Here is a 144,179-nt window from a genome sequence, read left to right as displayed (position 1 = left end):
GGCTCAACTCGGACTGAAAGTGCATTTAAAGCAATAAAAACTGAAAATGAGTGTCACGCCTAAACCAAAGGACTTATGCACACATTTCAACATGTATTTAGTTCAGGTTGACCTCCTGAAGCCTAAATGAGCATTAATTTGACTACACAACTCATTCCTATGAAGGTACATTCAAAGTCACAAAACGGGCTCAACTCGGACTGAAAGTGCATTTAAAGCAATAAAAACTGAAAATGAGTGTCACGCCTAAACCAAAGGACTTATGCACACATTTCAACATGTATTTAGTTCAGGTTGACCTCCTGAAGCCTAAATGAGCATTAATTTGACTACACAACTCATTCCTATGAAGGTACATTCATGTCACAAAACGGGCTCAACTCGGACTGAAAGTGCATTTAAAGCAATAAAAACTGAAAATGAGTGTCACGCCTAAACCAAAGGACTTATGCACACATTTCAACATGTATTTAGTTCAGGTTGACCTCCTGAAGCCAAAATAAGCATTAATTTGACTACACAACTCATTCCTATGAAGGTACATTCAAAGTCACAAAACGGGCTCAACTCGGACTGAAAGTGCATTTAAAGCAATAAAAACTGAAAATGAGTGTCACGCCTAAACCAAAGGACTTATGCACACATTTCAACATGTATTTAGTTCAGGTTGACCTCCTGAAGCCTAAATGAGCAATAATTTGACTACACAAGTCATTCCTATGAAGGAACATTCAAAGTAAAAAAACGGGCTCAACTCGGACTGAAAGTGCATTTAAAGCAATAAAATCTCAAAATGAGTGTCACGCCTAAACCAAAGGACTTATGCACACATTTCAACATGTATTTAGTTCAGGTTGGCCTCCTGAAGCCTAAATGAGCATTAATTTGACTACACAACTCATTCCTATGAAGGAACATTCAAAGTAAAAAAACGGGCTCAACTCGGACTGAAAGTACATTTAAAGCAATAAAAACTGAAAATGAGTGTCACGCCTAAACCAAAGGACTTATGCACACATTTCAAAATGTATTTAGTTCAGGTTGACCTCCTGAAGCCTAAATGAGCATTAATTTGACTACACAACTCATTCCTATGAAGGTACATTCAAAGTCACAAAACGTGCTCAACTAGGCCTGAAAGTGCATTTAAAGCAATAAAAACTGAAAATGAGTGTCACGCCTAAACCAAAGGACTTATGCACACATTTCAACATGTATTTAGTTCAGGTTGACCTCCTGAAGCCTAAATGAGCATTAATTTGACTACACAAGTCATTCCTATGAAGGTACATTCAAAGTCACAAAACGTGCTCAACTAGGCCTGAAAGTGCATTTAAAGCAATAAAAACTCAAAATGAGTGTCACGCCTAAACCAAAGGACTTATGCACACATTTCAACATGTTTTTAGTTCAGGTTGACCTCCTGAAGCCTAAATCACCATTAATTTGACTACACAACTTATTCCTATGAAGATACATTCAAAGTAAAAAAACGGGCTCAACTCGGACTGAAAGTGCATTTAAAGCAATAAAAACTGAAAATGAGTGTCACGCCTAAACCAAAGGACTTATGCACACATTTCAAAATGTATTTAGTTCAGGTTGACCTCCTGAAGCCTAAATGAGCATTAATTTGACTACACAACTCATTCCTATGAAGGAACATTCAAAGTAAAAAAACGGGCTCAACTCGGACTGAAAGTGCATTTAAAGCAATAAAATCTCAAAATGAGTGTCACGCCTAAACCAAAGGACTTATGCACACATTTCAACATGTATTTAGTTCAGGTTGACCTCCTGAAGCCTAAATGAGCATTAATTTGACTACACAACTCATTCCTATGAAGGTACATTCAAAGTCACAAAACGGGCTCAACTCGGACTGAAAGTGCATTTAAAGCAATAAAAACTGAAAATGAGTGTCACGCCTAAACCAAAGGACTTATGCACACATTTCAACATGTATTTAGTTCAGGTTGACCTCCTGAAGCCTAAATGAGCATTAATTTGACTACACAACTCATTCCTATGAAGGTACATTCATGTCACAAAACGGGCTCAACTCGGACTGAAAGTGCATTTAAAGCAATAAAAACTGAAAATGAGTGTCACGCCTAAACCAAAGGACTTATGCACACATTTCAACATGTATTTAGTTCAGGTTGACCTCCTGAAGCCTAAATGAGCATTAATTTGACTACACAACTCATTCCTATGAAGGTACATTCAAAGTCACAAAACGGGCTCAACTCGGACTGAAAGTGCATTTAAAGCAATAAAAACTGAAAATGAGTGTCGCGCCTAAACCAAAGGACTTATGCACACATTTCAACATGTATTTAGTTCAGGTTGACGTCCTGAAGCCTAAATGAGCATTAATTTGACTACACAACTTATTCCTATGAAGATACATTCAAAGTAAAAAAACGTGCTCTACTCGGCCTGAAAATGCATTTAAAGCAATAAAAACTCAAAATGAGTGTCACGCCTAAACCAAAGGACTTATGCACACATTACAACATGTATTTAGTTCAGGTTGACCTCCTGAAGCCTAAATGAGCATTAATTTGACTACACAACTCATTCCTATGAAGGAACATTCAAAGTAAAAAAACGGGCTCAACTCGGACTGAAAGTACATTTAAAGCAATAAAAACTGAAAATGAGTGTCACGCCTAAACCAAAGGACTTATGCACACATTTCAACATGTATTTAGTTCAGGTTGACCTCCTGAAGCCTAAATGAGCATTAATTTGACTACACAACTCATTCCTATGAAGGAACATTCAAAGTAAAAAAACGGGCTCAACTCGGACTGAAAGTGCATTTAAAGCAATAAAAACTGAAAATGAGTGTCACGCCTAAACCAAAGGACTTATGCACACATTTCAACATGTATTTAGTTCAGGTTGACGTCCTGAAGCCTAAATGAGCATTAATTTGACTACACAACTTATTCCTATGAAGATACATTCAAAGTAAAAAAACGTGCTCTACTCGGCCTGAAAATGCATTTAAAGCAATAAAAACTCAAAATGAGTGTCACGCCTAAACCAAAGGCCTTATGCACACATTTCAACATGTATTTAGTTCAGGTTGACCTCCTGAAGCCTAAATGAGCATTAATTTGACTACACAACTCATTCCTATGAAGGAACATTCAAAGTAAAAAAACGGGCTCAACTCGGACTGAAAGTACATTTAAAGCAATAAAAACTGAAAATGAGTGTCACGCCTAAACCAAAGGACTTATGCACACATTTCAACATGTATTTAGTTCAGGTTGACCTCCTGAAGCCTAAATGAGCATTAATTTGACTACACAACTTATTCCTATGAAGATACATTCAAAGTAAAAAAACGTGCTCTACTCGGCCTGAAAATGCATTTAAAGCAATAAAAACTCAAAATGAGTGTCACGCCTAAACCAAAGGCCTTATGCACACATTTCAACATGTATTTAGTTCAGGTTGACCTCCTGAAGCCTAAATGAGCATTAATTTGACTACACAACTCATTCCTATGAAGGAACATTCAAAGTAAAAAAACGGGCTCAACTCGGACTAAAAGTACATTTAAAGCAATAAAAACTGAAAATGAGTGTCACGCCTAAACCAAAGGACTTATGCACACATTTCAACATGTATTTAGTTCAGGTTGACCTCCTGAAGCCTAAATGAGCATTAATTTGACTACACAACTCATTCCTATGAAGGTACATTCAAAGTCACAAAACGTGCTCAACTAGGCCTGAAAGTGCATTTAAAGCAATAAAAACTCAAAATGAGTGTCACGCCTAAACCAAAAGACTTATGCACACATTTCAACATGTATTTAGTTCAGGTTGACCTCCTGAAGCCTAAATGAGCATTAATTTGACTACACAACTAATTCCTATGAAGGTACATTCAAAGTCACAAAACGTGCTCAACTAGGCCTGAAAGTGCATTTAAAGCAATAAAAACTCAAAATGAGTGTCACGCCTAAACCAAAGGACTTAAGCACACATTTCAACATGTATTTAGTTCAGGTTGACCTCCTGAAGCCTAAATGAGAATTAATTTGACTACACAACTCATTCCTATGAAGGTACATTCATGTCACAAAACGGGCTCAACTCGGACTGAAAGTGCATTTAAAGCAATAAAAACTCAAAATGAGTGTCACGCCTAAACCAAAGGACTTATGCACACATTTCAACATGTATTTAGTTCAGGTTGACCTCCTGAAGCCTAAATGAGCATTAATTTGACTACACAACTCATTCCTATGAAGGTACATTCAAAGTCACAAAACGGGCTCAACTCGGACTGAAAGTGCATTTAAAGCAATAAAAACTGAAAATGAGTGTCACGCCTAAACCAAAGGACTTATGCACACATTTCAACATGTATTTAGTTCAGGTTGACCTCCTGAAGCCTAAATGAGCATTAATTTGACTACACAAGTCATTCCTATGAAGGTACATTCAAAGTCACAAAACGTGCTCAACTAGGCCTGAAAGTGCATTTAAAGCAATAAAAACTGAAAATGAGTGTCACGCCTAAACCAAAGGACTTATGCACACATTTCAACATGTATTTAGTTCAGGTTGACCTCCTGAAGCCTAAATGAGCATTAATTTGACTACACAAGTCATTCCTATGAAGGTACATTCAAAGTCACAAAACGTGCTCAACTAGGCCTGAAAGTGCATTTAAAGCAATAAAAACTCAAAATGAGTGTCACGCCTAAACCAAAGGACTTATGCACACATTTCAACATGTATTTAGTTCAGGTTGACCTCCTGAAGCCTAAATCACCATTAATTTGACTACACAACTTATTCCTATGAAGATACATTCAAAGTAAAAAAACGGGCTCAACTCGGACTGAAAGTGCATTTAAAGCAATAAAAACTGAAAATGAGTGTCACGCCTAAACCAAAGGACTTATGCACACATTTCAACATGTATTTAGTTCAGGTTGACGTCCTGAAGCCTAAATGAGCATTAATTTGACTACACAACTTATTCCTATGAAGATACATTCAAAGTAAAAAAACGTGCTCTACTCGGCCTGAAAATGCATTTAAAGCAATAAAAACTGAAAATGAGTGTCACGCCTAAACCAAAGGACTTATGCACACATTTCAACATGTATTTAGTTCAGGTTGACCTCCTGAAGCCTAAATGAGCATTAATTTGACTACACAACTCATTCCTATGAAGGTACATTCATGTCACAAAACGGGCTCAACTCGGACTGAAAGTGCATTTAAAGCAATAAAAACTGAAAATGAGTGTCACGCCTAAACCAAAGGACTTATGCACACATTTCAACATGTATTTAGTTCAGGTTGACCTCCTGAAGCCTAAATGAGCATTAATTTGACTACACAACTTATTCCTATGAAGATACATTCAAAGTAAAAAAACGTGCTCTACTCGGCCTGAAAATGCATTTAAAGCAATAAAAACTCAAAATGAGTGTCACGCCTAAACCAAAGGCCTTATGCACACATTTCAAGATGTATTTAGTTCAGGTTGACCTCCTGAAGCCTAAATGAGCATTAATTTGACTACACAACTCATTCCTATGAAGGAACATTCAAAGTAAAAAAACGGGCTCAACTCGGACTGAAAGTACATTTAAAGCAATAAAAACTGAAAATGAGTGTCACGCCTAAACCAAAGGACTTATGCACACATTTCAACATGTATTTAGTTCAGGTTGACCTCCTGAAGCCTAAATGAGCATTAATTTGACTACACAACTCATTCCTATGAAGGTACATTCAAAGTCACAAAACGTGCTCAACTCGGCCTGAAAGTGCATTTAAAGCAATAAAAACTCAAAATGAGTGTCACGCCTAAACCAAAGGACTTATGCACACATTTCAACATGTATTTAGTTCAGGTTGACATTCTGAAGCCTAAATGAGCATTAATTTGACTACACAACTTATTCCTATGAAGATACATTCAAAGTAAAAAAACGGGCTCAACTCGGACTGAAAGTGCATTTAAAGCAATAAAAACTGAAAATGAGTGTCACGCCTAAACCAAAGGACTTATGCACACATTTCAACATGTATTTAGTTCAGGTTGACCTCCTGAAGCCTAAATCACCATTAATTTGACTACACAACTTATTCCTATGAAGATACATTCAAAGTAAAAAAACGGGCTCAACTCGGACTGAAAGTGCATTTAAAGCAATAAAATCTCAAAATGAGTGTCACGCCTAAACCAAAGGACTTATGCACACATTTCAACATGTATTTAGTTCAGGTTGACCTCCTGAAGCCTAAATGAGCATTAATTTGACTACACAACTTATTCCTATGAAGATACATTCAAAGTAAAAAAACGTGCTCTACTCGGCCTGAAAATGCATTTAAAGCAATAAAAACTCAAAATGAGTGTCACGCCTAAACCAAAGGCCTTATGCACACATTTCAAGATGTATTTAGTTCAGGTTGACCTCCTGAAGCCTAAATGAGCATTAATTTGACTACACAACTCATTCCTATGAAGGAACATTCAAAGTAAAAAAACGGGCTCAACTCGGACTGAAAGTACATTTAAAGCAATAAAAACTGAAAATGAGTGTCACGCCTAAACCAAAGGACTTATGCACACATTTCAACATGTATTTAGTTCAGGTTGACCTCCTGAAGCCTAAATGAGCATTAATTTGACTACACAACTCATTCCTATGAAGGTACATTCAAAGTCACAAAACGTGCTCAACTAGGCCTGAAAGTGCATTTAAAGCAATAAAAACTCAAAATGAGTGTCACGCCTAAACCAAAGGACTTATGCACACATTTCAACATGTATTTAGTTCAGGTTGACATTCTGAAGCCTAAATGAGCATTAATTTGACTACACAACTTATTCCTATGAAGATACATTCAAAGTAAAAAAACGGGCTCAACTCGGACTGAAAGTGCATTTAAAGCAATAAAAACTGAAAATGAGTGTCACGCCTAAACAAAAGGACTTATGCACACATTTCAACATGTATTTAGTTCAGGTTGACCTCCTGAAGCCTAAATGAGCATTAATTTGACTACACAACTCATTCCTATGAAGGTACATTCAAAGTCACAAAACGTGCTCAACTAGGCCTGAAAGTGCATTTAAAGCAATAAAAACTGAAAATCAGTGTCACGCCTAAACCAAAGGACTTATGCACACATTTCAACATGTATTTAGTTCAGGTTGACCTCCTGAAGCCTAAATGAGCATTAATTTGACTACACAAGTCATTCCTATGAAGGTACATTCAAAGTCATAAAACGTACTCAACTAGGCCTGAAAGTGCATTTAAAGCAATAAAAACTCAAAATGAGTGTCACGCCTAAACCAAAGGACTTATGCACACATTTCAACATGTATTTAGTTCAGGTTGACCTCCTGAAGCCTAAATCACCATTAATTTGACTACACAACTTATTCCTATGAAGATACATTCAAAGTAAAAAAACGGGCTCAACTCGGACTGAAAGTGCATTTAAAGCAATAAAAACTGAAAATGAGTGTCACGCCTAAACCAAAGGACTTATGCACACATTTCAACATGTATTTAGTTCAGGTTGACGTCCTGAAGCCTAAATGAGCATTAATTTGACTACACAACTTATTCCTATGAAGATACATTCAAAGTAAAAAAACGTGCTCTACTCGGCCTGAAAATGCATTTAAACCAATAAAAACTCAAAATGAGTGTCACGCCTAAACCAAAGGCCTTATGCACACATTTCAACATGTATTTAGTTCAGGTTGACCTCCTGAAGCCTAAATGAGCATTAATTTGACTACACAACTCATTCCTATGAAGGAACATTCAAAGTAAAAAAACGGGCTCAACTTGGACTGAAAGTACATTTAAAGCAATAAAAACTGAAAATGAGTGTCACGCCTAAACCAAAGGACTTATGCACACATTTCAACATGTATTTAGTTCAGGTTGACGTCCTGAAGCCTAAATGAGCATTAATTTGACTACACAACTTATTCCTATGAAGATACATTCAAAGTAAAAAAACGTGCTCTACTCGGCCTGAAAATGCATTTAAACCAATAAAAACTCAAAATGAGTGTCACGCCTAAACCAAAGGCCTTATGCACACATTTCAACATGTATTTAGTTCAGGTTGACCTCCTGAAGCCTAAATGAGCATTAATTTGACTACACAACTCATTCCTATGAAGGTACATTCAAAGTCACAAAACGTGCTCAACTAGGCCTGAAAGTGCATTTAAAGCAATAAAAACTGAAAATGAGTGTCACGCCTAAACCAAAGGACTTATGCACACATTTCAACATGTATTTAGTTCAGGTTGACCTCCTGAAGCCTAAATGAGCATTAATTTGACGACACAACTCATTCCTATGAAGGTACATTCATGTCACAAAACGGGCTCAACTCGGACTGAAAGTGCATTTAAAGCAATAAAAACTGAAAATGAGTGTCACGCCTAAACCAAAGGACTTATGCACACATTTCAACATGTATTTAGTTCAGGTTGACCTCCTGAAGCCTAAATGAGCATTAATTTGACTACACAACTCATTCCTATGAAGGTACATTCAAAGTCACAAAACTGGCTCAACTCGGACTGAAAGTGCATTTAAAGCAATAAAAACTGAAAATGAGTGTCACGCCTAAACCAAAGGACTTATGCACACATTTCAACATGTATTTAGTTCAGGTTGACCTCCTGAAGCCTAAATGAGCATTAATTTGACTACACAACTCATTCCTATGAAGGTACATTCATGTCACAAAACGGGCTCAACTCGGACTGAAAGTGCATTTAAAGCAATAAAAACTGAAAATGAGTGTCACGCCTAAACCAAAGGACTTATGCACACATTTCAACATGTATTTAGTTCAGGTTGACCTCCTGAAGCCAAAATAAGCATTAATTTGACTACACAACTCATTCCTATGAAGGTACATTCAAAGTCACAAAACGGGCTCAACTCGGACTGAAAGTGCATTTAAAGCAATAAAAACTGAAAATGAGTGTCACGCCTAAACCAAAGGACTTATGCACACATTTCAACATGTATTTAGTTCAGGTTGACCTCCTGAAGCCTAAATGAGCAATAATTTGACTACACAAGTCATTCCTATGAAGGAACATTCAAAGTAAAAAAACGGGCTCAACTCGGACTGAAAGTGCATTTAAAGCAATAAAATCTCAAAATGAGTGTCACGCCTAAACCAAAGGACTTATGCACACATTTCAACATGTATTTAGTTCAGGTTGGCCTCCTGAAGCCTAAATGAGCATTAATTTGACTACACAACTCATTCCTATGAAGGAACATTCAAAGTAAAAAAACGGGCTCAACTCGGACTGAAAGTACATTTAAAGCAATAAAAACTTAAAATGAGTGTCACGCCTAAACCAAAGGACTTATGCACACATTTCAAAATGTATTTAGTTCAGGTTGACCTCCTGAAGCCTAAATGAGCATTAATTTGACTACACAACTCATTCCTATGAAGGTACATTCAAAGTCACAAAACGTGCTCAACTAGGACTGAAAGTGCATTTAAAGCAATAAAAACTGAAAATGAGTGTCACGCCTAAACCAAAGGACTTATGCACACATTTCAACATGTATTTAGTTCAGGTTGACCTCCTGAAGCCTAAATGAGCATTAATTTGACTACACAAGTCATTCCTATGAAGGTACATTCAAAGTCACAAAACGTGCTCAACTAGGCCTGAAAGTGCATTTAAAGCAATAAAAACTCAAAATGAGTGTCACGCCTAAACCAAAGGACTTATGCACACATTTCAACATGTATTTAGTTCAGGTTGACCTCCTGAAGCCTAAATCACCATTAATTTGACTACACAACTTATTCCTATGAAGATACATTCAAAGTAAAAAAACGGGCTCAACTCGGACTGAAAGTGCATTTAAAGCAATAAAAACTGAAAATGAGTGTCACGCCTAAACCAAAGGACTTATGCACACATTTCAAAATGTATTTAGTTCAGGTTGACCTCCTGAAGCCTAAATGAGCATTAATTTGACTACACAACTCATTCCTATGAATGAACATTCAAAGTAAAAAAACGGGCTCAACTCGGACTGAAAGTGCATTTAAAGCAATAAAATCTCAAAATGAGTGTCACGCCTAAACCAAAGGACTTATGCACACATTTCAACATGTATTTAGTTCAGGTTGACATTCTGAAGCCTAAATGAGCATTAATTTGACTACACAACTTATTCCTATGAAGATACATTCAAAGTAAAAAAACGGGCTCAACTCGGACTGAAAGTGCATTTAAAGCAATAAAAACTGAAAATGAGTGTCACGCCTAAACAAAAGGACTTATGCACACATTTCAACATGTATTTAGTTCAGGTTGACCTCCTGAAGCCTAAATGAGCATTAATTTGACTACACAACTCATTCCTATGAAGGTACATTCAAAGTCACAAAACGTGCTCAACTAGGCCTGAAAGTGCATTTAAAGCAATAAAAACTGAAAATGAGTGTCACGCCTAAACCAAAGGACTTATGCACACATTTCAACATGTATTTAGTTCAGGTTGACCTCCTGAAGCCTAAATGAGCATTAATTTGACTACACAACTTATTCCTATGAAGATACATTCAAAGTAAAAAAACGTGCTCTACTCGGCCTGAAAATGCATTTAAAGCAATAAAAACTCAAAATGAGTGTCACGCCTAAACCAAAGGCCTTATGCACACATTTCAACATGTATTTAGTTCAGGTTGACCTCCTGAAGCCTAAATGAGCATTAATTTGACTACACAACTCATTCCTATGAAGGAACATTCAAAGTAAAAAAACGGGCTCAACTCGGACTGAAAGTACATTTAAAGCAATAAAAACTGAAAATGAGTGTCACGCCTAAACCAAAGGACTTATGCACACATTTCAACATGTATTTAGTTCAGGTTGACCTCCTGAAGCCTAAATGAGCATTAATTTGACTACACAACTTATTCCTATGAAGATACATTCAAAGTAAAAAAACGTGCTCTACTCGGCCTGAAAATGCATTTAAAGCAATAAAAACTCAAAATGAGTGTCACGCCTAAACCAAAGGCCTTATGCACACATTTCAACATGTATTTAGTTCAGGTTGACCTCCTGAAGCCTAAATGAGCATTAATTTGACTACACAACTCATTCCTATGAAGGAACATTCAAAGTAAAAAAACGGGCTCAACTCGGACTAAAAGTACATTTAAAGCAATAAAAACTGAAAATGAGTGTCACGCCTAAACCAAAGGACTTATGCACACATTTCAACATGTATTTAGTTCAGGTTGACCTCCTGAAGCCTAAATGAGCATTAATTTGACTACACAACTCATTCCTATGAAGGTACATTCAAAGTCACAAAACGTGCTCAACTAGGCCTGAAAGTGCATTTAAAGCAATAAAAACTCAAAATGAGTGTCACGCCTAAACCAAAAGACTTATGCACACATTTCAACATGTATTTAGTTCAGGTTGACCTCCTGAAGCCTAAATGAGCATTAATTTGACTACACAACTAATTCCTATGAAGGTACATTCAAAGTCACAAAACGTGCTCAACTAGGCCTGAAAGTGCATTTAAAGCAATAAAAACTCAAAATGAGTGTCACGCCTAAACCAAAGGACTTAAGCACACATTTCAACATGTATTTAGTTCAGGTTGACCTCCTGAAGCCTAAATGAGAATTAATTTGACTACACAACTCATTCCTATGAAGGTACATTCATGTCACAAAACGGGCTCAACTCGGACTGAAAGTGCATTTAAAGCAATAAAAACTGAAAATGAGTGTCACGCCTAAACCAAAGGACTTATGCACACATTTCAACATGTATTTAGTTCAGGTTGACCTCCTGAAGCCTAAATGAGCATTAATTTGACTACACAACTCATTCCTATGAAGGTACATTCAAAGTCACAAAACGGGCTCAACTCGGACTGAAAGTGCATTTAAAGCAATAAAAACTGAAAATGAGTGTCACGCCTAAACCAAAGGACTTATGCACACATTTCAACATGTATTTAGTTCAGGTTGACCTCCTGAAGCCTAAATGAGCATTAATTTGACTACACAACTCATTCCTATGAAGGTACATTCAAAGTCACAAAACGTGCTCAACTAGGCCTGAAAGTGCATTTAAAGCAATAAAAACTGAAAATGAGTGTCACGCCTAAACCAAAGGACTTATGCACACATTTCAACATGTATTTAGTTCAGGTTGACCTCCTGAAGCCTAAATGAGCATTAATTTGACTACACAACTCATTCCTATGAAGGTACATTCATGTCACAAAACGGGCTCAACTCGGACTGAAAGTGCATTTAAAGCAATAAAAACTGAAAATGAGTGTCACGCCTAAACCAAAGGACTTATGCACACATTTCAACATGTATTTAGTTCAGGTTGACCTCCTGAAGCCAAAATAAGCATTAATTTGACTACACAACTCATTCCTATGAAGGTACATTCAAAGTCACAAAACGGGCTCAACTCGGACTGAAAGTGCATTTAAAGCAATAAAAACTGAAAATGAGTGTCACGCCTAAACCAAAGGACTTATGCACACATTTCAACATGTATTTAGTTCAGGTTGACCTCCTGAAGCCTAAATGAGCAATAATTTGACTACACAAGTCATTCCTATGAAGGAACATTCAAAGTAAAAAAACGGGCTCAACTCGGACTGAAAGTGCATTTAAAGCAATAAAATCTCAAAATGAGTGTCACGCCTAAACCAAAGGACTTATGCACACATTTCAACATGTATTTAGTTCAGGTTGGCCTCCTGAAGCCTAAATGAGCATTAATTTGACTACACAACTCATTCCTATGAAGGAACATTCAAAGTAAAAAAACGGGCTCAACTCGGACTAAAAGTACATTTAAAGCAATAAAAACTGAAAATGAGTGTCACGCCTAAACCAAAGGACTTATGCACACATTTCAACATGTATTTAGTTCAGGTTGACCTCCTGAAGCCTAAATGAGCATTAATTTGACTACACAACTCATTCCTATGAAGGTACATTCAAAGTCACAAAACGTGCTCAACTCGGACTGAAAGTGCATTTAAAGCAATAAAAACTGAAAATGAGTGTCACGCCTAAACCAAAGGACTTATGCACACATTTCAACATGTATTTAGTTCAGGTTGACGTCCTGAAGCCTAAATGAGCATTAATTTGACTACACAACTTATTCCTATGAAGATACATTCAAAGTAAAAAAACGTGCTCTACTCGGCCTGAAAATGCATTTAAAGCAATAAAAACTGAAAATGAGTGTCACGCCTAAACCAAAGGACTTATGCACACATTTCAACATGTATTTAGTTCAGGTTGACCTCCTGAAGCCTAAATGAGCATTAATTTGACTACACAACTCATTCCTATGAAGGTACATTCATGTCACAAAACGGGCTCAACTCGGACTGAAAGTGCATTTAAAGCAATAAAAACTGAAAATGAGTGTCACGCCTAAACCAAAGGACTTATGCACACATTTCAACATGTATTTAGTTCAGGTTGACCTCCTGAAGCCTAAATGAGCATTAATTTGACTACACAACTTATTCCTATGAAGATACATTCAAAGTAAAAAAACGTGCTCTACTCGGCCTGAAAATGCATTTAAAGCAATAAAAACTCAAAATGAGTGTCACGCCTAAACCAAAGGCCTTATGCACACATTTCAAGATGTATTTAGTTCAGGTTGACCTCCTGAAGCCTAAATGAGCATTAATTTGACTACACAACTCATTCCTATGAAGGAACATTCAAAGTAAAAAAACGGGCTCAACTCGGACTGAAAGTGCATTTAAAGCAATAAAATCTCAAAATGAGTGTCACGCCTAAACCAAAGGACTTATGCACACATTTCAACATGTATTTAGTTCAGGTTGACATTCTGAAGCCTAAATGAGCATTAATTTGACTACACAACTTATTCCTATGAAGATACATTCAAAGTAAAAAAACGGGCTCAACTCGGACTGAAAGTGCATTTAAAGCAATAAAAACTGAAAATGAGTGTCACGCCTAAACAAAAGGACTTATGCACACATTTCAACATGTATTTAGTTCAGGTTGACCTCCTGAAGCCTAAATGAGCATTAATTTGACTACACAACTCATTCCTATGAAGGTACATTCAAAGTCACAAAACGTGCTCAACTAGGCCTGAAAGTGCATTTAAAGCAATAAAAACTGAAAATGAGTGTCACGCCTAAACCAAAGGACTTATGCACACATTTCAACATGTATTTAGTTCAGGTTGACCTCCTGAAGCCTAAATGAGCATTAATTTGACTACACAACTTATTCCTATGAAGATACATTCAAAGTAAAAAAACGTGCTCTACTCGGCCTGAAAATGCATTTAAAGCAATAAAAACTCAAAATGAGTGTCACGCCTAAACCAAAGGCCTTATGCACACATTTCAACATGTATTTAGTTCAGGTTGACCTCCTGAAGCCTAAATGAGCATTAATTTGACTACACAACTCATTCCTATGAAGGAACATTCAAAGTAAAAAAACGGGCTCAACTCGGACTGAAAGTACATTTAAAGCAATAAAAACTGAAAATGAGTGTCACGCCTAAACCAAAGGACTTATGCACACATTTCAACATGTATTTAGTTCAGGTTGACCTCCTGAAGCCTAAATGAGCATTAATTTGACTACACAACTTATTCCTATGAAGATACATTCAAAGTAAAAAAACGTGCTCTACTCGGCCTGAAAATGCATTTAAAGCAATAAAAACTCAAAATGAGTGTCACGCCTAAACCAAAGGCCTTATGCACACATTTCAACATGTATTTAGTTCAGGTTGACCTCCTGAAGCCTAAATGAGCATTAATTTGACTACACAACTCATTCCTATGAAGGAACATTCAAAGTAAAAAAACGGGCTCAACTCGGACTAAAAGTACATTTAAAGCAATAAAAACTGAAAATGAGTGTCACGCCTAAACCAAAGGACTTATGCACACATTTCAACATGTATTTAGTTCAGGTTGACCTCCTGAAGCCTAAATGAGCATTAATTTGACTACACAACTCATTCCTATGAAGGTACATTCAAAGTCACAAAACGTGCTCAACTAGGCCTGAAAGTGCATTTAAAGCAATAAAAACTCAAAATGAGTGTCACGCCTAAACCAAAAGACTTATGCACACATTTCAACATGTATTTAGTTCAGGTTGACCTCCTGAAGCCTAAATGAGCATTAATTTGACTACACAACTAATTCCTATGAAGGTACATTCAAAGTCACAAAACGTGCTCAACTAGGCCTGAAAGTGCATTTAAAGCAATAAAAACTCAAAATGAGTGTCACGCCTAAACCAAAGGACTTAAGCACACATTTCAACATGTATTTAGTTCAGGTTGACCTCCTGAAGCCTAAATGAGAATTAATTTGACTACACAACTCATTCCTATGAAGGTACATTCATGTCACAAAACGGGCTCAACTCGGACTGAAAGTGCATTTAAAGCAATAAAAACTGAAAATGAGTGTCACGCCTAAACCAAAGGACTTATGCACACATTTCAACATGTATTTAGTTCAGGTTGACCTCCTGAAGCCTAAATGAGCATTAATTTGACTACACAACTCATTCCTATGAAGGTACATTCAAAGTCACAAAACGGGCTCAACTCGGACTGAAAGTGCATTTAAAGCAATAAAAACTGAAAATGAGTGTCACGCCTAAACCAAAGGACTTATGCACACATTTCAACATGTATTTAGTTCAGGTTGACCTCCTGAAGCCTAAATGAGCATTAATTTGACTACACAACTCATTCCTATGAAGGTACATTCAAAGTCACAAAACGTGCTCAACTAGGCCTGAAAGTGCATTTAAAGCAATAAAAACTGAAAATGAGTGTCACGCCTAAACCAAAGGACTTATGCACACATTTCAACATGTATTTAGTTCAGGTTGACCTCCTGAAGCCTAAATGAGCATTAATTTGACTACACAAGTCATTCCTATGAAGGTACATTCAAAGTCACAAAACGTGCTCAACTAGGCCTGAAAGTGCATTTAAAGCAATAAAAACTCAAAATGAGTGTCACGCCTAAACCAAAGGACTTATGCACACATTTCAACATGTATTTAGTTCAGGTTGACCTCCTGAAGCCTAAATCACCATTAATTTGACTACACAACTTATTCCTATGAAGATACATTCAAAGTAAAAAAACGGGCTCAACTCGGACTGAAAGTGCATTTAAAGCAATAAAAACTGAAAATGAGTGTCACGCCTAAACCAAAGGACTTATGCACACATTTCAACATGTATTTAGTTCAGGTTGACCTCCTGAAGCCTAAATGAGCATTAATTTGACTACACAACTCATTCCTATGAAGGTACATTCATGTCACAAAACGGGCTCAACTCGGACTGAAAGTGCATTTAAAGCAATAAAAACTGAAAATGAGTGTCACGCCTAAACCAAAGGACTTATGCACACATTTCAACATGTATTTAGTTCAGGTTGACCTCCTGAAGCCAAAATAAGCATTAATTTGACTACACAACTCATTCCTATGAAGGTACATTCAAAGTCACAAAACGGGCTCAACTCGGACTGAAAGTGCATTTAAAGCAATAAAAACTGAAAATGAGTGTCACGCCTAAACCAAAGGACTTATGCACACATTTCAACATGTATTTAGTTCAGGTTGACCTCCTGAAGCCTAAATGAGCAATAATTTGACTACACAAGTCATTCCTATGAAGGAACATTCAAAGTAAAAAAACGGGCTCAACTCGGACTGAAAGTGCATTTAAAGCAATAAAATCTCAAAATGAGTGTCACGCCTAAACCAAAGGACTTATGCACACATTTCAACATGTATTTAGTTCAGGTTGGCCTCCTGAAGCCTAAATGAGCATTAATTTGACTACACAACTCATTCCTATGAAGGAACATTCAAAGTAAAAAAACGGGCTCAACTCGGACTAAAAGTACATTTAAAGCAATAAAAACTGAAAATGAGTGTCACGCCTAAACCAAAGGACTTATGCACACATTTCAACATGTATTTAGTTCAGGTTGACCTCCTGAAGCCTAAATGAGCATTAATTTGACTACACAACTCATTCCTATGAAGGTACATTCAAAGTCACAAAACGTGCTCAACTCGGACTGAAAGTGCATTTAAAGCAATAAAAACTGAAAATGAGTGTCACGCCTAAACCAAAGGACTTATGCACACATTTCAACATGTATTTAGTTCAGGTTGACGTCCTGAAGCCTAAATGAGCATTAATTTGACTACACAACTTATTCCTATGAAGATACATTCAAAGTAAAAAAACGTGCTCTACTCGGCCTGAAAATGCATTTAAAGCAATAAAAACTGAAAATGAGTGTCACGCCTAAACCAAAGGACTTATGCACACATTTCAACATGTATTTAGTTCAGGTTGACCTCCTGAAGCCTAAATGAGCATTAATTTGACTACACAACTCATTCCTATGAAGGTACATTCATGTCACAAAACGGGCTCAACTCGGACTGAAAGTGCATTTAAAGCAATAAAAACTGAAAATGAGTGTCACGCCTAAACCAAAGGACTTATGCACACATTTCAACATGTATTTAGTTCAGGTTGACCTCCTGAAGCCTAAATGAGCATTAATTTGACTACACAACTTATTCCTATGAAGATACATTCAAAGTAAAAAAACGTGCTCTACTCGGCCTGAAAATGCATTTAAAGCAATAAAAACTCAAAATGAGTGTCACGCCTAAACCAAAGGCCTTATGCACACATTTCAAGATGTATTTAGTTCAGGTTGACCTCCTGAAGCCTAAATGAGCATTAATTTGACTACACAACTCATTCCTATGAAGGAACATTCAAAGTAAAAAAACGGGCTCAACTCGGACTGAAAGTACATTTAAAGCAATAAAAACTGAAAATGAGTGTCACGCCTAAACCAAAGGACTTATGCACACATTTCAACATGTATTTAGTTCAGGTTGACCTCCTGAAGCCTAAATGAGCATTAATTTGACTACACAACTCATTCCTATGAAGGTACATTCAAAGTCACAAAACGTGCTCAACTCGGCCTGAAAGTGCATTTAAAGCAATAAAAACTCAAAATGAGTGTCACGCCTAAACCAAAGGACTTATGCACACATTTCAACATGTATTTAGTTCAGGTTGACATTCTGAAGCCTAAATGAGCATTAATTTGACTACACAACTTATTCCTATGAAGATACATTCAAAGTAAAAAAACGGGCTCAACTCGGACTGAAAGTGCATTTAAAGCAATAAAAACTGAAAATGAGTGTCACGCCTAAACAAAAGGACTTATGCACACATTTCAACATGTATTTAGTTCAGGTTGACCTCCTGAAGCCTAAATGAGCATTAATTTGACTACACAACTCATTCCTATGAAGGTACATTCAAAGTCACAAAACGTGCTCAACTAGGCCTGAAAGTGCATTTAAAGCAATAAAAACTGAAAATGAGTGTCACGCCTAAACCAAAGGACTTATGCACACATTTCAACATGTATTTAGTTCAGGTTGACCTCCTGAAGCCTAAATGAGCATTAATTTGACTACACAAGTCATTCCTATGAAGGTACATTCAAAGTCATAAAACGTACTCAACTAGGCCTGAAAGTGCATTTAAAGCAATAAAAACTCAAAATGAGTGTCACGCCTAAACCAAAGGACTTATGCACACATTTCAACATGTATTTAGTTCAGGTTGACCTCCTGAAGCCTAAATCACCATTAATTTGACTACACAACTTATTCCTATGAAGATACATTCAAAGTAAAAAAACGGGCTCAACTCGGACTGAAAGTGCATTTAAAGCAATAAAATCTCAAAATGAGTGTCACGCCTAAACCAAAGGACTTATGCACACATTTCAACATGTATTTAGTTCAGGTTGACCTCCTGAAGCCTAAATGAGCATTAATTTGACTACACAACTTATTCCTATGAAGATACATTCAAAGTAAAAAAACGTGCTCTACTCGGCCTGAAAATGCATTTAAAGCAATAAAAACTCAAAATGAGTGTCACGCCTAAACCAAAGGCCTTATGCACACATTTCAAGATGTATTTAGTTCAGGTTGACCTCCTGAAGCCTAAATGAGCATTAATTTGACTACACAACTCATTCCTATGAAGGAACATTCAAAGTAAAAAAACGGGCTCAACTCGGACTGAAAGTACATTTAAAGCAATAAAAACTGAAAATGAGTGTCACGCCTAAACCAAAGGACTTATGCACACATTTCAACATGTATTTAGTTCAGGTTGACCTCCTGAAGCCTAAATGAGCATTAATTTGACTACACAACTCATTCCTATGAAGGTACATTCAAAGTCACAAAACGTGCTCAACTAGGCCTGAAAGTGCATTTAAAGCAATAAAAACTCAAAATGAGTGTCACGCCTAAACCAAAGGACTTATGCACACATTTCAACATGTATTTAGTTCAGGTTGACATTCTGAAGCCTAAATGAGCATTAATTTGACTACACAACTTATTCCTATGAAGATACATTCAAAGTAAAAAAACGGGCTCAACTCGGACTGAAAGTGCATTTAAAGCAATAAAAACTGAAAATGAGTGTCACGCCTAAACAAAAGGACTTATGCACACATTTCAACATGTATTTAGTTCAGGTTGACCTCCTGAAGCCTAAATGAGCATTAATTTGACTACACAACTCATTCCTATGAAGGTACATTCAAAGTCACAAAACGTGCTCAACTAGGCCTGAAAGTGCATTTAAAGCAATAAAAACTGAAAATGAGTGTCACGCCTAAACCAAAGGACTTATGCACACATTTCAACATGTATTTAGTTCAGGTTGACCTCCTGAAGCCTAAATGAGCATTAATTTGACTACACAAGTCATTCCTATGAAGGTACATTCAAAGTCATAAAACGTACTCAACTAGGCCTGAAAGTGCATTTAAAGCAATAAAAACTCAAAATGAGTGTCACGCCTAAACCAAAGGACTTATGCACACATTTCAACATGTATTTAGTTCAGGTTGACCTCCTGAAGCCTAAATCACCATTAATTTGACTACACAACTTATTCCTATGAAGATACATTCAAAGTAAAAAAACGGGCTCAACTCGGACTGAAAGTGCATTTAAAGCAATAAAAACTGAAAATGAGTGTCACGCCTAAACCAAAGGACTTATGCACACATTTCAACATGTATTTAGTTCAGGTTGACGTCCTGAAGCCTAAATGAGCATTAATTTGACTACACAACTTATTCCTATGAAGATACATTCAAAGTAAAAAAACGTGCTCTACTCGGCCTGAAAATGCATTTAAACCAATAAAAACTCAAAATGAGTGTCACGCCTAAACCAAAGGCCTTATGCACACATTTCAACATGTATTTAGTTCAGGTTGACCTCCTGAAGCCTAAATGAGCATTAATTTGACTACACAACTCATTCCTATGAAGGAACATTCAAAGTAAAAAAACGGGCTCAACTTGGACTGAAAGTACATTTAAAGCAATAAAAACTGAAAATGAGTGTCACGCCTAAACCAAAGGACTTATGCACACATTTCAACATGTATTTAGTTCAGGTTGACGTCCTGAAGCCTAAATGAGCATTAATTTGACTACACAACTTATTCCTATGAAGATACATTCAAAGTAAAAAAACGTGCTCTACTCGGCCTGAAAATGCATTTAAACCAATAAAAACTCAAAATGAGTGTCACGCCTAAACCAAAGGCCTTATGCACACATTTCAACATGTATTTAGTTCAGGTTGACCTCCTGAAGCCTAAATGAGCATTAATTTGACTACACAACTCATTCCTATGAAGGTACATTCAAAGTCACAAAACGTGCTCAACTAGGCCTGAAAGTGCATTTAAAGCAATAAAAACTGAAAATGAGTGTCACGCCTAAACCAAAGGACTTATGCACACATTTCAACATGTATTTAGTTCAGGTTGACCTCCTGAAGCCTAAATGAGCATTAATTTGACGACACAACTCATTCCTATGAAGGTACATTCATGTCACAAAACGGGCTCAACTCGGACTGAAAGTGCATTTAAAGCAATAAAAACTGAAAATGAGTGTCACGCCTAAACCAAAGGACTTATGCACACATTTCAACATGTATTTAGTTCAGGTTGACCTCCTGAAGCCTAAATGAGCATTAATTTGACTACACAACTCATTCCTATGAAGGTACATTCAAAGTCACAAAACGGGCTCAACTCGGACTGAAAGTGCATTTAAAGCAATAAAAACTGAAAATGAGTGTCACGCCTAAACCAAAGGACTTATGCACACATTTCAACATGTATTTAGTTCAGGTTGACCTCCTGAAGCCTAAATGAGCATTAATTTGACTACACAACTCATTCCTATGAAGGTACATTCATGTCACAAAACGGGCTCAACTCGGACTGAAAGTGCATTTAAAGCAATAAAAACTGAAAATGAGTGTCACGCCTAAACCAAAGGACTTATGCACACATTTCAACATGTATTTAGTTCAGGTTGACCTCCTGAAGCCAAAATAAGCATTAATTTGACTACACAACTCATTCCTATGAAGGTACATTCAAAGTCACAAAACGGGCTCAACTCGGACTGAAAGTGCATTTAAAGCAATAAAAACTGAAAATGAGTGTCACGCCTAAACCAAAGGACTTATGCACACATTTCAACATGTATTTAGTTCAGGTTGACCTCCTGAAGCCTAAATGAGCAATAATTTGACTACACAAGTCATTCCTATGAAGGAACATTCAAAGTAAAAAAACGGGCTCAACTCGGACTGAAAGTGCATTTAAAGCAATAAAATCTCAAAATGAGTGTCACGCCTAAACCAAAGGACTTATGCACACATTTCAACATGTATTTAGTTCAGGTTGGCCTCCTGAAGCCTAAATGAGCATTAATTTGACTACACAACTCATTCCTATGAAGGAACATTCAAAGTAAAAAAACGGGCTCAACTCAGACTGAAAGTACATTTAAAGCAATAAAAACTGAAAATGAGTGTCACGCCTAAACCAAAGGACTTATGCACACATTTCAAAATGTATTTAGTTCAGGTTGACCTCCTGAAGCCTAAATGAGCATTAATTTGACTACACAACTCATTCCTATGAAGGTACATTCAAAGTCACAAAACGTGCTCAACTAGGCCTGAAAGTGCATTTAAAGCAATAAAAACTGAAAATGAGTGTCACGCCTAAACCAAAGGACTTATGCACACATTTCAACATGTGTTTAGTTCAGGTTGACCTCCTGAAGCCTAAATGAGCATTAATTTGACTACACAAGTCATTCCTATGAAGGTACATTCAAAGTCACAAAACGTGCTCAACTAGGCCTGAAAGTGCATTTAAAGCAATAAAAACTCAAAATGAGTGTCACGCCTAAACCAAAGGACTTATGCACACATTTCAACATGTATTTAGTTCAGGTTGACCTCCTGAAGCCTAAATCACCATTAATTTGACTACACAACTTATTCCTATGAAGATACATTCAAAGTAAAAAAACGGGCTCAACTCGGACTGAAAGTGCATTTAAAGCAATAAAAACTGAAAATGAGTGTCACGCCTAAACCAAAGGACTTATGCACACATTTCAAAATGTATTTAGTTCAGGTTGACCTCCTGAAGCCTAAATGAGCATTAATTTGACTACACAACTCATTCCTATGAAGGAACATTCAAAGTAAAAAAACGGGCTCAACTCGGACTGAAAGTGCATTTAAAGCAATAAAATCTCAAAATGAGTGTCACGCCTAAACCAAAGGACTTATGCACACATTTCAACATGTATTTAGTTCAGGTTGACCTCCTGAAGCCTAAATGAGCATTAATTTGACTACACAACTCATTCCTATGAAGGTACATTCAAAGTCACAAAACGGGCTCAACTCGGACTGAAAGTGCATTTAAAGCAATAAAAACTGAAAATGAGTGTCACGCCTAAACCAAAGGACTTATGCACACATTTCAACATGTATTTAGTTCAGGTTGACCTCCTGAAGCCTAAATGAGCATTAATTTGACGACACAACTCATTCCTATGAAGGTACATTCATGTCACAAAACGGGCTCAACTCGGACTGAAAGTGCAATTAAAGCAATAAAAACTGAAAATGAGTGTCACGCCTAAACCAAAGGACTTATGCACACATTTCAACATGTATTTAGTTCAGGTTGACCTCCTGAAGCCTAAATGAGCATTAATTTGACGACACAACTCATTCCTATGAAGGTACATTCAAAGTCACAAAACGGGCTCAACTCGGACTGAAAGTGCATTTAAAGCAATAAAAACTGAAAATGAGTGTCACGCCTAAACCAAAGGACTTATGCACACATTTCAACATGTATTTAGTTCAGGTTGACCTCCTGAAGCCTAAATGAGCATTAATTTGACTACACAACTCATTCCTATGAAGGTACATTCATGTCACAAAACGGGCTCAACTCGGACTGAAAGTGCATTTAAAGCAATAAAAACTGAAAATGAGTGTCACGCCTAAACCAAAGGACTTATGCACACATTTCAACATGTATTTAGTTCAGGTTGACCTCCTGAAGCCAAAATAAGCATTAATTTGACTACACAACTCATTCCTATGAAGGTACATTCAAAGTCACAAAACGGGCTCAACTCGGACTGAAAGTGCATTTAAAGCAATAAAAACTGAAAATGAGTGTCACGCCTAAACCAAAGGACTTATGCACACATTTCAACATGTATTTAGTTCAGGTTGGCCTCCTGAAGCCTAAATGAGCATTAATTTGACTACACAACTCATTCCTATGAAGGAACATTCAAAGTAAAAAAACGGGCTCAACTCGGACTGAAAGTACATTTAAAGCAATAAAAACTGAAAATGAGTGTCACGCCTAAACCAAAGGACTTATGCACACATTTCAAAATGTATTTAGTTCAGGTTGACCTCCTGAAGCCTAAATGAGCATTAATTTGACTACACAACTCATTCCTATGAAGGTACATTCAAAGTCACAAAACGTGCTCAACTAGGCCTGAAAGTGCATTTAAAGCAATAAAAACTGAAAATGAGTGTCACGCCTAAACCAAAGGACTTATGCACACATTTCAACATGTATTTAGTTCAGGTTGACCTCCTGAAGCCTAAATGAGCATTAATTTGACTACACAAGTCATTCCTATGAAGGTACATTCAAAGTCACAAAACGTGCTCAACTAGGCCTGAAAGTGCATTTAAAGCAATAAAAACTCAAAATGAGTGTCACGCCTAAACCAAAGGACTTATGCACACATTTCAACATGTATTTAGTTCAGGTTGACCTCCTGAAGCCTAAATCACCATTAATTTGACTACACAACTTATTCCTATGAAGATACATTCAAAGTAAAAAAACGGGCTCAACTCGGACTGAAAGTGCATTTAAAGCAATAAAAACTGAAAATGAGTGTCACGCCTAAACCAAAGGACTTATGCACACATTTCAAAATGTATTTAGTTCAGGTTGACCTCCTGAAGCCTAAATGAGCATTAATTTGACTACACAACTCATTCCTATGAAGGAACATTCAAAGTAAAAAAACGGGCTCAACTCGGACTGAAAGTGCATTTAAAGCAATAAAATCTCAAAATGAGTGTCACGCCTAAACCAAAGGACTTATGCACACATTTCAAAATGTATTTAGTTCAGGTTGACCTCCTGAAGCCTAAATGAGCATTAATTTGACTACACAACTCATTCCTATGAAGGTACATTCAAAGTCACAAAACGTGCTCAACTAGGCCTGAAAGTGCATTTAAAGCAATAAAAACTGAAAATGAGTGTCACGCCTAAACCAAAGGACTTATGCACACATTTCAACATGTATTTAGTTCAGGTTGACCTCCTGAAGCCTAAATGAGCATTAATTTGACTACACAAGTCATTCCTATGAAGGTACATTCAAAGTCACAAAACGTGCTCAACTAGGCCTGAAAGTGCATTTAAAGCAATAAAAACTCAAAATGAGTGTCACGCCTAAACCAAAGGACTTATGCACACATTTCAACATGTATTTAGTTCAGGTTGACATTCTGAAGCCTAAATGAGCATTAATTTGACTACACAACTTATTCCTATGAAGGTACATTCATGTCACAAAACGGGCTCAACTCGGACTGAAAGTGCATTTAAAGCAATAAAAACTGAAAATGAGTGTCACGCCTAAACCAAAGGACTTATGCACACATTTCAACATGTATTTAGTTCAGGTTGACCTCCTGAAGCCTAAATGAGCATTAATTTGACTACACAAGTCATTCCTATGAAGGTACATTCAAAGTCACAAAACGTGCTCAACTAGGCCTGAAAGTGCATTTAAAGCAATAAAAACTCAAAATGAGTGTCACGCCTAAACCAAAGGACTTATGCACACATTTCAACATGTATTTAGTTCAGGTTGACCTCCTGAAGCCTAAATCACCATTAATTTGACTACACAACTTATTCCTATGAAGATACATTCAAAGTAAAAAAACGGGCTCAACTCGGACTGAAAGTGCATTTAAAGCAATAAAAACTGAAAATGAGTGTCACGCCTAAACCAAAGGACTTATGCACACATTTCAAAATGTATTTAGTTCAGGTTGACCTCCTGAAGCCTAAATGAGCATTAATTTGACTACACAACTCATTCCTATGAAGGAACATTCAAAGTAAAAAAACGGGCTCAACTCGGACTGAAAGTGCATTTAAAGCAATAAAATCTCAAAATGAGTGTCACGCCTAAACCAAAGGACTTATGCACACATTTCAACATGTATTTAGTTCAGGTTGACCTCCTGAAGCCTAAATGAGCATTAATTTGACTACACAACTCATTCCTATGAAGGTACATTCAAAGTCACAAAACGGGCTCAACTCGGACTGAAAGTGCATTTAAAGCAATAAAAACTGAAAATGAGTGTCACGCCTAAACCAAAGGACTTATGCACACATTTCAACATGTATTTAGTTCAGGTTGACCTCCTGAAGCCTAAATGAGCATTAATTTGACGACACAACTCATTCCTATGAAGGTACATTCATGTCACAAAACGGGCTCAACTCGGACTGAAAGTGCAATTAAAGCAATAAAAACTGAAAATGAGTGTCACGCCTAAACCAAAGGACTTATGCACACATTTCAACATGTATTTAGTTCAGGTTGACCTCCTGAAGCCTAAATGAGCATTAATTTGACTACACAACTCATTCCTATGAAGGTACATTCAAAGTCACAAAACGGGCTCAACTCGGACTGAAAGTGCATTTAAAGCAATAAAAACTGAAAATGAGTGTCACGCCTAAACCAAAGGACTTATGCACACATTTCAACATGTATTTAGTTCAGGTTGGCCTCCTGAAGCCTAAATGAGCATTAATTTGACTACACAACTCATTCCTATGAAGGAACATTCAAAGTAAAAAAACGGGCTCAACTCGGACTGAAAGTACATTTAAAGCAATAAAAACTGAAAATGAGTGTCACGCCTAAACCAAAGGACTTATGCACACATTTCAAAATGTATTTAGTTCAGGTTGACCTCCTGAAGCCTAAATGAGCATTAATTTGACTACACAACTCATTCCTATGAAGGTACATTCAAAGTCACAAAACGTGCTCAACTAGGCCTGAAAGTGCATTTAAAGCAATAAAAACTCAAAATGAGTGTCACGCCTAAACCAAAGGACTTATGCACACATTTCAACATGTATTTAGTTCAGGTTGACCTCCTGAAGCCTAAATGAGCATTAATTTGACTACACAAGTCATTCCTATGAAGGTACATTCAAAGACACAAAACGTGCTCAACTAGGCCTGAAAGTGCATTTAAAGCAATAAAAACTCAAAATGAGTGTCACGCCTAAACCAAAGGACTTATGCACACATTTCAACATGTATTTAGTTCAGGTTGACCTCCTGAAGCCTAAATCACCATTAATTTGACTACACAACTTATTCCTATGAAGATACATTCAAAGTAAAAAAACGGGCTCAACTCGGACTGAAAGTGCATTTAAAGCAATAAAAACTGAAAATGAGTGTCACGCCTAAACCAAAGGACTTATGCACACATTTCAAAATGTATTTAGTTCAGGTTGACCTCCTGAAGCCTAAATGAGCATTAATTTGACTACACAACTCATTCCTATGAAGGAACATTCAAAGTAAAAAAACGGGCTCAACTCGGACTGAAAGTGCATTTAAAGCAATAAAATCTCAAAATGAGTGTCACGCCTAAACCAAAGGACTTATGCACACATTTCAACATGTATTTAGTTCAGGTTGACCTCCTGAAGCCTAAATGAGCATTAATTTGACTACACAACTCATTCCTATGAAGGTACATTCAAAGTCACAAAACGGGCTCAACTCGGACTGAAAGTGCATTTAAAGCAATAAAAACTGAAAATGAGTGTCACGCCTAAACCAAAGGACTTATGCACACATTTCAACATGTATTTAGTTCAGGTTGACCTCCTGAAGCCTAAATGAGCATTAATTTGACTACACAACTCATTCCTATGAAGGTACATTCATGTCACAAAACGGGCTCAACTCGGACTGAAAGTGCATTAAAGCAATAAAAACTGAAAATGAGTGTCACGCCTAAACCAAAGGACTTATGCACACATTTCAACATGTATTTAGTTCAGGTTGACCTCCTGAAGCCTAAATGAGCATTAATTTGACTACACAAGTCATTCCTATGAAGGTACATTCAAAGTCACAAAACGTGCTCAACTAGGCCTGAAAGTGCATTTAAAGCAATAAAAACTCAAAATGAGTGTCACGCCTAAACCAAAGGACTTATGCACACATTTCAACATGTATTTAGTTCAGGTTGACCTCCTGAAGCCTAAATCACCATTAATTTGACTACACAACTTATTCCTATGAAGATACATTCAAAGTAAAAAAACGGGCTCAACTCGGACTGAAAGTGCATTTAAAGCAATAAAAACTGAAAATGAGTGTCACGCCTAAACCAAAGGACTTATGCACACATTTCAAAATGTATTTAGTTCAGGTTGACCTCCTGAAGCCTAAATGAGCATTAATTTGACTACACAACTCATTCCTATGAAGGAACATTCAAAGTAAAAAAACGGGCTCAACTCGGACTGAAAGTGCATTTAAAGCAATAAAATCTCAAAATGAGTGTCACGCCTAAACCAAAGGACTTATGCACACATTTCAACATGTATTTAGTTCAGGTTGACATTCTGAAGCCTAAATGAGCATTAATTTGACTACACAACTCATTCCTATGAAGGTACATTCAAAGTCACAAAACGGGCTCAACTCGGACTGAAAGTGCATTTAAAGCAATAAAAACTGAAAATGAGTGTCACGCCTAAACCAAAGGACTTATGCACACATTTCAACATGTATTTAGTTCAGGTTGACCTCCTGAAGCCTAAATGAGCATTAATTTGACTACACAACTCATTCCTATGAAGGTACATTCATGTCACAAAACGGGCTCAACTCGGACTGAAAGTGCATTAAAGCAATAAAAACTGAAAATGAGTGTCACGCCTAAACCAAAGGACTTATGCACACATTTCAACATGTATTTAGTTCAGGTTGACCTCCTGAAGCCTAAATGAGCATTAATTTGACTACACAACTCATTCCTATGAAGGTACATTCAAAGTCACAAAACGGGCTCAACTCGGACTGAAAGTGCATTTAAAGCAATAAAAACTGAAAATGAGTGTCACGCCTAAACCAAAGGACTTATGCACACATTTCAACATGTATTTAGTTCAGGTTGACCTCCTGAAGCCTAAATGAGCATTAATTTGACTACACAACTCATTCCTATGAAGGTACATTCAAAGTCACAAAACGTGCTCAACTAGGCCTGAAAGTGCATTTAAAGCAATAAAAACTCAAAATGAGTGTCACGCCTAAACCAAAGGACTTATGCACACATTTCAACATGTATTTAGTTCAGGTTGACGTCCTGAAGCCTAAATGAGCATTAATTTGACTACACAACTTATTCCTATGAAGATACATTCAAAGTAAAAAAACGTGCTCTACTAGGCCTGAAAATGCATTTAAAGCAATAAAAACTCAAAATGAGTGTCACGCCTAAACCAAAGGACTTATGCACACATTACAACATGTATTTAGTTCAGGTTGACCTCCTGAAGCCTAAATGAGCATTAATTTGACTACACAACTCATTCCTATGAAGGAACATTCAAAGTAAAAAAACGTGCTCAACTAGGCCTGAAAGTGCATTTAAAGCAATAAAAACTGAAAATGAGTGTCACGCCTAAACCAAAGGACTTATGCACACATTTCAACATGTATTTAGTTCAGGTTGACCTCCTGAAGCCTAAATGAGCATTAATTTGACTACACAAGTCATTCCTATGAAGGTACATTCAAAGTCACAAAACGTGCTCAACTAGGCCTGAAAGTGCATTTAAAGCAATAAAAACTCAAAATGAGTGTCACGCCTAAACCAAAGGACTTATGCACACATTTCAACATGTATTTAGTTCAGGTTGACCTCCTGAAGCCTAAATCACCATTAATTTGACTACACAACTTATTCCTATGAAGATACATTCAAAGTAAAAAAACGGGCTCAACTCGGACTGAAAGTGCATTTAAAGCAATAAAAACTGAAAATGAGTGTCACGCCTAAACCAAAGGACTTATGCACACATTTCAAAATGTATTTAGTTCAGGTTGACCTCCTGAAGCCTAAATGAGCATTAATTTGACTACACAACTCATTCCTATGAAGGAACATTCAAAGTAAAAAAACGGGCTCAACTCGGACTGAAAGTGCATTTAAAGCAATAAAATCTCAAAATGAGTGTCACGCCTAAACCAAAGGACTTATGCACACATTTCAAAATGTATTTAGTTCAGGTTGACCTCCTGAAGCCTAAATGAGCATTAATTTGACTACACAACTCATTCCTATGAAGGTACATTCAAAGTCACAAAACGTGCTCAACTAGGCCTGAAAGTGCATTTAAAGCAATAAAAACTGAAAATGAGTGTCACGCCTAAACCAAAGGACTTATGCACACATTTCAACATGTATTTAGTTCAGGTTGACCTCCTGAAGCCTAAATGAGCATTAATTTGACTACACAAGTCATTCCTATGAAGGTACATTCAAAGTCACAAAACGTGCTCAACTAGGCCTGAAAGTGCATTTAAAGCAATAAAAACTCAAAATGAGTGTCACGCCTAAACCAAAGGACTTATGCACACATTTCAAAATGTATTTAGTTCAGGTTGACCTCCTGAAGCCTAAATGAGCATTAATTTGACTACACAACTCATTCCTATGAAGGTACATTCAAAGTCACAAAACGGGCTCAACTCGGACTGAAAGTGCATTTAAAGCAATAAAAACTGAAAATGAGTGTCACGCCTAAACCAAAGGACTTATGCACACATTTCAACATGTATTTAGTTCAGGTTGACCTCCTGAAGCCTAAATGAGCATTAATTTGACTACACAACTCATTCCTATGAAGGAACATTCAAAGTAAAAAAACGGGCTCAACTCGGACTTAAAGTGCATTTAAAGCAATAAAATCTCAAAATGAGTGTCACGCCTAAACCAAAGGACTTATGCACACATTTCAACATGTATTTAGTTCAGGTTGACCTCCTGAAGCCTAAATGAGCATTAATTTGACTACACAACTCATTCCTATGAAGGTACATTCAAAGTCACAAAACGGGCTCAACTCGGACTGAAAGTGCATTTAAAGCAATAAAAACTGAAAATGAGTGTCACGCCTAAACCAAAGGACTTATGCACACATTTCAACATGTATTTAGTTCAGGTTGACCTCCTGAAGCCTAAATAAGCATTAATTTGACTACACAACTCATTCCTATGAAGGTACATTCATGTCACAAAACGGGCTCAACTCGGACTGAAAGTGCATTTAAAGCAATAAAAACTGAAAATGAGTGTCACGCCTAAACCAAAGGACTTATGCACACATTTCAACATGTATTTAGTTCAGGTTGACCTCCTAAAGCCTAAATGAGCATTAATTTGACTACACAACTCATCCCTATGAAGGTACATTCAAAGTCACAAAACGGGCTCAACTCGGACTGAAAGTGCATTTAAAGCAATAAAAACTCAAAATGAGTGTCACGCCTAAACCAAAGGACTTATGCACACATTTCAACATGTATTTAGTTCAGGTTGACCTCCTGAAGCCTAAATGAGCATTAATTTGACTACACAAGTCATTCCTATGAAGGTACATTCAAAGTCACAAAACGTGCTCAACTAGGCATGAAAGTGCATTTAAAGCAATAAAAACTCAAAATGAGTGTCACGCCTAAACCAAAGGACTTATGCACACATTTCAACATGTATTTAGTTCAGGTTGACCTCCTGAAGCCTAAATCACCATTAATTTGACTACACAACTTATTCCTATGAAGATACATTCAAAGTAAAAAAACGGGCTCAACTCGGACTGAAAGTGCATTTAAAGCAATAAAAACTCAAAATGAGTGTCACGCCTAAACCAAAGGACTTATGCACACATTTCAAAATGTATTTAGTTCAGGTTGACCTCCTGAAGCCTAAATGAGCATTAATTTGACTACACAACTCATTCCTATGAAGGTACATTCAAAGTCACAAAACGGGCTCAACTCGGACTGAAAGTGCATTTAAAGCAATAAAAACTGAAAATGAGTGTCACGCCTAAACCAAAGGACTTATGCACACATTTCAACATGTATTTAGTTCAGGTTGACCTCCTGAAGCCTAAATGAGCATTAATTTGACTACACAACTCATTCCTATGAAGGAACATTCAAAGTAAAAAAACGGGCTCAACTCGGACTTAAAGTGCATTTAAAGCAATAAAATCTCAAAATGAGTGTCACGCCTAAACCAAAGGACTTATGCACACATTTCAACATGTATTTAGTTCAGGTTGACCTCCTGAAGCCTAAATGAGCATTAATTTGACTACACAACTCATTCCTATGAAGGTACATTCAAAGTCACAAAACGGGCTCAACTCGGACTGAAAGTGCATTTAAAGCAATAAAAACTGAAAATGAGTGTCACGCCTAAACCAAAGGACTTATGCACACATTTCAACATGTATTTAGTTCAGGTTGACCTCCTGAAGCCTAAATAAGCATTAATTTGACTACACAACTCATTCCTATGAAGGTACATTCATGTCACAAAACGGGCTCAACTCGGACTGAAAGTGCATTTAAAGCAATAAAAACTGAAAATGAGTGTCACGCCTAAACCAAAGGACTTATGCACACATTTCAACATGTATTTAGTTCAGGTTGACCTCCTGAAGCCTAAATGAGCATTAATTTGACTACACAACTCATCCCTATGAAGGTACATTCAAAGTCACAAAACGGGCTCAACTCGGACTGAAAGTGCATTTAAAGCAATAAAAACTGAAAATGAGTGTCACGCCTAAACCAAAGGACTTATGCACACATTTCAACATGTATTTAGTTCAGGTTGACCTCCTGAAGCCTAAATGAGCATTAATTTGACTACACAAGTCATTCCTATGAAGGTACATTCAAAGTCACAAAACGTGCTCAACTAGGCATGAAAGTGCATTTAAAGCAATAAAAACTCAAAATGAGTGTCACGCCTAAACCAAAGGACTTATGCACACATTTCAACATGTATTTAGTTCAGGTTGACCTCCTGAAGCCTAAATCACCATTAATTTGACTACACAACTTATTCCTATGAAGATACATTCAAAGTAAAAAAACGGGCTCAACTCGGACTGAAAGTGCATTTAAAGCAATAAAATCTCAAAATGAGTGTCACGCCTAAACCAAAGGACTTATGCACACATTTCAACATGTATTTAGTTCAGGTTGACGTCCTGAAGCCTAAATGAGCATTAATTTGACTTCACAACTTATTCCTATGAAGATACATTCAAAGTAAAAAAACGGGCTCAACTCGGACTGAAAGTGCATTTAAAGCAATAAAAACTGAAAATGAGTGTCACGCCTAAACCAAAGGATTTATACACACATTTCAACATGTATTTAGTTCAGGTTGACATTCTGAAGCCTAAATGAGCATTATTTTGTCTATACAACTCATTCCTATGAAGGTACATTCAAAGTCACAAAACGTGCTCAACTAGGCCTGAAAGTGCATTTAAAGCAATAAAATCTCAAAATGAGTTTCACGCCTAAATCAAAGGACTTATGCACACATTTCAACATGTATTTAGTTTAGGTTGATCTCCTGAAGCCTAAATGAGCATTAATTTGATCACACAACTCATTCCCATGAAGATACATTCAAAGTCAGTAAGTGCCCTGCTCTGTCTGAAAATGCATTTGAATCAATAAAAACTAAAATTGAGTGTCATGCCTAAACCAAAGGACGTCTGCACACATTTCAACGTCTAAAGTGTTGTTTCCGATGCGTGCTAGTGTATGTGTGCGTGCGTGTGTGAGAGTGTGTAGGTGTGTTCGTGTGTTTGTGTGTGTTTGTGTGGGTGCGTGCGTGTGTGTGTGTGCGTGTGTGTGTTGTGCGCACCCCCCCCCCCCCAAAAAAGTACTGTATTCGGATAAAAATGACGAATTACTCGGAGGTTTTAACTTTTGCTTGCACTTGATTTGTTCTGACACCGACGACGTCCACCAATGACAGCCCGAGTGGATCTAGCCCACGTGGTGTGAGAGCAGGGGGAGGTGAAAAGATGCAAAGCCTAGGTGATTGGCTGTGCATCTTTCAGTCTTCCACGTGGGTTAGTCTTTGATCTTCAATCAGTGTCCAAATGTTGTTTACATGCGTAGCGTGTGCGGATGTGTGTGCCTCTCATGAGTTTGTGTGTGTGTTTGCGCGCGCGTGATCGTGTGCCCATACATGTGTGAGTGTTTCTTTGATCTAAATCATCGTTGGTGTGTTGTTTACGATACGTGCTCGTCTGTGCGTACTTTTGTGTGAGTGTGTGTGCGTGCGTTTGTGTGTGTGCTTGCTGCGTGCTGGCGCGCTCGGAAGCGTGTGTGTCACAGAGAAAGAGAGGGAGCGGGATCGCTGGCCTGTATGTACTCTATGTGAAACACACAGGACATTTGTAATTTCGTCCCTTTCACATTTTTTGGCTTTTTTAAAAATAAAACTTATTTTCATCAATGGTTCATAATGAGTGTCACGCCTAGACCAAATGACTTATGCACACATTTCAACATTTATTTAGTTCAGGTTGACCTCCTGAAGCCTAAATCACCATTAATTTGACTACACAACTTATTCCTATGAAGATACATTCAAAGTAAAAAAACGGGCTCAACTCGGACTGAAAGTGCATTTAAAGCAATAAAAACTGAAAATGAGTGTCACGCCTAAACCAAAGGACTTATGCACACATTTCAACATGTATTTAGTTCAGGTTGACGTCCTGAAGCCTAAATGAGCATTAATTTGACTACACAACTTATTCCTATGAAGATACATTCAAAGTAAAAAAACGTGCTCTACTCGGCCTGAAAATGCATTTAAACCAATAAAAACTCAAAATGAGTGTCACGCCTAAACCAAAGGCCTTATGCACACATTTCAACATGTATTTAGTTCAGGTTGACCTCCTGAAGCCTAAATGAGCATTAATTTGACTACACAACTCATTCCTATGAAGGAACATTCAAAGTAAAAAAACGGGCTCAACTTGGACTGAAAGTACATTTAAAGCAATAAAAACTGAAAATGAGTGTCACGCCTAAACCAAAGGACTTATGCACACATTTCAACATGTATTTAGTTCAGGTTGACCTCCTGAAGCCTAAATGAGCATTAATTTGACTACACAAGTCATTCCTATGAAGGTACATTCAAAGTCACAAAACGTGCTCAACTAGGCATGAAAGTGCATTTAAAGCAATAAAAACTCAAAATGAGTGTCACGCCTAAACCAAAGGACTTATGCACACATTTCAACATGTATTTAGTTCAGGTTGACCTCCTGAAGCCTAAATCACCATTAATTTGACTACACAACTTATTCCTATGAAGATACATTCAAAGTAAAAAAACGGGCTCAACTCGGACTGAAAGTGCATTTAAAGCAATAAAATCTCAAAATGAGTGTCACGCCTAAACCAAAGGACTTATGCACACATTTCAACATGTATTTAGTTCAGGTTGACGTCCTGAAGCCTAAATGAGCATTAATTTGACTTCACAACTTATTCCTATGAAGATACATTCAAAGTAAAAAAACGGGCTCAACTCGGACTGAAAGTGCATTTAAAGCAATAAAAACTGAAAATGAGTGTCACGCCTAAACCAAAGGATTTATACACACATTTCAACATGTATTTAGTTCAGGTTGACATTCTGAAGCCTAAATGAGCATTATTTTGTCTATACAACTCATTCCTATGAAGGTACATTCAAAGTCACAAAACGTGCTCAACTAGGCCTGAAAGTGCATTTAAAGCAATAAAATCTCAAAATGAGTTTCACGCCTAAATCAAAGGACTTATGCACACATTTCAACATGTATTTAGTTTAGGTTGATCTCCTGAAGCCTAAATGAGCATTAATTTGATCACACAACTCATTCCCATGAAGATACATTCAAAGTCAGTAAGTGCCCTGCTCTGTCTGAAAATGCATTTGAATCAATAAAAACTAAAATTGAGTGTCATGCCTAAACCAAAGGACGTCTGCACACATTTCAACGTCTAAAGTGTTGTTTCCGATGCGTGCTAGTGTATGTGTGCGTGCGTGTGTGAGAGTGTGTAGGTGTGTTCGTGTGTTTGTGTGTGTTTGTGTGGGTGCGTGCGTGTGTGTGTGTGCGTGTGTGTGTTGTGCGCACCCCCCCCCCCAAAAAAAGTACTGTATTCGGATAAAAATGACGAATTACTCGGAGGTTTTAACTTTTGCTTGCACTTGATTTGTTCTGACACCGACGACGTCCACCAATGACAGCCCGAGTGGATCTAGCCCACGTGGTGTGAGAGCAGGGGGAGGTGAAAAGATGCAAAGCCTAGGTGATTGGCTGTGCATCTTTCAGTCTTCCACGTGGGTTAGTCTTTGATCTTCAATCAGTGTCCAAATGTTGTTTACATGCGTAGCGTGTGCGGATGTGTGTGCCTCTCATGAGTTTGTGTGTGTGTTTGCGCGCGCGTGATCGTGTGCCCATACATGTGTGAGTGTTTCTTTGATCTAAATCATCGTTGGTGTGTTGTTTACGATACGTGCTCGTCTGTGCGTACTTTTGTGTGAGTGTGTGTGCGTGCGTTTGTGTGTGTGCTTGCTGCGTGCTGGCGCGCTCGGAAGCGTGTGTGTCACAGAGAAAGAGAGGGAGCGGGATCGCTGGCCTGTATGTACTCTATGTGAAACACACAGGACATTTGTAATTTCGTCCCTTTCACATTTTTTGGCTTTTTTAAAAATAAAACTTATTTTCATCAATGGTTCATAATGAGTGTCACGCCTAGACCAAATGACTTATGCACACATTTCAACATTTATTTAGTTCAGGTTGACCTCCTGAAGCCTAAATCACCATTAATTTGACTACACAACTTATTCCTATGAAGATACATTCAAAGTAAAAAAACGGGCTCAACTCGGACTGAAAGTGCATTTAAAGCAATAAAAACTGAAAATGAGTGTCACGCCTAAACCAAAGGACTTATGCACACATTTCAACATGTATTTAGTTCAGGTTGACGTCCTGAAGCCTAAATGAGCATTAATTTGACTACACAACTTATTCCTATGAAGATACATTCAAAGTAAAAAAACGTGCTCTACTCGGCCTGAAAATGCATTTAAACCAATAAAAACTCAAAATGAGTGTCACGCCTAAACCAAAGGCCTTATGCACACATTTCAACATGTATTTAGTTCAGGTTGACCTCCTGAAGCCTAAATGAGCATTAATTTGACTACACAACTCATTCCTATGAAGGAACATTCAAAGTAAAAAAACGGGCTCAACTTGGACTGAAAGTACATTTAAAGCAATAAAAACTGAAAATGAGTGTCACGCCTAAACCAAAGGACTTATGCACACATTTCAACATGTATTTAGTTCAGGTTGACCTCCTGAAGCCTAAATGAGCATTAATTTGACTACACAACTCATTCCTATGAAGGTACATTCAAAGTCACAAAACGTGCTCAACTAGGCCTGAAAGTGCATTTAAAGCAATAAAAACTGAAAATGAGTGTCACGCCTAAACCAAAGGACTTATGCACACATTTCAACATGTATTTAGTTCAGGTTGACCTCCTGAAGCCTAAATGAGCATTAATTTGACTACACAACTCATTCCTATGAAGGAACATTCAAAGTAAAAAAACGGGCTCAACTCGGACTGAAAGTACATTTAAAGCAATAAAAACTGAAAATGAGTGTCACGCCTAAACCAAAGGACTTATGCACACATTTCAAAATGTATTTAGTTCAGGTTGACCTCCTGAAGCCTAAATGAGCATTAATTTGACTACACAACTCATTCCTATGAAGGTACATTCAAAGTCACAAAACGTGCTCAACTAGGCCTGAAAGTGCATTTAAAGCAATAAAAACTGAAAATGAGTGTCACGCCTAAACCAAAGGACTTATGCACACATTTCAACATGTATTTAGTTCAGGTTGACCTCCTGAAGCCTAAATGAGCATTAATTTGACTACACAAGTCATTCCTATGAAGGTACATTCAAAGTCACAAAACGTGCTCAACTAGGCCTGAAAGTGCATTTAAAGCAATAAAAACTCAAAATGAGTGTCACGCCTAAACCAAAGGACTTATGCACACATTTCAAAATGTATTTAGTTCAGGTTGACCTCCTGAAGCCTAAATGAGCATTAATTTGACTACACAACTCATTCCTATGAAGGTACATTCAAAGTCACAAAACGGGCTCAACTCGGACTGAAAGTGCATTTAAAGCAATAAAAACTGAAAATGAGTGTCACGCCTAAACCAAAGGACTTATGCACACATTTCAACATGTATTTAGTTCAGGTTGACCTCCTGAAGCCTAAATGAGCATTAATTTGACTACACAACTCATTCCTATGAAGGAACATTCAAAGTAAAAAAACGGGCTCAACTCGGACTTAAAGTGCATTTAAAGCAATAAAATCTCAAAATGAGTGTCACGCCTAAACCAAAGGACTTATGCACACATTTCAACATGTATTTAGTTCAGGTTGACCTCCTGAAGCCTAAATGAGCATTAATTTGACTACACAACTCATTCCTATGAAGGTACATTCAAAGTCACAAAACGGGCTCAACTCGGACTGAAAGTGCATTTAAAGCAATAAAAACTGAAAATGAGTGTCACGCCTAAACCAAAGGACTTATGCACACATTTCAACATGTATTTAGTTCAGGTTGACCTCCTGAAGCCTAAATAAGCATTAATTTGACTACACAACTCATTCCTATGAAGGTACATTCATGTCACAAAACGGGCTCAACTCGGACTGAAAGTGCATTTAAAGCAATAAAAACTGAAAATGAGTGTCACGCCTAAACCAAAGGACTTATGCACACATTTCAACATGTATTTAGTTCAGGTTGACCTCCTGAAGCCTAAATGAGCATTAATTTGACTACACAACTCATTCCTATGAAGGTACATTCAAAGTCACAAAACGGGCTCAACTCGGACTGAAAGTGCATTTAAAGCAATAAAAACTGAAAATGAGTGTCACGCCTAAACCAAAGGACTTATGCACACATTTCAACATGTATTTAGTTCAGGTTGACCTCCTGAAGCCTAAATGAGCATTAATTTGACTACACAAGTCATTCCTATGAAGGTACATTCAAAGTCACAAAACGTGCTCAACTAGGCATGAAAGTGCATTTAAAGCAATAAAAACTCAAAATGAGTGTCACGCCTAAACCAAAGGACTTATGCACACATTTCAACATGTATTTAGTTCAGGTTGACCTCCTGAAGCCTAAATCACCATTAATTTGACTACACAACTTATTCCTATGAAGATACATTCAAAGTAAAAAAACGGGCTCAACTCGGACTGAAAGTGCATTTAAAGCAATAAAATCTCAAAATGAGTGTCACGCCTAAACCAAAGGACTTATGCACACATTTCAACATGTATTTAGTTCAGGTTGACGTCCTGAAGCCTAAATGAGCATTAATTTGACTTCACAACTTATTCCTATGAAGATACATTCAAAGTAAAAAAACGGGCTCAACTCGGACTGAAAGTGCATTTAAAGCAATAAAAACTGAAAATGAGTGTCACGCCTAAACCAAAGGATTTATACACACATTTCAACATGTATTTAGTTCAGGTTGACATTCTGAAGCCTAAATGAGCATTATTTTGTCTATACAACTCATTCCTATGAAGGTACATTCAAAGTCACAAAACGTGCTCAACTAGGCCTGAAAGTGCATTTAAAGCAATAAAATCTCAAAATGAGTTTCACGCCTAAATCAAAGGACTTATGCACACATTTCAACATGTATTTAGTTTAGGTTGATCTCCTGAAGCCTAAATGAGCATTAATTTGATCACACAACTCATTCCCATGAAGATACATTCAAAGTCAGTAAGTGCCCTGCTCTGTCTGAAAATGCATTTGAATCAATAAAAACTAAAATTGAGTGTCATGCCTAAACCAAAGGACGTCTGCACACATTTCAACGTCTAAAGTGTTGTTTCCGATGCGTGCTAGTGTATGTGTGCGTGCGTGTGTGAGAGTGTGTAGGTGTGTTCGTGTGTTTGTGTGTGTTTGTGTGGGTGCGTGCGTGTGTGTGTGTGCGTGTGTGTGTTGTGCGCACCCCCCCCCCCCCAAAAAAGTACTGTATTCGGATAAAAATGACGAATTACTCGGAGGTTTTAACTTTTGCTTGCACTTGATTTGTTCTGACACCGACGACGTCCACCAATGACAGCCCGAGTGGATCTAGCCCACGTGGTGTGAGAGCAGGGGGAGGTGAAAAGATGCAAAGCCTAGGTGATTGGCTGTGCATCTTTCAGTCTTCCACGTGGGTTAGTCTTTGATCTTCAATCAGTGTCCAAATGTTGTTTACATGCGTAGCGTGTGCGGATGTGTGTGCCTCTCATGAGTTTGTGTGTGTGTTTGCGCGCGCGTGATCGTGTGCCCATACATGTGTGAGTGTTTCTTTGATCTAAATCATCGTTGGTGTGTTGTTTACGATACGTGCTCGTCTGTGCGTACTTTTGTGTGAGTGTGTGTGCGTGCGTTTGTGTGTGTGCTTGCTGCGTGCTGGCGCGCTCGGAAGCGTGTGTGTCACAGAGAAAGAGAGGGAGCGGGATCGCTGGCCTGTATGTACTCTATGTGAAACACACAGGACATTTGTAATTTCGTCCCTTTCACATTTTTTGGCTTTTTTAAAAATAAAACTTATTTTCATCAATGGTTCATAATGAGTGTCACGCCTAGACCAAATGACTTATGCACACATTTCAACATTTATTTAGTTCAGGTTGACCTCCTGAAGCCTAAATCACCATTAATTTGACTACACAACTTATTCCTATGAAGATACATTCAAAGTAAAAAAACGGGCTCAACTCGGACTGAAAGTGCATTTAAAGCAATAAAAACTGAAAATGAGTGTCACGCCTAAACCAAAGGACTTATGCACACATTTCAACATGTATTTAGTTCAGGTTGACGTCCTGAAGCCTAAATGAGCATTAATTTGACTACACAACTTATTCCTATGAAGATACATTCAAAGTAAAAAAACGTGCTCTACTCGGCCTGAAAATGCATTTAAACCAATAAAAACTCAAAATGAGTGTCACGCCTAAACCAAAGGCCTTATGCACACATTTCAACATGTATTTAGTTCAGGTTGACCTCCTGAAGCCTAAATGAGCATTAATTTGACTACACAACTCATTCCTATGAAGGAACATTCAAAGTAAAAAAACGGGCTCAACTTGGACTGAAAGTACATTTAAAGCAATAAAAACTGAAAATGAGTGTCACGCCTAAACCAAAGGACTTATGCACACATTTCAACATGTATTTAGTTCAGGTTGACCTCCTGAAGCCTAAATGAGCATTAATTTGACTACACAACTCATTCCTATGAAGGTACATTCAAAGTCACAAAACGTGCTCAACTAGGCCTGAAAGTGCATTTAAAGCAATAAAAACTGAAAATGAGTGTCACGCCTAAACCAAAGGACTTATGCACACATTTCAACATGTATTTAGTTCAGGTTGACCTCCTGAAGCCTAAATGAGCATTAATTTGACGACACAACTCATTCCTATGAAGGTACATTCATGTCACAAAACGGGCTCAACTCGGACTGAAAGTGCATTTAAAGCAATAAAAACTGAAAATGAGTGTCACGCCTAAACCAAAGGACTTATGCACACATTTCAACATGTATTTAGTTCAGGTTGACCTCCTGAAGCCTAAATGAGCATTAATTTGACTACACAACTCATTCCTATGAAGGTACATTCAAAGTCACAAAACGGGCTCAACTCGGACTGAAAGTGCATTTAAAGCAATAAAAACTGAAAATGAGTGTCACGCCTAAACCAAAGGACTTATGCACACATTTCAACATGTATTTAGTTCAGGTTGACCTCCTGAAGCCTAAATGAGCATTAATTTGACTACACAACTCATTCCTATGAAGGTACATTCATGTCACAAAACGGGCTCAACTCCGACTGAAAGTGCATTTAAAGCAATAAAAACTGAAAATGAGTGTCACGCCTAAACCAAAGGACTTATGCACACATTTCAACATGTATTTAGTTCAGGTTGACCTCCTGAAGCCAAAATAAGCATTAATTTGACTACACAACTCATTCCTATGAAGGTACATTCAAAGTCACAATTCGGGCTCAACTCGGACTGAAAGTGCATTTAAAGCAATAAAAACTGAAAATGAGTGTCACGCCTAAACCAAAGGACTTATGCACACATTTCAACATGTATTTAGTTCAGGTTGACCTCCTGAAGCCTAAATGAGCAATAATTTGACTACACAAGTCATTCCTATGAAGGAACATTCAAAGTAAAAAAACGGGCTCAACTCGGACTGAAAGTGCATTTAAAGCAATAAAATCTCAAAATGAGTGTCACGCCTAAACCAAAGGACTTATGCACACATTTCAACATGTATTTAGTTCAGGTTGGCCTCCTGAAGCCTAAATGAGCATTAATTTGACTACACAACTCATTCCTATGAAGGAACATTCAAAGTAAAAAAACGGGCTCAACTCGGACTGAAAGTACATTTAAAGCAATAAAAACTGAAAATGAGTGTCACGCCTAAACCAAAGGACTCATGCACACATTTCAAAATGTATTTAGTTCAGGTTGACCTCCTGAAGCCTAAATGAGCATTAATTTGACTACACAACTCATTCCTATGAAGGTACATTCAAAGTCACAAAACGTGCTCAACTAGGCCTGAAAGTGCATTTAAAGCAATAAAAACTGAAAATGAGTGTCACGCCTAAACCAAAGGACTTATGCACACATTTCAACATGTATTTAGTTCAGGTTGACCTCCTGAAGCCTAAATGAGCATTAATTTGACTACACAAGTCATTCCTATGAAGGTACATTCAAAGTCACAAAACGTGCTCAACTAGGCCTGAAAGTGCATTTAAAGCAATAAAAACTCAAAATGAGTGTCACGCCTAAACCAAAGGACTTATGCACACATTTCAACATGTATTTAGTTCAGGTTGACCTCCTGAAGCCTAAATCACCATTAATTTGACTACACAACTTATTCCTATGAAGATACATTCAAAGTAAAAAAACGGGCTCAACTCGGACTGAAAGTGCATTTAAAGCAATAAAAACTGAAAATGAGTGTCACGCCTAAACCAAAGGACTTATGCACACATTTCAAAATGTATTTAGTTCAGGTTGACCTCCTGAAGCCTAAATGAGCATTAATTTGACTACACAACTCATTCCTATGAAGGAACATTCAAAGTAAAAAAACGGGCTCAACTCGGACTGAAAGTGCATTTAAAGCAATAAAATCTCAAAATGAGTGTCACGCCTAAACCAAAGGACTTATGCACACATTTCAACATGTATTTAGTTCAGGTTGACCTCCTGAAGCCTAAATGAGCATTAATTTGACTACACAACTCATTCCTATGAAGGTACATTCAAAGTCACAAAACGGGCTCAACTCGGACTGAAAGTGCATTTAAAGCAATAAAAACTGAAAATGAGTGTCACGCCTAAACCAAAGGACTTATGCACACATTTCAACATGTATTTAGTTCAGGTTGACCTCCTGAAGCCTAAATGAGCATTAATTTGACTACACAACTCATTCCTATGAAGGTACATTCATGTCACAAAACGGGCTCAACTCGGACTGAAAGTGCATTTAAAGCAATAAAAACTGAAAATGAGTGTCACGCCTAAACCAAAGGACTTATGCACACATTTCAACATGTATTTAGTTCAGGTTGACCTCCTGAAGCCAAAATAAGCATTAATTTGACTACACAACTCATTCCTATGAAGGTACATTCAAAGTCACAAAACGGGCTCAACTCGGACTGAAAGTGCATTTAAAGCAATAAAAACTGAAAATGAGTGTCACGCCTAAACCAAAGGACTTATGCACACATTTCAACATGTATTTAGTTCAGGTTGACCTCCTGAAGCCTAAATGAGCAATAATTTGACTACACAAGTCATTCCTATGAAGGAACATTCAAAGTAAAAAAACGGGCTCAACTCGGACTGAAAGTGCATTTAAAGCAATAAAATCTCAAAATGAGTGTCACGCCTAAACCAAAGGACTTATGCACACATTTCAACATGTATTTAGTTCAGGTTGGCCTCCTGAAGCCTAAATGAGCATTAATTTGACTACACAACTCATTCCTATGAAGGAACATTCAAAGTAAAAAAACGGGCTCAACTCGGACTGAAAGTACATTTAAAGCAATAAAAACTGAAAATGAGTGTCACGCCTAAACCAAAGGACTTATGCACACATTTCAAAATGTATTTAGTTCAGGTTGACCTCCTGAAGCCTAAATGAGCATTAATTTGACTACACAACTCATTCCTATGAAGGTACATTCAAAGTCACAAAACGTGCTCAACTAGGCCTGAAAGTGCATTTAAAGCAATAAAAACTGAAAATGAGTGTCACGCCTAAACCAAAGGACTTATGCACACATTTCAACATGTATTTAGTTCAGGTTGACCTCCTGAAGCCTAAATGAGCATTAATTTGACTACACAAGTCATTCCTATGAAGGTACATTCAAAGTCACAAAACGTGCTCAACTAGGCCTGAAAGTGCATTTAAAGCAATAAAAACTCAAAATGAGTGTCACGCCTAAACCAAAGGACTTATGCACACATTTCAACATGTATTTAGTTCAGGTTGACCTCCTGAAGCCTAAATCACCATTAATTTGACTACACAACTTATTCCTATGAAGATACATTCAAAGTAAAAAAACGGGCTCAACTCGGACTGAAAGTGCATTTAAAGCAATAAAAACTGAAAATGAGTGTCACGCCTAAACCAAAGGACTTATGCACACATTTCAAAATGTATTTAGTTCAGGTTGACCTCCTGAAGCCTAAATGAGCATTAATTTGACTACACAACTCATTCCTATGAAGGAACATTCAAAGTAAAAAAACGGGCTCAACTCGGACTGAAAGTGCATTTAAAGCAATAAAATCTCAAAATGAGTGTCACGCCTAAACCAAAGGACTTATGCACACATTTCAACATGTATTTAGTTCAGGTTGACCTCCTGAAGCCTAAATGAGCATTAATTTGACTACACAACTCATTCCTATGAAGGTACATTCAAAGTCACAAAACGGGCTCAACTCGGACTGAAAGTGCATTTAAAGCAATAAAAACTGAAAATGAGTGTCACGCCTAAACCAAAGGACTTATGCACACATTTCAACATGTATTTAGTTCAGGTTGACCTCCTGAAGCCCAAATGAGCATTAATTTGACTACACAACTCATTCCTATGAAGGTACATTCATGTCACAAAACGGGCTCAACTCGGACTGAAAGTGCATTTAAAGCAATAAAAACTGAAAATGAGTGTCACGCCTAAACCAAAGGACTTATGCACACATTTCAACATGTATTTAGTTCAGGTTGACCTCCTGAAGCCTAAATGAGCATTAATTTGACTACACAACTCATTCCTATGAAGGTACATTCAAAGTCACAAAACGGGCTCAACTCGGACTGAAAGTGCATTTAAAGCAATAAAAACTGAAAATGAGTGTCGCGCCTAAACCAAAGGACTTATGCACACATTTCAACATGTATTTAGTTCAGGTTGACGTCCTGAAGCCTAAATGAGCATTAATTTGACTACACAACTTATTCCTATGAAGATACATTCAAAGTAAAAAAACGTGCTCTACTCGGCCTGAAAATGCATTTAAAGCAATAAAAACTCAAAATGAGTGTCACGCCTAAACCAAAGGACTTATGCACACATTACAACATGTATTTAGTTCAGGTTGACCTCCTGAAGCCTAAATGAGCATTAATTTGACTACACAACTCATTCCTATGAAGGAACATTCAAAGTAAAAAAACGGGCTCAACTCGGACTGAAAGTACATTTAAAGCAATAAAAACTGAAAATGAGTGTCACGCCTAAACCAAAGGACTTATGCACACATTTCAACATGTATTTAGTTCAGGTTGACCTCCTGAAGCCTAAATGAGCATTAATTTGACTACACAACTCATTCCTATGAAGGAACATTCAAAGTAAAAAAACGGGCTCAACTCGGACTGAAAGTGCATTTAAAGCAATAAAAACTGAAAATGAGTGTCACGCCTAAACCAAAGGACTTATGCACACATTTCAACATGTATTTAGTTCAGGTTGACCTCCTGAAGCCTAAATGAGCATTAATTTGACTACACAACTTATTCCTATGAAGATACATTCAAAGTAAAAAAACGTGCTCTACTCGGCCTGAAAATGCATTTAAAGCAATAAAAACTCAAAATGAGTGTCACGCCTAAACCAAAGGCCTTATGCACACATTTCAACATGTATTTAGTTCAGGTTGACCTCCTGAAGCCTAAATGAGCATTAATTTGACTACACAACTCATTCCTATGAAGGAACATTCAAAGTAAAAAAACGGGCTCAACTCGGACTAAAAGTACATTTAAAGCAATAAAAACTGAAAATGAGTGTCACGCCTAAACCAAAGGACTTATGCACACATTTCAACATGTATTTAGTTCAGGTTGACCTCCTGAAGCCTAAATGAGCATTAATTTGACTACACAACTCATTCCTATGAAGGTACATTCAAAGTCACAAAACGTGCTCAACTAGGCCTGAAAGTGCATTTAAAGCAATAAAAACTCAAAATGAGTGTCACGCCTAAACCAAAGGACTTATGCACACATTTCAACATGTATTTAGTTCAGGTTGACCTCCTGAAGCCTAAATGAGCATTAATTTGACTACACAACTAATTCCTATGAAGGTACATTCAAAGTCACAAAACGTGCTCAACTAGGCCTGAAAGTGCATTTAAAGCAATAAAAACTCAAAATGAGTGTCACGCCTAAACCAAAGGACTTAAGCACACATTTCAACATGTATTTAGTTCAGGTTGACCTCCTGAAGCCTAAATGAGAATTAATTTGACTACACAACTCATTCCTATGAAGGTACATTCATGTCACAAAACGGGCTCAACTCGGACTGAAAGTGCATTTAAAGCAATAAAAACTGAAAATGAGTGTCACGCCTAAACCAAAGGACTTATGCACACATTTCAACATGTATTTAGTTCAGGTTGACCTCCTGAAGCCTAAATGAGCATTAATTTGACTACACAACTCATTCCTATGAAGGTACATTCAAAGTCACAAAACGGGCTCAACTCGGACTGAAAGTGCATTTAAAGCAATAAAAACTGAAAATGAGTGTCACGCCTAAACCAAAGGACTTATGCACACATTTCAACATGTATTTAGTTCAGGTTGACCTCCTGAAGCCTAAATGAGCATTAATTTGACTACACAACTCATTCCTATGAAGGTACATTCAAAGTCACAAAACGTGCTCAACTAGGCCTGAAAGTGCATTTAAAGCAATAAAAACTGAAAATGAGTGTCACGCCTAAACCAAAGGACTTATGCACACATTTCAACATGTATTTAGTTCAGGTTGACCTCCTGAAGCCTAAATGAGCATTAATTTGACTACACAAGTCATTCCTATGAAGGTACATTCAAAGTCACAAAACGTGCTCAACTAGGCCTGAAAGTGCATTTAAAGCAATAAAAACTCAAAATGAGTGTCACGCCTAAACCAAAGGACTTATGCACACATTTCAACATGTATTTAGTTTAGGTTGACCTCCTGAAGCCTAAATCACCATTAATTTGACTACACAACTTATTCCTATGAAGATACATTCAAAGTAAAAAAACGGGCTCAACTCGGACTGAAAGTGCATTTAAAGCAATAAAAACTGAAAATGAGTGTCACGCCTAAACCAAAGGACTTATGCACACATTTCAACATGTATTTAGTTCAGGTTGACGTCCTGAAGCCTAAATGAGCATTAATTTGACTACACAACTTATTCCTATGAAGATACATTCAAAGTAAAAAAACGTGCTCTACTCGGCCTGAAAATGCATTTAAAGCAATAAAAACTGAAAATGAGTGTCACGCCTAAACCAAAGGACTTATGCACACATTTCAACATGTATTTAGTTCAGGTTGACCTCCTGAAGCCTAAATGAGCATTAATTTGACTACACAACTCATTCCTATGAAGGTACATTCATGTCACAAAACGGGCTCAACTCGGACTGAAAGTGCATTTAAAGCAATAAAAACTGAAAATGAGTGTCACGCCTAAACCAAAGGACTTATGCACACATTTCAACATGTATTTAGTTCAGGTTGACCTCCTGAAGCCTAAATGAGCATTAATTTGACTACACAACTTATTCCTATGAAGATACATTCAAAGTAAAAAAACGTGCTCTACTCGGCCTGAAAATGCATTTAAAGCAATAAAAACTCAAAATGAGTGTCACGCCTAAACCAAAGGACTTATGCACACATTTCAACATGTATTTAGTTCAGGTTGACATTCTGAAGCCTAAATGAGCATTAATTTGACTACACAACTTATTCCTATGAAGATACATTCAAAGTAAAAAAACGGGCTCAACTCGGACTGAAAGTGCATTTAAAGCAATAAAAACTGAAAATGAGTGTCACGCCTAAACAAAAGGACTTATGCACACATTTCAACATGTATTTAGTTCAGGTTGACCTCCTGAAGCCTAAATGAGCATTAATTTGACTACACAACTCATTCCTATGAAGGTACATTCAAAGTCACAAAACGTGCTCAACTAGGCCTGAAAGTGCATTTAAAGCAATAAAAACTGAAAATGAGTGTCACGCCTAAACCAAAGGACTTATGCACACATTTCAACATGTATTTAGTTCAGGTTGACCTCCTGAAGCCTAAATGAGCATTAATTTGACTACACAAGTCATTCCTATGAAGGTACATTCAAAGTCATAAAACGTACTCAACTAGGCCTGAAAGTGCATTTAAAGCAATAAAAACTCAAAATGAGTGTCACGCCTAAACCAAAGGACTTATGCACACATTTCAACATGTATTTAGTTCAGGTTGACCTCCTGAAGCCTAAATCACCATTAATTTGACTACACAACTTATTCCTATGAAGATACATTCAAAGTAAAAAAACGGGCTCAACTCGGACTGAAAGTGCATTTAAAGCAATAAAAACTGAAAATGAGTGTCACGCCTAAACCAAAGGACTTATGCACACATTTCAAAATGTATTTAGTTCAGGTTGACCTCCTGAAGCCTAAATGAGCATTAATTTGACTACACAACTCATTCCTATGAAGGAACATTCAAAGTAAAAAAACGGGCTCAACTCGGACTGAAAGTGCATTTAAAGCAATAAAATCTCAAAATGAGTGTCACGCCTAAACCAAAGGACTTATGCACACATTTCAACATGTATTTAGTTCAGGTTGACCTCCTGAAGCCTAAATGAGCATTAATTTGACTACACAACTCATTCCTATGAAGGTACATTCAAAGTCACAAAACGGGCTCAACTCGGACTGAAAGTGCATTTAAAGCAATAAAAACTGAAAATGAGTGTCACGCCTAAACCAAAGGACTTATGCACACATTTCAACATGTATTTAGTTCAGGTTGACCTCCTGAAGCCTAAATGAGCATTAATTTGACTACACAACTCATTCCTATGAAGGTACATTCATGTCACAAAACGGGCTCAACTCGGACTGAAAGTGCATTTAAAGCAATAAAAACTGAAAATGAGTGTCACGCCTAAACCAAAGGACTTATGCACACATTTCAACATGTATTTAGTTCAGGTTGACCTCCTGAAGCCTAAATGAGCATTAATTTGACTACACAACTCATTCCTATGAAGGTACATTCAAAGTCACAAAACGGGCTCAACTCGGACTGAAAGTGCATTTAAAGCAATAAAAACTGAAAATGAGTGTCACGCCTAAACCAAAGGACTTATGCACACATTTCAACATGTATTTAGTTCAGGTTGACCTCCTGAAGCCTAAATGAGCATTAATTTGACTACACAACTCATTCCTATGAAGGTACATTCAAAGTCACAAAACGGGCTCAACTCGGACTGAAAGTGCATTTAAAGCAATAAAAACTGAAAATGAGTGTCACGCCTAAACCAAAGGACTTATGCACACATTTCAACATGTATTTAGTTCAGGTTGACCTCCTGAAGCCTAAATGAGCATTAATTTGACTACACAACTCATTCCTATGAAGGTACATTCAAAGTCACAAAACGTGCTCAACTAGGCCTGAAAGTGCATTTAAAGCAATAAAAACTCAAAATGAGTGTCACGCCTAAACCAAAGGACTTAAGCACACATTTCAACATGTATTTAGTTCAGGTTGACCTCCTGAAGCCTAAATCACCATTAATTTGACTACACAACTCATTCCTATGAAGGTACATTCAAAGTCACAAAACGGGCTCAACTCGGACTGAAAGTGCATTTAAAGCAATAAAAACTGAAAATGAGTGTCACGCCTAAACCAAAGGACTTATGCACACATTTCAAAATGTATTTAGTTCAGGTTGACCTCCTGAAGCCTAAATGAGCATTAATTTGACTACACAAATCATTCCTATGAAGATACATTCAAAGTAAAAAAACGGGCTCAACTCGGACTGAAAGTGCATTTAAAGCAATAAAAACTGAAAATGAGTGTCACGCCTAAACCAAAGGACTTATGCACACATTTCAAAATGTATTTAGTTCAGGTTGACCTCCTGAAGCCTAAATGAGCATTAATTTGACTACACAACTCATTCCTATGAAGGAACATTCAAAGTAAAAAAACGGGCTCAACTCGGACTGAAAGTGCATTTAAAGCAATAAAATCTCAAAATGAGTGTCACGCCTAAACCAAAGGACTTATGCACACATTTCAAAATGTATTTAGTTCAGGTTGACCTCCTGAAGCCTAAATCACCATTAATTTGACTACACAACTCATTCCTATGAAGGTACATTCAAAGTCACAAAACGGGCTCAACTCGGACTGAAAGTGCATTTAAAGCAATAAAAACTGAAAATGAGTGTCACGCCTAAACCAAAGGACTTATGCACACATTTCAAAATGTATTTAGTTCAGGTTGACCTCCTGAAGCCTAAATGAGCATTAATTTGACTACACAACTCATTCCTATGAAGATACATTCAAAGTAAAAAAACGGGCTCAACTCGGACTGAAAGTGCATTTAAAGCAATAAAAACTGAAAATGAGTGTCACGCCTAAACCAAAGGACTTATGCACACATTTCAACATGTATTTAGTTCAGGTTGACCTCCTGAAGCCTAAATGAGCATTAATTTGACTACACAACTCATTCCTATGAAGGAACATTCAAAGTAAAAAAACGGGCTCAACTCGGACTGAAAGTGCATTTAAAGCAATAAAATCTCAAAATGAGTGTCACGCCTAAACCAAAGGACTTATGCACACATTTCAACATGTATTTAGTTCAGGTTGACCTCCTGAAGCCTAAATCACCATTAATTTGACTACACAACTTATTCCTATGAAGATACATTCAAAGTAAAAAAACGGGCTCAACTCGGCCTGAAAGTGCATTTAAAGCAATAAAAACTGAAAATGAGTGTCACGCCTAAACCAAAGGACTTATGCACACATTTCAACATGTATTTAGTTCAGGTTGACGTCCTGAAGCCTAAATGAGCATTAATTTGACTACACAACTTATTCCTATGAAGATACATTCAAAGTAAAAAAACGTGCTCTACTCGGCCTGAAAATGCATTTAAACCAATAAAAACTCAAAATGAGTGTCACGCCTAAACCAAAGGCCTTATGCACACATTTCAACATGTATTTAGTTCAGGTTGATCTCCTGAAGCCTAAATGAGCATTAATTTGACTACACAACTCATTCCTATGAAGGAACATTCAAAGTAAAAAAACGGGCTCAACTTGGACTGAAAGTACATTTAAAGCAATAAAAACTGAAAATGAGTGTCACGCCTAAACCAAAGGACTTATGCACACATTTCAACATGTATTTAGTTCAGGTTGACCTCCTGAAGCCTAAATGAGCATTAATTTGACTACACAACTCATTCCTATGAAGGTACATTCAAAGTCACAAAACGTGCTCAACTAGGCCTGAAAGTGCATTTAAAGCAATAAAAACTGAAAATGAGTGTCACGCCTAAACCAAAGGACTTATGCACACATTTCAACATGTATTTAGTTCAGGTTGACCTCCTGAAGCCTAAATGAGCATTAATTTGACGACACAACTCATTCCTATGAAGGTACATTCATGTCACAAAACGGGCTCAACTCGGACTGAAAGTGCATTTAAGGCAATAAAAACTGAAAATGAGTGTCACGCCTAAACCAAAGGACTTATGCACACATTTCAACATGTATTTAGTTCAGGTTGACCTCCTGAAGCCTAAATGAGCATTAATTTGACTACACAACTCATTCCTATGAAGGTACATTCAAAGTCACAAAACGGGCTCAACTCGGACTGAAAGTGCATTTAAAGCAATAAAAACTGAAAATGAGTGTCACGCCTAAACCAAAGGACTTATGCACACATTTCAACATGTATTTAGTTCAGGTTGACCTCCTGAAGCCTAAATGAGCATTAATTTGACTACACAACTCATTCCTATGAAGGTACATTCATGTCACAAAACGGGCTCAACTCGGACTGAAAGTGCATTTAAAGCAATAAAAACTGAAAATGAGTGTCACGCCTAAACCAAAGGACTTATGCACACATTTCAACATGTATTTAGTTCAGGTTGACCTCCTGAAGCCAAAATAAGCATTAATTTGACTACACAACTCATTCCTATGAAGGTACATTCAAAGTCACAAAACGGGCTCAACTCGGACTGAAAGTGCATTTAAAGCAATAAAAACTGAAAATGAGTGTCACGCCTAAACCAAAGGACTTATGCACACATTTCAACATGTATTTAGTTCAGGTTGACCTCCTGAAGCCTAAATGAGCATTAATTTGACTACACAACTCATTCCTATGAAGGTACATTCATGTCACAAAACGGGCTCAACTCGGACTGAAAGTGCATTTAAAGCAATAAAAACTGAAAATGAGTGTCACGCCTAAACCAAAGGACTTATGCACACATTTCAACATGTATTTAGTTCAGGTTGACCTCCTGAAGCCAAAATAAGCATTAATTTGACTACACAACTCATTCCTATGAAGGTACATTCAAAGTCACAAAACGGGCTCAACTCGGACTGAAAGTGCATTTAAAGCAATAAAAACTGAAAATGAGTGTCACGCCTAAACCAAAGGACTTATGCACACATTTCAACATGTATTTAGTTCAGGTTGACCTCCTGAAGCCTAAATGAGCAATAATTTGACTACACAAGTCATTCCTATGAAGGAACATTCAAAGTAAAAAAACGGGCTCAACTCGGACTGAAAGTGCATTTAAAGCAATAAAATCTCAAAATGAGTGTCACGCCTAAACCAAAGGACTTATGCACACATTTCAACATGTATTTAGTTCAGGTTGGCCTCCTGAAGCCTAAATGAGCATTAATTTGACTACACAACTCATTCCTATGAAGGAACATTCAAAGTAAAAAAACGGGCTCAACTCGGACTGAAAGTACATTTAAAGCAATAAAAACTGAAAATGAGTGTCACGCCTAAACCAAAGGACTTATGCACACATTTCAAAATGTATTTAGTTCAGGTTGACCTCCTGAAGCCTAAATGAGCATTAATTTGACTACACAACTCATTCCTATGAAGGTACATTCAAAGTCACAAAACGTGCTCAACTAGGCCTGAAAGTGCATTTAAAGCAATAAAAACTGAAAATGAGTGTCACGCCTAAACCAAAGGACTTATGCACACATTTCAACATGTATTTAGTTCAGGTTGACCTCCTGAAGCCTAAATGAGCATTAATTTGACGACACAACTCATTCCTATGAAGGTACATTCATGTCACAAAACGGGCTCAACTCGGACTGAAAGTGCATTTAAAGCAATAAAAACTGAAAATGAGTGTCACGCCTAAACCAAAGGACTTATGCACACATTTCAACATGTATTTAGTTCAGGTTGACCTCCTGAAGCCTAAATGAGCATTAATTTGACTACACAACTCATTCCTATGAAGGTACATTCAAAGTCACAAAACGGGCTCAACTCGGACTGAAAGTGCATTTAAAGCAATAAAAACTGAAAATGAGTGTCACGCCTAAACCAAAGGACTTATGCACACATTTCAACATGTATTTAGTTCAGGTTGACCTCCTGAAGCCTAAATGAGCATTAATTTGACTACACAACTCATTCCTATGAAGGTACATTCATGTCACAAAACGGGCTCAACTCGGACTGAAAGTGCATTTAAAGCAATAAAAACTGAAAATGAGTGTCACGCCTAAACCAAAGGACTTATGCACACATTTCAACATGTATTTAGTTCAGGTTGACCTCCTGAAGCCAAAATAAGCATTAATTTGACTACACAACTCATTCCTATGAAGGTACATTCAAAGTCACAAAACGGGCTCAACTCGGACTGAAAGTGCATTTAAAGCAATAAAAACTGAAAATGAGTGTCACGCCTAAACCAAAGGACTTATGCACACATTTCAACATGTATTTAGTTCAGGTTGACCTCCTGAAGCCTAAATGAGCATTAATTTGACTACACAACTCATTCCTATGAAGGTACATTCATGTCACAAAACGGGCTCAACTCGGACTGAAAGTGCATTTAAAGCAATAAAAACTGAAAATGAGTGTCACGCCTAAACCAAAGGACTTATGCACACATTTCAACATGTATTTAGTTCAGGTTGACCTCCTGAAGCCAAAATAAGCATTAATTTGACTACACAACTCATTCCTATGAAGGTACATTCAAAGTCACAAAACGGGCTCAACTCGGACTGAAAGTGCATTTAAAGCAATAAAAACTGAAAATGAGTGTCACGCCTAAACCAAAGGACTTATGCACACATTTCAACATGTATTTAGTTCAGGTTGACCTCCTGAAGCCTAAATGAGCAATAATTTGACTACACAAGTCATTCCTATGAAGGAACATTCAAAGTAAAAAAACGGGCTCAACTCGGACTGAAAGTGCATTTAAAGCAATAAAATCTCAAAATGAGTGTCACGCCTAAACCAAAGGACTTATGCACACATTTCAACATGTATTTAGTTCAGGTTGGCCTCCTGAAGCCTAAATGAGCATTAATTTGACTACACAACTCATTCCTATGAAGGAACATTCAAAGTAAAAAAACGGGCTCAACTCGGACTGAAAGTACATTTAAAGCAATAAAAACTGAAAATGAGTGTCACGCCTAAACCAAAGGACTTATGCACACATTTCAAAATGTATTTAGTTCAGGTTGACCTCCTGAAGCCTAAATGAGCATTAATTTGACTACACAACTCATTCCTATGAAGGTACATTCAAAGTCACAAAACGTGCTCAACTAGGCCTGAAAGTGCATTTAAAGCAATAAAAACTGAAAATGAGTGTCACGCCTAAACCAAAGGACTTATGCACACATTTCAACATGTATTTAGTTCAGGTTGACCTCCTGAAGCCTAAATGAGCATTAATTTGACTACACAAGTCATTCCTATGAAGGTACATTCAAAGTCACAAAACGTGCTCAACTAGGCCTGAAAGTGCATTTAAAGCAATAAAAACTCAAAATGAGTGTCACGCCTAAACCAAAGGACTTATGCACACATTTCAACATGTATTTAGTTCAGGTTGACCTCCTGAAGCCTAAATCACCATTAATTTGACTACACAACTTATTCCTATGAAGATACATTCAAAGTAAAAAAACGGGCTCAACTCGGACTGAAAGTGCATTTAAAGCAATAAAAACTGAAAATGAGTGTCACGCCTAAACCAAAGGACTTATGCACACATTTCAACATGTATTTAGTTCAGGTTGACGTCCTGAAGCCTAAATGAGCATTAATTTGACTACACAACTTATTCCTATGAAGATACATTCAAAGTAAAAAAACGTGCTCTACTCGGCCTGAAAGTGCATTTAAAGCAATAAAAACTGAAAATGAGTGTCACGCCTAAACCAAAGGACTTATGCACACATTTCAACATGTATTTAGTTCAGGTTGACCTCCTGAAGCCTAAATGAGCATTAATTTGACTACACAACTCATTCCTATGAAGGTACATTCAAAGTCACAAAACGGGCTCAACTCGGACTGAAAGTGCATTTAAAGCAATAAAAACTGAAAATGAGTGTCGCGCCTAAACCAAAGGACTTATGCACACATTTCAACATGTATTTAGTTCAGGTTGACGTCCTGAAGCCTAAATGAGCATTAATTTGACTACACAACTTATTCCTATGAAGATACATTCAAAGTAAAAAAACGTGCTCTACTCGGCCTGAAAATGCATTTAAAGCAATAAAAACTCAAAATGAGTGTCACGCCTAAACCAAAGGACTTATGCACACATTACAACATGTATTTAGTTCAGGTTGACCTCCTGAAGCCTAAATGAGCATTAATTTGACTACACAACTCATTCCTATGAAGGAACATTCAAAGTAAAAAAACGGGCTCAACTCGGACTGAAAGTACATTTAAAGCAATAAAAACTGAAAATGAGTGTCACGCCTAAACCAAAGGACTTATGCACACATTTCAACATGTATTTAGTTCAGGTTGACCTCCTGAAGCCTAAATGAGCATTAATTTGACTACACAACTCATTCCTATGAAGGAACATTCAAAGTAAAAAAACGGGCTCAACTCGGACTGAAAGTGCATTTAAAGCAATAAAAACTGAAAATGAGTGTCACGCCTAAACCAAAGGACTTATGCACACATTTCAACATGTATTTAGTTCAGGTTGACGTCCTGAAGCCTAAATGAGCATTAATTTGACTACACAACTTATTCCTATGAAGATACATTCAAAGTAAAAAAACGTGCTCTACTCGGCCTGAAAATGCATTTAAAGCAATAAAAACTCAAAATGAGTGTCACGCCTAAACCAAAGGCCTTATGCACACATTTCAACATGTATTTAGTTCAGGTTGACCTCCTGAAGCCTAAATGAGCATTAATTTGACTACACAACTCATTCCTATGAAGGAACATTCAAAGTAAAAAAACGGGCTCAACTCGGACTGAAAGTACATTTAAAGCAATAAAAACTGAAAATGAGTGTCACGCCTAAACCAAAGGACTTATGCACACATTTCAACATGTATTTAGTTCAGGTTGACCTCCTGAAGCCTAAATGAGCATTAATTTGACTACACAACTTATTCCTATGAAGATACATTCAAAGTAAAAAAACGTGCTCTACTCGGCCTGAAAATGCATTTAAAGCAATAAAAACTCAAAATGAGTGTCACGCCTAAACCAAAGGCCTTATGCACACATTTCAACATGTATTTAGTTCAGGTTGACCTCCTGAAGCCTAAATGAGCATTAATTTGACTACACAACTCATTCCTATGAAGGAACATTCAAAGTAAAAAAACGGGCTCAACTCGGACTAAAAGTACATTTAAAGCAATAAAAACTGAAAATGAGTGTCACGCCTAAACCAAAGGACTTATGCACACATTTCAACATGTATTTAGTTCAGGTTGACCTCCTGAAGCCTAAATGAGCATTAATTTGACTACACAACTCATTCCTATGAAGGTACATTCAAAGTCACAAAACGTGCTCAACTAGGCCTGAAAGTGCATTTAAAGCAATAAAAACTCAAAATGAGTGTCACGCCTAAACCAAAAGACTTATGCACACATTTCAACATGTATTTAGTTCAGGTTGACCTCCTGAAGCCTAAATGAGCATTAATTTGACTACACAACTCATTCCTATGAAGGTACATTCAAAGTCACAAAACGGGCTCAACTCGGACTGAAAGTGCATTTAAAGCAATAAAAACTGAAAATGAGTGTCACGCCTAAACCAAAGGACTTATGCACACATTTCAACATGTATTTAGTTCAGGTTGACCTCCTGAAGCCTAAATGAGCATTAATTTGACTACACAACTCATTCCTATGAAGGTACATTCAAAGTCACAAAACGTGCTCAACTAGGCCTGAAAGTGCATTTAAAGCAATAAAAACTGAAAATGAGTGTCACGCCTAAACCAAAGGACTTATGCACACATTTCAACATGTATTTAGTTCAGGTTGACCTCCTGAAGCCTAAATGAGCATTAATTTGACTACACAAGTCATTCCTATGAAGGTACATTCAAAGTCACAAAACGTGCTCAACTAGGCCTGAAAGTGCATTTAAAGCAATAAAAACTCAAAATGAGTGTCACGCCTAAACCAAAGGACTTATGCACACATTTCAACATGTATTTAGTTCAGGTTGACCTCCTGAAGCCTAAATCACCATTAATTTGACTACACAACTTATTCCTATGAAGATACATTCAAAGTAAAAAAACGGGCTCAACTCGGACTGAAAGTGCATTTAAAGCAATAAAAACTGAAAATGAGTGTCACGCCTAAACCAAAGGACTTATGCACACATTTCAACATGTATTTAGTTCAGGTTGACGTCCTGAAGCCTAAATGAGCATTAATTTGACTACACAACTTATTCCTATGAAGATACATTCAAAGTAAAAAAACGTGCTCTACTCGGCCTGAAAATGCATTTAAAGCAATAAAAACTGAAAATGAGTGTCACGCCTAAACCAAAGGACTTATGCACACATTTCAACATGTATTTAGTTCAGGTTGACCTCCTGAAGCCTAAATGAGCATTAATTTGACTACACAACTCATTCCTATGAAGGTACATTCATGTCACAAAACGGGCTCAACTCGGACTGAAAGTGCATTTAAAGCAATAAAAACTGAAAATGAGTGTCACGCCTAAACCAAAGGACTTATGCACACATTTCAACATGTATTTAGTTCAGGTTGACCTCCTGAAGCCTAAATGAGCATTAATTTGACTACACAACTTATTCCTATGAAGATACATTCAAAGTAAAAAAACGTGCTCTACTCGGCCTGAAAATGCATTTAAAGCAATAAAAACTCAAAATGAGTGTCACGCCTAAACCAAAGGCCTTATGCACACATTTCAAGATGTATTTAGTTCAGGTTGACCTCCTGAAGCCTAAATGAGCATTAATTTGACTACACAACTCATTCCTATGAAGGAACATTCAAAGTAAAAAAACGGGCTCAACTCGGACTGAAAGTACATTTAAAGCAATAAAAACTGAAAATGAGTGTCACGCCTAAACCAAAGGACTTATGCACACATTTCAACATGTATTTAGTTCAGGTTGACCTCCTGAAGCCTAAATGAGCATTAATTTGACTACACAACTCATTCCTATGAAGGTACATTCAAAGTCACAAAACGTGCTCAACTAGGCCTGAAAGTGCATTTAAAGCAATAAAAACTCAAAATGAGTGTCACGCCTAAACCAAAGGACTTATGCACACATTTCAACATGTATTTAGTTCAGGTTGACCTCCTGAAGCCTAAATGAGCATTAATTTGACTACACAACTAATTCCTATGAAGGTACATTCAAAGTCACAAAACGTGCTCAACTAGGCCTGAAAGTGCATTTAAAGCAATAAAAACTCAAAATGAGTGTCACGCCTAAACCAAAGGACTTAAGCACACATTTCAACATGTATTTAGTTCAGGTTGACCTCCTGAAGCCTAAATGAGAATTAATTTGACTACACAACTCATTCCTATGAAGGTACATTCATGTCACAAAACGGGCTCAACTCGGACTGAAAGTGCATTTAAAGCAATAAAAACTGAAAATGAGTGTCACGCCTAAACCAAAGGACTTATGCACACATTTCAACATGTATTTAGTTCAGGTTGACCTCCTGAAGCCTAAATGAGCATTAATTTGACTACACAACTCATTCCTATGAAGGTACATTCAAAGTCACAAAACGGGCTCAACTCGGACTGAAAGTGCATTTAAAGCAATAAAAACTGAAAATGAGTGTCACGCCTAAACCAAAGGACTTATGCACACATTTCAACATGTATTTAGTTCAGGTTGACCTCCTGAAGCCTAAATGAGCATTAATTTGACTACACAACTCATTCCTATGAAGGTACATTCAAAGTCACAAAACGTGCTCAACTAGGCCTGAAAGTGCATTTAAAGCAATAAAAACTGAAAATGAGTGTCACGCCTAAACCAAAGGACTTATGCACACATTTCAACATGTATTTAGTTCAGGTTGACCTCCTGAAGCCTAAATGAGCATTAATTTGACTACACAAGTCATTCCTATGAAGGTACATTCAAAGTCACAAAACGTGCTCAACTAGGCCTGAAAGTGCATTTAAAGCAATAAAAACTCAAAATGAGTGTCACGCCTAAACCAAAGGACTTATGCACACATTTCAACATGTATTTAGTTCAGGTTGACCTCCTGAAGCCTAAATCACCATTAATTTGACTACACAACTTATTCCTATGAAGATACATTCAAAGTAAAAAAACGGGCTCAACTCGGACTGAAAGTGCATTTAAAGCAATAAAAACTGAAAATGAGTGTCACGCCTAAACCAAAGGACTTATGCACACATTTCAACATGTATTTAGTTCAGGTTGACGTCCTGAAGCCTAAATGAGCATTAATTTGACTACACAACTTATTCCTATGAAGATACATTCAAAGTAAAAAAACGTGCTCTACTCGGCCTGAAAATGCATTTAAAGCAATAAAAACTGAAAATGAGTGTCACGCCTAAACCAAAGGACTTATGCACACATTTCAACATGTATTTAGTTCAGGTTGACCTCCTGAAGCCTAAATGAGCATTAATTTGACTACACAACTCATTCCTATGAAGGTACATTCATGTCACAAAACGGGCTCAACTCGGACTGAAAGTGCATTTAAAGCAATAAAAACTGAAAATGAGTGTCACGCCTAAACCAAAGGACTTATGCACACATTTCAACATGTATTTAGTTCAGGTTGACCTCCTGAAGCCTAAATGAGCATTAATTTGACTACACAACTTATTCCTATGAAGATACATTCAAAGTAAAAAAACGTGCTCTACTCGGCCTGAAAATGCATTTAAAGCAATAAAAACTCAAAATGAGTGTCACGCCTAAACCAAAGGCCTTATGCACACATTTCAAGATGTATTTAGTTCAGGTTGACCTCCTGAAGCCTAAATGAGCATTAATTTGACTACACAACTCATTCCTATGAAGGAACATTCAAAGTAAAAAAACGGGCTCAACTCGGACTGAAAGTACATTTAAAGCAATAAAAACTGAAAATGAGTGTCACGCCTAAACCAAAGGACTTATGCACACATTTCAACATGTATTTAGTTCAGGTTGACCTCCTGAAGCCTAAATGAGCATTAATTTGACTACACAACTCATTCCTATGAAGGTACATTCAAAGTCACAAAACGTGCTCAACTAGGCCTGAAAGTGCATTTAAAGCAATAAAAACTCAAAATGAGTGTCACGCCTAAACCAAAGGACTTATGCACACATTTCAACATGTATTTAGTTCAGGTTGACATTCTGAAGCCTAAATGAGCATTAATTTGACTACACAACTTATTCCTATGAAGATACATTCAAAGTAAAAAAACGGGCTCAACTCGGACTGAAAGTGCATTTAAAGCAATAAAAACTGAAAATGAGTGTCACGCCTAAACAAAAGGACTTATGCACACATTTCAACATGTATTTAGTTCAGGTTGACCTCCTGAAGCCTAAATGAGCATTAATTTGACTACACAACTCATTCCTATGAAGGTACATTCAAAGTCACAAAACGTGCTCAACTAGGCCTGAAAGTGCATTTAAAGCAATAAAAACTGAAAATGAGTGTCACGCCTAAACCAAAGGACTTATGCACACATTTCAACATGTATTTAGTTCAGGTTGACCTCCTGAAGCCTAAATGAGCATTAATTTGACTACACAAGTCATTCCTATGAAGGTACATTCAAAGTCATAAAACGTACTCAACTAGGCCTGAAAGTGCATTTAAAGCAATAAAAACTCAAAATGAGTGTCACGCCTAAACCAAAGGACTTATGCACACATTTCAACATGTATTTAGTTCAGGTTGACCTCCTGAAGCCTAAATCACCATTAATTTGACTACACAACTTATTCCTATGAAGATACATTCAAAGTAAAAAAACGGGCTCAACTCGGACTGAAAGTGCATTTAAAGCAATAAAATCTCAAAATGAGTGTCACGCCTAAACCAAAGGACTTATGCACACATTTCAACATGTATTTAGTTCAGGTTGACCTCCTGAAGCCTAAATGAGCATTAATTTGACTACACAACTTATTCCTATGAAGATACATTCAAAGTAAAAAAACGTGCTCTACTCGGCCTGAAAATGCATTTAAAGCAATAAAAACTCAAAATGAGTGTCACGCCTAAACCAAAGGCCTTATGCACACATTTCAAGATGTATTTAGTTCAGGTTGACCTCCTGAAGCCTAAATGAGCATTAATTTGACTACACAACTCATTCCTATGAAGGAACATTCAAAGTAAAAAAACGGGCTCAACTCGGACTGAAAGTACATTTAAAGCAATAAAAACTGAAAATGAGTGTCACGCCTAAACCAAAGGACTTATGCACACATTTCAACATGTATTTAGTTCAGGTTGACCTCCTGAAGCCTAAATGAGCATTAATTTGACTACACAACTCATTCCTATGAAGGTACATTCAAAGTCACAAAACGTGCTCAACTAGGCCTGAAAGTGCATTTAAAGCAATAAAAACTCAAAATGAGTGTCACGCCTAAACCAAAGGACTTATGCACACATTTCAACATGTATTTAGTTCAGGTTGACATTCTGAATTCTAAATGAGCATTAATTTGACTACACAACTTATTCCTATGAAGATACATTCAAAGTAAAAAAACGGGCTCAACTCGGACTGAAAGTGCATTTAAAGCAATAAAAACTGAAAATGAGTGTCACGCCTAAACAAAAGGACTTATGCACACATTTCAACATGTATTTAGTTCAGGTTGACCTCCTGAAGCCTAAATGAGCATTAATTTGACTACACAACTCATTCCTATGAAGGTACATTCAAAGTCACAAAACGTGCTCAACTAGGCCTGAAAGTGCATTTAAAGCAATAAAAACTGAAAATGAGTGTCACGCCTAAACCAAAGGACTTATGCACACATTTCAACATGTATTTAGTTCAGGTTGACCTCCTGAAGCCTAAATGAGCATTAATTTGACTACACAAGTCATTCCTATGAAGGTACATTCAAAGTCATAAAACGTACTCAACTAGGCCTGAAAGTGCATTTAAAGCAATAAAAACTCAAAATGAGTGTCACGCCTAAACCAAAGGACTTATGCACACATTTCAACATGTATTTAGTTCAGGTTGACCTCCTGAAGCCTAAATCACCATTAATTTGACTACACAACTTATTCCTATGAAGATACATTCAAAGTAAAAAAACGGGCTCAACTCGGACTGAAAGTGCATTTAAAGCAATAAAATCTCAAAATGAGTGTCACGCCTAAACCAAAGGACTTATGCACACATTTCAACATGTATTTAGTTCAGGTTGACCTCCTGAAGCCTAAATCACCATTAATTTGACTACACAACTTATTCCTATGAAGATACATTCAAAGTTAAAAAACGGGCTCAACTCGGACTGAAAGTGCATTTAAAGCAATAAAAACTGAAAATGAGTGTCACGCCTAAACCAAAGGACTTATGCACACATTTCAACATGTATTTAGTTCAGGTTGACCTCCTGAAGCCTAAATGAGCATTAATTTGACTACACAACTTATTCCTATGAAGATACATTCAAAGTAAAAAAACGTGCTCTACTCGGCCTGAAAATGCATTTAAAGCAATAAAAACTGAAAATGAGTGTCACGCCTAAACCAAAGGCCTTATGCACACATTTCAACATGTATTTAGTTCAGGTTGACCTCCTGAAGCCTAAATGAGCATTAATTTGACTACACAACTCATTCCTATGAAGGAACATTCAAAGTAAAAAAACGGGCTCAACTCGGACTGAAAGTACATTTAAAGCAATAAAAACTGAAAATGAGTGTCACGCCTAAACCAAAGGACTTATGCACACATTTCAACATGTATTTAGTTCAGGTTGACCTCCTGAAGCCTAAATGAGCATTAATTTGACTACACAACTCATTCCTATGAAGGTACATTCAAAGTCACAAAACGTGCTCAACTAGGCCTGAAAGTGCATTTAAAGCAATAAAAACTCAAAATGAGTGTCACGCCTAAACCAAAGGACTTATGCACACATTTCAACATGTATTTAGTTCAGGTTGACATTCTGAAGCCTAAATGAGCATTAATTTGACTACACAACTTATTCCTGTGAAGATACATTCAAAGTAAAAAAACGGGCTCAACTCGGACTGAAAGTGCATTTAAAGCAATAAAAACTGAAAATGAGTGTCACGCCTAAACAAAAGGACTTATGCACACATTTCAACATGTATTTAGTTCAGGTTGACCTCCTGAAGCCTAAATGAGCATTAATTTGACTACACAACTCATTCCTATGAAGGTACATTCAAAGTCACAAAACGTGCTCAACTAGGCCTGAAAGTGCATTTAAAGCAATAAAAACTGAAAATGAGTGTCACGCCTAAACCAAAGGACTTATGCACACATTTCAACATGTATTTAGTTCAGGTTGACCTCCTGAAGCCTAAATGAGCATTAATTTGACTACACAAGTCATTCCTATGAAGGTACATTCAAAGTCATAAAACGTACTCAACTAGGCCTGAAAGTGCATTTAAAGCAATAAAAACTCAAAATGAGTGTCACGCCTAAACCAAAGGACTTATGCACACATTTCAACATGTATTTAGTTCAGGTTGACCTCCTGAAGCCTAAATCACCATTAATTTGACTACACAACTTATTCCTATGAAGATACATTCAAAGTAAAAAAACGGGCTCAACTCGGACTGAAAGTGCATTTAAAGCAATAAAATCTCAAAATGAGTGTCACGCCTAAACCAAAGGACTCATGCACACATTTCAACATGTATTTAGTTCAGGTTGACCTCCTGAAGCCTAAATCACCATTAATTTGACTACACAACTTATTCCTATGAAGATACATTCAAAGTAAAAAAACGGGCTCAACTCGGACTGAAAGTGCATTTAAAGCAATAAAAACTGAAAATGAGTGTCACGCCTAAACCAAAGGACTTATGCACACATTTCAACATGTATTTAGTTCAGGTTGACCTCCTGAAGCCTAAATGAGCATTAATTTGACTACACAACTCATTCCTATGAAGGTACATTCAAAGTCACAAAACGTGCTCAACTAGGCCTGAAAGTGCATTTAAAGCAATAAAAACTCAAAATGAGTGTCACGCCTAAACCAAAGGACTTATGCACACATTTCAACATGTATTTAGTTCAGGTTGACATTCTGAAGCCTAAATGAGCATTAATTTGACTACACAACTTATTCCTATGAAGATACATTCAAAGTAAAAAAAGGGCTCAACTCGGACTGAAAGTGCATTTAAAGCAATAAAAACTGAAAATGAGTGTCACGCCTAAACAAAAGGACTTATGCACACATGTCAAAATGTATTTAGTTCAGGTTGACCTCCTGAAGCCTAAATGAGCATTAATTTGACTACACAACTCATTCCTATGAAGGTACATTCAAAGTCACAAAACGTGCTCAACTAGGCCTGAAAGTGCATTTAAAGCAATAAAAACTGAAAATGAGTGTCACGCCTAAACCAAAGGACTTATGCACACATTTCAACATGTATTTAGTTCAGGTTGACCTCCTGAAGCCTAAATGAGCATTAATTTGACTACACAAGTCATTCCTATGAAGGTACATTCAAAGTCACAAAACGTGCTCAACTAGGCCTGAAAGTGCATTTAAAGCAATAAAAACTCAAAATGAGTGTCACGCCTAAACCAAAGGACTTATGCACACATTTCCACATGTATTTAGTTCAGGTTGACCTCCTGAAGCCTAAATCACCATTAATGTGACTACACAACTTATTCCTATGAAGATACATTCAAAGTAAAAAAACGGGCTCAACTCGGACTGAAAGTGCATTTAAAGCAATAAAAACTGAAAATGAGTGTCACGCCTAAACCAAAGGACTTATGCACACATTTCAAAATGTATTTAGTTCAGGTTGACCTCCTGAAGCCTAAATGAGCATTAATTTGACTACACAACTCATTCCTATGAAGGAACATTCAAAGTAAAAAAACGGGCTCAACTCGGACTGAAAGTGCATTTAAAGCAATAAAATCTCAAAATGAGTGTCACGCCTAAACCAAAGGACTTATGCACACATTTCAACATGTATTTAGTTCAGGTTGACCTCCTGAAGCCTAAATGAGCATTAATTTGACTACACAACTCATTCCTATGAAGGAACATTCAAAGTAAAAAAACGGGCTCAACTCGGACTGAAAGTGCATTTAAAGCAATAAAATCTCAAAATGAGTGTCACGCCTAAACCAAAGGACTTATGCACACATTTCAACATGTATTTAGTTCAGGTTGACCTCCTGAAGCCTAAATCACCATTAATTTGACTACACAACTTATTCCTATGAAGATACATTCAAAGTAAAAAAACGGGCTCAACTCGGACTGAAAGTGCATTTAAAGCAATAAAAACTGAAAATGAGTGTCACGCCTAAACCAAAGGACTTATGCACACATTTCAAAATGTATTTAGTTCAGGTTGACCTCCTGAAGCCTAAATGAGCATTAATTTGACTACACAACTCATTCCTATGAAGGAACATTCAAAGTAAAAAAACGGGCTCAACTCGGACTGAAAGTGCATTTAAAGCAATTAAATCTCAAAATGAGTGTCACGCCTAAACCAAAGGACTTATGCACACATTTCAACATGTATTTAGTTCAGGTTGACCTCCTGAAGCCTAAATGAGCATTAATTTGACTACACAACTCATTCCTATGAAGGAACATTCAAAGTAAAAAAACGGGCTCAACTCGGACTGAAAGTACATTTAAAGCAATAAAAACTGAAAATGAGTGTCACGCCTAAACCAAAGGACTTATGCACACATTTCAAAATGTATTTAGTTCAGGTTGACCTCCTGAAGCCTAAATGAGCATTAATTTGACTACACAACTCATTCCTATGAAGGTACATTCAAAGTCACAAAACGTGCTCAACTAGGCCTGAAAGTGCATTTAAAGCAATAAAAACTGAAAATGAGTGTCACGCCTAAACCAAAGGACTTATGCACACATTTCAACATGTATTTAGTTCAGGTTGACCTCCTGAAGCCTAAATGAGCATTAATTTGACTACACAAGTCATTCCTATGAAGGTACATTCAAAGTCACAAAACGTGCTCAACTAGGCCTGAAAGTGCATTTAAAGCAATAAAAACTCAAAATGAGTGTCACGCCTAAACCAAAGGACTTATGCACACATTTCCACATGTATTTAGTTCAGGTTGACCTCCTGAAGCCTAAATCACCATTAATTTGACTACACAACTTATTCCTATGAAGATACATTCAAAGTAAAAAAACGGGCTCAACTCGGACTGAAAGTGCATTTAAAGCAATAAAAACTGAAAATGAGTGTCACGCCTAAACCAAAGGACTTATGCACACATTTCAAAATGTATTTAGTTCAGGTTGACCTCCTGAAGCCTAAATGAGCATTAATTTGACTACACAACTCATTCCTATGAAGGAACATTCAAAGTAAAAAAACGGGCTCAACTCGGACTGAAAGTGCATTTAAAGCAATAAAATCTCAAAATGAATGTCACGCCTAAACCAAAGGACTTATGCACACATTTCAACATGTATTTAGTTCAGGTTGACCTCCTGAAGCCTAAATGAGCATTAATTTGACTACACAACTCATTCCTATGAAGGTACATTCAAAGTCACAAAACGGGCTCAACTCGGACTGAAAGTGCATTTAAAGCAATAAAAACTGAAAATGAGTGTCACGCCTAAACCAAAGGACTTATGCACACATTTCAACATGTATTTAGTTCAGGTTGACCTCCTGAAGCCTAAATGAGCATTAATTTGACTACACAACTCATTCCTATGAAGGTACATTCAAAGTCACAAAACGGGCTCAACTCGGACTGAAAGTGCATTTAAAGCAATAAAACCTCAAAATGATTGTCACGCCTAAACCAAAGGACTTATGCACACATTTCAACATGTATTTAGTTCAGGTTGACCTCCTGAAGCCTAAATGAGCATTAATTTGACTACACAACTCATTCCTATGAAGGTACATTCAAAGTCACAAAACGTGCTCAACTAGGCCTGAAAGTGCATTTAAAGCAATAAAAACTCAAAATGAGTGTCACGCCTAAACCAAAGGACTTATGCACACATTTCAACATGTATTTAGTTCAGGTTGACGTCCTGAAGCCTAAATGAGCATTAATTTGACTACACAACTTATTCCTATGAAGATACATTCAAAGTAAAAAAACGTGCTCTACTCGGCCTGAAAATGCATTTAAAGCAATAAAAACTCAAAATGAGTGTCACGCCTAAACCAAAGGACTTATGCACACATTACAACATGTATTTAGTTCAGGTTGACCTCCTGAAGCCTAAATGAGCATTAATTTGACTACACAACTCATTCCTATGAAGGAACATTCAAAGTAAAAAAACGGGCTCAACTCGGACTGAAAGTACATTTAAAGCAATAAAAACTGAAAATGAGTGTCACGCCTAAACCAAAGGACTTATGCACACATTTCAAAATGTATTTAGTTCAGGTTGACCTCCTGAAGCCTAAATGAGCATTAATTTGACTACACAACTCATTCCTATGAAGGTACATTCAAAGTCACAAAACGTGCTCAACTAGGCCTGAAAGTGCATTTAAAGCAATAAAAACTGAAAATGAGTGTCACGCCTAAACCAAAGGACTTATGCACACATTTCAACATGTATTTAGTTCAGGTTGACCTCCTGAAGCCTAAATGAGCATTAATTTGACTACACAAGTCATTCCTATGAAGGTACATTCAAAGTCACAAAACGTGCTCAACTAGGCCTGAAAGTGCATTTAAAGCAATAAAAACTCAAAATGAGTGTCACGCCTAAACCAAAGGACTTATGCACACATTTCAACATGTATTTAGTTCAGGTTGACCTCCTGAAGCCTAAATCACCATTAATTTGACTACACAACTTATTCCTATGAAGATACATTCAAAGTAAAAAAACGGGCTCAACTCGGACTGAAAGTGCATTTAAAGCAATAAAAACTGAAAATGAGTGTCACGCCTAAACCAAAGGACTTATGCACACATTTCAAAATGTATTTAGTTCAGGTTGACCTCCTGAAGCCTAAATGAGCATTAATTTGACTACACAACTCATTCCTATGAAGGAACATTCAAAGTAAAAAAACGGGCTCAACTCGGACTGAAAGTGCATTTAAAGCAATAAAATCTCAAAATGAGTGTCACGCCTAAACCAAAGGACTTATGCACACATTTCAACATGTATTTAGTTCAGGTTGACCTCCTGAAGCCTAAATCACCATTAATTTGACTACACAACTTATTCCTATGAAGATACATTCAAAGTAAAAAAACGGGCTCAACTCGGACTGAAAGTGCATTTAAAGCAATAAAAACTGAAAATGAGTGTCACGCCTAAACCAAAGGACTTATGCACACATTTCAAATTGTATTTAGTTCAGGTTGACCTCCTGAAGCCTAAATGAGCATTAATTTGACTACACAACTCATTCCTATGAAGGAACATTCAAAGTAAAAAAACGGGCTCAACTCGGACTTAAAGTGCATTTAAAGCAATAAAATCTCAAAATGAGTGTCACGCCTAAACCAAAGGACTTATGCACACATTTCAACATGTATTTAGTTCAGGTTGACCTCCTGAAGCCTAAATGAGCATTAATTTGACTACACAACTCATTCCTATGAAGGTACATTCAAAGTCACAAAACGGGCTCAACTCGGACTGAAAGTGCATTTAAAGCAATAAAAACTGAAAATGAGTGTCACGCCTAAACCAAAGGACTTATGCACACATTTCAACATGTATTTAGTTCAGGTTGACCTCCTGAAGCCTAAATGAGCATTAATTTGACTACACAACTCATTCCTATGAAGGTACATTCATGTCACAAAACGGGCTCAACTCGGACTGAAAGTGCATTTAAAGCAATAAAAACTGAAAATGAGTGTCACGCCTAAACCAAAGGACTTATGCACACATTTCAACATGTATTTAGTTCAGGTTGACCTCCTGAAGCCTAAATGAGCATTAATTTGACTACACAACTCATTCCTATGAAGGTACATTCAAAGTCACAAAACGGGCTCAACTCGGACTGAAAGTGCATTTAAAGCAATAAAAACTGAAAATGAGTGTCACGCCTAAACCAAAGGACTTATGCACACATTTCAACATGTATTTAGTTCAGGTTGACCTCCTGAAGCCTAAATGAGCATTAATTTGACTACACAACTCATTCCTATGAAGGTACATTCAAAGTCACAAAACGTGCTCAACTAGGCCTGAAAGTGCATTTAAAGCAATAAAAACTCAAAATGAGTGTCACGCCTAAACCAAAGGACTTATGCACACATTTCAACATGTATTTAGTTCAGGTTGACGTCCTGAAGCCTAAATGAGCATTAATTTGACTACACAACTTATTCCTATGAAGATACATTCAAAGTAAAAAAACGTGCTCTACTCGGCCTGAAAATGCATTTAAAGCAATAAAAACTCAAAATGAGTGTCACGCCTAAACCAAAGGACTTATGCACACATTACAACATGTATTTAGTTCAGGTTGACCTCCTGAAGCCTAAATGAGCATTAATTTGACTACACAACTCATTCCTATGAAGGAACATTCAAAGTAAAAAAACGTGCTCAACTAGGCCTGAAAGTGCATTTAAAGCAATAAAAACTGAAAATGAGTGTCACGCCTAAACCAAAGGACTTATGCACACATTTCAACATGTATTTAGTTCAGGTTGACCTCCTGAAGCCTAAATGAGCATTAATTTGACTACACAAGTCATTCCTATGAAGGTACATTCAAAGTCACAAAACGTGCTCAACTAGGCCTGAAAGTGCATTTAAAGCAATAAAATCTCAAAATGAGTGTCACGCCTAAACCAAAGGACTTATGCACACATTTCAACATGTATTTAGTTCAGGTTGACCTCCTGAAGCCTCAATGAGCATTAATTTGACTACACAACTCATTCCTATGAAGGTACATTCAAAGTCACAAAACGGGCTCAACTCGGACTGAAAGTGCATTTAAAGCAATAAAAACTGAAAATGAGTGTCACGCCTAAACCAAAGGACTTATGCACACATTTCAACATGTATTTAGTTCAGGTTGACCTCCTGAAGCCTAAATGAGCATTAATTTGACTACACAACTCATTCCTATGAAGGAACATTCAAAGTAAAAAAACGGGCTCAACTCGGACTGAAAGTGCATTTAAAGCAATAAAATCTCAAAATGAGTGTCACGCCTAAACCAAAGGACTTATGCACACATTTCAACATGTATTTAGTTCAGGTTGACCTCCTGAAGCCTAAATGAGCATTAATTTGACTACACAACTCATTCCTATGAAGGAACATTCAAAGTAAAAAAACGGGCTCAACTCGGACTGAAAGTACATTTAAAGCAATAAAAACTGAAAATGAGTGTCACGCCTAAACCAAAGGACTTATGCACACATTTCAAAATGTATTTAGTTCAGGTTGACCTCCTGAAGCCTAAATGAGCATTAATTTGACTACACAACTCATTCCTATGAAGGTACATTCAAAGTCACAAAACGTGCTCAACTAGGCCTGAAAGTGCATTTAAAGCAATAAAAACTGAAAATGAGTGTCACGCCTAAACCAAAGGACTTATGCACACATTTCAACATGTATTTAGTTCAGGTTGACCTCCTGAAGCCTAAATGAGCATTAATTTGACTACACAACTCATTCCTATGAAGGTACATTCAAAGTCACAAAACGGGCTCAACTCGGACTGAAAGTGCATTTAAAGCAATAAAAACTGAAAATGAGTGTCACGCCTAAACCAAAGGACTTATGCACACATTTCAACATGTATTTAGTTCAGGTTGACCTCCTGAAGCCTAAATGAGCATTAATTTGACTACACAAGTCATTCCTATGAAGGTACATTCAAAGTCACAAAACGTGCTCAACTAGGCCTGAAAGTGCATTTAAAGCAATAAAAACTCAAAATGAGTGTCACGCCTAAACCAAAGGACTTATGCACACATTTCAACATGTATTTAGTTCAGGTTGACCTCCTGAAGCCTAAATCACCATTAATTTGACTACACAACTTATTCCTATGAAGATACATTCAAAGTAAAAAAACGGGCTCAACTCGGACTGAAAGTGCATTTAAAGCAATAAAATCTCAAAATGAGTGTCACGCCTAAACCAAAGGACTTATGCACACATTTCAACATGTATTTAGTTCAGGTTGACGTCCTGAAGCCTAAATGAGCATTAATTTGACTTCACAACTTATTCCTATGAAGATACATTCAAAGTAAAAAAACGGGCTCAACTCGGACTGAAAGTGCATTTAAAGCAATAAAAACTGAAAATGAGTGTCACGCCTAAACCAAAGGACTTATGCACACATTTCAACATGTATTTAGTTCAGGTTGACCTCCTGAAGCCTAAATGAGCATTAATTTGACTACACAACTCATTCCTATGAAGGTACATTCAAAGTCACAAAACGTGCTCAACTAGGCCTGAAAGTGCATTTAAAGCAATAAAAACTCAAAATGAGTGTCACGCCTAAACCAAAAGACTTATGCACACATTTCAACATGTATTTAGTTCAGGTTGACCTCCTGAAGCCTAAATGAGCATTAATTTGACTACACAACTAATTCCTATGAAGGTACATTCAAAGTCACAAAACGTGCTCAACTAGGCCTGAAAGTGCATTTAAAGCAATAAAAACTCAAAATGAGTGTCACGCCTAAACCAAAGGACTTAAGCACACATTTCAACATGTATTTAGTTCAGGTTGACCTCCTGAAGCCTAAATGAGAATTAATTTGACTACACAACTCATTCCTATGAAGGTACATTCATGTCACAAAACGGGCTCAACTCGGACTGAAAGTGCATTTAAAGCAATAAAAACTGAAAATGAGTGTCACGCCTAAACCAAAGGACTTATGCACACATTTCAACATGTATTTAGTTCAGGTTGACCTCCTGAAGCCTAAATGAGCATTAATTTGACTACACAACTCATTCCTATGAAGGTACATTCAAAGTCACAAAACGGGCTCAACTCGGACTGAAAGTGCATTTAAAGCAATAAAAACTGAAAATGAGTGTCACGCCTAAACCAAAGGACTTATGCACACATTTCAACATGTATTTAGTTCAGGTTGACCTCCTGAAGCCTAAATGAGCATTAATTTGACTACACAACTCATTCCTATGAAGGTACATTCAAAGTCACAAAACGTGCTCAACTAGGCCTGAAAGTGCATTTAAAGCAATAAAAACTGAAAATGAGTGTCACGCCTAAACCAAAGGACTTATGCACACATTTCAACATGTATTTAGTTCAGGTTGACCTCCTGAAGCCTAAATGAGCATTAATTTGACTACACAAGTCATTCCTATGAAGGTACATTCAAAGTCACAAAACGTGCTCAACTAGGCCTGAAAGTGCATTTAAAGCAATAAAAACTCAAAATGAGTGTCACGCCTAAACCAAAGGACTTATGCACACATTTCAACATGTATTTAGTTCAGGTTGACCTCCTGAAGCCTAAATCACCATTAATTTGACTACACAACTTATTCCTATGAAGATACATTCAAAGTAAAAAAACGGGCTCAACTCGGACTGAAAGTGCATTTAAAGCAATAAAAACTGAAAATGAGTGTCACGCCTAAACCAAAGGACTTATGCACACATTTCAACATGTATTTAGTTCAGGTTGACGTCCTGAAGCCTAAATGAGCATTAATTTGACTACACAACTTATTCCTATGAAGATACATTCAAAGTAAAAAAACGTGCTCTACTCGGCCTGAAAATGCATTTAAAGCAATAAAAACTGAAAATGAGTGTCACGCCTAAACCAAAGGACTTATGCACACATTTCAACATGTATTTAGTTCAGGTTGACCTCCTGAAGCCTAAATGAGCATTAATTTGACTACACAACTCATTCCTATGAAGGTACATTCATGTCACAAAACGGGCTCAACTCGGACTGAAAGTGCATTTAAAGCAATAAAAACTGAAAATGAGTGTCACGCCTAAACCAAAGGACTTATGCACACATTTCAACATGTATTTAGTTCAGGTTGACCTCCTGAAGCCTAAATGAGCATTAATTTGACTACACAACTTATTCCTATGAAGATACATTCAAAGTAAAAAAACGTGCTCTACTCGGCCTGAAAATGCATTTAAAGCAATAAAAACTCAAAATGAGTGTCACGCCTAAACCAAAGGCCTTATGCACACATTTCAAGATGTATTTAGTTCAGGTTGACCTCCTGAAGCCTAAATGAGCATTAATTTGACTACACAACTCATTCCTATGAAGGAACATTCAAAGTAAAAAAACGGGCTCAACTCGGACTGAAAGTACATTTAAAGCAATAAAAACTGAAAATGAGTGTCACGCCTAAACCAAAGGACTTATGCACACATTTCAACATGTATTTAGTTCAGGTTGACCTCCTGAAGCCTAAATGAGCATTAATTTGACTACACAACTCATTCCTATGAAGGTACATTCAAAGTCACAAAACGTGCTCAACTAGGCCTGAAAGTGCATTTAAAGCAATAAAAACTCAAAATGAGTGTCACGCCTAAACCAAAGGACTTATGCACACATTTCAACATGTATTTAGTTCAGGTTGACCTCCTGAAGCCTAAATGAGCATTAATTTGACTACACAACTAATTCCTATGAAGGTACATTCAAAGTCACAAAACGTGCTCAACTAGGCCTGAAAGTGCATTTAAAGCAATAAAAACTCAAAATGAGTGTCACGCCTAAACCAAAGGACTTAAGCACACATTTCAACATGTATTTAGTTCAGGTTGACCTCCTGAAGCCTAAATGAGAATTAATTTGACTACACAACTCATTCCTATGAAGGTACATTCATGTCACAAAACGGGCTCAACTCGGACTGAAAGTGCATTTAAAGCAATAAAAACTGAAAATGAGTGTCACGCCTAAACCAAAGGACTTATGCACACATTTCAACATGTATTTAGTTCAGGTTGACCTCCTGAAGCCTAAATGAGCATTAATTTGACTACACAACTCATTCCTATGAAGGTACATTCAAAGTCACAAAACGGGCTCAACTCGGACTGAAAGTGCATTTAAAGCAATAAAAACTGAAAATGAGTGTCACGCCTAAACCAAAGGACTTATGCACACATTTCAACATGTATTTAGTTCAGGTTGACCTCCTGAAGCCTAAATGAGCATTAATTTGACTACACAACTCATTCCTATGAAGGTACATTCAAAGTCACAAAACGTGCTCAACTAGGCCTGAAAGTGCATTTAAAGCAATAAAAACTGAAAATGAGTGTCACGCCTAAACCAAAGGACTGATGCACACATTTCAACATGTATTTAGTTCAGGTTGACCTCCTGAAGCCTAAATGAGCATTAATTTGACTACACAAGTCATTCCTATGAAGGTACATTCAAAGTCACAAAACGTGCTCAACTAGGCCTGAAAGTGCATTTAAAGCAATAAAAACTCAAAATGAGTGTCACGCCTAAACCAAAGGACTTATGCACACATTTCAACATGTATTTAGTTCAGGTTGACCTCCTGAAGCCTAAATCACCATTCATTTGACTACACAACTTATTCCTATGAAGATACATTCAAAGTAAAAAAACGGGCTCAACTCGGACTGAAAGTGCATTTAAAGCAATAAAAACTGAAAATGAGTGTCACGCCTAAACCAAAGGACTTATGCACACATTTCAACATGTATTTAGTTCAGGTTGACGTCCTGAAGCCTAAATGAGCATTAATTTGACTACACAACTTATTCCTATGAAGATACATTCAAAGTAAAAAAACGTGCTCTACTCGGCCTGAAAATGCATTTAAAGCAATAAAAACTGAAAATGAGTGTCACGCCTAAACCAAAGGACTTATGCACACATTTCAACATGTATTTAGTTCAGGTTGACCTCCTGAAGCCTAAATGAGCATTAATTTGACTACACAACTCATTCCTATGAAGGTACATTCATGTCACAAAACGGGCTCAACTCGGACTGAAAGTGCATTTAAAGCAATAAAAACTGAAAATGAGTGTCACGCCTAAACCAAAGGACTTATGCACACATTTCAACATGTATTTAGTTCAGGTTGACCTCCTGAAGCCTAAATGAGCATTAATTTGACTACACAACTTATTCCTATGAAGATACATTCAAAGTAAAAAAACGTGCTCTACTCGGCCTGAAAATGCATTTAAAGCAATAAAAACTCAAAATGAGTGTCACGCCTAAACCAAAGGCCTTATGCACACATTTCAAGATGTATTTAGTTCAGGTTGACCTCCTGAAGCCTAAATGAGCATTAATTTGACTACACAACTCATTCCTATGAAGGAACATTCAAAGTAAAAAAACGGGCTCAACTCGGACTGAAAGTACATTTAAAGCAATAAAAACTGAAAATGAGTGTCACGCCTAAACCAAAGGACTTATGCACACATTTCAACATGTATTTAGTTCAGGTTGACCTCCTGAAGCCTAAATGAGCATTAATTTGACTACACAACTCATTCCTATGAAGGTACATTCAAAGTCACAAAACGTGCTCAACTAGGCCTGAAAGTGCATTTAAAGCAATAAAAACTCAAAATGAGTGTCACGCCTAAACCAAAGGACTTATGCACACATTTCAACATGTATTTAGTTCAGGTTGACATTCTGAAGCCTAAATGAGCATTAATTTGACTACACAACTTATTCCTATGAAGATACATTCAAAGTAAAAAAACGGGCTCAACTCGGACTGAAAGTGCATTTAAAGCAATAAAAACTGAAAATGAGTGTCACGCCTAAACAAAAGGACTTATGCACACATTTCAACATGTATTTAGTTCAGGTTGACCTCCTGAAGCCTAAATGAGCATTAATTTGACTACACAACTCATTCCTATGAAGGTACATTCAAAGTCACAAAACGTGCTCAACTAGGCCTGAAAGTGCATTTAAAGCAATAAAAACTGAAAATGAGTGTCACGCCTAAACCAAAGGACTTATGCACACATTTCAACATGTATTTAGTTCAGGTTGACCTCCTGAAGCCTAAATGAGCATTAATTTGACTACACAAGTCATTCCTATGAAGGTACATTCAAAGTCATAAAACGTACTCAACTAGGCCTGAAAGTGCATTTAAAGCAATAAAAACTCAAAATGAGTGTCACGCCTAAACCAAAGGACTTATGCACACATTTCAACATGTATTTAGTTCAGGTTGACCTCCTGAAGCCTAAATGAGCATTAATTTGACTACACAACTCATTCCTATGAAGGTACATTCAAAGTCACAAAACGTGCTCAACTAGGCCTGAAAGTGCATTTAAAGCAATAAAAACTCAAAATGAGTGTCACGCCTAAACCAAAGGACTTATGCACACATTTCAACATGTATTTAGTTCAGGTTGACATTCTGAAGCCTAAATGAGCATTAATTTGACTACACAACTTATTCCTATGAAGATACATTCAAAGTAAAAAAACGGGCTCAACTCGGACTGAAAGTGCATTTAAAGCAATAAAAACTGAAAATGAGTGTCACGCCTAAACAAAAGGACTTATGCACACATTTCAACATGTATTTAGTTCAGGTTGACCTCCTGAAGCCTAAATGAGCATTAATTTGACTACACAACTCATTCCTATGAAGGTACATTCAAAGTCACAAAACGTGCTCAACTAGGCCTGAAAGTGCATTTAAAGCAATAAAAACTGAAAATGAGTGTCACGCCTAAACCAAAGGACTTATGCACACATTTCAACATGTATTTAGTTCAGGTTGACCTCCTGAAGCCTAAATGAGCATTAATTTGACTACACAAGTCATTCCTATGAAGGTACATTCAAAGTCATAAAACGTACTCAACTAGGCCTGAAAGTGCATTTAAAGCAATAAAAACTCAAAATGAGTGTCACGCCTAAACCAAAGGACTTATGCACACATTTCAACATGTATTTAGTTCAGGTTGACCTCCTGAAGCCTAAATCACCATTAATTTGACTACACAACTTATTCCTATGAAGATACATTCAAAGTAAAAAAACGGGCTCAACTCGGACTGAAAGTGCATTTAAAGCAATAAAATCTCAAAATGAGTGTCACGCCTAAACCAAAGGACTTATGCACACATTTCAACATGTATTTAGTTCAGGTTGACCTCCTGAAGCCTAAATCACCATTAATTTGACTACACAACTTATTCCTATGAAGATACATTCAAAGTTAAAAAACGGGCTCAACTCGGACTGAAAGTGCATTTAAAGCAATAAAAACTGAAAATGAGTGTCACGCCTAAACAAAAGGACTTATGCACACATGTCAACATGTATTTAGTTCAGGTTGACCTCCTGAAGCCTAAATGAGCATTAATTTGACTACACAACTCATTCCTATGAAGGTACATTCAAAGTCACAAAACGTGCTCAACTAGGCCTGAAAGTGCATTTAAAGCAATAAAAACTGAAAATGAGTGTCACGCCTAAACCAAAGGACTTATGCACACATTTCAACATGTATTTAGTTCAGGTTGACCTCCTGAAGCCTAAATGAGCATTAATTTGACTACACAAGTCATTCCTATGAAGGTACATTCAAAGTCATAAAACGTACTCAACTAGGCCTGAAAGTGCATTTAAAGCAATAAAAACTCAAAATGAGTGTCACGCCTAAACCAAAGGACTTATGCACACATTTCAACATGTATTTAGTTCAGGTTGACCTCCTGAAGCCTAAATCACCATTAATTTGACTACACAACTTATTCCTATGAAGATACATTCAAAGTAAAAAAACGGGCTCAACTCGGACTGAAAGTGCATTTAAAGCAATAAAATCTCAAAATGAGTGTCACGCCTAAACCAAAGGACTTATGCACACATTTCAACATGTATTTAGTTCAGGTTGACCTCCTGAAGCCTAAATCACCATTAATTTGACTACACAACTTATTCCTATGAAGATACATTCAAAGTAAAAAAACGGGCTCAACTCGGACTGAAAGTGCATTTAAAGCAATAAAAACTGAAAATGAGTGTCACGCCTAAACCAAAGGACTTATGCACACATTTCAAAATGTATTTAGTTCAGGTTGACCTCCTGAAGCCTAAATGAGCATTAATTTGACTACACAACTCATTCCTATGAAGGAACATTCAAAGTAAAAAAACGGGCTCAACTCGGACTGAAAGTGCATTTAAAGCAATAAAATCTCAAAATGAGTGTCACGCCTAAACCAAAGGACTTATGCACACATTTCAACATGTATTTAGTTCAGGTTGACCTCCTGAAGCCTAAATGAGCATTAATTTGACTACACAACTCATTCCTATGAAGGAACATTCAAAGTAAAAAAACGGGCTCAACTCGGACTGAAAGTACATTTAAAGCAATAAAAACTGAAAATGAGTGTCACGCCTAAACCAAAGGACTTATGCACACATTTCAAAATGTATTTAGTTCAGGTTGACCTCCTGAAGCCTAAATGAGCATTAATTTGACTACACAACTCATTCCTATGAAGGTACATTCAAAGTCACAAAACGTGCTCAACTAGGCCTGAAAGTGCATTTAAAGCAATAAAAACTGAAAATGAGTGTCACGCCTAAACCAAAGGACTTATGCACACATTTCAACATGTATTTAGTTCAGGTTGACCTCCTGAAGCCTAAATGAGCATTAATTTGACTACACAAGTCATTCCTATGAAGGTACATTCAAAGTCACAAAACGTGCTCAACTAGGCCTGAAAGTGCATTTAAAGCAATAAAAACTCAAAATGAGTGTCACGCCTAAACCAAAGGACTTATGCACACATTTCCACATGTATTTAGTTCAGGTTGACCTCCTGAAGCCTAAATCACCATTAATGTGACTACACAACTTATTCCTATGAAGATACATTCAAAGTAAAAAAACGGGCTCAACTCGGACTGAAAGTGCATTTAAAGCAATAAAAACTGAAAATGAGTGTCACGCCTAAACCAAAGGACTTATGCACACATTTCAAAATGTATTTAGTTCAGGTTGACCTCCTGAAGCCTAAATGAGCATTAATTTGACTACACAACTCATTCCTATGAAGGAACATTCAAAGTAAAAAAACGGGCTCAACTCGGACTGAAAGTGCATTTAAAGCAATAAAATCTCAAAATGAGTGTCACGCCTAAACCAAAGGACTTATGCACACATTTCAACATGTATTTAGTTCAGGTTGACCTCCTGAAGCCTAAATGAGCATTAATTTGACTACACAACTCATTCCTATGAAGGAACATTCAAAGTAAAAAAACGGGCTCAACTCGGACTGAAAGTGCATTTAAAGCAATAAAATCTCAAAATGAGTGTCACGCCTAAACCAAAGGACTTATGCACACATTTCAACATGTATTTAGTTCAGGTTGACCTCCTGAAGCCTAAATCACCATTAATTTGACTACACAACTTATTCCTATGAAGATACATTCAAAGTAAAAAAACGGGCTCAACTCGGACTGAAAGTGCATTTAAAGCAATAAAAACTGAAAATGAGTGTCACGCCTAAACCAAAGGACTTATGCACACATTTCAAAATGTATTTAGTTCAGGTTGACCTCCTGAAGCCTAAATGAGCATTAATTTGACTACACAACTCATTCCTATGAAGGAACATTCAAAGTAAAAAAACGGGCTCAACTCGGACTGAAAGTGCATTTAAAGCAATTAAATCTCAAAATGAGTGTCACGCCTAAACCAAAGGACTTATGCACACATTTCAACATGTATTTAGTTCAGGTTGACCTCCTGAAGCCTAAATGAGCATTAATTTGACTACACAACTCATTCCTATGAAGGAACATTCAAAGTAAAAAAACGGGCTCAACTCGGACTGAAAGTACATTTAAAGCAATAAAAACTGAAAATGAGTGTCACGCCTAAACCAAAGGACTTATGCACACATTTCAAAATGTATTTAGTTCAGGTTGACCTCCTGAAGCCTAAATGAGCATTAATTTGACTACACAACTCATTCCTATGAAGGTACATTCAAAGTCACAAAACGTGCTCAACTAGGCCTGAAAGTGCATTTAAAGCAATAAAAACTGAAAATGAGTGTCACGCCTAAACCAAAGGACTTATGCACACATTTCAACATGTATTTAGTTCAGGTTGACCTCCTGAAGCCTAAATGAGCATTAATTTGACTACACAAGTCATTCCTATGAAGGTACATTCAAAGTCACAAAACGTGCTCAACTAGGCCTGAAAGTGCATTTAAAGCAATAAAAACTCAAAATGAGTGTCACGCCTAAACCAAAGGACTTATGCACACATTTCCACATGTATTTAGTTCAGGTTGACCTCCTGAAGCCTAAATCACCATTAATTTGACTACACAACTTATTCCTATGAAGATACATTCAAAGTAAAAAAACGGGCTCAACTCGGACTGAAAGTGCATTTAAAGCAATAAAAACTGAAAATGAGTGTCACGCCTAAACCAAAGGACTTATGCACACATTTCAAAATGTATTTAGTTCAGGTTGACCTCCTGAAGCCTAAATGAGCATTAATTTGACTACACAACTCATTCCTATGAAGGAACATTCAAAGTAAAAAAACGGGCTCAACTCGGACTGAAAGTGCATTTAAAGCAATAAAATCTCAAAATGAGTGTCACGCCTAAACCAAAGGACTTATGCACACATTTCAACATGTATTTAGTTCAGGTTGACCTCCTGAAGCCTAAATGAGCATTAATTTGACTACACAACTCATTCCTATGAAGGTACATTCAAAGTCACAAAACGGGCTCAACTCGGACTGAAAGTGCATTTAAAGCAATAAAAACTGAAAATGAGTGTCACGCCTAAACCAAAGGACTTATGCACACATTTCAACATGTATTTAGTTCAGGTTGACCTCCTGAAGCCTAAATGAGCATTAATTTGACTACACAACTCATTCCTATGAAGGTACATTCAAAGTCACAAAACGGGCTCAACTCGGACTGAAAGTGCATTTAAAGCAATAAAACCTCAAAATGATTGTCACGCCTAAACCAAAGGACTTATGCACACATTTCAACATGTATTTAGTTCAGGTTGACCTCCTGAAGCCTAAATGAGCATTAATTTGACTACACAACTCATTCCTATGAAGGTACATTCAAAGTCACAAAACGTGCTCAACTAGGCCTGAAAGTGCATTTAAAGCAATAAAAACTCAAAATGAGTGTCACGCCTAAACCAAAGGACTTATGCACACATTTCAACATGTATTTAGTTCAGGTTGACGTCCTGAAGCCTAAATGAGCATTAATTTGACTACACAACTTATTCCTATGAAGATACATTCAAAGTAAAAAAACGTGCTCTACTCGGCCTGAAAATGCATTTAAAGCAATAAAAACTCAAAATGAGTGTCACGCCTAAACCAAAGGACTTATGCACACATTACAACATGTATTTAGTTCAGGTTGACCTCCTGAAGCCTAAATGAGCATTAATTTGACTACACAACTCATTCCTATGAAGGAACATTCAAAGTAAAAAAACGGGCTCAACTCGGACTGAAAGTACATTTAAAGCAATAAAAACTGAAAATGAGTGTCACGCCTAAACCAAAGGACTTATGCACACATTTCAAAATGTATTTAGTTCAGGTTGACCTCCTGAAGCCTAAATGAGCATTAATTTGACTACACAACTCATTCCTATGAAGGTACATTCAAAGTCACAAAACGTGCTCAACTAGGCCTGAAAGTGCATTTAAAGCAATAAAAACTGAAAATGAGTGTCACGCCTAAACCAAAGGACTTATGCACACATTTCAACATGTATTTAGTTCAGGTTGACCTCCTGAAGCCTAAATGAGCATTAATTTGACTACACAAGTCATTCCTATGAAGGTACATTCAAAGTCACAAAACGTGCTCAACTAGGCCTGAAAGTGCATTTAAAGCAATAAAAACTCAAAATGAGTGTCACGCCTAAACCAAAGGACTTATGCACACATTTCAACATGTATTTAGTTCAGGTTGACCTCCTGAAGCCTAAATCACCATTAATTTGACTACACAACTTATTCCTATGAAGATACATTCAAAGTAAAAAAACGGGCTCAACTCGGACTGAAAGTGCATTTAAAGCAATAAAAACTGAAAATGAGTGTCACGCCTAAACCAAAGGACTTATGCACACATTTCAAAATGTATTTAGTTCAGGTTGACCTCCTGAAGCCTAAATGAGCATTAATTTGACTACACAACTCATTCCTATGAAGGAACATTCAAAGTAAAAAAACGGGCTCAACTCGGACTGAAAGTGCATTTAAAGCAATAAAATCTCAAAATGAGTGTCACGCCTAAACCAAAGGACTTATGCACACATTTCAACATGTATTTAGTTCAGGTTGACCTCCTGAAGCCTAAATCACCATTAATTTGACTACACAACTTATTCCTATGAAGATACATTCAAAGTAAAAAAACGGGCTCAACTCGGACTGAAAGTGCATTTAAAGCAATAAAAACTGAAAATGAGTGTCACGCCTAAACCAAAGGACTTATGCACACATTTCAAAATGTATTTAGTTCAGGTTGACCTCCTGAAGCCTAAATGAGCATTAATTTGACTACACAACTCATTCCTATGAAGGAACATTCAAAGTAAAAAAACGGGCTCAACTCGGACTTAAAGTGCATTTAAAGCAATAAAATCTCAAAATGAGTGTCACGCCTAAACCAAAGGACTTATGCACACATTTCAACATGTATTTAGTTCAGGTTGACCTCCTGAAGCCTAAATGAGCATTAATTTGACTACACAACTCATTCCTATGAAGGTACATTCAAAGTCACAAAACGGGCTCAACTCGGACTGAAAGTGCATTTAAAGCAATAAAAACTGAAAATGAGTGTCACGCCTAAACCAAAGGACTTATGCACACATTTCAACATGTATTTAGTTCAGGTTGACCTCCTGAAGCCTAAATGAGCATTAATTTGACTACACAACTCATTCCTATGAAGGTACATTCATGTCACAAAACGGGCTCAACTCGGACTGAAAGTGCATTTAAAGCAATAAAAACTGAAAATGAGTGTCACGCCTAAACCAAAGGACTTATGCACACATTTCAACATGTATTTAGTTCAGGTTGACCTCCTGAAGCCTAAATGAGCATTAATTTGACTACACAACTCATTCCTATGAAGGTACATTCAAAGTCACAAAACGGGCTCAACTCGGACTGAAAGTGCATTTAAAGCAATAAAAACTGAAAATGAGTGTCACGCCTAAACCAAAGGACTTATGCACACATTTCAACATGTATTTAGTTCAGGTTGACCTCCTGAAGCCTAAATGAGCATTAATTTGACTACACAACTCATTCCTATGAAGGTACATTCAAAGTCACAAAACGTGCTCAACTAGGCCTGAAAGTGCATTTAAAGCAATAAAAACTCAAAATGAGTGTCACGCCTAAACCAAAGGACTTATGCACACATTTCAACATGTATTTAGTTCAGGTTGACGTCCTGAAGCCTAAATGAGCATTAATTTGACTACACAACTTATTCCTATGAAGATACATTCAAAGTAAAAAAACGTGCTCTACTCGGCCTGAAAATGCATTTAAAGCAATAAAAACTCAAAATGAGTGTCACGCCTAAACCAAAGGACTTATGCACACATTACAACATGTATTTAGTTCAGGTTGACCTCCTGAAGCCTAAATGAGCATTAATTTGACTACACAACTCATTCCTATGAAGGAACATTCAAAGTAAAAAAACGTGCTCAACTAGGCCTGAAAGTGCATTTAAAGCAATAAAAACTGAAAATGAGTGTCACGCCTAAACCAAAGGACTTATGCACACATTTCAACATGTATTTAGTTCAGGTTGACCTCCTGAAGCCTAAATGAGCATTAATTTGACTACACAAGTCATTCCTATGAAGGTACATTCAAAGTCACAAAACGTGCTCAACTAGGCCTGAAAGTGCATTTAAAGCAATAAAATCTCAAAATGAGTGTCACGCCTAAACCAAAGGACTTATGCACACATTTCAACATGTATTTAGTTCAGGTTGACCTCCTGAAGCCTCAATGAGCATTAATTTGACTACACAACTCATTCCTATGAAGGTACATTCAAAGTCACAAAACGGGCTCAACTCGGACTGAAAGTGCATTTAAAGCAATAAAAACTGAAAATGAGTGTCACGCCTAAACCAAAGGACTTATGCACACATTTCAACATGTATTTAGTTCAGGTTGACCTCCTGAAGCCTAAATGAGCATTAATTTGACTACACAACTCATTCCTATGAAGGAACATTCAAAGTAAAAAAACGGGCTCAACTCGGACTGAAAGTGCATTTAAAGCAATAAAATCTCAAAATGAGTGTCACGCCTAAACCAAAGGACTTATGCACACATTTCAACATGTATTTAGTTCAGGTTGACCTCCTGAAGCCTAAATGAGCATTAATTTGACTACACAACTCATTCCTATGAAGGAACATTCAAAGTAAAAAAACGGGCTCAACTCGGACTGAAAGTACATTTAAAGCAATAAAATCTGAAAATGAGTGTCACGCCTAAACCAAAGGACTTATGCACACATTTCAAAATGTATTTAGTTCAGGTTGACCTCCTGAAGCCTAAATGAGCATTAATTTGACTACACAACTCATTCCTATGAAGGTACATTCAAAGTCACAAAACGTGCTCAACTAGGCCTGAAAGTGCATTTAAAGCAATAAAAACTGAAAATGAGTGTCACGCCTAAACCAAAGGACTTATGCACACATTTCAACATGTATTTAGTTCAGGTTGACCTCCTGAAGCCTAAATGAGCATTAATTTGACTACACAACTCATTCCTATGAAGGTACATTCAAAGTCACAAAACGGGCTCAACTCGGACTGAAAGTGCATTTAAAGCAATAAAAACTGAAAATGAGTGTCACGCCTAAACCAAAGGACTTATGCACACATTTCAACATGTATTTAGTTCAGGTTGACCTCCTGAAGCCTAAATGAGCATTAATTTGACTACACAAGTCATTCCTATGAAGGTACATTCAAAGTCACAAAACGTGCTCAACTAGGCCTGAAAGTGCATTTAAAGCAATAAAAACTCAAAATGAGTGTCACGCCTAAACCAAAGGACTTATGCACACATTTCAACATGTATTTAGTTCAGGTTGACCTCCTGAAGCCTAAATCACCATTAATTTGACTACACAACTTATTCCTATGAAGATACATTCAAAGTAAAAAAACGGGCTCAACTCGGACTGAAAGTGCATTTAAAGCAATAAAATCTCAAAATGAGTGTCACGCCTAAACCAAAGGACTTATGCACACATTTCAACATGTATTTAGTTCAGGTTGACGTCCTGAAGCCTAAATGAGCATTAATTTGACTTCACAACTTATTCCTATGAAGATACATTCAAAGTAAAAAAACGGGCTCAACTCGGACTGAAAGTGCATTTAAAGCAATAAAAACTGAAAATGAGTGTCACGCCTAAACCAAAGGATTTATACACACATTTCAACATGTATTTAGTTCAGGTTGACATTCTGAAGCCTAAATGAGCATTATTTTGTCTATACAACTCATTCCTATGAAGGTACATTCAAATTCACAAAACGTGCTCAACTAGGCCTGAAAGTGCATTTAAAGCAATAAAATCTCAAAATGAGTTTCACGCCTAAATCAAAGGACTTATGCACACATTTCAACATGTATTTAGTTTAGGTTGATCTCCTGAAGCCTAAATGAGCATTAATTTGATCACACAACTCATTCCCATGAAGATACATTCAAAGTCAGTAAGTGCCCTGCTCTGTCTGAAAATGCATTTGAATCAATAAAAACTAAAATTGAGTGTCATGCCTAAACCAAAGGACGTCTGCACACATTTCAACGTCTAAAGTGTTGTTTCCGATGCGTGCTAGTGTATGTGTGCGTGCGTGTGTGAGAGTGTGTAGGTGTGTTCGTGTGTTTGTGTGTGTTTGTGTGCGTGCGTGCGTGTGTGTGTGTGCGTGTGTGTGTTGTGCGCACCCCCCCCCCAAAAAAGTACTGTATTCGGATAAAAATGACGAATTACTCGGAGGTTTTAACTTTTGCTTGCACTTGATTTGTTCTGACACCGACGACGTCCACCAATGACAGCCCGAGTGGATCTAGCCCACGTGGTGTGAGAGCAGGGGGAGGTGAAAAGATGCAAAGCCTAGGTGATTGGCTGTGCATCTTTCAGTCTTCCACGTGGGTTAGTCTTTGATCTTCAATCAGTGTCCAAATGTTGTTTACATGCGTAGCGTGTGCGGATGTGTGTGCCTCTCATGAGTTTGTGTGTGTGTTTGCGCGCGCGTGATCGTGTGCCCATACATGTGTGAGTGTTTCTTTGATCTAAATCATCGTTGGTGTGTTGTTTACGATACGTGCTCGTCTGTGCGTACGTTTGTGTGAGTGTGTGTGCGTGCGTTTGTGTGTGTGCTTGCTGCGTGCTGGCGCGCTCGGAAGCGTGTGTGTCACAGAGAAAGAGAGGGAGCGGGATCGCTGGCCTGTATGTACTCTATGTGAAACACACAGGACATTTGTAATTTCGTCCCTTTCACATTTTTTGGCTTTTTTAAAAATAAAACTTATTTCATCAATGGTTCATAATGAGTGTCACGCCTAGACCAAATGACTTATGCACACATTTCAACATTTATTTAGTTCAGGTTGACCTCCTGAAGCCTAAATGAGCATTAATTTGACTACACAACTCATTCCTATGAAGATACATTCAAAGTAAAAAAACGGGCTCAACTCGGACTGAAAGTGCATTTAAAGCAATAAAAACTGAAAATGAGTGTCACGCCTAAACCAAAGGACTTATGCACACATTTCAAAATGTATTTAGTTCAGGTTGACCTCCTGAAGCCTAAATGAGCATTAATTTGACTACACAACTCATTCCTATGAAGGAACATTCAAAGTAAAAAAACGGGCTCAACTCGGACTGAAAGTGCATTTAAAGCAATAAAAACTGAAAATGAGTGTCACGCCTAAACCAAAGGACTTATGCACACATTTCAACATGTATTTAGTTCAGGTTGACCTCCTGAAGCCTAAATGAGCATTAATTTGACTACACAACTCATTCCTATGAAGGTACATTCAAAGTCACAAAACGGGCTCAACTCGGACTGAAAGTGCATTTAAAGCAATAAAAACTGAAAATGAGTGTCACGCCTAAACCAAAGGATTTATACACACATTTCAACATGTATTTAGTTCAGGTTGACATTCTGAAGCCTAAATGAGCATTATTTTGTCTATACAACTCATTCCTATGAAGGTACATTCAAATTCACAAAACGTGCTCAACTAGGCCTGAAAGTGCATTTAAAGCAATAAAATCTCAAAATGAGTTTCACGCCTAAATCAAAGGACTTATGCACACATTTCAACATGTATTTAGTTTAGGTTGATCTCCTGAAGCCTAAATGAGCATTAATTTGATCACACAACTCATTCCCATGAAGATACATTCAAAGTCAGTAAGTGCCCTGCTCTGTCTGAAAATGCATTTGAATCAATAAAAACTAAAATTGAGTGTCATGCCTAAACCAAAGGACGTCTGCACACATTTCAACGTCTAAAGTGTTGTTTCCGATGCGTGCTAGTGTATGTGTGCGTGCGTGTGTGAGAGTGTGTAGGTGTGTTCGTGTGTTTGTGTGTGTTTGTGTGCGTGCGTGCGTGTGTGTGTGTGCGTGTGTGTGTTGTGCGCACCCCCCCCCCCCCAAAAAAGTACTGTATTCGGATAAAAATGACGAATTACTCGGAGGTTTTAACTTTTGCTTGCACTTGATTTGTTCTGACACCGACGACGTCCACCAATGACAGCCCGAGTGGATCTAGCCCACGTGGTGTGAGAGCAGGGGGAGGTGAAAAGATGCAAAGCCTAGGTGATTGGCTGTGCATCTTTCAGTCTTCCACGTGGGTTAGTCTTTGATCTTCAATCAGTGTCCAAATGTTGTTTACATGCGTAGCGTGTGCGGATGTGTGTGCCTCTCATGAGTTTGTGTGTGTGTTTGCGCGCGCGTGATCGTGTGCCCATACATGTGTGAGTGTTTCTTTGATCTAAATCATCGTTGGTGTGTTGTTTACGATACGTGCTCGTCTGTGCGTACGTTTGTGTGAGTGTGTGTGCGTGCGTTTGTGTGTGTGCTTGCTGCGTGCTGGCGCGCTCGGAAGCGTGTGTGTCACAGAGAAAGAGAGGGAGCGGGATCGCTGGCCTGTATGTACTCTATGTGAAACACACAGGACATTTGTAATTTCGTCCCTTTCACATTTTTTGGCTTTTTTAAAAATAAAACTTATTTCATCAATGGTTCATAATGAGTGTCACGCCTAGACCAAATGACTTATGCACACATTTCAACATTTATTTAGTTCAGGTTGACCTCCTGAAGCCTAAATGAGCATTAATTTGACTACACAACTCATTCCTATGAAGATACATTCAAAGTAAAAAAACGGGCTCAACTCGGACTGAAAGTGCATTTAAAGCAATAAAAACTGAAAATGAGTGTCACGCCTAAACCAAAGGACTTATGCACACATTTCAAAATGTATTTAGTTCAGGTTGACCTCCTGAAGCCTAAATGAGCATTAATTTGACTACACAACTCATTCCTATGAAGGAACATTCAAAGTAAAAAAACGGGCTCAACTCGGACTGAAAGTGCATTTAAAGCAATAAAAACTGAAAATGAGTGTCACGCCTAAACCAAAGGACTTATGCACACATTTCAACATGTATTTAGTTCAGGTTGACCTCCAGAAGCCTAAATGAGCATTAATTTGACTACACAACTCATTCCTATGAAGGTACATTCAAAGTCACAAAACGGGCTCAACTCGGACTGAAAGTGCATTTAAAGCAATAAAAACTGAAAATGAGTGTCACGCCTAAACCAAAGGATTTATACACACATTTCAACATGTATTTAGTTCAGGTTGACATTCTGAAGCCTAAATGAGCATTATTTTGTCTATACAACTCATTCCTATGAAGGTACATTCAAATTCACAAAACGTGCTCAACTAGGCCTGAAAGTGCATTTAAAGCAATAAAATCTCAAAATGAGTTTCACGCCTAAATCAAAGGACTTATGCACACATTTCAACATGTATTTAGTTTAGGTTGATCTCCTGAAGCCTAAATGAGCATTAATTTGATCACACAACTCATTCCCATGAAGATACATTCAAAGTCAGTAAGTGCCCTGCTCTGTCTGAAAATGCATTTGAATCAATAAAAACTAAAATTGAGTGTCATGCCTAAACCAAAGGACGTCTGCACACATTTCAACGTCTAAAGTGTTGTTTCCGATGCGTGCTAGTGTATGTGTGCGTGCGTGTGTGAGAGTGTGTAGGTGTGTTCGTGTGTTTGTGTGTGTTTGTGTGGGTGCGTGCGTGTGTGTGTGTGCGTGTGTGTGTTGTGCGCACCCCCCCCCCCCCAAAAAAGTACTGTATTCGGATAAAAATGACGAATTACTCGGAGGTTTTAACTTTTGCTTGCACTTGATTTGTTCTGACACCGACGACGTCCACCAATGACAGCCCGAGTGGATCTAGCTCACGTGGTGTGAGAGCAGGGGGAGGTGAAAAGATGCAAAGCCTAGGTGATTGGCTGTGCATCTTTCAGTCTTCCACGTGGGTTAGTCTTTGATCTTCAATCAGTGTCCAAATGTTGTTTACATGCGTAGCGTGTGCGGATGTGTGTGCCTCTCATGAGTTTGTGTGTGTGTTTGCGCGCGCGTGATCGTGTGCCCATACATGTGTGAGTGTTTCTTTGATCTAAATCATCGTTGGTGTGTTGTTTACGATACGTGCTCGTCTGTGCGTACGTTTGTGTGAGTGTGTGTGCGTGCGTTTGTGTGTGTGCTTGCTGCGTGCTGGCGCGCTCGGAAGCGTGTGTGTCACAGAGAAAGAGAGGGAGCGGGATCGCTGGCCTGTATGTACTCTATGTGAAACACACAGGACATTTGTAATTTCGTCCCTTTCACATTTTTTGGCTTTTTTAAAAATAAAACTTATTTCATCAATGGTTCATAATGAGTGTCACGCCTAGACCAAATGACTTATGCACACATTTCAACATTTATTTAGTTCAGGTTGACCTCCTGAAGCCTAAATGAGCATTAATTTGACTACACAACTCATTCCTATGAAGATACATTCAAAGTAAAAAAACGGGCTCAACTCGGACTGAAAGTGCATTTAAAGCAATAAAAACTCAAAATGAGTGTCACGCCTAAACCAAAGGACTTATGCACACATTTCAACATGTATTTAGTTCAGGTTGACCTCCTGAAGCCTAAATCACCATTAATTTGACTACACAACTTATTCCTATGAAGATACATTCAAAGTAAAAAAACGGGCTCAACTCGGACTGAAAGTGCATTTAAAGCAATAAAAACTGAAAATGAGTGTCACGCCTAAACCAAAGGACTTATGCACACATTTCAAAATGTATTTAGTTCAGGTTGACCTCCTGAAGCCTAAATGAGCATTAATTTGACTACACAACTCATTCCTATGAAGGAACATTCAAAGTAAAAAAACGGGCTCAACTCGGACTGAAAGTGCATTTAAAGCAATAAAATCTCAAAATGAGTGTCACGCCTAAACCAAAGGACTTATGCACACATTTCAACATGTATTTAGTTCAGGTTGACCTCCTGAAGCCTAAATGAGCATTAATTTGACTACACAACTCATTCCTATGAAGGAACATTCAAAGTAAAAAAACGGGCTCAACTCGGACTGAAAGTACATTTAAAGCAATAAAAACTGAAAATGAGTGTCACGCCTAAACCAAAGGACTTATGCACACATTTCAAAATGTATTTAGTTCAGGTTGACCTCCTGAAGCCTAAATGAGCATTAATTTGACTACACAACTCATTCCTATGAAGGTACATTCAAAGTCACAAAACGTGCTCAACTAGGCCTGAAAGTGCATTTAAAGCAATAAAAACTGAAAATGAGTGTCACGCCTAAACCAAAGGACTTATGCACACATTTCAACATGTATTTAGTTCAGGTTGACCTCCTGAAGCCTAAATGAGCATTAATTTGACTACACAAGTCATTCCTATGAAGGTACATTCAAAGTCACAAAACGTGCTCAACTAGGCCTGAAAGTGCATTTAAAGCAATAAAAACTCAAAATGAGTGTCACGCCTAAACCAAAGGACTTATGCACACATTTCAACATGTATTTAGTTCAGGTTGACCTCCTGAAGCCTAAATCACCATTAATTTGACTACACAACTTATTCCTATGAAGATACATTCAAAGTAAAAAAACGGGCTCAACTCGGACTGAAAGTGCATTTAAAGCAATAAAATCTCAAAATGAGTTTCACGCCTAAACCAAAGGACTTATGCACACATTTCAACATGTATTTAGTTCAGGTTGACGTCCTGAAGCCTAAATGAGCATTAATTTGACTTCACAACTTATTCCTATGAAGATACATTCAAAGTAAAAAAACGGGCTCAACTCGGACTGAAAGTGCATTTAAAGCAATAAAAACTGAAAATGAGTGTCACGCCTAAACCAAAGGATTTATACACACATTTCAACATGTATTTAGTTCAGGTTGACATTCTGAAGCCTAAATGAGCATTATTTTGTCTATACAACTCATTCCTATGAAGGTACATTCAAATTCACAAAACGTGCTCAACTAGGCCTGAAAGTGCATTTAAAGCAATAAAATCTCAAAATGAGTTTCACGCCTAAATCAAAGGACTTATGCACACATTTCAACATGTATTTAGTTTAGGTTGATCTCCTGAAGCCTAAATGAGCATTAATTTGATCACACAACTCATTCCCATGAAGATACATTCAAAGTCAGTAAGTGCCCTGCTCTGTCTGAAAATGCATTTGAATCAATAAAAACTAAAATTGAGTGTCATGCCTAAACCAAAGGACGTCTGCACACATTTCAACGTCTAAAGTGTTGTTTCCGATGCGTGCTAGTGTATGTGTGCGTGCGTGTGTGAGAGTGTGTAGGTGTGTTCGTGTGTTTGTGTGTGTTTGTGTGGGTGCGTGCGTGTGTGTGTGTGCGTGTGTGTGTTGTGCGCACCCCCCCCCAAAAAAGTACTGTATTCGGATAAAAATGACGAATTACTCGGAGGTTTTAACTTTTGCTTGCACTTGATTTGTTCTGACACCGACGACGTCCACCAATGACAGCCCGAGTGGATCTAGCCCACGTGGTGTGAGAGCAGGGGGAGGTGAAAAGATGCAAAGCCTAGGTGATTGGCTGTGCATCTTTCAGTCTTCCACGTGGGTTAGTCTTTGATCTTCAATCAGTGTCCAAATGTTGTTTACATGCGTAGCGTGTGCGGATGTGTGTGCCTCTCATGAGTTTGTGTGTGTGTTTGCGCGCGCGTGATCGTGTGCCCATACATGTGTGAGTGTTTCTTTGATCTAAATCATCGTTGGTGTGTTGTTTACGATACGTGCTCGTCTGTGCGTACGTTTGTGTGAGTGTGTGTGCGTGCGTTTGTGTGTGTGCTTGCTGCGTGCTGGCGCGCTCGGAAGCGTGTGTGTCACAGAGAAAGAGAGGGAGCGGGATCGCTGGCCTGTATGTACTCTATGTGAAACACACAGGACATTTGTAATTTCGTCCCTTTCACATTTTTTGGCTTTTTTAAAAATAAAACTTATTTCATCAATGGTTCATAATGAGTGTCACGCCTAGACCAAATGACTTATGCACACATTTCAACATTTATTTAGTTCAGGTTGACCTCCTGAAGCCTAAATGAGCATTAATTTGACTACACAACTCATTCCTATGAAGATACATTCAAAGTAAAAAAACGGGCTCAACTCGGACTGAAAGTGCATTTAAAGCAATAAAAACTGAAAATGAGTGTCACGCCTAAACCAAAGGACTTATGCACACATTTCAAAATGTATTTAGTTCAGGTTGACCTCCTGAAGCCTAAATGAGCATTAATTTGACTACACAACTCATTCCTATGAAGGAACATTCAAAGTAAAAAAACGGGCTCAACTCGGACTGAAAGTGCATTTAAAGCAATAAAAACTGAAAATGAGTGTCACGCCTAAACCAAAGGACTTATGCACACATTTCAACATGTATTTAGTTCAGGTTGACCTCCTGAAGCCTAAATGAGCATTAATTTGACTACACAACTCATTCCTATGAAGGTACATTCAAAGTCACAAAACGGGCTCAACTCGGACTGAAAGTGCATTTAAAGCAATAAAAACTGAAAATGAGTGTCACGCCTAAACCAAAGGACTTATGCACACATTTCAACATGTATTTAGTTCAGGTTGACCTCCTGAAGCCTAAATGAGCATTAATTTGACTACACAACTCATTCCTATGAAGGTACATTCAAAGTCACAAAACGTGCTCAACTAGGCCTGAAAGTGCATTTAAAGCAATAAAAACTCAAAATGAGTGTCACGCCTAAACCAAAGGACTTAAGCACACATTTCAACATGTATTTAGTTCAGGTTGACCTCCTGAAGCCTAAATCACCATTAATTTGACTACACAACTCATTCCTATGAAGGTACATTCAAAGTCACAAAACGGGCTCAACTCGGACTGAAAGTGCATTTAAAGCAATAAAAACTGAAAATGAGTGTCACGCCTAAACCAAAGGACTTATGCACACATTTCAAAATGTATTTAGTTCAGGTTGACCTCCTGAAGCCTAAATGAGCATTAATTTGACTACACAACTCATTCCTATGAAGATACATTCAAAGTAAAAAAACGGGCTCAACTCGGACTGAAAGTGCATTTAAAGCAATAAAAACTGAAAATGAGTGTCACGCCTAAACCAAAGGACTTATGCACACATTTCAAAATGTATTTAGTTCAGGTTGACCTCCTGAAGCCTAAATGAGCATTAATTTGACTACACAACTCATTCCTATGAAGGAACATTCAAAGTAAAAAAACGGGCTCAACTCGGACTGAAAGTGCATTTAAAGCAATAAAATCTCAAAATGAGTGTCACGCCTAAACCAAAGGACTTATGCACACATTTCAACATGTATTTAGTTCAGGTTGACCTCCTGAAGCCTAAATGAGCATTAATTTGACTACACAACTCATTCCTATGAAGATACATTCAAAGTAAAAAAACGGGCTCAACTCGGACTGAAAGTGCATTTAAAGCAATAAAAACTGAAAATGAGTGTCACGCCTAAACCAAAGGACTTATGCACACATTTCAAAATGTATTTAGTTCAGGTTGACCTCCTGAAGCCTAAATGAGCATTAATTTGACTACACAACTCATTCCTATGAAGGAACATTCAAAGTAAAAAAACGGGCTCAACTCGGACTGAAAGTGCATTTAAAGCAATAAAATCTCAAAATGAGTGTCACGCCTAAACCAAAGGACTTATGCACACATTTCAACATGTATTTAGTTCAGGTTGACCTCCTGAAGCCTAAATCACCATTAATTTGACTACACAACTTATTCCTATGAAGATACATTCAAAGTAAAAAAACGGGCTCAACTCGGACTGAAAGTGCATTTAAAGCAATAAAAACTCAAAATGAGTGTCACGCCTAAACCAAAGGACTTATGCACACATTTCCACATGTATTTAGTTCAGGTTGACCTCCTGAAGCCTAAATCACCATTAATTTGACTACACAACTTATTCCTATGAAGATACATTCAAAGTAAAAAAACGGGCTCAACTCGGACTGAAAGTGCATTTAAAGCAATAAAAACTGAAAATGAGTGTCACGCCTAAACCAAAGGACTTATGCACACATTTCAAAATGTATTTAGTTCAGGTTGACCTCCTGAAGCCTAAATGAGCATTAATTTGACTACACAACTCATTCCTATGAAGGAACATTCAAAGTAAAAAAACGGGCTCAACTCGGACTGAAAGTGCATTTAAAGCAATAAAATCTCAAAATGAGTGTCACGCCTAAACCAAAGGACTTATGCACACATTTCAACATGTATTTAGTTCAGGTTGACCTCCTGAAGCCTAAATGAGCATTAATTTGACTACACAACTCATTCCTATGAAGGTACATTCAAAGTCACAAAACGGGCTCAACTCGGACTGAAAGTGCATTTAAAGCAATAAAAACTGAAAATGAGTGTCACGCCTAAACCAAAGGACTTATGCACACATTTCAACATGTATTTAGTTCAGGTTGACCTCCTGAAGCCTAAATGAGCATTAATTTGACTACACAACTCATTCCTATGAAGGAACATTCAAAGTAAAAAAACGGGCTCAACTCGGACTGAAAGTGCATTTAAAGCAATAAAATCTCAAAATGAGTGTCACGCCTAAACCAAAGGACATATGCACACATTTCAACATGTATTTAGTTCAGGTTGACCTCCTGAAGCCTAAATCACCATTAATTTGACTACACAACTTATTCCTATGAAGATACATTCAAAGTAAAAAAACGGGCTCAACTCGGACTGAAAGTGCATTTAAAGCAATAAAAACTGAAAATGAGTGTCACGCCTAAACCAAAGGACTTATGCACACATTTCAAAATGTATTTAGTTCAGGTTGACCTCCTGAAGCCTAAATGAGCATTAATTTGACTACACAACTCATTCCTATGAAGGAACATTCAAAGTAAAAAAACGGGCTCAACTCGGACTGAAAGTGCATTTAAAGCAATTAAATCTCAAAATGAGTGTCACGCCTAAACCAAAGGACTTATGCACACATTTCAACATGTATTTAGTTCAGGTTGACCTCCTGAAGCCTAAATGAGCATTAATTTGACTACACAACTCATTCCTATGAAGGAGCATTCAAAGTAAAAAAACGGGCTCAACTCGGACTGAAAGTACATTTAAAGCAATAAAAACTGAAAATGAGTGTCACGCCTAAACCAAAGGACTTATGCACACATTTCAAAATGTATTTAGTTCAGGTTGACCTCCTGAAGCCTAAATGAGCATTAATTTGACTACACAACTCATTCCTATGAAGGTACATTCAAAGTCACAAAACGTGCTCAACTAGGCCTGAAAGTGCATTTAAAGCAATAAAAACTGAAAATGAGTGTCACGCCTAAACCAAAGGACTTATGCACACATTTCAACATGTATTTAGTTCAGGTTGACCTCCTGAAGCCTAAATGAGCATTAATTTGACTACACAAGTCATTCCTATGAAGGTACATTCAAAGTCACAAAACGTGCTCAACTAGGCCTGAAAGTGCATTTAAAGCAATAAAAACTCAAAATGAGTGTCACGCCTAAACCAAAGGACTTATGCACACATTTCCACATGTATTTAGTTCAGGTTGACCTCCTGAAGCCTAAATCACCATTAATTTGACTACACAACTTATTCCTATGAAGATACATTCAAAGTAAAAAAACGGGCTCAACTCGGACTGAAAGTGCATTTAAAGCAATAAAAACTGAAAATGAGTGTCACGCCTAAACCAAAGGACTTATGCACACATTTCAAAATGTATTTAGTTCAGGTTGACCTCCTGAAGCCTAAATGAGCATTAATTTGACTACACAACTCATTCCTATGAAGGAACATTCAAAGTAAAAAAACGGGCTCAACTCGGACTGAAAGTGCATTTAAAGCAATAAAATCTCAAAATGAGTGTCACGCCTAAACCAAAGGACTTATGCACACATTTCAACATGTATTTAGTTCAGGTTGACCTCCTGAAGCCTAAATGAGCATTAATTTGACTACACAACTCATTCCTATGAAGGTACATTCAAAGTCACAAAACGGGCTCAACTCGGACTGAAAGTGCATTTAAAGCAATAAAAACTGAAAATGAGTGTCACGCCTAAACCAAAGGACTTATGCACACATTTCAACATGTATTTAGTTCAGGTTGACCTCCTGAAGCCTAAATGAGCATTAATTTGACTACACAACTCATTCCTATGAAGGTACATTCATGTCACAAAACGGGCTCAACTCGGACTGAAAGTGCATTTAAAGCAATAAAAACTGAAAATGAGTGTCACGCCTAAACCAAAGGACTTATGCACACATTTCAACATGTATTTAGTTCAGGTTGACCTCCTGAAGCCAAAATAAGCATTAATTTGACTACACAACTCATTCCTATGAAGGTACATTCAAAGTCACAAAACGGGCTCAACTCGGACTGAAAGTGCATTTAAAGCAATAAAACCTCAAAATGATTGTCACGCCTAAACCAAAGGACTTATGCACACATTTCAACATGTATTTAGTTCAGGTTGACCTCCTGAAGCCTAAATGAGCATTAATTTGACTACACAACTCATTCCTATGAAGGTACATTCAAAGTCACAAAACGTGCTCAACTAGGCCTGAAAGTGCATTTAAAGCAATAAAAACTCAAAATGAGTGTCACGCCTAAACCAAAGGACTTATGCACACATTTCAACATGTATTTAGTTCAGGTTGACGTCCTGAAGCCTAAATGAGCATTAATTTGACTACACAACTTATTCCTATGAAGATACATTCAAAGTAAAAAAACGTGCTCTACTCGGCCTGAAAATGCATTTAAAGCAATAAAAACTCAAAATGAGTGTCACGCCTAAACCAAAGGACTTATGCACACATTACAACATGTATTTAGTTCAGGTTGACCTCCTGAAGCCTAAATGAGCATTAATTTGACTACACAACTCATTCCTATGAAGGAACATTCAAAGTAAAAAAACGGGCTCAACTCGGACTGAAAGTACATTTAAAGCAATAAAAACTGAAAATGAGTGTCACGCCTAAACCAAAGGACTTATGCACACATTTCAAAATGTATTTAGTTCAGGTTGACCTCCTGAAGCCTAAATGAGCATTAATTTGACTACACAACTCATTCCTATGAAGGTACATTCAAAGTCACAAAACGTGCTCAACTAGGCCTGAAAGTGCATTTAAAGCAATAAAAACTGAAAATGAGTGTCACGCCTAAACCAAAGGACTTATGCACACATTTCAACATGTATTTAGTTCAGGTTGACCTCCTGAAGCCTAAATCACCATTAATTTGACTACACAACTTATTCCTATGAAGATACATTCAAAGTAAAAAAACGGGCTCAACTCGGACTGAAAGTGCATTTAAAGCAATAAAAACTGAAAATGAGTGTCACGCCTAAACCAAAGGACTTATGCACACATTTCAAAATGTATTTAGTTCAGGTTGACCTCCTGAAGCCTAAATGAGCATTAATTTGACTACACAACTCATTCCTATGAAGGAACATTCAAAGTAAAAAAACGGGCTCAACTCGGACTGAAAGTGCATTTAAAGCAATAAAATCTCAAAATGAGTGTCACGCCTAAACCAAAGGACTTATGCACACATTTCAACATGTATTTAGTTCAGGTTGACCTCCTGAAGCCTAAATGAGCATTAATTTGACTACACAACTCATTCCTATGAAGGAACATTCAAAGTAAAAAAACGGGCTCAACTCGGACTTAAAGTGCATTTAAAGCAATAAAATCTCAAAATGAGTGTCACGCCTAAACCAAAGGACTTATGCACACATTTCAACATGTATTTAGTTCAGGTTGACCTCCTGAAGCCTAAATGAGCATTAATTTGACTACACAACTCATTCCTATGAAGGTACATTCAAAGTCACAAAACGGGCTCAACTCGGACTGAAAGTGCATTTAAAGCAATAAAAACTGAAAATGAGTGTCACGCCTAAACCAAAGGACTTATGCACACATTTCAACATGTATTTAGTTCAGGTTGACCTCCTGAAGCCTAAATGAGCATTAATTTGACTACACAACTCATTCCTATGAAGGTACATTCATGTCACAAAACGGGCTCAACTCGGACTGAAAGTGCATTTAAAGCAATAAAAACTGAAAATGAGTGTCACGCCTAAACCAAAGGACTTATGCACACATTTCAACATGTATTTAGTTCAGGTTGACCTCCTGAAGCCTAAATCACCATTAATTTGACTACACAACTTATTCCTATGAAGATACATTCAAAGTAAAAAAACGGGCTCAACTCGGACTGAAAGTGCATTTAAAGCAATAAAATCTCAAAATGAGTGTCACGCCTAAACCAAAGGACTTATGCACACATTTCAACATGTATTTAGTTCAGGTTGACGTCCTGAAGCCTAAATGAGCATTAATTTGACTTCACAACTTATTCCTATGAAGGTACATTCAAATTCACAAAACGTGCTCAACTAGGCCTGAAAGTGCATTTAAAGCAATAAAATCTCAAAATGAGTTTCACGCCTAAATCAAAGGACTTATGCACACATTTCAACATGTATTTAGTTTAGGTTGATCTCCTGAAGCCTAAATGAGCATTAATTTGATCACACAACTCATTCCCATGAAGATACATTCAAAGTCAGTAAGTGCCCTGCTCTGTCTGAAAATGCATTTGAATCAATAAAAACTAAAATTGAGTGTCATGCCTAAACCAAAGGACGTCTGCACACATTTCAACGTCTAAAGTGTTGTTTCCGATGCGTGCTAGTGTATGTGTGCGTGCGTGTGTGAGAGTGTGTAGGTGTGTTCGTGTGTTTGTGTGTGTTTGTGTGGGTGCGTGCGTGTGTGTGTGTGCGTGTGTGTGTTGTGCGCACCCCCCCCCAAAAAAGTACTGTATTCGGATAAAAATGACGAATTACTCGGAGGTTTTAACTTTTGCTTGCACTTGATTTGTTCTGACACCGACGACGTCCACCAATGACAGCCCGAGTGGATCTAGCCCACGTGGTGTGAGAGCAGGGGGAGGTGAAAAGATGCAAAGCCTAGGTGATTGGCTGTGCATCTTTCAGTCTTCCACGTGGGTTAGTCTTTGATCTTCAATCAGTGTCCAAATGTTGTTTACATGCGTAGCGTGTGCGGATGTGTGTGCCTCTCATGAGTTTGTGTGTGTGTTTGCGCGCGCGTGATCGTGTGCCCATACATGTGTGAGTGTTTCTTTGATCTAAATCATCGTTGGTGTGTTGTTTACGATACGTGCTCGTCTGTGCGTACTTTTGTGTGAGTGTGTGTGCGTGCGTTTGTGTGTGTGCTTGCTGCGTGCTGGCGCGCTCGGAAGCGTGTGTGTCACAGAGAAAGAGAGGGAGCGGGATCGCTGGCCTGTATGTACTCTATGTGAAACACACAGGACATTTGTAATTTCGTCCCTTTCACATTTTTTGGCTTTTTTAAAAATAAAACTTATTTTCATCAATGGTTCATAATGAGTGTCACGCCTAGACCAAATGACTTATGCACACATTTCAACATTTATTTAGTTCAGGTTGACCTCCTGAAGCCTAAATCACCATTAATTTGACTACACAACTTATTCCTATGAAGATACATTCAAAGTAAAAAAACGGGCTCAACTCGGACTGAAAGTGCATTTAAAGCAATAAAAACTGAAAATGAGTGTCACGCCTAAACCAAAGGACTTATGCACACATTTCAACATGTATTTAGTTCAGGTTGACGTCCTGAAGCCTAAATGAGCATTAATTTGACTACACAACTTATTCCTATGAAGATACATTCAAAGTAAAAAAACGTGCTCTACTCGGCCTGAAAATGCATTTAAACCAATAAAAACTCAAAATGAGTGTCACGCCTAAACCAAAGGACTTATGCACACATTTCAACATGTATTTAGTTCAGGTTGACCTCCTGAAGCCTAAATGAGCATTTATTTGACTACACAACTCATTCCTATGAAGGTACATTGAAAGTCACAAAACGTGCTCAACTAGGCCTGAAAGTGCATTTAAAGCAATAAAAACTCAAATTGAGTGTCACACCAAAACCAAAGGACTTATGCACACATTTCAACATGTATTTAGTTCAGGTTGACCTCCTGAAGCCTAAATGAACATTAATTTGACTACACAACTCATTCCTATGAAGGAACATTCAAAGTAAAAAAACGGGCTCAACTCGGACTGAAAGTGCATTTAAAGCAATAAAAACTGAAAATGAGTGTCACGCCTAAACCAAAGGACTTATGCACACATTTCAACATGTATTTAGTTCAGGTTGACCTCCTGAAGCCAAAATAAGCATTAATTTGACTACACAACTCATTCCTATGAAGGTACATTCAAAGTCACAAAACGGGCTCAACTCGGACTGAAAGTGCATTTAAAGCAATAAAAACTCAAAATGAGTGTCACGCCTAAACCAAAGGACTTATGCACACATTTCAACATGTATTTAGTTCAGGTTGACCTCCTGAAGCCTAAATGAGCATTAATTTGACTACACAACTCATTCCTATGAAGGTACATTCAAAGTCACAAAACGGGCTCAACTAGGCCTGAAAGTGCATTTAAAGCAATAAAAACTCAAAATGAGTGTCACGCCTAAACCAAAGGACTTATGCACACATTTCAACATGTATTTAGTTCAGGTTGACGTCCTGAAGCCTAAATGAGCATTAATTTGACTACACAACTTATTCCTATGAAGATACATTCAAAGTAAAAAAACGTGCTCTACTCGGCCTGAAAATGCATTTAAAGCAATAAAAACTCAAAATGAGTGTCACGCCTAAACCAAAGGACTTATGCACACATTACAACATGTATTTAGTTCAGGTTGACCTCCTGAAGCCTAAATGAGCATTAATTTGACTACACAACTCATTCCTATGAAGGAACATTCAAAGTAAAAAAACGGGCTCAACTCGGACTGAAAGTACATTTAAAGCAATAAAAACTGAAAATGAGTGTCACGCCTAAACCAAAGGACTTGTGCACACATTTCAAAATGTATTTAGTTCAGGTTGACCTCCTGAAGCCTAAATGAGCATTAATTTGACTACACAACTCATTCCTATGAAGGTACATTCAAAGTCACAAAACGTGCTCAACTAGGCCTGAAAGTGCATTTAAAGCAATAAAAACTGAAAATGAGTGTCACGCCTAAACCAAAGGACTTATGCACACATTTCAACATGTATTTAGTTCAGGTTGACCTCCTGAAGCCTAAATGAGCATTAATTTGACTACACAAGTCATTCCTATGAAGGTACATTCAAAGTCACAAAACGTGCTCAACTAGGCCTGAAAGTGCATTTAAAGCAATAAAAACTCAAAATGAGTGTCACGCCTAAACCAAAGGACTTATGCACACATTTCAACATGTATTTAGTTCAGGTTGACCTCCTGAAGCCTAAATCACCATTAATTTGACTACACAACTTATTCCTATGAAGATACATTCAAAGTAAAAAAACGGGCTCAACTCGGACTGAAAGTGCATTTAAAGCAATAAAAACTGAAAATGAGTGTCACGCCTAAACCAAAGGACTTATGCACACATTTCAAAATGTATTTAGTTCAGGTTGACCTCCTGAAGCCTAAATGAGCATTAATTTGACTACACAACTCATTCCTATGAAGGAACATTCAAAGTAAAAAAACGGGCTCAACTCGGACTGAAAGTGCATTTAAAGCAATAAAATCTCAAAATGAGTGTCACGCCTAAACCAAAGGACTTATGCACACATTTCAACATGTATTTAGTTCAGGTTGACCTCCTGAAGCCTAAATGAGCATTAATTTGACTACACAACTCATTCCTATGAAGGAACATTCAAAGTAAAAAAACGGGCTCAACTCGGACTGAAAGTACATTTAAAGCAATAAAAACTGAAAATGAGTGTCACGCCTAAACCAAAGGACTTATGCACACATTTCAAAATGTATTTAGTTCAGGTTGACCTCCTGAAGCCTAAATGAGCATTAATTTGACTACACAACTCATTCCTATGAAGGTACATTCAAAGTCACAAAACGTGCTCAACTAGGCCTGAAAGTGCATTTAAAGCAATAAAAACTGAAAATGAGTGTCACGCCTAAACCAAAGGACTTATGCACACATTTCAACATGTATTTAGTTCAGGTTGACCTCCTGAAGCCTAAATGAGCATTAATTTGACTACACAAGTCATTCCTATGAAGGTAGATTCAAAGTCACAAAACGTGCTCAACTAGGCCTGAAAGTGCATTTAAAGCAATAAAAACTCAAAATGAGTGTCACGCCTAAACCAAAGGACTTATGCACACATTTCAACATGTATTTAGTTCAGGTTGACCTCCTGAAGCCTAAATCACCATTAATTTGACTACACAACTTATTCCTATGAAGATACATTCAAAGTAAAAAAACGGGCTCAACTCGGACTGAAAGTGCATTTAAAGCAATAAAAACTGAAAATGAGTGTCACGCCTAAACCAAAGGACTTATGCACACATTTCAAAATGTATTTAGTTCAGGTTGACCTCCTGAAGCCTAAATGAGCATTAATTTGACTACACAACTCATTCCTATGAAGGAACATTCAAAGTAAAAAAACGGGCTCAACTCGGACTTAAAGTGCATTTAAAGCAATAAAATCTCAAAATGAGTGTCACGCCTAAACCAAAGGACTTATGCACACATTTCAACATGTATTTAGTTCAGGTTGACCTCCTGAAGCCTAAATGAGCATTAATTTGACTACACAACTCATTCCTATGAAGGTACATTCAAAGTCACAAAACGGGCTCAACTCGGACTGAAAGTGCATTTAAAGCAATAAAAACTGAAAATGAGTGTCACGCCTAAACCAAAGGACTTATGCACACATTTCAACATGTACTTAGTTCAGGTTGACCTCCTGAAGCCTAAATGAGCATTAATTTGACTACACAACTCATTCTTATGAAGGTACATTCATGTCACAAAACGGGCTCAACTCGGACTGAAAGTGCATTTAAAGCAATAAAAACTGAAAATGAGTGTCACGCCTAAACCAAAGGACTTATGCACACATTTCAACATGTATTTAGTTCAGGTTGACCTCCTGAAGCCTAAATGAGCATTAATTTGACTACACAACTCATTCCTATGAAGGTACATTCAAAGTCACAAAACGGGCTCAACTCGGACTGAAAGTGCATTTAAAGCAATAAAAACTGAAAATGAGTGTCACGCCTAAACCAAAGGACTTATGCACACATTTCAACATGTATTTAGTTCAGGTTGACCTCCTTAAGCCTAAATGAGCATTAATTTGACTACACAACTCATTCCTATGAAGGTACATTCAAAGTCACAAAACGTGCTCAACTAGGCCTGAAAGTGCATTTAAAGCAATAAAAACTCAAAATGAGTGTCACGCCTAAACCAAAGGACTTATGCACACATTTCAACATGTATTTAGTTCAGGTTGACGTCCTGAAGCCTAAATGAGCATTAATTTGACTACACAACTTATTCCTATGAAGATACATTCAAAGTAAAAAAACGTGCTCTACTCGGCCTGAAAATGCATTTAAAGCAATAAAAACTCAAAATGAGTGTCACGCCTAAACCAAAGGACTTATGCACACATTACAACATGTATTTAGTTCAGGTTGACCTCCTGAAGCCTAAATGAGCATTAATTTGACTACACAACTCATTCCTATGAAGGAACATTCAAAGTAAAAAAACGTGCTCAACTAGGCCTGAAAGTGCATTTAAAGCAATAAAAACTGAAAATGAGTGTCACGCCTAAACCAAAGGACTTATGCACACATTTCAACATGTATTTAGTTCAGGTTGACCTCCTGAAGCCTAAATGAGCATTAATTTGACTACACAAGTCATTCCTATGAAGGTACATTCAAAGTCACAAAACGTGCTCAACTAGGCCTGAAAGTGCATTTAAAGCAATAAAAACTCAAAATGAGTGTCACGCCTAAACCAAAGGACTTATGCACACATTTCAACATGTATTTAGTTCAGGTTGACCTCCTGAAGCCTAAATCACCATTAATTTGACTACACAACTTATTCCTATGAAGATACATTCAAAGTAAAAAAACGGGCTCAACTCGGACTGAAAGTGCATTTAAAGCAATAAAAACTGAAAATGAGTGTCACGCCTAAACCAAAGGATTTATACACACATTTCAACATGTATTTAGTTCACGTTGACATTCTGAAGCCTAAATGAGCATTATTTTGTCTATACAACTCATTCCTATGAAGGTACATTCAAAGTCACAAAACGTGCTCAACTAGGCCTGAAAGTGCATTTAAAGCAATAAAATCTCAAAATGAGTTTCACGCCTAAATCAAAGGACTTATGCACACATTTCAACATGTATTTAGTTTAGGTTGATCTCCTGAAGCCTAAATGAGCATTAATTTGATCACACAACTCATTCCCATGAAGATACATTCAAAGTCAGTAAGTGCCCTGCTCTGTCTGAAAATGCATTTGAATCAATAAAAACTAAAATTGAGTGTCATGCCTAAACCAAAGGACGTCTGCACACATTTCAACGTCTAAAGTGTTGTTTCCGATGCGTGCTAGTGTATGTGTGCGTGCGTGTGTGAGAGTGTGTAGGTGTGTTCGTGTGTTTGTGTGTGTTTGTGTGGGTGCGTGCGTGTGTGTGTGTGCGTGTGTGTGTTGTGCGCACCCCCCCCCCCCCCCAAAAAAGTACTGTATTCGGATAAAAATGACGAATTACTCGGAGGTTTTAAATTTTGCTTGCACTTGATTTGTTCTGACACCGACGACGTCCACCAATGACAGCCCGAGTGGATCTAGCCCACGTGGTGTGAGAGCAGGGGGAGGTGAAAAGATGCAAAGCCTAGGTGATTGGCTGTGCATCTTTCAGTCTTCCACGTGGGTTAGTCTTTGATCTTCAATCAGTGTCCAAATGTTGTTTACATGCGTAGCGTGTGCGGATGTGTGTGCCTCTCATGAGTTTGTGTGTGTGTTTGCGCGCGCGTGATCGTGTGCCCATACATGTGTGAGTGTTTCTTTGATCTAAATCATCGTTGGTGTGTTGTTTACGATACGTGCTCGTCTGTGCGTACTTTTGTGTGAGTGTGTGTGCGTGCGTTTGTGTGTGTGCTTGCTGCGTGCTGGCGCGCTCGGAAGCGTGTGTGTCACAGAGAAAGAGAGGGAGCGGGATCGCTGGCCTGTATGTACTCTATGTGAAACACACAGGACATTTGTAATTTCGTCCCTTTCACATTTTTTGGCTTTTTTAAAAATAAAACTTATTTTCATCAATGGTTCATAATGAGTGTCACGCCTAGACCAAATGACTTATGCACACATTTCAACATTTATTTAGTTCAGGTTGACCTCCTGAAGCCTAAATCACCATTAATTTGACTACACAACTTATTCCTATGAAGATACATTCAAAGTAAAAAAACGGGCTCAACTCGGACTGAAAGTGCATTTAAAGCAATAAAAACTGAAAATGAGTGTCACGCCTAAACCAAAGGACTTATGCACACATTTCAACATGTATTTAGTTCAGGTTGACGTCCTGAAGCCTAAATGAGCATTAATTTGACTACACAACTTATTCCTATGAAGATACATTCAAAGTAAAAAAACGTGCTCTACTCGGCCTGAAAATGCATTTAAACCAATAAAAACTCAAAATGAGTGTCACGCCTAAACCAAAGGCCTTATGCACACATTTCAACATGTATTTAGTTCAGGTTGACCTCCTGAAGCCTAAATGAGCATTAATTTGACTACACAACTCATTCCTATGAAGGAACATTCAAAGTAAAAAAACGGGCTCAACTTGGACTGAAAGTACATTTAAAGCAATAAAAACTGAAAATGAGTGTCACGCCTAAACCAAAGGACTTATGCACACATTTCAACATGTATTTAGTTCAGGTTGACCTCCTGAAGCCTAAATGAGCATTAATTTGACGACACAACTCATTCCTATGAAGGTACATTCAAAGTCACAAAACGTGCTCAACTAGGCCTGAAAGTGCATTTAAAGCAATAAAAACTGAAAATGAGTGTCACGCCTAAACCAAAGGACTTATGCACACATTTCAACATGTATTTAGTTCAGGTTGACCTCCTGAAGCCTAAATGAGCATTAATTTGACTACACAACTAATTCCTATGAAGGTACATTCAAAGTCACAAAACGTGCTCAACTAGGCCTGAAAGTGCATTTAAAGCAATAAAAACTCAAAATGAGTGTCACGCCTAAACCAAAGGACTTAAGCACACATTTCAACATGTATTTAGTTCATGTTGACCTCCTGAAGCCTAAATGAGAATTAATTTGACTACACAACTCATTCCTATGAAGGTACATTCATGTCACAAAACGGGCTCAACTCGGACTGAAAGTGCATTTAAAGCAATAAAAACTGAAAATGAGTGTCCCGCCTAAACCAAAGGACTTATGCACACATTTCAACATGTATTTAGTTCAGGTTGACCTCCTGAAGCCTAAATGAGCATTAATTTGACTACACAACTCATTCCTATGAAGGTACATTCAAAGTCACAAAACGGGCTCAACTCGGACTGAAAGTGCATTTAAAGCAATAAAAACTGAAAATGAGTGTCACGCCTAAACCAAAGGACTTATGCACACATTTCAACATGTATTTAGTTCAGGTTGACCTCCTGAAGCCTAAATGAGCATTAATTTGACTACACAACTCATTCCTATGAAGGTACATTCAAAGTCACAAAACGTGCTCAACTAGGCCTGAAAGTGCATTTAAAGCAATAAAAACTCAAAATGAGTGTCACGCCTAAACCAAAGGACTTATGCACACATTTCAACATGTATTTTGTTCAGATTGACGTCCTGAAGCCTAAATGAGCATTAATTTGACTACACAACTTATTCCTATGAAGATACATTCAAAGTAAAAAAAACGTGCTCTACTCGGCCTGAAAATGCATTTAAAGCAATAAAAACTCAAAATGAGTGTCACGCCTAAACCAAAGGACTTATGCACACATTACAACATGTATTTAGTTCAGGTTGACCTCCTGAAGCCTAAATGAGCATTAATTTGACTACACAACTCATTCCTATGAAGGAACATTCAAAGTAAAAAAACGGGCTCAACTCGGACTGAAAGTACATTTAAAGCAATAAAAACTGAAAATGAGTGTCACGCCTAAACCAAAGGACTTATGCACACATTTCAACATGTATTTAGTTCAGGTTGACCTCCTGAAGCCTAAATGAGCATTAATTTGACTACACAAGTCATTCCTATGAAGGTACATTCAAAGTCACAAAACGTGCTCAACTAGGCCTGAAAGTGCATTTAAAGCAATAAAAACTCAAAATGAGTGTCACGCCTAAACCAAAGGACTTATGCACACATTTCAACATGTATTTAGTTCAGGTTGACCTCCTGAAGCCTAAATCACCATTAATTTGACTACACAACTTATTCCTATGAAGATACATTCAAAGTAAAAAAACGGGCTCAACTCGGACTGAAAGTGCATTTAAAGCAATAAAAACTGAAAATGAGTGTCACGCCTAAACCAAAGGACTTATGCACACATTTCAAAATGTATTTAGTTCAGGTTGACCTCCTGAAGCGTAAATGAGCATTAATTTGACTACACAACTCATTCCTATGAAGGAACATTCAAAGTAAAAAAACGGGCTCAACTCGGACTGAAAGTGCATTTAAAGCAATAAAATCTCAAAATGAGTGTCACGCCTAAACCAAAGGACTTATGCACACATTTCAACATGTATTTAGTTCAGGTTGACCTCCTGAAGCCTAAATGAGCATTAATTTGACTACACAACTCATTCCTATGAAGGAACATTCAAAGTAAAAAAACGGGCTCAACTCGGACTGAAAGTACATTTAAAGCAATAAAAACTGAAAATGAGTGTCACGCCTAAACCAAAGGACTTATGCACACATTTCAAAATGTATTTAGTTCAGGTTGACCTCCTGAAGCCTAAATGAGCATTAATTTGACTACACAACTCATTCCTATGAAGGTACATTCAAAGTCACAAAACGTGCTCAACTAGGCCTGAAAGTGCATTTAAAGCAATAAAAACTGAAAATGAGTGTCACGCCTAAACCAAAGGACTTATGCACACATTTCAACATGTATTTAGTTCAGGTTGACCTCCTGAAGCCTAAATGAGCATTAATTTGACTACACAACTCATTCCTATGAAGGTACATTCAAAGTCACAAAACGGGCTCAACTCGGACTGAAAGTGCATTTAAAGCAATACAAACTGAAAATGAGTGTCACGCCTAAACCAAAGGACTTATGCACACATTTCAACATGTATTTAGTTCAGGTTGACCTCCTGAAGCCTAAATGAGCATTAATTTGACTACACAACTCATTCCTATGAAGGTACATTCAAAGTCACAAAACGTGCTCAACTAGGCCTGAAAGTGCATTTAAAGCAATAAAAACTCAAAATGAGTGTCACGCCTAAACCAAAGGACTTAAGCATACATTTCAACATGTATTTAGTTCAGGTTGACCTCCTGAAGCCTAAATGAGCATTAATTTGACTACACAACTCATTCCTATGAAGGTACATTCATGTCACAAAACGGGCTCAACTCGGACTGAAAGTGCATTTAAAGCAATAAAAACTGAAAATGAGTGTCACGCCTAAACCAAAGGACTTATGCACACATTTCAACATGTATTTAGTTCAGGTTGACCTCCTGAAGCCTAAATGAGCATTAATTTGACTACACAACTCATTCCTATGAAGGTACATTCAAAGTCACAAAACGGGCTCAACTCGGACTGAAAGTGCATTTAAAGCAATACAAACTGAAAATGAGTGTCACGCCTAAACCAAAGGACTTATGCACACATTTCAACATGTATTTAGTTCAGGTTGACCTCCTGAAGCCTAAATGAGCATTAATTTGACTACACAACTCATTCCTATGAAGGTACATTCAAAGTCACAAAACGTGCTCAACTAGGCCTGAAAGTGCATTTAAAGCAATAAAAACTCAAAATGAGTGTCACGCCTAAACCAAAGGACTTATGCACACATTTCAACATGTATTTAGTTCAGATTGACGTCCTGAAGCCTAAATGAGCATTAATTTGACTACACAACTTATTCCTATGAAGATACATTCAAAGTAAAAAAACGTGCTCTACTCGGCCTGAAAATGCATTTAAAGCAATAAAAACTCAAAATGAGTGTCACGCCTAAACCAAAGGACTTATGCACACATTACAACATGTATTTAGTTCAGGTTGACCTCCTGAAGCCTAAATGAGCATTAATTTGACTACACAACTCATTCCTATGAAGGAACATTCAAAGTAAAAAAACGGGCTCAACTCGGACTGAAAGTACATTTAAAGCAATAAAAACTGAAAATGAGTGTCACGCCTAAACCAAAGGACTTATGCACACATTTCAAAATGTATTTAGTTCAGGTTGACCTCCTGAAGCCTAAATGAGCATTAATTTGACTACACAACTCATTCCTATGAAGGTACATTCAAAGTCACAAAACGTGCTCAACTAGGCCTGAAAGTGCATTTAAAGCAATAAAAACTGAAAATGAGTGTCACGCCTAAACCAAAGGACTTATGCACACATTTCAACATGTATTTAGTTCAGGTTGACCTCCTGAAGCCTAAATGAGCATTAATTTGACTACACAAGTCATTCCTATGAAGGTACATTCAAAGTCACAAAACGTGCTCAACTAGGCCTGAAAGTGCATTTAAAGCAATAAAAACTCAAAATGAGTGTCACGCCTAAACCAAAGGACTTATGCACACATTTCAACATGTATTTAGTTCAGGTTGACCTCCTGAAGCCTAAATAACCATTAATTTGACTACACAACTTATTCCTATGAAGATACATTCAAAGTAAAAAAACGGGCTCAACTCGGACTGAAAGTGCATTTAAAGCAATAACAACTGAAAATGAGTGTCACGCCTAAACCAAAGGACTTATGCACACATTTCAAAATGTATTTAGTTCAGGTTGACCTCCTGAAGCCTAAATGAGCATTAATTTGACTACACAACTCATTCCTATGAAGGAACATTCAAAGTAAAAAAACGGGCTCAACTCGGACTGAAAGTGCATTTAAAGCAATAAAATCTCAAAATGAGTGTCACGCCTAAACCAAAGGACTTATGCACACATTTCAACATGTATTTAGTTCAGGTTGACCTCCTGAAGCCTAAATGAGCATTAATTTGACTACACAACTCATTCCTATGAAGGAACATTCAAAGTAAAAAAACGGGCTCAACTCGGACTGAAAGTACATTTAAAGCAATAAAAACTGAAAATGAGTGTCACGCCTAAACCAAAGGACTTATGCACACATTTCAAAATGTATTTAGTTCAGGTTGACCTCCTGAAGCCTAAATGAGCATTAATTTGACTACACAACTCATTCCTATGAAGGAACATTCAAAGTAAAAAAACGGGCTCAACTCGGACTGAAAGTGCATTTAAAGCAATAAAATCTCAAAATGAGTGTCACGCCTAAACCAAAGGACTTATGCACACATTTCAACATGTATTTAGTTCAGGTTGACGTCCTGAAGCCTAAATGAGCATTAATTTGACTTCACAACTTATTCCTATGAAGATACATTCAAAGTAAAAAAACGGGCTCAACTCGGACTGAAAGTGCATTTAAAGCAATAAAAACTGAAAATGAGTGTCACGCCTAAACCAAAGGATTTATACACACATTTCAACATGTATTTAGTTCAGGTTGACATTCTGAAGCCTAAATGAGCATTATTTTGTCTATACAACTCATTCCTATGAAGGTACATTCAAAGTCACAAAACCTGCTCAACTAGGCCTGAAAGTGCATTTAAAGCAATAAAATCTCAAAATGAGTTTCACGCCTAAATCAAAGGACTTATGCACACATTTCAACATGTATTTAGTTTAGGTTGATCTCCTGAAGCCTAAATGAGCATTAATTTGATCACACAACTCATTCCCATGAAGATACATTCAAAGTCAGTAAGTGCCCTGCTCTGTCTGAAAATGCATTTGAATCAATAAAAACTAAAATTGAGTGTCATGCCTAAACCAAAGGACGTCTGCACACATTTCAACGTCTAAAGTGTTGTTTCCGATGCGTGCTAGTGTATGTGTGCGTGCGTGTGTGAGAGTGTGTAGGTGTGTTCGTGTGTTTGTGTGTGTTTGTGTGGGTGCGTGCGTGTGTGTGTGTGCGTGTGTGTGTTGTGCGCACCCCCCCCCCCCAAAAAAGTACTTTATTCGGATAAAAATGACGAATTACTCGGAGGTTTTAACTTTTGCTTGCACTTGATTTGTTCTGACACCGACGACGTCCACCAATGACAGCCCGAGTGGATCTAGCCCACGTGGTGTGAGAGCAGGGGGAGGTGAAAAGTTGCAAAGCCTAGGTGATTGGCTGTGCATCTTTCAGTCTTCCACGTGGGTTAGTCTTTGATCTTCAATCAGTGTCCAAATGTTGTTTACATGCGTAGCGTGTGCGGATGTGTGTGCCTCTCATGAGTTTGTGTGTGTGTTTGCGCGCGCGTGATCGTGTGCCCATACATGTGTGAGTGTTTCTTTGATCTAAATCATCGTTGGTGTGTTGTTTACGATACGTGCTCGTCTGTGCGTACTTTTGTGTGAGTGTGTGTGCGTGCGTTTGTGTGTGTGCTTGCTGCGTGCTGGCGCGCTCGGAAGCGTGTGTGTCACAGAGAAAGAGAGGGAGCGGGATCGCTGGCCTGTATGTACTCTATGTGAAACACACAGGACATTTGTAATTTCGTCCCTTTCACATTTTTTGGCTTTTTTAAAAATAAAACTTATTTTCATCAATGGTTCATAATGAGTGTCACGCCTAGACCAAATGACTTATGCACACATTTCAACATTTATTTAGTTCAGGTTGACCTCCTGAAGCCTAAATCACCATTAATTTGACTACACAACTTATTCCTATGAAGATACATTCAAAGTAAAAAAACGGGCTCAACTCGGACTGAAAGTGCATTTAAAGCAATAAAAACTGAAAATGAGTGTCACGCCTAAACCAAAGGACTTATGCACACATTTCAACATGTATTTAGTTCAGGTTGACATCCTGAAGCCTAAATGAGCATTAATTTGACTACACAACTTATTCCTATGAAGATACATTCAAAGTAAAAAAACGTGCTCTACTCGGCCTGAAAATGCATTTAAACCAATAAAAACTCAAAATGAGTGTCACGCCTAAACCAAAGGCCTTATGCACACATTTCAACATGTATTTAGTTCAGGTTGACCTCCTGAAGCCTAAATGAGCATTAATTTGACTACACAACTCATTCCTATGAAGGAACATTCAAAGTAAAAAAACGGGCTCAACTCGGACTGAAAGTACATTTAAAGCAATAAAAACTGAAAATGAGTGTCACGCCTAAACCAAAGGACTTATGCACACATTTCAACATGTATTTAGTTCAGGTTGACCTCCTGAAGCCTAAATGAGCATTAATTTGACTACACAACTCATTCCTATGAAGGTACATTCAAAGTCACAAAACGTGCTCAACTAGGCCTGAAAGTGCATTTAAAGCAATAAAAACTGAAAATGAGTGTCACGCCTAAACCAAAGGACTTATGCACACATTTCAACATGTATTTAGTTCAGGTTGACCTCCTGAAGCCTAAATGAGCATTAATTTGACTACACAACTAATTCCTATGAAGGTACATTCAAAGTCACAAAACGTGCTCAACTAGGCCTGAAAGTGCATTTAAAGCAATAAAAACTCAAAATGAGTGTCACGCCTAAACCAAAGGACTTAAGCATACATTTCAACATGTATTTAGTTCAGGTTGACCTCCTGAAGCCTAAATGAGCATTAATTTGACTACACAACTCATTCCTATGAAGGTACATTCATGTCACAAAACGGGCTCAACTCGGACTGAAAGTGCATTTAAAGCAATAAAAACTGAAAATGAGTGTCACGCCTAAACCAAAGGACTTATGCACACATTTCAACATGTATTTAGTTCAGGTTGACCTCCTGAAGCCTAAATGAGCATTAATTTGACTACACAACTCATTCCTATGAAGGTACATTCAAAGTCACAAAACGGGCTCAACTCGGACTGAAAGTGCATTTAAAGCAATAAAAACTGAAAATGAGTGTCACGCCTAAACCAAAGGACTTATGCACACATTTCAACATGTATTTAGTTCAGGTTGACCTCCTGAAGCCTAAATGAGCATTAATTTGACTACACAACTCATTCCTATGAAGGTACATTCAAAGTCACAAAACGTGCTCAACTAGGCCTGAAAGTGCATTTAAAGCAATAAAAACTCAAAATGAGTGTCACGCCTAAACCAAAGGACTTATGCACACATTTCAACATGTATTTAGTTCAGATTGACGTCCTGAAGCCTAAATGAGCATTAATTTGACTACACAACTTATTCCTATGAAGATACATTCAAAGTAAAAAAACGTGCTCTACTCGGCCTGAAAATGCATTTAAAGCAATAAAAACTCAAAATGAGTGTCACGCCTAAACCAAAGGACTTATGCACACATTACAACATGTATTTAGTTCAGGTTGACCTCCTGAAGCCTAAATGAGCATTAATTTGACTACACAAGTCATTCCTATGAAGGTACATTCAAAGTCACAAAACGTGCTCAACTAGGCCTGAAAGTGCATTTAAAGCAATAAAAACTCAAAATGAGTGTCACGCCTAAACCAAAGGACTTATGCACACATTTCAACATGTATTTAGTTCAGGTTGACCTCCTGAAGCCTAAATCACCATTAATTTGACTACACAACTTATTCCTATGAAGATACATTCAAAGTAAAAAAACGGGCTCAACTCGGACTGAAAATGCATTTAAAGCAATAAAAACTGAAAATGAGTGTCACGCCTAAACCAAAGGACTTATGCACACATTTCAACATGTATTTAGTTCAGGTTGACGTCCTGAAGCCTAAATGAGCATTAATTTGACTTCACAACTTATTCCTATGAAGATACATTCAAAGTAAAAAAACGGGCTCAACTCGGACTGAAAGTGCATTTAAAGCAATAAAAACTGAAAATGAGTGTCACGCCTAAACCAAAGGATTTATACACACATTTCAACATGTATTTAGTTCAGGTTGACATTCTGAAGCCTAAATGAGCATTATTTTGTCTATACAACTCATTCCTATGAAGGTACATTCAAAGTCACAAAACCTGCTCAACTAGGCCTGAAAGTGCATTTAAAGCAATAAAATCTCAAAATGAGTTTCACGCCTAAATCAAAGGACTTATGCACACATTTCAACATGTATTTAGTTTAGGTTGATCTCCTGAAGCCTAAACGAGCATTAATTTGATCACACAACTCATTCCCATGAAGATACATTCAAAGTCAGTAAGTGCCCTGCTCTGTCTGAAAATGCATTTGAATCAATAAAAACTAAAATTGAGTGTCATGCCTAAACCAAAGGACGTCTGCACACATTTCAACGTCTAAAGTGTTGTTTCCGATGCGTGCTAGTGTATGTGTGCGTGCGTGTGTGAGAGTGTGTAGGTGTGTTCGTGTGTTTGTGTGTGTTTGTGTGGGTGCGTGCGTGTGCGTGTGTGCGTGTGTGTGTTGTGCGCACCCCCCCCCCCCAAAAAAGTACTGTATTCGGATAAAAATGACGAATTACTCGGAGGTTTTAACTTTTGCTTGCACTTGATTTGTTCTGACACCGACGACGTCCACCAATGACAGCCCGAGTGGATCTAGCCCACGTGGTGTGAGAGCAGGGGGAGGTGAAAAGTTGCAAAGCCTAGGTGATTGGCTGTGCATCTTTCAGTCTTCCACGTGGGTTAGTCTTTGATCTTCAATCAGTGTCCAAATGTTGTTTACATGCGTAGCGTGTGCGGATGTGTGTGCCTCTCATGAGTTTGTGTGTGTGTTTGCGCGCGCGTGATCGTGTGCCCATACATGTGTGAGTGTTTCTTTGATCTAAATCATCGTTGGTGTGTTGTTTACGATACGTGCTCGTCTGTGCGTACTTTTGTGTGAGTGTGTGTGCGTGCGTTTGTGTGTGTGCTTGCTGCGTGCTGGCGCGCTCGGAAGCGTGTGTGTCACAGAGAAAGAGAGGGAGCGGGATCGCTGGCCTGTATGTACTCTATGTGAAACACACAGGACATTTGTAATTTCGTCCCTTTCACATTTTTTGGCTTTTTTAAAAATAAAACTTATTTTCATCAATGGTTCATAATGAGTGTCACACCTAGACCAAATGACTTATGCACACATTTCAACATTTATTTAGTTCAGGTTGACCTCCTGAAGCCTAAATCACCATTAATTTGACTACACAACTTATTCCTATGAAGATACATTCAAAGTAAAAAAACGGGCTCAACTCGGACTGAAAGTGCATTTAAAGCAATAAAAACTGAAAATGAGTGTCACGCCTAAACCAAAGGACTTATGCACACATTTCAACATGTATTTAGTTCAGGTTGACGTCCTGAAGCCTAAATGAGCATTAATTTGACTACACAACTTATTCCTATGAAGATACATTCAAAGTAAAAAAACGTGCTCTACTCGGCCTGAAAATGCATTTAAACCAATAAAAACTCAAAATGAGTGTCACGCCTAAACCAAAGGCCTTATGCACACATTTCAACATGTATTTAGTTCAGGTTGACCTCCTGAAGCCTAAATGAGCATTAATTTGACTACACAACTCATTCCTATGAAGGAACATTCAAAGTAAAAAAACGGGCTCAACTCGGACTGAAAGTACATTTAAAGCAATAAAAACTGAAAATGAGTGTCACGCCTAAACCAAAGGACTTATGCACACATTTCAACATGTATTTAGTTCAGGTTGACCTCCTGAAGCCTAAATGAGCATTAATTTGACTACACAACTCATTCCTATGAAGGTACATTCAAAGTCACAAAACGTGCTCAACTAGGCCTGAAAGTGCATTTAAAGCAATAAAAACTGAAAATGAGTGTCACGCCTAAACCAAAGGACTTATGCACACATTTCAACATGTATTTAGTTCAGGTTGACCTCCTGAAGCCTAAATGAGCATTAATTTGACTACACAAGTCATTCCTATGAAGGTACATTCAAAGTCACAAAACGTGCTCAACTAGGCCTGAAAGTGCATTTAAAGCAATAAAAACTCAAAATGAGTGTCACGCCTAAACCAAAGGACTTAAGCATACATTTCAACATGTATTTAGTTCAGGTTGACCTCCTGAAGCCTAAATGAGCATTAATTGGACTACACAACTCATTCCTATGAAGGTACATTCATGTCACAAAACGGGCTCAACTCGGACTGAAAGTGCATTTAAAGCAATAAAAACTGAAAATGACTGTCACGCCTAAACCAAAGGACTTATGCACACATTTCAACATGTATTTAGTTCAGGTTGACCTCCTGAAGCCTAAATGAGCATTAATTTGACTACACAACTCATTCCTATGAAGGTACATTCAAAGTCACAAAACGGGCTCAACTCGGACTGAAAGTGCATTTAAAGCAATAAAAACTGAAAATGAGTGTCACGCCTAAACCAAAGGACTTATGCACACATTTCAACATGTATTTAGTTCAGGTTGACCTCCTGAAGCCTAAATGAGCATTAATTTGACTACACAACTCATTCCTATGAAGGTACATTCAAAGTCACAAAACGTGCTCAACTAGGCCTGAAAGTGCATTTAAAGCAATAAAAACTCAAAATGAGTGTCACGCCTAAACCAAAGGACTTATGCACACATTTCAACATGTATTTAGTTCAGATTGACGTCCTGAAGCCTAAATGAGCATTAATTTGACTACACAACTTATTCCTATGAAGATACATTCAAAGTAAAAAAACGTGCTCTACTCGGCCTGAAAATGCATTTAAAGCAATAAAAACTCAAAATGAGTGTCACGCCTAAACCAAAGGACTTATGCACACATTACAACATGTATTTAGTTCAGGTTGACCTCCTGAAGCCTAAATGAGCATTAATTTGACTACACAACTCATTCCTATGAAGGAACATTCAAAGTAAAAAAACGGGCTCAACTCGGACTGAAAGTACATTTAAAGCAATAAAAACTGAAAATGAGTGTCACGCCTAAACCAAAGGACTTATGCACACATTTCAACATGTATTTAGTTCAGGTTGACCTCCTGAAGCCTAAATGAGCATTAATTTGACTATACAAGTCATTCCTATGAAGGTACATTCAAAGTCACAAAACGTGCTCAACTAGGCCTGAAAGTGCATTTAAAGCAATAAAAACTCAAAATGAGTGTCACGCCTAAACCAAAGGACTTATGCACACATTTCAACATGTATTTAGTTCAGGTTGACCTCCTGAAGCCTAAATCACCATTAATTTGACTACACAACTTATTCCTATGAAGATACATTCAAAGTAAAAAAACGGGCTCAACTCGGACTGAAAGTGCATTTAAAGCAATAAAAACTGAAAATGAGTGTCACGCCTAAACCAAAGGACTTATGCACACATTTCAAAATGTATTTAGTTCAGGTTGACCTCCTGAAGCCTAAATGAGCATTAATTTGACTACACAACTCATTCCTATGAAGGAACATTCAAAGTAAAAAAACGGGCTCAACTCGGACTGAAAGTGCATTTAAAGCAATAAAATCTCAAAATGAGTGTCACGCCTAAACCAAAGGACTTATGCACACATTTCAACATGTATTTAGTTCAGGTTGACCTCCTGAAGCCTAAATGAGCATTAATTTGACTACACAACTCATTCCTATGAAGGAACATTCAAAGTAAAAAAACGGGCTCAACTCGGACTGAAAGTACATTTAAAGCAATAAAAACTGAAAATGAGTGTCACGCCTAAACCAAAGGACTTATGCACACATTTCAACATGTATTTAGTTCAGGTTGACCTCCTGAAGCCTAAATGAGCATTAATTTGACTACACAACTCATTCCTATGAAGGAACATTCAAAGTAAAAAAACGGGCTCAACTCGGACTGAAAGTGCATTTAAAGCAATAAAAACTGAAAATGAGTGTCACGCCTAAACCAAAGGACTTATGCACACATTTCAACATGTATTTAGTTCAGGTTGACGTCCTGAAGCCTAAATGAGCATTAATTTGACTACACAACTTATTCCTATGAAGATACATTCAAAGTAAAAAAACGTGCTCTACTCGGCCTGAAAATGCATTTAAAGCAATAAAAACTCAAAATGAGTGTCACGCCTAAACCAAAGGCCTTATGCACACATTTCAACATGTATTTAGTTCAGGTTGACCTCCTGAAGCCTAAATGAGCATTAATTTGACTACACAACTCATTCCTATGAAGGAACATTCAAAGTAAAAAAACGGGCTCAACTCGGACTGAAAGTACATTTAAAGCAATAAAAACTGAAAATGAGTGTCACGCCTAAACCAAAGGACTTATGCACACATTTCAACATGTATTTAGTTCAGGTTGACCTCCTGAAGCCTAAATGAGCATTAATTTGACTACACAACTTATTCCTATGAAGATACATTCAAAGTAAAAAAACGTGCTCTACTCGGCCTGAAAATGCATTTAAAGCAATAAAAACTCAAAATGAGTGTCACGCCTAAACCAAAGGCCTTATGCACACATTTCAACATGTATTTAGTTCAGGTTGACCTCCTGAAGCCTAAATGAGCATTAATTTGACTACACAACTCATTCCTATGAAGGAACATTCAAAGTAAAAAAACGGGCTCAACTCGGACTAAAAGTACATTTAAAGCAATAAAAACTGAAAATGAGTGTCACGCCTAAACCAAAGGACTTATGCACACATTTCAACATGTATTTAGTTCAGGTTGACCTCCTGAAGCCTAAATGAGCATTAATTTGACTACACAACTCATTCCTATGAAGGTACATTCAAAGTCACAAAACGTGCTCAACTAGGCCTGAAAGTGCATTTAAAGCAATAAAAACTCAAAATGAGTGTCACGCCTAAACCAAAAGACTTATGCACACATTTCAACATGTATTTAGTTCAGGTTGACCTCCTGAAGCCTAAATGAGCATTAATTTGACTACACAACTCATTCCTATGAAGGTACATTCAAAGTCACAAAACGGGCTCAACTCGGACTGAAAGTGCATTTAAAGCAATAAAAACTGAAAATGAGTGTCACGCCTAAACCAAAGGACTTATGCACACATTTCAACATGTATTTAGTTCAGGTTGACCTCCTGAAGCCTAAATGAGCATTAATTTGACTACACAACTCATTCCTATGAAGGTACATTCAAAGTCACAAAACGTGCTCAACTAGGCCTGAAAGTGCATTTAAAGCAATAAAAACTGAAAATGAGTGTCACGCCTAAACCAAAGGACTTATGCACACATTTCAACATGTATTTAGTTCAGGTTGACCTCCTGAAGCCTAAATGAGCATTAATTTGACTACACAAGTCATTCCTATGAAGGTACATTCAAAGTCACAAAACGTGCTCAACTAGGCCTGAAAGTGCATTTAAAGCAATAAAAACTCAAAATGAGTGTCACGCCTAAACCAAAGGACTTATGCACACATTTCAACATGTATTTAGTTCAGGTTGACCTCCTGAAGCCTAAATCACCATTAATTTGACTACACAACTTATTCCTATGAAGATACATTCAAAGTAAAAAAACGGGCTCAACTCGGACTGAAAGTGCATTTAAAGCAATAAAAACTGAAAATGAGTGTCACGCCTAAACCAAAGGACTTATGCACACATTTCAACATGTATTTAGTTCAGGTTGACGTCCTGAAGCCTAAATGAGCATTAATTTGACTACACAACTTATTCCTATGAAGATACATTCAAAGTAAAAAAACGTGCTCTACTCGGCCTGAAAATGCATTTAAAGCAATAAAAACTGAAAATGAGTGTCACGCCTAAACCAAAGGACTTATGCACACATTTCAACATGTATTTAGTTCAGGTTGACCTCCTGAAGCCTAAATGAGCATTAATTTGACTACACAACTCATTCCTATGAAGGTACATTCATGTCACAAAACGGGCTCAACTCGGACTGAAAGTGCATTTAAAGCAATAAAAACTGAAAATGAGTGTCACGCCTAAACCAAAGGACTTATGCACACATTTCAACATGTATTTAGTTCAGGTTGACCTCCTGAAGCCTAAATGAGCATTAATTTGACTACACAACTTATTCCTATGAAGATACATTCAAAGTAAAAAAACGTGCTCTACTCGGCCTGAAAATGCATTTAAAGCAATAAAAACTCAAAATGAGTGTCACGCCTAAACCAAAGGCCTTATGCACACATTTCAAGATGTATTTAGTTCAGGTTGACCTCCTGAAGCCTAAATGAGCATTAATTTGACTACACAACTCATTCCTATGAAGGAACATTCAAAGTAAAAAAACGGGCTCAACTCGGACTGAAAGTACATTTAAAGCAATAAAAACTGAAAATGAGTGTCACGCCTAAACCAAAGGACTTATGCACACATTTCAACATGTATTTAGTTCAGGTTGACCTCCTGAAGCCTAAATGAGCATTAATTTGACTACACAACTCATTCCTATGAAGGTACATTCAAAGTCACAAAACGTGCTCAACTAGGCCTGAAAGTGCATTTAAAGCAATAAAAACTCAAAATGAGTGTCACGCCTAAACCAAAGGACTTATGCACACATTTCAACATGTATTTAGTTCAGGTTGACCTCCTGAAGCCTAAATGAGCATTAATTTGACTACACAACTAATTCCTATGAAGGTACATTCAAAGTCACAAAACGTGCTCAACTAGGCCTGAAAGTGCATTTAAAGCAATAAAAACTCAAAATGAGTGTCACGCCTAAACCAAAGGACTTAAGCACACATTTCAACATGTATTTAGTTCAGGTTGACCTCCTGAAGCCTAAATGAGAATTAATTTGACTACACAACTCATTCCTATGAAGGTACATTCATGTCACAAAACGGGCTCAACTCGGACTGAAAGTGCATTTAAAGCAATAAAAACTGAAAATGAGTGTCACGCCTAAACCAAAGGACTTATGCACACATTTCAACATGTATTTAGTTCAGGTTGACCTCCTGAAGCCTAAATGAGCATTAATTTGACTACACAACTCATTCCTATGAAGGTACATTCAAAGTCACAAAACGGGCTCAACTCGGACTGAAAGTGCATTTAAAGCAATAAAAACTGAAAATGAGTGTCACGCCTAAACCAAAGGACTTATGCACACATTTCAACATGTATTTAGTTCAGGTTGACCTCCTGAAGCCTAAATGAGCATTAATTTGACTACACAACTCATTCCTATGAAGGTACATTCAAAGTCACAAAACGTGCTCAACTAGGCCTGAAAGTGCATTTAAAGCAATAAAAACTGAAAATGAGTGTCACGCCTAAACCAAAGGACTTATGCACACATTTCAACATGTATTTAGTTCAGGTTGACCTCCTGAAGCCTAAATGAGCATTAATTTGACTACACAAGTCATTCCTATGAAGGTACATTCAAAGTCACAAAACGTGCTCAACTAGGCCTGAAAGTGCATTTAAAGCAATAAAAACTCAAAATGAGTGTCACGCCTAAACCAAAGGACTTATGCACACATTTCAACATGTATTTAGTTCAGGTTGACCTCCTGAAGCCTAAATCACCATTAATTTGACTACACAACTTATTCCTATGAAGATACATTCAAAGTAAAAAAACGGGCTCAACTCGGACTGAAAGTGCATTTAAAGCAATAAAAACTGAAAATGAGTGTCACGCCTAAACCAAAGGACTTATGCACACATTTCAACATGTATTTAGTTCAGGTTGACGTCCTGAAGCCTAAATGAGCATTAATTTGACTACACAACTTATTCCTATGAAGATACATTCAAAGTAAAAAAACGTGCTCTACTCGGCCTGAAAATGCATTTAAAGCAATAAAAACTGAAAATGAGTGTCACGCCTAAACCAAAGGACTTATGCACACATTTCAACATGTATTTAGTTCAGGTTGACCTCCTGAAGCCTAAATGAGCATTAATTTGACTACACAACTCATTCCTATGAAGGTACATTCATGTCACAAAACGGGCTCAACTCGGACTGAAAGTGCATTTAAAGCAATAAAAACTGAAAATGAGTGTCACGCCTAAACCAAAGGACTTATGCACACATTTCAACATGTATTTAGTTCAGGTTGACCTCCTGAAGCCTAAATGAGCATTAATTTGACTACACAACTTATTCCTATGAAGATACATTCAAAGTAAAAAAACGTGCTCTACTCGGCCTGAAAATGCATTTAAAGCAATAAAAACTCAAAATGAGTGTCACGCCTAAACCAAAGGCCTTATGCACACATTTCAAGATGTATTTAGTTCAGGTTGACCTCCTGAAGCCTAAATGAGCATTAATTTGACTACACAACTCATTCCTATGAAGGAACATTCAAAGTAAAAAAACGGGCTCAACTCGGACTGAAAGTACATTTAAAGCAATAAAAACTGAAAATGAGTGTCACGCCTAAACCAAAGGACTTATGCACACATTTCAACATGTATTTAGTTCAGGTTGACCTCCTGAAGCCTAAATGAGCATTAATTTGACTACACAACTCATTCCTATGAAGGTACATTCAAAGTCACAAAACGTGCTCAACTAGGCCTGAAAGTGCATTTAAAGCAATAAAAACTCAAAATGAGTGTCACGCCTAAACCAAAGGACTTATGCACACATTTCAACATGTATTTAGTTCAGGTTGACATTCTGAAGCCTAAATGAGCATTAATTTGACTACACAACTTATTCCTATGAAGATACATTCAAAGTAAAAAAACGGGCTCAACTCGGACTGAAAGTGCATTTAAAGCAATAAAAACTGAAAATGAGTGTCACGCCTAAACAAAAGGACTTATGCACACATTTCAACATGTATTTAGTTCAGGTTGACCTCCTGAAGCCTAAATGAGCATTAATTTGACTACACAACTCATTCCTATGAAGGTACATTCAAAGTCACAAAACGTGCTCAACTAGGCCTGAAAGTGCATTTAAAGCAATAAAAACTGAAAATGAGTGTCACGCCTAAACCAAAGGACTTATGCACACATTTCAACATGTATTTAGTTCAGGTTGACCTCCTGAAGCCTAAATGAGCATTAATTTGACTACACAAGTCATTCCTATGAAGGTACATTCAAAGTCATAAAACGTACTCAACTAGGCCTGAAAGTGCATTTAAAGCAATAAAAACTCAAAATGAGTGTCACGCCTAAACCAAAGGACTTATGCACACATTTCAACATGTATTTAGTTCAGGTTGACCTCCTGAAGCCTAAATCACCATTAATTTGACTACACAACTTATTCCTATGAAGATACATTCAAAGTAAAAAAACGGGCTCAACTCGGACTGAAAGTGCATTTAAAGCAATAAAATCTCAAAATGAGTGTCACGCCTAAACCAAAGGACTTATGCACACATTTCAACATGTATTTAGTTCAGGTTGACCTCCTGAAGCCTAAATGAGCATTAATTTGACTACACAACTTATTCCTATGAAGATACATTCAAAGTAAAAAAACGTGCTCTACTCGGCCTGAAAATGCATTTAAAGCAATAAAAACTCAAAATGAGTGTCACGCCTAAACCAAAGGCCTTATGCACACATTTCAAGATGTATTTAGTTCAGGTTGACCTCCTGAAGCCTAAATGAGCATTAATTTGACTACACAACTCATTCCTATGAAGGAACATTCAAAGTAAAAAAACGGGCTCAACTCGGACTGAAAGTACATTTAAAGCAATAAAAACTGAAAATGAGTGTCACGCCTAAACCAAAGGACTTATGCACACATTTCAACATGTATTTAGTTCAGGTTGACCTCCTGAAGCCTAAATGAGCATTAATTTGACTACACAACTCATTCCTATGAAGGTACATTCAAAGTCACAAAACGTGCTCAACTAGGCCTGAAAGTGCATTTAAAGCAATAAAAACTCAAAATGAGTGTCACGCCTAAACCAAAGGACTTATGCACACATTTCAACATGTATTTAGTTCAGGTTGACATTCTGAATTCTAAATGAGCATTAATTTGACTACACAACTTATTCCTATGAAGATACATTCAAAGTAAAAAAACGGGCTCAACTCGGACTGAAAGTGCATTTAAAGCAATAAAAACTGAAAATGAGTGTCACGCCTAAACAAAAGGACTTATGCACACATTTCAACATGTATTTAGTTCAGGTTGACCTCCTGAAGCCTAAATGAGCATTAATTTGACTACACAACTCATTCCTATGAAGGTACATTCAAAGTCACAAAACGTGCTCAACTAGGCCTGAAAGTGCATTTAAAGCAATAAAAACTGAAAATGAGTGTCACGCCTAAACCAAAGGACTTATGCACACATTTCAACATGTATTTAGTTCAGGTTGACCTCCTGAAGCCTAAATGAGCATTAATTTGACTACACAAGTCATTCCTATGAAGGTACATTCAAAGTCATAAAACGTACTCAACTAGGCCTGAAAGTGCATTTAAAGCAATAAAAACTCAAAATGAGTGTCACGCCTAAACCAAAGGACTTATGCACACATTTCAACATGTATTTAGTTCAGGTTGACCTCCTGAAGCCTAAATCACCATTAATTTGACTACACAACTTATTCCTATGAAGATACATTCAAAGTAAAAAAACGGGCTCAACTCGGACTGAAAGTGCATTTAAAGCAATAAAATCTCAAAATGAGTGTCACGCCTAAACCAAAGGACTTATGCACACATTTCAACATGTATTTAGTTCAGGTTGACCTCCTGAAGCCTAAATCACCATTAATTTGACTACACAACTTATTCCTATGAAGATACATTCAAAGTTAAAAAACGGGCTCAACTCGGACTGAAAGTGCATTTAAAGCAATAAAAACTGAAAATGAGTGTCACGCCTAAACCAAAGGACTTATGCACACATTTCAACATGTATTTAGTTCAGGTTGACCTCCTGAAGCCTAAATGAGCATTAATTTGACTACACAACTTATTCCTATGAAGATACATTCAAAGTAAAAAAACGTGCTCTACTCGGCCTGAAAATGCATTTAAAGCAATAAAAACTCAAAATGAGTGTCACGCCTAAACCAAAGGCCTTATGCACACATTTCAACATGTATTTAGTTCAGGTTGACCTCCTGAAGCCTAAATGAGCATTAATTTGACTACACAACTCATTCCTATGAAGGAACATTCAAAGTAAAAAAACGGGCTCAACTCGGACTGAAAGTACATTTAAAGCAATAAAAACTGAAAATGAGTGTCACGCCTAAACCAAAGGACTTATGCACACATTTCAACATGTATTTAGTTCAGGTTGACCTCCTGAAGCCTAAATGAGCATTAATTTGACTACACAACTCATTCCTATGAAGGTACATTCAAAGTCACAAAACGTGCTCAACTAGGCCTGAAAGTGCATTTAAAGCAATAAAAACTCAAAATGAGTGTCACGCCTAAACCAAAGGACTTATGCACACATTTCAACATGTATTTAGTTCAGGTTGACATTCTGAAGCCTAAATGAGCATTAATTTGACTACACAACTTATTCCTGTGAAGATACATTCAAAGTAAAAAAACGGGCTCAACTCGGACTGAAAGTGCATTTAAAGCAATAAAAACTGAAAATGAGTGTCACGCCTAAACAAAAGGACTCATGCACACATTTCAACATGTATTTAGTTCAGGTTGACCTCCTGAAGCCTAAATGAGCATTAATTTGACTACACAACTCATTCCTATGAAGGTACATTCAAAGTCACAAAACGTGCTCAACTAGGCCTGAAAGTGCATTTAAAGCAATAAAAACTGAAAATGAGTGTCACGCCTAAACCAAAGGACTTATGCACACATTTCAACATGTATTTAGTTCAGGTTGACCTCCTGAAGCCTAAATGAGCATTAATTTGACTACACAAGTCATTCCTATGAAGGTACATTCAAAGTCATAAAACGTACTCAACTAGGCCTGAAAGTGCATTTAAAGCAATAAAAACTCAAAATGAGTGTCACGCCTAAACCAAAGGACTTATGCACACATTTCAACATGTATTTAGTTCAGGTTGACCTCCTGAAGCCTAAATCACCATTAATTTGACTACACAACTTATTCCTATGAAGATACATTCAAAGTAAAAAAACGGGCTCAACTCGGACTGAAAGTGCATTTAAAGCAATAAAATCTCAAAATGAGTGTCACGCCTAAACCAAAGGACTCATGCACACATTTCAACATGTATTTAGTTCAGGTTGACCTCCTGAAGCCTAAATCACCATTAATTTGACTACACAACTTATTCCTATGAAGATACATTCAAAGTAAAAAAACGGGCTCAACTCGGACTGAAAGTGCATTTAAAGCAATAAAAACTGAAAATGAGTGTCACGCCTAAACCAAAGGACTTATGCACACATTTCAACATGTATTTAGTTCAGGTTGACCTCCTGAAGCCTAAATGAGCATTAATTTGACTACACAACTCATTCCTATGAAGGTACATTCAAAGTCACAAAACGTGCTCAACTAGGCCTGAAAGTGCATTTAAAGCAATAAAAACTCAAAATGAGTGTCACGCCTAAACCAAAGGACTTATGCACACATTTCAACATGTATTTAGTTCAGGTTGACATTCTGAAGCCTAAATGAGCATTAATTTGACTACACAACTTATTCCTATGAAGATACATTCAAAGTAAAAAAAGGGCTCAACTCGGACTGAAAGTGCATTTAAAGCAATAAAAACTGAAAATGAGTGTCACGCCTAAACAAAAGGACTTATGCACACATGTCAACATGTATTTAGTTCAGGTTGACCTCCTGAAGCCTAAATGAGCATTAATTTGACTACACAACTCATTCCTATGAAGGTACATTCAAAGTCACAAAACGTGCTCAACTAGGCCTGAAAGTGCATTTAAAGCAATAAAAACTGAAAATGAGTGTCACGCCTAAACCAAAGGACTTATGCACACATTTCAACATGTATTTAGTTCAGGTTGACCTCCTGAAGCCTAAATGAGCATTAATTTGACTACACAAGTCATTCCTATGAAGGTACATTCAAAGTCATAAAACGTACTCAACTAGGCCTGAAAGTGCATTTAAAGCAATAAAAACTCAAAATGAGTGTCACGCCTAAACCAAAGGACTTATGCACACATTTCAACATGTATTTAGTTCAGGTTGACCTCCTGAAGCCTAAATCACCATTAATTTGACTACACAACTTATTCCTATGAAGATACATTCAAAGTAAAAAAACGGGCTCAACTCGGACTGAAAGTGCATTTAAAGCAATAAAATCTCAAAATGAGTGTCACGCCTAAACCAAAGGACTTATGCACACATTTCAACATGTATTTAGTTCAGGTTGACCTCCTGAAGCCTAAATCACCATTAATTTGACTACACAACTTATTCCTATGAAGATACATTCAAAGTAAAAAAACGGGCTCAACTCGGACTGAAAGTGCATTTAAAGCAATAAAAACTGAAAATGAGTGTCACGCCTAAACCAAAGGACTTATGCACACATTTCAAAATGTATTTAGTTCAGGTTGACCTCCTGAAGCCTAAATGAGCATTAATTTGACTACACAACTCATTCCTATGAAGGAACATTCAAAGTAAAAAAACGGGCTCAACTCGGACTGAAAGTGCATTTAAAGCAATAAAATCTCAAAATGAGTGTCACGCCTAAACCAAAGGACTTATGCACACATTTCAACATGTATTTAGTTCAGGTTGACCTCCTGAAGCCTAAATGAGCATTAATTTGACTACACAACTCATTCCTATGAAGGAACATTCAAAGTAAAAAAACGGGCTCAACTCGGACTGAAAGTACATTTAAAGCAATAAAAACTGAAAATGAGTGTCACGCCTAAACCAAAGGACTTATGCACACATTTCAAAATGTATTTAGTTCAGGTTGACCTCCTGAAGCCTAAATGAGCATTAATTTGACTACACAACTCATTCCTATGAAGGTACATTCAAAGTCACAAAACGTGCTCAACTAGGCCTGAAAGTGCATTTAAAGCAATAAAAACTGAAAATGAGTGTCACGCCTAAACCAAAGGACTTATGCACACATTTCAACATGTATTTAGTTCAGGTTGACCTCCTGAAGCCTAAATGAGCATTAATTTGACTACACAAGTCATTCCTATGAAGGTACATTCAAAGTCACAAAACGTGCTCAACTAGGCCTGAAAGTGCATTTAAAGCAATAAAAACTCAAAATGAGTGTCACGCCTAAACCAAAGGACTTATGCACACATTTCCACATGTATTTAGTTCAGGTTGACCTCCTGAAGCCTAAATCACCATTAATGTGACTACACAACTTATTCCTATGAAGATACATTCAAAGTAAAAAAACGGGCTCAACTCGGACTGAAAGTGCATTTAAAGCAATAAAAACTGAAAATGAGTGTCACGCCTAAACCAAAGGACTTATGCACACATTTCAAAATGTATTTAGTTCAGGTTGACCTCCTGAAGCCTAAATGAGCATTAATTTGACTACACAACTCATTCCTATGAAGGAACATTCAAAGTAAAAAAACGGGCTCAACTCGGACTGAAAGTGCATTTAAAGCAATAAAATCTCAAAATGAGTGTCACGCCTAAACCAAAGGACTTATGCACACATTTCAACATGTATTTAGTTCAGGTTGACCTCCTGAAGCCTAAATGAGCATTAATTTGACTACACAACTCATTCCTATGAAGGAACATTCAAAGTAAAAAAACGGGCTCAACTCGGACTGAAAGTGCATTTAAAGCAATAAAATCTCAAAATGAGTGTCACGCCTAAACCAAAGGACTTATGCACACATTTCAACATGTATTTAGTTCAGGTTGACCTCCTGAAGCCTAAATCACCATTAATTTGACTACACAACTTATTCCTATGAAGATACATTCAAAGTAAAAAAACGGGCTCAACTCGGACTGAAAGTGCATTTAAAGCAATAAAAACTGAAAATGAGTGTCACGCCTAAACCAAAGGACTTATGCACACATTTCAAAATGTATTTAGTTCAGGTTGACCTCCTGAAGCCTAAATGAGCATTAATTTGACTACACAACTCATTCCTATGAAGGAACATTCAAAGTAAAAAAACGGGCTCAACTCGGACTGAAAGTGCATTTAAAGCAATTAAATCTCAAAATGAGTGTCACGCCTAAACCAAAGGACTTATGCACACATTTCAACATGTATTTAGTTCAGGTTGACCTCCTGAAGCCTAAATGAGCATTAATTTGACTACACAACTCATTCCTATGAAGGAACATTCAAAGTAAAAAAACGGGCTCAACTCGGACTGAAAGTACATTTAAAGCAATAAAAACTGAAAATGAGTGTCACGCCTAAACCAAAGGACTTATGCACACATTTCAAAATGTATTTAGTTCAGGTTGACCTCCTGAAGCCTAAATGAGCATTAATTTGACTACACAACTCATTCCTATGAAGGTACATTCAAAGTCACAAAACGTGCTCAACTAGGCCTGAAAGTGCATTTAAAGCAATAAAAACTGAAAATGAGTGTCACGCCTAAACCAAAGGACTTATGCACACATTTCAACATGTATTTAGTTCAGGTTGACCTCCTGAAGCCTAAATGAGCATTAATTTGACTACACAAGTCATTCCTATGAAGGTACATTCAAAGTCACAAAACGTGCTCAACTAGGCCTGAAAGTGCATTTAAAGCAATAAAAACTCAAAATGAGTGTCACGCCTAAACCAAAGGACTTATGCACACATTTCCACATGTATTTAGTTCAGGTTGACCTCCTGAAGCCTAAATCACCATTAATTTGACTACACAACTTATTCCTATGAAGATACATTCATTCATTCATTCATTCATCTTCCGTACCGCTTGATCCTCACTAGGGTCGCGGGGGGTGCTGGAGCCCATCCCAGCCGTCTTTGGGCAGTAGGCGGGGGACACCCTGAATCGGTTGCCAGCCAATCGCAGGGCACACATAGACGAACAACCATCCACGCTCGCACTCACACCTAGGGACAATTTAGAGTGTTCAATCAGCCTGCCATGCATATTTTTGGAATGTGGGAGGAAACCGGAGCACCCGGAGAAAACCCACGCAGGCCCGGGGAGAACATGCAAACTCCACACAGGGAGGCCGGAGCTGGATTCGAACCCGGTACCTCTGCACTGTGAAGCCGCGTGCTAACCACTGGACTACCGGGCCGCCCTATGAAGATACATTCAAAGTAAAAAAACGGGCTCAACTCGGACTGAAAGTGCATTTAAAGCAATAAAAACTGAAAATGAGTGTCACGCCTAAACCAAAGGACTTATGCACACATTTCAAAATGTATTTAGTTCAGGTTGACCTCCTGAAGCCTAAATGAGCATTAATTTGACTACACAACTCATTCCTATGAAGGAACATTCAAAGTAAAAAAACGGGCTCAACTCGGACTGAAAGTGCATTTAAAGCAATAAAATCTCAAAATGAATGTCACGCCTAAACCAAAGGACTTATGCACACATTTCAACATGTATTTAGTTCAGGTTGACCTCCTGAAGCCTAAATGAGCATTAATTTGACTACACAACTCATTCCTATGAAGGTACATTCAAAGTCACAAAACGGGCTCAACTCGGACTGAAAGTGCATTTAAAGCAATAAAAACTGAAAATGAGTGTCACGCCTAAACCAAAGGACTTATGCACACATTTCAACATGTATTTAGTTCAGGTTGACCTCCTGAAGCCTAAATGAGCATTAATTTGACTACACAACTCATTCCTATGAAGGTACATTCAAAGTCACAAAACGGGCTCAACTCGGACTGAAAGTGCATTTAAAGCAATAAAACCTCAAAATGATTGTCACGCCTAAACCAAAGGACTTATGCACACATTTCAACATGTATTTAGTTCAGGTTGACCTCCTGAAGCCTAAATGAGCATTAATTTGACTACACAACTCATTCCTATGAAGGTACATTCAAAGTCACAAAACGTGCTCAACTAGGCCTGAAAGTGCATTTAAAGCAATAAAAACTCAAAATGAGTGTCACGCCTAAACCAAAGGACTTATGCACACATTTCAACATGTATTTAGTTCAGGTTGACGTCCTGAAGCCTAAATGAGCATTAATTTGACTACACAACTTATTCCTATGAAGATACATTCAAAGTAAAAAAACGTGCTCTACTCGGCCTGAAAATGCATTTAAAGCAATAAAAACTCAAAATGAGTGTCACGCCTAAACCAAAGGACTTATGCACACATTACAACATGTATTTAGTTCAGGTTGACCTCCTGAAGCCTAAATGAGCATTAATTTGACTACACAACTCATTCCTATGAAGGAACATTCAAAGTAAAAAAACGGGCTCAACTCGGACTGAAAGTACATTTAAAGCAATAAAAACTGAAAATGAGTGTCACGCCTAAACCAAAGGACTTATGCACACATTTCAAAATGTATTTAGTTCAGGTTGACCTCCTGAAGCCTAAATGAGCATTAATTTGACTACACAACTCATTCCTATGAAGGTACATTCAAAGTCACAAAACGTGCTCAACTAGGCCTGAAAGTGCATTTAAAGCAATAAAAACTGAAAATGAGTGTCACGCCTAAACCAAAGGACTTATGCACACATTTCAACATGTATTTAGTTCAGGTTGACCTCCTGAAGCCTAAATGAGCATTAATTTGACTACACAAGTCATTCCTATGAAGGTACATTCAAAGTCACAAAACGTGCTCAACTAGGCCTGAAAGTGCATTTAAAGCAATAAAAACTCAAAATGAGTGTCACGCCTAAACCAAAGGACTTATGCACACATTTCAACATGTATTTAGTTCAGGTTGACCTCCTGAAGCCTAAATCACCATTAATTTGACTACACAACTTATTCCTATGAAGATACATTCAAAGTAAAAAAACGGGCTCAACTCGGACTGAAAGTGCATTTAAAGCAATAAAAACTGAAAATGAGTGTCACGCCTAAACCAAAGGACTTATGCACACATTTCAAAATGTATTTAGTTCAGGTTGACCTCCTGAAGCCTAAATGAGCATTAATTTGACTACACAACTCATTCCTATGAAGGAACATTCAAAGTAAAAAAACGGGCTCAACTCGGACTGAAAGTGCATTTAAAGCAATAAAATCTCAAAATGAGTGTCACGCCTAAACCAAAGGACTTATGCACACATTTCAACATGTATTTAGTTCAGGTTGACCTCCTGAAGCCTAAATCACCATTAATTTGACTACACAACTTATTCCTATGAAGATACATTCAAAGTAAAAAAACGGGCTCAACTCGGACTGAAAGTGCATTTAAAGCAATAAAAACTGAAAATGAGTGTCACGCCTAAACCAAAGGACTTATGCACACATTTCAAATTGTATTTAGTTCAGGTTGACCTCCTGAAGCCTAAATGAGCATTAATTTGACTACACAACTCATTCCTATGAAGGAACATTCAAAGTAAAAAAACGGGCTCAACTCGGACTTAAAGTGCATTTAAAGCAATAAAATCTCAAAATGAGTGTCACGCCTAAACCAAAGGACTTATGCACACATTTCAACATGTATTTAGTTCAGGTTGACCTCCTGAAGCCTAAATGAGCATTAATTTGACTACACAACTCATTCCTATGAAGGTACATTCAAAGTCACAAAACGGGCTCAACTCGGACTGAAAGTGCATTTAAAGCAATAAAAACTGAAAATGAGTGTCACGCCTAAACCAAAGGACTTATGCACACATTTCAACATGTATTTAGTTCAGGTTGACCTCCTGAAGCCTAAATGAGCATTAATTTGACTACACAACTCATTCCTATGAAGGTACATTCATGTCACAAAACGGGCTCAACTCGGACTGAAAGTGCATTTAAAGCAATAAAAACTGAAAATGAGTGTCACGCCTAAACCAAAGGACTTATGCACACATTTCAACATGTATTTAGTTCAGGTTGACCTCCTGAAGCCTAAATGAGCATTAATTTGACTACACAACTCATTCCTATGAAGGTACATTCAAAGTCACAAAACGGGCTCAACTCGGACTGAAAGTGCATTTAAAGCAATAAAAACTGAAAATGAGTGTCACGCCTAAACCAAAGGACTTATGCACACATTTCAACATGTATTTAGTTCAGGTTGACCTCCTGAAGCCTAAATGAGCATTAATTTGACTACACAACTCATTCCTATGAAGGTACATTCAAAGTCACAAAACGTGCTCAACTAGGCCTGAAAGTGCATTTAAAGCAATAAAAACTCAAAATGAGTGTCACGCCTAAACCAAAGGACTTATGCACACATTTCAACATGTATTTAGTTCAGGTTGACGTCCTGAAGCCTAAATGAGCATTAATTTGACTACACAACTTATTCCTATGAAGATACATTCAAAGTAAAAAAACGTGCTCTACTCGGCCTGAAAATGCATTTAAAGCAATAAAAACTCAAAATGAGTGTCACGCCTAAACCAAAGGACTTATGCACACATTACAACATGTATTTAGTTCAGGTTGACCTCCTGAAGCCTAAATGAGCATTAATTTGACTACACAACTCATTCCTATGAAGGAACATTCAAAGTAAAAAAACGTGCTCAACTAGGCCTGAAAGTGCATTTAAAGCAATAAAAACTGAAAATGAGTGTCACGCCTAAACCAAAGGACTTATGCACACATTTCAACATGTATTTAGTTCAGGTTGACCTCCTGAAGCCTAAATGAGCATTAATTTGACTACACAAGTCATTCCTATGAAGGTACATTCAAAGTCACAAAACGTGCTCAACTAGGCCTGAAAGTGCATTTAAAGCAATAAAATCTCAAAATGAGTGTCACGCCTAAACCAAAGGACTTATGCACACATTTCAACATGTATTTAGTTCAGGTTGACCTCCTGAAGCCTCAATGAGCATTAATTTGACTACACAACTCATTCCTATGAAGGTACATTCAAAGTCACAAAACGGGCTCAACTCGGACTGAAAGTGCATTTAAAGCAATAAAAACTGAAAATGAGTGTCACGCCTAAACCAAAGGACTTATGCACACATTTCAACATGTATTTAGTTCAGGTTGACCTCCTGAAGCCTAAATGAGCATTAATTTGACTACACAACTCATTCCTATGAAGGAACATTCAAAGTAAAAAAACGGGCTCAACTCGGACTGAAAGTGCATTTAAAGCAATAAAATCTCAAAATGAGTGTCACGCCTAAACCAAAGGACTTATGCACACATTTCAACATGTATTTAGTTCAGGTTGACCTCCTGAAGCCTAAATGAGCATTAATTTGACTACACAACTCATTCCTATGAAGGAACATTCAAAGTAAAAAAACGGGCTCAACTCGGACTGAAAGTACATTTAAAGCAATAAAAACTGAAAATGAGTGTCACGCCTAAACCAAAGGACTTATGCACACATTTCAAAATGTATTTAGTTCAGGTTGACCTCCTGAAGCCTAAATGAGCATTAATTTGACTACACAACTCATTCCTATGAAGGTACATTCAAAGTCACAAAACGTGCTCAACTAGGCCTGAAAGTGCATTTAAAGCAATAAAAACTGAAAATGAGTGTCACGCCTAAACCAAAGGACTTATGCACACATTTCAACATGTATTTAGTTCAGGTTGACCTCCTGAAGCCTAAATGAGCATTAATTTGACTACACAAGTCATTCCTATGAAGGTACATTCAAAGTCACAAAACGTGCTCAACTAGGCCTGAAAGTGCATTTAAAGCAATAAAAACTCAAAATGAGTGTCACGCCTAAACCAAAGGACTTATGCACACATTTCAACATGTATTTAGTTCAGGTTGACCTCCTGAAGCCTAAATCACCATTAATTTGACTACACAACTTATTCCTATGAAGATACATTCAAAGTAAAAAAACGGGCTCAACTCGGACTGAAAGTGCATTTAAAGCAATAAAATCTCAAAATGAGTGTCACGCCTAAACCAAAGGACTTATGCACACATTTCAACATGTATTTAGTTCAGGTTGACCCCCTGAAGTCTAAATCACCATTAATTTGACTACACAACTTATTCCTATGAAGATACATTCAAAGTAAAAAAACGGGCTCAACTCGGACTGAAAGTGCATTTAAAGCAATAAAAACTGAAAATGAGTGTCACGCCTAAACCAAAGGACTTATGCACACATTTCAAAATGTATTTAGTTCAGGTTGACCTCCTGAAGCCTAAATGAGCATTAATTTGACTACACAACTCATTCCTATGAAGGTACATTCAAAGTCACAAAACGGGCTCAACTCGGACTGAAAGTGCATTTAAAGCAATAAAAACTGAAAATGAGTGTCACGCCTAAACCAAAGGACTTATGCACACATTTCAACATGTATTTAGTTCAGGTTGACCTCCTGAAGCCTAAATGAGCATTAATTTGACTACACAACTCATTCCTATGAAGGTACATTCATGTCACAAAACGGGCTCAACTCGGACTGAAAGTGCATTTAAAGCAATAAAAACTGAAAATGAGTGTCACGCCTAAACCAAAGGACTTATGCACACATTTCAACATGTATTTAGTTCAGGTTGACCTCCTGAAGCCTAAATGAGCATTAATTTGACTACACAACTCATTCCTATGAAGGTACATTCAAAGTCACAAAACGGGCTCAACTCGGACTGAAAGTGCATTTAAAGCAATAAAAACTGAAAATGAGTGTCACGCCTAAACCAAAGGATTTATGCACACATTTCAACATGTATTTAGTTCAGGTTGACCTCCTGAAGCCTAAATGAGCATTAATTTGACTACACAACTCATTCCTATGAAGGTACATTCAAAGTCACAAAACGTGCTCAACTAGGCCTGAAAGTGCATTTAAAGCAATAAAAACTCAAAATGAGTGTCACGCCTAAACCAAAGGACTTATGCACACATTTCAACATGTATTTAGTTCAGGTTGACGTCCTGAAGCCTAAATGAGCATTAATTTGACTACACAACTTATTCCTATGAAGATACATTCAAAGTAAAAAAACGTGCTCTACTCGGCCTGAAAATGCATTTAAAGCAATAAAAACTCAAAATGAGTGTCACGCCTAAACCAAAGGACTTATGCACACATTACAACATGTATTTAGTTCAGGTTGACCTCCTGAAGCCTAAATGAGCATTAATTTGACTACACAACTCATTCCTATGAAGGAACATTCAAAGTAAAAAAACGGGCTCAACTCGGACTGAAAGTACATTTAAAGCAATAAAAACTGAAAATGAGTGTCACGCCTAAACCAAAGGACTTATGCACACATTTCAAAATGTATTTAGTTCAGGTTGACCTCCTGAAGCCTAAATGAGCATTAATTTGACTACACAACTCATTCCTATGAAGGTACATTCAAAGTCACAAAACGTGCTCAACTAGGCCTGAAAGTGCATTTAAAGCAATAAAAACTGAAAATGAGTGTCACGCCTAAACCAAAGGACTTATGCACACATTTCAACATGTATTTAGTTCAGGTTGACCTCCTGAAGCCTAAATGAGCATTAATTTGACTACACAACTCATTCCTATGAAGGAACATTCAAAGTAAAAAAACGGGCTCAACTCGGACTGAAAGTGCATTTAAAGCAATAAAATCTCAAAATGAGTGTCACGCCTAAACCAAAGGACTTATGCACACATTTCAACATGTATTTAGTTCAGGTTGACCTCCTGAAGCCTAAATGAGCATTAATTTGACTACACAACTCATTCCTATGAAGGAACATTCAAAGTAAAAAAACGGGCTCAACTCGGACTGAAAGTACATTTAAAGCAATAAAAACTGAAAATGAGTGTCACGCCTAAACCAAAGGACTTATGCACACATTTCAAAATGTATTTAGTTCAGGTTGACCTCCTGAAGCCTAAATGAGCATTAATTTGACTACACAACTCATTCCTATGAAGGTACATTCAAAGTCACAAAACGTGCTCAACTAGGCCTGAAAGTGCATTTAAAGCAATAAAAACTGAAAATGAGTGTCACGCCTAAACCAAAGGACTTATGCACACATTTCAACATGTATTTAGTTCAGGTTGACCTCCTGAAGCCTAAATGAGCATTAATTTGACTACACAAGTCATTCCTATGAAGGTACATTCAAAGTCACAAAACGTGCTCAACTAGGCCTGAAAGTGCATTTAAAGCAATAAAAACTCAAAATGAGTGTCACGCCTAAACCAAAGGACTTATGCACACATTTCAACATGTATTTAGTTCAGGTTGACCTCCTGAAGCCTAAATCACCATTAATTTGACTACACAACTTATTCCTATGAAGATACATTCAAAGTAAAAAAACGGGCTCAACTCGGACTGAAAGTGCATTTAAAGCAATAAAAACTGAAAATGAGTGTCACGCCTAAACCAAAGGACTTATGCACACATTTCAAAATGTATTTAGTTCAGGTTGACCTCCTAAAGCCTAAATGAGCATTAATTTGACTACACAACTCATTCCTATGAAGGAACATTCAAAGTAAAAAAACGGGCTCAACTCGGACTGAAAGTGCATTTAAAGCAATAAAATCTCAAAATGAGTGTCACGCCTAAACCAAAGGACTTATGCACACATTTCAACATGTATTTAGTTCAGGTTGACCCCCTGAAGTCTAAATCACCATTAATTTGACTACACAACTTATTCCTATGAAGATACATTCAAAGTAAAAAAACGGGCTCAACTCGGACTGAAAGTGCATTTAAAGCAATAAAAACTGAAAATGAGTGTCACGCCTAAACCAAAGGACTTATGCACACATTTCAAAATGTATTTAGTTCAGGTTGACCTCCTGAAGCCTAAATGAGCATTAATTTGACTACACAACTCATTCCTATGAAGGTACATTCAAAGTCACAAAACGGGCTCAACTCGGACTGAAAGTGCATTTAAAGCAATAAAAACTGAAAATGAGTGTCACGCCTAAACCAAAGGACTTATGCACACATTTCAACATGTATTTAGTTCAGGTTGACCTCCTGAAGCCTAAATGAGCATTAATTTGACTACACAACTCATTCCTATGAAGGTACATTCATGTCACAAAACGGGCTCAACTCGGACTGAAAGTGCATTTAAAGCAATAAAAACTGAAAATGAGTGTCACGCCTAAACCAAAGGACTTATGCACACATTTCAACATGTATTTAGTTCAGGTTGACCTCCTGAAGCCTAAATGAGCATTAATTTGACTACACAACTCATTCCTATGAAGGTACATTCAAAGTCACAAAACGGGCTCAACTCGGACTGAAAGTGCATTTAAAGCAATAAAAACTGAAAATGAGTGTCACGCCTAAACCAAAGGACTTATGCACACATTTCAACATGTATTTAGTTCAGGTTGACCTCCTGAAGCCTAAATGAGCATTAATTTGACTACACAACTCATTCCTATGAAGGTACATTCAAAGTCACAAAACGTGCTCAACTAGGCCTGAAAGTGCATTTAAAGCAATAAAAACTCAAAATGAGTGTCACGCCTAAACCAAAGGACTTATGCACACATTTCAACATGTATTTAGTTCAGGTTGACGTCCTGAAGCCTAAATGAGCATTAATTTGACTACACAACTTATTCCTATGAAGATACATTCAAAGTAAAAAAACGTGCTCTACTCGGCCTGAAAATGCATTTAAAGCAATAAAAACTCAAAATGAGTGTCACGCCTAAACCAAAGGACTTATGCACACATTACAACATGTATTTAGTTCAGGTTGACCTCCTGAAGCCTAAATGAGCATTAATTTGACTACACAACTCATTCCTATGAAGGAACATTCAAAGTAAAAAACGGGCTCAACTCGGACTGAAAGTACATTTAAAGCAATAAAAACTGAAAATGAGTGTCACGCCTAAACCAAAGGACTTATGCACACATTTCAAAATGTATTTAGTTCAGGTTGACCTCCTGAAGCCTAAATGAGCATTAATTTGACTACACAACTCATTCCTATGAAGGTACATTCAAAGTCACAAAACGTGCTCAACTAGGCCTGAAAGTGCATTTAAAGCAATAAAAACTGAAAATGAGTGTCACGCCTAAACCAAAGGACTTATGCACACATTTCAACATGTATTTAGTTCAGGTTGACCTCCTGAAGCCTAAATGAGCATTAATTTGACTACACAAGTCATTCCTATGAAGGTACATTCAAAGTCACAAAACGTGCTCAACTAGGCCTGAAAGTGCATTTAAAGCACTAAAAACTCAAAATGAGTGTCACGCCTAAACCAAAGGACTTATGCACACATTTCAACATGTATTTAGTTCAGGTTGACCTCCTGAAGCCTAAATCACCATTAATTTGACTACACAACTTATTCCTATGAAGATACATTCAAAGTAAAAAAACGGGCTCAACTCGGACTGAAAGTGCATTTAAAGCAATAAAAACTGAAAATGAGTGTCACGCCTAAACCAAAGGACTTATGCACACATTTCAAAATGTATTTAGTTCAGGTTGACCTCCTGAAGCCTAAATGAGCATTAATTTGACTACACAACTCATTCCTATGAAGGAACATTCAAAGTAAAAAAACGGGCTCAACTCGGACTGAAAGTGCATTTAAAGCAATAAAATCTCAAAATGAGTGTCACGCCTAAACCAAAGGACTTATGCACACATTTCAACATGTATTTAGTTCAGGTTGACCTCCTGAAGCCTAAATGAGCATTAATTTGACTACACAACTCATTCCTATGAAGGAACATTCAAAGTAAAAAAACGGGCTCAACTCGGACTGAAAGTACATTTAAAGCAATAAAAACTGAAAATGAGTGTCACGCCTAAACCAAAGGACTTATGCACACATTTCAAAATGTATTTAGTTCAGGTTGACCTCCTGAAGCCTAAATGAGCATTAATTTGACTACACAACTCATTCCTATGAAGGTACATTCAAAGTCACAAAACGTGCTCAACTAGGCCTGAAAGTGCATTTAAAGCAATAAAAACTGAAAATGAGTGTCACGCCTAAACCAAAGGACTTATGCACACATTTCAACATGTATTTAGTTCAGGTTGACCTCCTGAAGCCTAAATGAGCATTAATTTGACTACACAAGTCATTCCTATGAAGGTACATTCAAAGTCACAAAACGTGCTCAACTAGGCCTGAAAGTGCATTTAAAGCAATAAAAACTCAAAATGAGTGTCACGCCTAAACCAAAGGACTTATGCACACATTTCAACATGTATTTAGTTCAGGTTGACCCCCTGAAGTCTAAATCACCATTAATTTGACTACACAACTTATTCCTATGAAGATACATTCAAAGTAAAAAAACGGGCTCAACTCGGACTGAAAGTGCATTTAAAGCAATAAAAACTGAAAATGAGTGTCACGCCTAAACCAAAGGACTTATGCACACATTTCAAAATGTATTTAGTTCAGGTTGACCTCCTGAAGCCTAAATGAGCATTAATTTGACTACACAACTCATTCCTATGAAGGAACATTCAAAGTAAAAAAACGGGCTCAACTCGGACTGAAAGTGCATTTAAAGCAATAAAATCTCAAAATGAGTGTCACGCCTAAACCAAAGGACTTATGCACACATTTCAACATGTATTTAGTTCAGGTTGACCTCCTGAAGCCTAAATGAGCATTAATTTGACTACACAACTCATTCCTATGAAGGTACATTCAAAGTCACAAAACTGGCTCAACTCGGACTGAAAGTGCATTTAAAGCAATAAAAACTGAAAATGAGTGTCACGCCTAAACCAAAGGACTTATGCACACATTTCAACATGTATTTAGTTCAGGTTGACCTCCTGAAGCCTAAATGAGCATTAATTTGACTACACAACTCATTCCTATGAAGGTACATTCATGTCACAAAACGGGCTCAACTCGGACTGAAAGTGCATTTAAAGCAATAAAAACTGAAAATGAGTGTCACGCCTAAACCAAAGGACTTATGCACACATTTCAACATGTATTTAGTTCAGGTTGACCTCCTGAAGCCTAAATGAGCATTAATTTGACTACACAACTCATTCCTATGAAGGTACATTCAAAGTCACAAAACGGGCTCAACTCGGACTGAAAGTGCATTTAAAGCAATAAAAACTGAAAATGAGTGTCACGCCTAAACCAAAGGACTTATGCGCACATTTCAACATGTATTTAGTTCAGGTTGACCTCCTGAAGCCTAAATGAGCATTAATTTGACTACACAACTCATTCCTATGAAGGTACATTCAAAGTCACAAAACGTGCTCAACTAGGCCTGAAAGTGCATTTAAAGCAATAAAAACTCAAAATGAGTGTCACGCCTAAACCAAAGGACTTATGCACACATTACAACATGTATTTAGTTCAGGTTGACCTCCTGAAGCCTAAATGAGCATTAATTTGACTACACAACTCATTCCTATGAAGGAACATTCAAAGTAAAAAAACGGGCTCAACTCGGACTGAAAGTACATTTAAAGCAATAAAAACTGAAAATGAGTGTCACGCCTAAACCAAAGGACTTATGCACACATTTCAAAATGTATTTAGTTCAGGTTGACCTCCTGAAGCCTAAATGAGCATTAATTTGACTACACAACTCATTCCTATGAAGGTACATTCAAAGTCACAAAACGTGCTCAACTAGGCCTGAAAGTGCATTTAAAACAATAAAAACTGAAAATGAGTGTCACGCCTAAACCAAAGGACTTATGCACACATTTCAACATGTATTTAGTTCAGGTTGACCTCCTGAAGCCTAAATGAGCATTAATTTGACTACACAAGTCATTCCTATGAAGGTACATTCAAAGTCACAAAACGTGCTCAACTAGGCCTGAAAGTGCATTTAAAGCAATAAAAACTCAAAATGAGTGTCACGCATAAACCAAAGGACTTATGCACACATTTCAACATGTATTTAGTTCAGGTTGACCTCCTGAAGCCTAAATCACCATTAATTTGACTACACAACTTATTCCTATGAAGATACATTCAAAGTAAAAAAACGGGCTCA

This window comes from Hippocampus zosterae, chromosome 17, assembly GCF_025434085.1.
Source record: "Hippocampus zosterae strain Florida chromosome 17, ASM2543408v3, whole genome shotgun sequence".
Classification (NCBI taxonomy): domain Eukaryota; kingdom Metazoa; phylum Chordata; class Actinopteri; order Syngnathiformes; family Syngnathidae; genus Hippocampus; species Hippocampus zosterae.
Note: the sequence above shows the minus strand (reverse complement) of the source record.